The 144179-nt window shown below is 37.3% G+C and overlaps 6 protein-coding genes and 1 pseudogene across 6 annotated transcripts; 2 read left to right on the plus strand and 5 right to left on the minus strand.

Moving 5' to 3' along the window:
- Positions 1-2146: 2146 nt before the first annotated feature.
- LOC137729137 (malate dehydrogenase, glyoxysomal-like) lies at positions 2147-8363 on the plus strand (annotated as a pseudogene).
- On the minus strand, positions 8358-10582 carry LOC137729135 (protein TUNICAMYCIN INDUCED 1-like). Its single transcript, XM_068467978.1, has 3 exons — positions 10320-10582; positions 9879-10211; positions 8358-9389 (listed from the first exon to the last, which is right to left on the minus strand). The coding sequence occupies exons 1-3, from the start codon at positions 10434-10436 to the stop codon at positions 8583-8585; spliced, it is 1257 nt and encodes a 418-aa protein (XP_068324079.1). The 5' UTR covers positions 10437-10582; the 3' UTR covers positions 8358-8582.
- Positions 10583-16886: 6304 nt separating this feature from the next.
- On the minus strand, positions 16887-19461 carry LOC137730310 (transcription factor bHLH18-like). The gene is made up of 5 exons (XM_068469380.1): positions 19349-19461; positions 18950-19031; positions 18151-18705; positions 17584-17958; positions 16887-17382 (listed from the first exon to the last, which is right to left on the minus strand). The coding sequence occupies exons 2-5, from the start codon at positions 18983-18985 to the stop codon at positions 17308-17310; spliced, it is 1041 nt and encodes a 346-aa protein (XP_068325481.1). The 5' UTR covers positions 18986-19031; positions 19349-19461; the 3' UTR covers positions 16887-17307.
- A 12091-nt stretch (positions 19462-31552) lies between these two features.
- On the minus strand, positions 31553-34519 carry LOC137728228 (uncharacterized). The gene is made up of 3 exons (XM_068467075.1): positions 34481-34519; positions 31837-32530; positions 31553-31629 (listed from the first exon to the last, which is right to left on the minus strand). Exons 1-3 carry the CDS (start codon positions 34517-34519, stop codon positions 31553-31555), a joined length of 810 nt encoding a protein of 269 aa, XP_068323176.1.
- A 14609-nt stretch (positions 34520-49128) lies between these two features.
- LOC137729183 (L-galactose dehydrogenase-like) lies at positions 49129-51408 on the plus strand. Its single transcript, XM_068468036.1, has 5 exons — positions 49129-49441; positions 49954-50182; positions 50375-50674; positions 50787-50915; positions 51161-51408. Exons 1-5 carry the CDS (start codon positions 49257-49259, stop codon positions 51290-51292), a joined length of 975 nt encoding a protein of 324 aa, XP_068324137.1. The 5' UTR covers positions 49129-49256; the 3' UTR covers positions 51293-51408.
- A 10158-nt stretch (positions 51409-61566) lies between these two features.
- LOC137728230 (uncharacterized) lies at positions 61567-62433 on the minus strand. Its single transcript, XM_068467077.1, has one exon. It carries the CDS (start codon positions 62431-62433, stop codon positions 61567-61569), a length of 867 nt encoding a protein of 288 aa, XP_068323178.1.
- A 38118-nt stretch (positions 62434-100551) lies between these two features.
- On the minus strand, positions 100552-108875 carry LOC137728830 (beta-amyrin synthase-like). Its single transcript, XM_068467604.1, has 16 exons — positions 108854-108875; positions 108465-108703; positions 105685-105870; positions 104935-105024; positions 104521-104718; positions 103821-103905; positions 103545-103711; positions 103154-103459; positions 102902-103021; positions 102671-102793; positions 102499-102597; positions 101904-101960; positions 101589-101779; positions 101313-101490; positions 101047-101211; positions 100552-100870 (listed from the first exon to the last, which is right to left on the minus strand). Exons 2-16 carry the CDS (start codon positions 108663-108665, stop codon positions 100751-100753), a joined length of 2286 nt encoding a protein of 761 aa, XP_068323705.1. The 5' UTR covers positions 108666-108703; positions 108854-108875; the 3' UTR covers positions 100552-100750.
- Between the last annotated feature and the right edge of the window lie 35304 nt (positions 108876-144179).

The following is a 144179-nucleotide window of genomic DNA, read 5'->3' on the forward strand; positions in this document are numbered from 1 at the left end:
ATGTAGCCGAGGGCGAGCAGGATGCAGAGATGAGGATGAGGAGAACGACGATGAGGTAGCAGGGCGCCGACGACACTCTCTCGTAGGATGAGCAAGGTTCTCTCTCACAGGAGTGCAGGAGGTCTTACGAGTCCTGGGGCTTTTCGGGTGCTTCGCTAAGAACTCCAAGCGAGGGGTTTAATCCGAGTCCGATCTAATCCCATTAAACCTAATTTTTGTGCATACCAAACATCAAACTACACTAGCGATAGGTGTAGTCTAATCCAGTCTCAAACAAGGTCAAATAAACACTTTTGGCTACCTTAAGTTTCACTGGACTGGACTATTTCGGTAGGATTATTATTTTGTGTTTGGTGCAAGTCGGGATTGAGTTTAATGGGATTAAGCCGGACTCGTGCAGACTAAATCCTTCGTTAGCTGGGCTTAGTGAGAGCCGAAAGGATGGGATTGCTAGTCCCGTTTCCTCGCTTTGCTTCGCCTCGCCCCAAGCCTGAGAACTTGCCCTCCCACTGTCTCTCTCCCCACCTCCCTCTCGTCTGTCCAAAAGATCTTCAAGCAAGAATTTCCAGGTCTACAAGAATCCCCAAGTCTGCACCTGGATTTGATAGAAACGATTCAAACGAATCTAAAAAGTCCAAGTCTGCAAAACTTGATTTGCAAGTATTTTCCCTTTTTCTGGGTTTTCTAATTGATTTTTCTGGGATTGAATTTTTCTAGGTTTTCAATTCATTTTTTCTGGGATTCGGTTTTCCTTCCGAGTGGAATCCCTAATTGGGTTTCTGAATTTTGAACAGAATAAACGGTTCTGGGTTGGGCACTCTGCGTTTTGTCTCAAAGGATTACAACTACGGAGGATTTCAAAGTATTTGATGGATGGTCGAGAAGGAATTTGTTGTTGTTATTGAAGAGCTATTCGGCTACAAATCTTCAAGTAACTACTTGAGCAGAAAATAAACAGAGGACTTATGAAGGAGGTGAACTCTCATATATCAGGAAAATGATTATGTGAATTGGGTTGGATTTGTGAGTTGTCTGTGAAATACCAAATTGAAGGATTTGATTTTTCTAGGATATTAGAGCTTTTGAGCAATTTGGAGTGGTTGAGCAAATTGAATGATTTCATTTAGTTCTACTTTTTCTAGGATAACAAATTGAAGAATTTGGTTAATTATGCAGAAACTTTCATGTTGGGGTTCACTTTCATTAGATGAGAATATTTTGTTACAGATCATGGGTTTTTTTTTTTTTTTTTTTTTTTTTTTGTGTCATTATTTTGCTCCTAGTTCGATATTGCACCAAACGCTTCATTAAGTTAGTCCAGCTTAATCTAGTTTAAGATAATCCAGCTTAGTCCTTGAAACTAGTCCAGTCTAAGATAGTCCGGTGCAACAAACGCACCCATAGTCTAATAGACCTTATAGCATAGTGTAGTGTAGTCCAGTCCAGTTCCAGTTAAGAAGGTCAAACAAACACCCCTAGAGTCTAATGGACCTCATAACATAGTTATTCTGTGCTATTGGACAAACCAAAATCCAGCATATATTCCTTTCTGGGTTGCTTTTTGTTCCAAGAATGGGAGAGCCAAGCCACATCAGCACATGAGTATAAACCAGTCTGGATCAAACTCATACGGAAGTTATTGGTTCAAATTTTGTGAGAGCCACATTTGAGAAAAGTGGATAGGATCTCAGCTCATGGACGCATTGCAAGGATCTCAGCTCATCTGTTTCCTCCAAATTCCCAGGTTTTCCCTATTGGGGTTTTCCTTGTTTCTTGACAAAGCGATATTCTAAACTGATTTAATGTACATAGATAAGATTCAAACTTGGGTGAAAGAGAGTGCACACTGCCCTAACCAATTGGCCTAATCCAACTCTGGTTTTCCTTTGGCTTCATAAAAATGCATTACGTGACTTGAGATAACTTATTTTCCGATGCACTGTTTCATAAAAAAAAAAAACTTGTAACTTGTTGATGAAGGAGCAATTAGTATCATAAATTAACATTCAGTTTATTTGAAATTTATGATGAAAATTTGTTTAGGGGCTAATTTTTTTAGTTACTGAAAATTCAAAGCTACTTTCTTTAGTTTTCAAAATTTGGCTCAAACGGTCCCTTAATGTCATTTTGTTTGACGTGGTGGTGGATGAAGGTGGAGGATGGTTCTACTTTGAGTAGAGCTGACTGCAGAGCCAAGGGCGGAGCACCGGGCTTTAAAGTGGCAATTGTGGGTGCTGCTGGAGGCATTGGCCAACCTCTTGCAATGCTGATGAAGATGAACCCACTGGTTTCAGTTCTTCATCTCTATGACGACGTTAATGCCCCCGGTGTCACGCTGACATTAGTCACATGGATACCGGTTGCTGTGGTAATGGTATGAATTCTTCATTAACTTTACTTTTCTCGCTATTTTTGGACAAAAATGTCATTACAATCTATAAAATTGTATGATTCCTAGTTAATGACAATGGGGCTTAAGTTATGATGTTGATGTTTGTAAGGTATGGAAGCATTCAAATGAGAACCTAACCTGAGATACTAAATTTAAATCTTGTATAGGAACCGTTCGATTTGATATGAACGAATAAGATATACAGTTTAGTTAAGTTGATGCGAGTCATCTTAGTCATCCATATCTGATTTAATAGCGCGCTGATGAACAATTCTTGAAGTTAAGTTTTTAGATCAAATTGTAACCACTGAGAAAGTATCATCCTTGGAGTTTAGGTGTGCGGTTTCTTAGGGCAGCCACAGCTGGAGAGCGCTCTCACGGGCATAGACCTTGTGATCATACCCACCGTTGTTCCAAGGAAGCCTGGAATGACAAGGGACGATCTCTTCAACATCAACGCCGGAATTGTCAGGACCATCTGTGAAGGCATTGCAAAAGCCTGTCCTAAGGCAGTTGTTAACTTAATCGGTAATCCAGTGAACTCTACAGTTCCTATTGCAGCAGAGGTTTTCAAGAAAGCCGGCACTTATGACCCAAAGCGACTTCTAGGAGTCACAATGCTCGATGTTGTGAGAGCAAATACTTTTGTTGTAAGTACTAGTCGAACAAGTTTCTGTGTTTCCTATCATTTATGTTCGTGGTTTTTTCATTTTCCGCTTGCGTAATTTCCTTGCAGGCGGAAGTTCTTGGACTTGATCCTAGGGAAGTTGATGTTCCAGTTATTGGTGGTCATGCAGGAGTGACCATTTTGCCGCTTCTGTCACAGGTTGTATAGAATGATACAAGTTTCAGCACCTTTAGTTTTTTTTTTTCTTATCTTGCCTTCAAAATAAATGGGCTGCCGCACAAGCGTGCAAAATTCAAAAGACGGTGTGTCTGTGTATGCAGGTCAAGCCTCCTTGCTTCTTCACCAAGGAAGAAACAGAATACCTAACAAACCGGATTCAAAACGGTGGAACAGAAGTTGTTGAGGTCATGCCTCTTAGCTTGTGAATTATGAATCTGGTTTGACGCATATTGTTCTTCCATGTTACTGTTGAGTCCAGGGGTTGTTCTTGTGTGTTGGTTCTTCAACAAAATCTTATTCGCAATTTTGCAGGCAAAAGCTGGGGCCGGTTCGGCAACACTGTCAATGGTTATTCGTTCAAATTCCTCAATCGTATACACATTATTTCTTTTTGGGATTAGATTACCGAGTCTTGGAATTCACTAAAACAATCTGCAGGCATATAGTGGAATTTGCGTATGCATGCCTCCGTGGCTTGAGAGGAGATGCTGGTGTTGTCGAATGCACTTTTGTTGCCTCTGAGGTACTCTGTTCTAGCCTTATTGTGCATAGGCCTGGCAATTTCTGACACGACCCGATAACCCGACACGACACGACACGGAATTAACAGGTGTTTGGGTCGACACGATAACGAATCGGGTCTTATCGGGTAACCCGATAAGCACCTGTTAAGATAACGGGTTGGGTCGGGTATACACGTGGGTAAACACGATACACGATAAGCAGAATATTATTTTTATAATTTTATAACCCTAAAAAAATACTGTAATAATTATATACATTAATTTTACAATTTTATACCCCTAAAAATTATAATAAATAAATATATATATATTAAATTAACTATAAAATTTATAATTATTATAATTATTATATATACTATAATAATTATACCCCCAAAATATTAAGTCTATCTATACTAATTATATATATATATATATATTAAATTTTATAAAAACTATAATGCATATTAATTAATAATTTAATATGCATGAATCATGATCATGCATTTGCCAACTTGCCGCCCTTTTTGAAAAAAAAAATGGAGGGAAAATGAAAATGTTAAAAAAAGTTGAAAATAAAACAAAAAAGTGAGGGAATTAGGGAAAGATGTTGGAGGGAAAAGTGAAAATGATAAGAAAAAGTTGAAAAGGAAACAAAAAAAAGAGGGAAAAATGAAAATTAATAGAAGTGGTGAGAAATTTTTTTTTTTTTTTTTAAGTTATTAACTTTTTATCACACACATGACTTTCATGACATATCTCACTATTTTTATAATGACACACGTGACACGTGATGTATGTACTATTCCGTGTACCAGTCAATTATAATTTATACGTACAAAATAAATAGATTTAAATCTACTTAATAAATATATATATACACACACACACACACGGAACTTGATTGATGGCATACGAATTCTCCAAAACTAATTTCAACGATCTCAACCGTCAAACTTGTTTGTATATGCTTTGAGATCACATCAACAAAAAATCATAAAAAATAAACATTCAGAGATCAAGTAACGGGACAAAGTTTTTCAACGGTTATAAACGAAACATCACGATTTAACGGTTATTTTAACTCTGATTTTGATGATTTTTTATAACTACACTCCTTGACCCTATATGAATACAATGAATGAATTCGATCTTCAATTTAAAATATTTACACAAGTGGATACCACAAAATCTTTTGTTATACTTAATGAAAGTATAAATAAACTCTAAGTGTTAGTCAATCTATCGTTTTACGAATTCTCAAAAACTAATTTCAATGATCCAAACCGTCAAAATTGTTTGTATATGCTTGGAGATCACATCAGCAAAAAATCACAAAAAAAAAACATTCAGAGATCAAGTAACGGGACAAAGCTTTTCAACGGTTATAAACGAAAAATCACGATTTAACGGTTATTTTAACTCCGATTTTGATGATTTTTTATAACTACACTCCTTGACCCTATATGAATATAATGAATGAATTCGATCTTCAATTTAAAATATTTACACAAGTGGATACCACAAAATCTTATGTTATACTTAATAAAAGTATAAATAAACTCTAAGTGTTAGTCAATCTATCGTTTTACGAATTCTCCAAAACTAATTTCAACGATCCAAACCGTTGTTTGTATATGCTTGGAGATCACATCAGCAAAAAATCACAAAAAAAAAACATTCAAAGATCAAGTAACGGGACAAAGCTTTTCAACGGTTATAAACGAAAAATCACGATTTAACGGTTATTTTAACTCCGATTTTGATGATTTTTTATAACTACACTCCTTGACCCTATATGAATACAATGAATGAATTTGATCTTCAATTTAAAATATTTACACAAGTGGATACCACAAAATCTTATGTTATACTTAATGAAAGTATAAATAAACTCTAAGTGTTAGTCAATCTATCGTTTTACGAATTCTCCAAAACTAATTTCAACGATCCAAACCGTCAAAATTGTTTGTATATGCTTGGAGATCACATCAGCAAAAAATCACAAAAAAAAAACATTCAGAGATCAAGTAACGGGACAAAGCTTTTCAACGGTTATAAACGAAAAATCACGATTTAACGGTTATTTTAACTCCGATTTTGATGATTTTTTATAACTACACTCCTTGACCCTATATGAATACAATGAATGAATTCGATCTTCAATTTAAAATATTTACACAAGTGGATACCACAAAATCTTTTGTTATACTTAATGAAAGTATAAATAAACTCTAAGTGTTAGTCAATCTATCGTTTTACGAATTCTCCAAAACTAATTTCAACGATCCAAACCGTCAAAATTGTTTGTATATGCTTGGAGATCACATCAGCAAAAAATCACAAAAAAAAAAACATTCAGAGATCAAGTAACGGGACAAAGCTTTTCAACGGTTATAAACGAAAAATCACGATTTAACGGTTATTTTAACTCCGATTTTGATGATTTTTTATAACTACACTCCTTGACCCTATATGAATACAATGAATGAATTCGATCTTCAATTTAAAATATTTACACAAGTGGATACCACAAAATCTTATGTTATACTTAATAAAAGTATAAATAAACTCTAAGTGTTAGTCAATCTATCGTTTTACGAATTCTCCAAAACTAATTTCAACGATCCAAACCGTCAAAATTGTTCGTATATGCTTGGAGATCACATCAGCAAAAAGTCACAAAAAAAAAACATTCAAAGATCAAGTAACGGGACAAAGCTTTTCAACGGTTATAAACGAAAAATCACGATTTAACGGTTATTTTAACTCCGATTTTGATGATTTTTTATAACGACACTCCTTGACCCTATATGAATACAATGAATGAATTCGATCTTCAATTTAAAATATTTACACAAGTGGATACCACAAAATCTTATGTTATACTTAATGAAAGTATAAATAAACTCTAAGTGTTAGTCAATCTATCGTTTTACGAATTCTCCAAAACTAATTTCAACGATCCAAACCGTCAAAATTGTTTGTATATGCTTGGAGATCACATCATCAAAAAATCACAAAAAAAAAACATTCAAAGATCAAGTAACGGGACAAAGCTTTTCGACGGTTATAAACGAAAAATCACGATTTAACGGTTATTTTAACTCCGATTTTGATGATTTTTTATAACTACACTCCTTGACCCTATATGAATACAATGAATGAATTCGATCTTCAATTTAAAATATTTACACAAGTGGATACCACAAAATCTTTTGTTATACTTAATGAAAGTATAAATAAACTCTAAGTGTTAGTCAATCTATCGTTTTACGAATTCTCCAAAACTAATTTCAACGATCCAAACCGTCAAAATTGTTTGTATATGCTTGGAGATCACATCAACAAAAAATCACAAAAAAAAAAACATTCAGAGATCAAGTAACGGGACAAAGCTTTTCAACGGTTATAAATGAAAAATCACGATTTAACGGTTATTTTAACTCCGATTTTGATGATTTTTTATAACTACACTCCTTGACCCTATATGAATACAATGAATGAATGCGATCTTCAATTTAAAATATTTACACAAGTGGATACCACAAAATCTTTTGTTATACTTAATGAAAGTATAAATAAACTCTAAGTGTTAGTCAATCTATCGTTTTACGAATTCTCCAAAACTAATTTCAACGATCCAAACCGTCAATATTGTTTGTATATGCTTGGAGATCATATCAGCAAAAAATCACAAAAAAAAAACATTCAGAGATCAAGTAACGGGACAAAGCTTTTCGACGGTTATAAACGAAAAATCAAGATTTAACGGTTATTTTAACTCTGATTTTGATGAATTTTAACAGCTACACTCCTTGACCATATATGAATACAAAGAATGAATTTGATCTTCAATTTAAAATATTTACACTAGTGGAATTTATATACTTAATAAAAGTATGAATCAACTATAATATTAATAATTATATACATTTAATATTTGTAATAGATTAGTAGTGTATGTATTATTTTTTTTATTAGGCTTTCATTTTCAAGTGTAGATATAGTACTTGAACGAGAAATGTTTTAATGTTTTCAAGTAATATTTATGTCGCAATGTGTGGTATGTGCAAATTGTAAAAAAATATTTTTTTTTTCTTAACGGGTCATAACGGGTCATAACGGGTCGGGTCATTTTACCCGTTGGGTAAAGTGACACGACCTGTTAAGGACCCGTTAAGATAACGGGTGTGACACGACACGACCCGTTAAGATAACAGGTGTTACACGAAAACGACACGAACACGACAGACACGACCCGTTTGCCAGGCCTAATTTGTGCGTCAACGTTGTCTTAAAATCAAGTTCTGAACTTCTAATAACCAAGCACAACGCTTAATCTTTGTGGCAGGTAACCGAACTTCCTTTCTTCGTAACCAAGGTTCGGCTTGGTCGTAGCGGAGCCGAGGAAATCTACCAACTCGGGCCTCTGAATGAGTATGAGAGGTAAAACAGTTATTAATTATGCACACTCCACAATTGTGCCGCTGCAAAATAGCATAGAACAACCTAAACATTCTTCATGGTTCATCCGTAGGATCCGATTAGAGGAGTTAGCAGCAAGCATCCAGAAGGGGGTTTCGTTCATCAAGAAGTAAAATTTAGTAAATTCTCGAGTTTCCTACAGAGATATGTAAATAATATATGCAAAATTCAAGTCTTTACTGAATTTTCATAAATTAATTTACACCCTCAGTAACTTCATTACATAAATTTTTACAGTAGTATCACCGGACCTCATCTAAATCATCCCCATGTTTCAAGAAAAAGAAAGTACAAAATCATTATATCTTTACACTTCCAGATTTTGTATCAGCAAACCCTAAACCGAAAAACTTTACAAGGTATAGGGGCTCGCCGGAGGATGAATGATGGGGACTGTGGACATGGAGACATTCCCCAAGAGCTCACTCGGTGCCATGGTGTCCTCCACTGACACAGGGTTAACCGGAACCACTCTCTCCGGTATGATTTTATCACCCTCAACCTTAGCAAGCACCTCAAAATGCATCCTCAAGGTCTCAGGCTTTGTCCTCCACTCTGGGAAACCTTTCAAATCAATCCCGTCTTCTTCTTTGAGCTTCTTTTCCACCCCAAACCCGATCTTCAAAAACGTCTGTGCAGACACATCTGCCTTCAATAATTTGAAGGATCCTTTCTTATTGGCCTTAGGACCCAAAACAGATGCAAGTAGAGACTCGAAACCCACCAAGTTAGGATTCGAGCCATTGACGGAAGCAAGGGGCCAGACTGTGCTGAAGTAGCTTGGGGTTAAAATGGCCTTGGTCTCTTGGTTTTGCAGCTCAACGGAAATGGGCCTGGTGTTGGATGGGGAGGACAACTCCACAAGCCCTGGGGCAAGGTGCTTAAGCTTGAGCTTGTTGTTCACAGAGGGAGAGGTTGATGACGGTGATGTGAGGGAAGTCGGACCAACAATGCGGAGAGACAACAACGGAGATGACTGGGTTCGAGAAGCATGGCGCAGCCATTCAGCCAAGGTCACAAGACCAGAAGCAAACCCATTGCTGGTTGGCAATGGGAGCTGAAGAGGGTGGCGTAGGCTCACAGACCTCGCACCCTTCACTGTGACCACAGCTCCTTCTGCTAACATCACCTTCTTCAACACACCAGCATCCACATCATGCTGCATAGCATTCAACATATCAGTTCCGAAACTCCCAAATTTCAACCCAAATCAGCTGGTCACCTTGCATTTTTGGTTTCATCATTTTAATTTTGTCAATCATATATTTCAAATTAAGACCAAGTTATAACTTTTACTGTTTCATCGAATAAATGACTGATTGCTATTGTAATGTTTTCGTGCCACCAAAATCGGTGAGAATCCAATCTCGAATTTAATTCCAACTAAACATGTTTCATCTATTCAAATCACCCCCAAAATCTAATTATTTCTAAAACAATAAGAATCTCACATGCGTATGTTTTGATAAACAAATTCATCAAAAGTATTTGATGAGTAGTTCTATCTCATCTAACTCACATTGACTATAGCGGATTAGCTCGAGTTCGAATCCCCTCTCCATATTTTGAATTAGTTTCAGACTATTGCTTGTATGAAAAATTAAAAAACTTGGGCTAACGATTCAAAATTTAATAGCCGAATACTTACAGGGAGCGAAATCCTCATGTCTTTGGCGTCCTGAATCCAGAGCTCCATGGGCCCAGCCAGCTGAAATGGAGCCAAAACCGGAGGCAACCCACCACCCGATTTGCCTTTCTGGACCAACCCATTTTCGTCCTCGACCCGAAAAATGGGCAAATCGACGTAATCCCAGCGGTCGACGTCCTCCAGAAGCTTGAAAGGTAGGACCTTGTTGTCGACCTCCACGTCGAACTCGTACGCCACCGAATGCCCCACCTGCGCGTCCCTCAAATCGAACCCCGACACCTTCAGATCCTCCGCCTGAAACCCTAATCCCTTCACGATCGCCTCCTTCAAATCCTGCAAATCAACCAACCAAATCTCAATCAATCAATCAACCAATCCGAAACCAAAAAAATCCAATTGCAGAGAGAGAGAGAGAGAGAGAGAGAGAGAGAGAGGGCGTACGGAGATGGCTCTGGAGGTGGCGTAGGGAGGGCGGAGCTCCGACGAGGAAATCAGAGAGAGAGAAGACGGTAGGAATTGTGCCGTTAGGAGGAGCAGAAACAGCGGTTTGAGAGCCATTTTTTTTGGATTTGGAATTTTTGGAAGAATCGGAACTGTGATGTTGGGATTTTGGGGATGAAATCGGTGGTGGGTTTGATTTGGATTTTGGATTCTGGGGTTTAACTTTTATTGATTGGGGAAAGTGGGGGCGTTTTTTCTCGGGATTGTTCCTATTTTCCTAATTTTCTTTGGGAAAATTTGAGCGGTGCAGAATCTAGAGGGTGATGACGTGGAGAAAACGGACCAATGGGAAGGGAGGAAGTTATGTCAAGGGCGTGCGTGATTGGCTGCGATTTGGTCCGCGTGTTTCGCGGGTTTTCTTTGCTTGGGTTCAGGTTGGTAATACCGTTACGGAAAAATAAACCGCGTCGTTCCAAGTTGACGGAGAACGACGTCGTTTCTTGATGGATAACGAACTGCATCACTAGACCATGCTGTCCGAATTTTTGAAAAATAATTTTTCTTAACTGCTAAAAAAAGAATCCGCCTATTCAAAACCAATAACGAACAATATCGTACTTTAAAAAAAAAAAAAATTATAGTGTATCTAGGGATATCTTGAAATATTCATAAGTTAAATATTATCCTATTAGAGTTGTAATCCTATTAGGGTAATGATTTAAACTATCCTACTATACATATCTTTCTCCTCTCTATTACCGTCTGCCCTTTCTCCTCTCTATTCCTAAATATAATTCATTAAATTAGGTCTACAACACTTTATCAACACACTCTTACTAGAAGCTAAAGAACTGAAGGATCATGGAGGAGGTTTTCTTCTACAACATCAAAAGCTCAATTATTTTCTGCCAATCGGGTTCTTTTAAAATAAATTAAGATATTTGAAACAACCTTGAAGCATGAAAACATTTCTCATGATGTATGAACCTCCTATATTTATATTTTCCTTTCAATTATACATATTGCATATGTGTTCATATATTTGTCAATATATATATATATATATATATATTTGTTCATGCATTACGCAATTATGCTTTGTGGAATTTGCGAGTCAAATCATCGAAATTAATTTAGAAGCAATTAGGTTTTTAAACAAAAAAAAAAAAAGTTCAAATCTAGGATTTTTTTCTCGCTGCACCGTCAATGACACCGACGAATGCCAGCTGGCCTGCAGTCATGCCGTGATTGGAACGACATTGTTCTTATGTTTGACCCATACAGCAGCCCTTTGGGCTTTGCTGCATGCATTGGACAGCCATACCGAAAGCCTGGTTTAGGTTTATGAAACAGGCCCGCAACCCTAGCCTACTCTAGCACAAGCTTTGCTGGCCTCTCTATATCATAGCCCATCCATAAAGCCAGCTTCTATTAGGCTTTGTAGCTCCTCAACCCAATACCACAACAAGCCAACCTTTGTGGCTGAGCTTGCCCAGAAACGACCCACAATGAAACCAGCTCTTGCTGGGCTTTGTGCACACCCATCTCAAGCCAGCCCCATGCAGACATGTCTCCAGCTCCTTTTGTGGCCCAATACCAACAACTTGGCTGCTGGGCTTTACCCCAGACCCACAATTCATGGTCTGCATCCATGACTTGGGCTACTTTGTAGCCAACCCGTGGCCCAATATCCCTTTAGGGCCTTGACTCATACACAACAGCTAGCCCACCGAATTGGGCTGTGATTTTTTTTCGAACCCAATACTATTTTTTAGCATTCCCACTTCTTAACTATACTTCTATAATTACCTATTAAGCTAATAGTAACCCGAATGTTATTATTTTGTTTCTACGATCAAACTTGAATGGTTGCGATATATTGAATTAATTAAAGTGACCAGCAGTCCATTAATTTGACAATTAATCTAAAATTATTGGCCTGAAGCTCACTTTTTGGCAATTAATGATTCAATAAATTATTTCATTTCTTTGAACTGTTGACTATCTTTCATAGTCCCGATGCACTCACACTTGATTCTCCTAAGGCCTACCGCTACCCAACCTCACTCATCGTTACAATTGGTTACTGGATACGAGCCTGACATCTCCCATTTACGTGTATTTAGGTGCGCAGTCTGTGTGCCAATAGAGCCGCCACTACGTACCAAAATGGGTCCTCAAAGAAAATTGGGAATCTATGTCGGTTATGATTCACTATCAATTATTCACAACTTAGAGCCCTTGACATGAGATCTCTTTACCACAAGTTTTTTGAGTTGTCACTTCGATGAGACAGTTTTCTCGTAATTAGGGGGAGATAAGATCACTAACGTTCCTGTAGAACGCAGTGAATTGTCGTGGATTACTCCCACTATGTCTCATTTAGATCTCCACACTCTTCAGTCTGAAATTGAAGTGCGACGCATTCTAGATCTTCAGAGCATTGCTCAAAGCATGTTGAATACTCTTACAGATCTAGCAAAGGTAACGAGATACACATATACCTGCTGCAAATGCACATGCAAGGATCGACGTACTTAACATATGCCATAATACTGCATTGGAAGGCCAAGTCGTCCCTTAGGTGGGGTGTCCGCACCTTCCACGCGACACGGTACAATAACAGCTAGCCAATCATCTGCTCCTAACCTGAAGCATGGCAGACCTCCTGGTTCAAAAGATTCACAACCCCAGAAGAGGAAAATGGCACAAACTAGTGACCTTAGTCTAAATTCGACATTGCTTACTCATACGTTCCAACACATATGGTTATTTTAGACTATGGTGATGTCTTAGACGAGACATACTAGCCTCCCGAGAATCGCGAGATTTCCATCCATTACACAATATTGGATGAGGTTTGGAATCGGAATGAGATGATCATCGATGATGCATTTGTGTACACAGTAGCTACTAACATCATACGTAGCAATGACTTCTGTTAATAAATGTCGATGAAGAATAGATTGGTTAAACTGGAAACAAGCAATCTAGGTCAAACTCGATTCACTTGCGAAACACAAGGTGTTTGGGCCCGTATCTCCTACTCCAGCACATGTGAAGCCCGCGAGCTACAAGTGGATTTTCGTAAGGACACATAATGAGAAGAATGAAATAATGCGATACAAAGCACGCCTCGTAGCACAAGGCTTATCTCAATGCCCTGGGATTGATTATGAGGAGGCGTATTCCCCCGTAATGGACGTCATAAAGTTCCGCTGCCTTATCAATTTGGTAGATTCCGAAAAAACTGAATACGCAGCTTATGGACGTGGTAACCGCGTATCTTTTTGAAGATCTAGATACAAAACCTACATGAAAGTTCCAGAAGGACTTCTATTAATTGGTTCAAATAGTTCTAGACTATCTCGATTAGATTGAGGATATCTCTCTACGGATTGAAACAATCCGGACGGATGTGGTATAACTGTCTGAGTGAATATTTGACAAGTAAGGGTTATGTGAACAGTGAACTATGCCCATGCGTGTTCATCAAGAAGTCACGTTCTGGATTTGCGATAGTTGCAGTTTATGTCGACGACTGAACCTCATCGGAACTCCCACAGAGCTTGAGGAAATTACCGTTCACTTGAAATCGAAATTTGAGATGAAGGATCTTCGGAAAACTCTATATTGTCTCGGCTTGGAGATCGAGCATTGTTTGGATGGAATCCTAGTACATCAATCGAACTACACCAAAAAGGTGTTGTGACATTTTAAAGAAGATAAATCAAAGCCTTTGAGTACTTTTATGGTCATTCGAACGCTAGATGCTAAACGAGATCCCTTCTATCCCAAGGAAGATGAGGAAAAGATTTTGGAGCCTGAAGTTCTATACCTAAGTGCAATTGGTGTTTTATTGTACTTGGCTCAATCCACTAGAGCCGACATCTCTTTCACTGTTAATCTTTTGGCTAGATACAGTAATGCGCCTACATGCAGATATTGAAATGGTGTTAAAGACATTTTCCAGTACCTTATAGGCACCACGGATAAAGGCACCATGGATTTAGGCTTGTTCTACACCCATGAATCCTTAAGAGGAGTCGCCACCCCCCTCGATCATCGAGTTGATTCTCGTCTCGTTGGTTATGCAGATGCTAGTTATCTGTCTTACCCACATAGGGCACGTTCTCAAACGGGCTATTTCTTTACCATTGGAGACATCGCAATATCTTGGAGGTCTACCAAGCAAACGTTAGTTGCGACTTTTTCGAACCATGGTGAGATTCTCGCCTTGCATGAAGCCTTGCGTGAGTGTTTTTGGTTAAGAGTAGTCATGGTACATATTCAAAGCACTAGTGGTCTTTCTATCGTTGTTGACCTTTCTATGACAATCTTTGAAGACAATGCAACATGTATCGAATAGTTAAAAAATGAAGACATCAAGGGAGACAACACTAAGCATATAACGCCAAAGTTCTTTTATTCTCACCAGCAACAACAGCGTCAGAACATTGAAGTCAAGCAAATCCATTGCTAGGACAACCTGGCTGATCTCTTTACCAAGTCATTGCCCAAGTTTACTTTTCAGAAGCTCGTCCAAGGAATCGGTATGCATAAATTATCTGAGTTGAATTGCTTGTAGTTCTATTTTTTGGAAGTTATGTCTAACTCAGGGGGAGTATCCTAAAGCATACTTACTTGATCTTAATGTACACTTTCCTACGATTAGAGCATTTTTCTCACTGGGTTTTTGCTGCCTAACGAGGTTTTGATGAGGCACCCATCTTGGGATGATCATACTTCGTTGAGTTCACTACTTTTGTCCTGGATGATGTTTGTTTTAGACATTATGCATACTTCTCACTTTTCTTCTTAGTCTATGGGTTTTGTACCTACCTTAGGTTTTACCATAGCGAAATTTTGTGAGTTTTACTGCCAATGCATACTTTCTTGCATTCACCCATTGTTCGGACGACTTCATCAACTATTCTACCTCAACTGCTGAAGATCTGATGAGATGTTTTATTTGAGAATTTACACACTCAAGGAGGAGAGTCCTATTAGATTAGGAATGTGATTGTGTGAATCCTAGTGTACCTAGGAATATCTTGGAATATTCCCTAAGTTAGATATTATTCTATTAGAATTGTAATCTTATTAGGGTAATGATATAACCTATCTTGCTACTATAATAAAGGCACAATGGGGTGATATAACACATACCTCAGAATTACATATCTCTTTCTCCTCTCTCTTGTCGTCGGTCCTCTCCCTCTCTAATCCTAAATACAGTTTTGTAAAACCAATCACCAATAAATATCGTACTTTTCTTATGAAAAAAAATAAAAAACTAATCATTAACAATACCCAATTCTTTGTGACAAGAACAGAGATATCATTTATTAATCTCGTACCAGCTTGCCCTAATAAAATTTGAGGGATTAATATGAGACTACAAAACTAACGGACAAAATTAACGCAAGACTTTGCGACTCAAATAAATTAATTGCTTTAGCTTATACTCATTCAGTATGAAATCTCGACCAATCAACGGCTACATTTGTCTTATTTCTTTAATTCTTTTCCCCCTCTAAGTGATGTTAATTCATGATTACAATCAAGGGGGATTATTCTTTTGAAACTTGAGAGAGGTAGTTGCCATAAAGTCATACCAAAAGATCACAATCTAAGTGGGGGCTAGGAGAGAACATTATTATTCACCTAAATTATAAGATAAGACCTCCACATTCAATGAGAACAAAATTCCAACTTTGATAACCCTTTGAGGCTATAATATAAGCACTTGTCTCTAACTAGCTACTGTCAAAATTTCAAAGTTTTATTACTCTCCAGCAACCACCAATCCCAAAAACCAGATTGCTTACTTAGCTGTATTATTCCCAACTAATGTGCAATAATTTTGATACAAGCCTATATGATCGTATTCAACTATTATCCCTGTGATTGTTAGATAATCATTTTGTGTGCTTTTTTCCTTGCACATTTGTATTTAGCACTGTCATTTGGACAAGGAAAATAAAAAAAGGTGAATCCTGTTAATATATCTCAAATCGACTGTATTTATAAGAAATTAATAGTTTAAATATCCTAACTTCACTTCAATTAATACTGAGTCATTTTGTGATAAAACCTCACACATAACAAATTTTGTAGATGGTAATTACCAATCTCGAGATAATATTAATGTTGTTGGAAGTAGGCCTTTGACCCGTCTCTCTAATATTTAATTTGACCAAAACCATGATTTAATTCCCTATAGTTTGGGTCAAGTTTTACTTTATAGTCTATCAAGTTTCATTAGTCCCTGTAACAGGTTTGACACGCATGTGAGGTGTATTGCACTTGTTGAAAAATCCAATTTACCCTTCAGATTTTACACAAAATTTTAGTAACTAGTGAATTAAGTGGCTAAATTTGATAAAATTTAGAACGTAGAAACCAAAGTGAAACTTCACCCAAACTGCAAGAAACTAATTAAAGTAACAGGACATTACGTTGTGACATAAAATAAAACAAAATTACTTATTTTCCATTACATTGTCAACCAAAGGGGTTACATATAAAAAGGAGATTACTAGGAAAAGAGGCTCACGAAATAAGATATTCAAGATGCCTCTAAAACACTGACCAAACAAATGCCTGCTTTTATCCTCACCTATAAAAAAACCCTAGGGGACGCAAAGGGATGAGTTGCATTTCGCAAACTCCTTGAAGGAAAAAAAAAGTCTCATAGACAAGCTGTGAGATAACTTGCTTCAACAGGTGGGTAAATAAGCATGGTTAAAGCATGGTAAACAAGTTAACCATGCAAAAAAAAGGTGATGTGAAAAAACCCGCCTGCAAAATAATCTGACAGCAAACAAGCTTGAAGGTAACTTAGTGAAGGATTGCAGGCCTTTTAAACATAAATTCTTAAAAAGGGTACTTAAACTTGGTCTGGTTGGATATTTGAGGAAATACTCCTATGTATTCTGAAGCTTCTGCAGCAAAGACCATATCGAATGCTGCACGTAGATTCTTTTCACATGAACAGATTGAAAGCTGTGCGTAGATTCTTGACGAGATCCTGCACCGAGAGGCTGAATTCCGCTTCCATCTGCCAAAGATCAAGATATTGTTTCAAAATTGACTTTAGATTAAAACTAGGGAAGTGATTTCCACACACCAATTTTATCCCCCAACACGCCCTTGTTTATTTCTACTTTTTGGATTGGATAAAAAAAGAGTCTAAGGGACAAAAATAAACATTGGTTACGAAGCAACAAATTTCATTCATGCAATTGAGAAGGAAACTTACCTGAGCAATAATGGTAACGTCAAGAGCACAGCTCCCAAATGTCATGACACTACTATTGATGAATTTTAATTGGAGCTTCTCAACCTCTGATATTGTTTTCTCCACAACTCCTTTCCTTTTCTCACAGTGGATTCTTATCAAGACATTGTTGTCACAGAACCTTGCTTCGATTTCAGGTAGTGTTGCGTCAAACGGGCCTGTGGAGTTGCTTTCGTCTGAGGAAGTTTTGTCACCATTGGAAAAAAGCTGTGTTTTCTTCACAAACATGACCGATTCCATGTTTTTGTTTCTCGTCTGTTCCTCAAGTGTCTTTACCTTGTCCTGCAGTTGTTTGATGTACTTGATTGAATCTCCCAGAACAGAAGCCTTGTCCATCTGTCATAACATGAAGAACCACTCACGATTAGAAACGCCATTCAGCTGGTAAAAAAAAATCCAAATTTCAAAATTGATACCATCCCAAAACCTACTGGTTGCTTGGAGTAAAAGCAAGACAATCAAATGTAAAAGAATGCCTTGAATAAAATCTGCAGTGAATTGTTAGATAGAGGATATAATTTCTGTTACCTTCTTTAGGCCAGGAATGAGTGCAGATAAAGCTATGAACCGCTGGCTGAGCTTCTCTCTGCGCTTCCTTTCTGCGATAATATGATCTTGAGTTGCTGAAAGACGAGGGTTTGTGCTGTTCATATTTGTTCCCTGACTGGCCTTAAATAAACAATTTTGGTTTCCAAATGAACCTTGAGAAAGCAATATATCAGAAGGGAGACTGTTGGTGCTCTTTGAACACACTGCTGCTGCCTCCTCCTTAGGCTTAAGCACCGCCATTTGGTTTGCGTGATTAGAATTGATGAACGAAAGAATGTTTGGTGAGGAAGCAACTTGTGGATTCGATCCAAGATGATTGGTTTTGCATGAAGTCCATCCATCGGTTTTGAGCTGTTTCGCCGGTCCATCAATACCAGTATGAGAATTATCGATAGGAGTTTTGAAGTTGAAAGTTGGGTGGAAGTGAGAGTGTTGTAAATTATCTCCAATTGCAGTTGCTAGTGGGAGCATACCGAGCTCATCCAAAGAGTTCATGTACTGCAACTGGTTGATGAAGAAGGGATCTTCCATTCCCTGTAAGTTAAACAATTTCTTTCTTTATTATCAAATTCAATAGACAATATTAATCAAAAATAATGAATGAAACTGTTTCGAACAAGTCCAAAACTTTAATATTAATACAATTTCAAATTATTAATTATGTGCCAAATAATCCTTGAATTTTTACACATAAAAAGGCAGAAGCTTTGTTGCATATTTTTATCTTTGTCCAAAAAGTAAAAGACACCAAGGGTTTCTGCAGAATTAATTGTCTTACCAGCTCAGATAATCCTCCTCTTGATGAAATCTCCATTAAATTTGCTTCTTTTTCTTGGTGACCTAGAGCTCAAGGGAGGTTCCTGGAAAAACAAAATCATTGTAACAGGTTACTGGCCTCGTACAAAACAATCCGCTCAACGTGTTCTATTAGAATGAAAGTATCAACAATTGGTAAAGGAAAAAATTAAAAGAATTAAAAGAAGCCGAAAATGTTGTAAGAACGCATGCAATACTTCCGTCTCTAATGTGGGATCTCTTAACAGACTCCCTTTCGGTACAAAATATGCAAATCAAAACTCTAAAATTGTGCAAGAAAAAACAACCCAAAACTTTGGAAGAAGAAGCTGAATCATACGACAAATATTTAGTAAGTAGTATTAGAAGTAAGAAAGTTTACACTCGAACAATTAATGACCAAAGCTTATTCTTCTTGCAAGTGACTCTCCCTTAGAGATCGTACAAGACCTTGACCCGCAGCTTCAAGCTTTTATAGCTCTTGCCAAGTTCTTGTGTAGTTCATCTCTCTCTCTCTCTCTCTCTCTCTCTCTCTCTCTCTCTCTCTCTCTTATAGGTAGCATGATTTGATTACTAATGTTCCCATTATTATTTTAAGTTTGTACTATTGTTCCTTGTGAATTTGTTTGAATGCTAACTATAGCTAGCAAGCAAATTAGATTATTAATTTGTTTGATGCTAAATTATGGATTAAATATAGAGATTAACTAGAAATCCAATTTTGTTGCTTAGTGGACTTCTGGCACCAACTATCTAGCCATTGAAATTTTAATTCAAGCAGTTGGCAATGAAGCAACAACAATATTAGAATTTGGACATGTGGTCCTCCACATTGTCCCCCTTATCACCAAAGCCAACCTTGCATAGTTACATCAACAATTTTATTTATTTTTTTTCACATTCAAATTCAAAGGCAATGAGTGATTAACCATGATATATGATATATTAGAGACGTCAATTTATTATACATTTTTTAGTTATTTAAAGATATTAATTTTTTTTAGTCCGAATATTAAAGAATAATAATAAAAGATATGTTGCATCAATTAATATCTTAAAACTCGATAAAATAACTTGATATGTTTAATACTGTTAGTGATTAAATCGCAATCTAACAAATAAAACATTATCACATCAGTTAGCATCTTAATATCAAAAGAAATTGACACACCTCGACCAGAAATGTCCACTAGGATCCAGAATCGAGCCGTGCTGGCCGACATCTGGTCCCACTGAGAAGTTCTCGTGTGAGTTTCCAGAAACAAAACTATGAGGGCGTGGTCAGGGCTCAAAACAAACAATATCGTGCTACAGTGGTGAAATGGGCTCCAATTGTGAAGGACCCCGGGTCGGGATGTGACAAAATAATTTCATATTTTGTGTTATCTAATTGAACTTAGCGATTAAATCACAGTCTACTATTGTCCATGTGAGTTCAGATGTGTCGTCTGGTGTTAGGTTTGGAAAGTAATTTTAACAGGGTCAATGATGTTGACTATGTTTTGGAACCTTCCCTTGAGTCTTGGGTCCTGGCTACTTTATGGGTTTATTCTTTGGCCGACATGTTCCGTCAAACCGGCTCATCAAGAGGTTGGCTCGTATGTGATCATGACTAAACTAATTCACTTCCCTTTTCTAATTTCTAAACTACATTAATAAAATTCTTTTTATCAATTAAAAAAGATAAAAAAAAATAATTTTATTTTTAACCATAAAACAAAATCATTGGCAATAAAGTAAATTCACAAATTAAATTTTACAGTTTTTTTTAAAGCCTCACCCAAAGGTGATCCTAACATCCTTTAATTTTGAAATATATATATATATATAAAACGAAAAAAAAAAAAAAAAAAAACTTCTCTTTCAAATCCACATTCATAAAAATCACACGATAATGAACAGTTGTGTCGTATGGTAAAGGCTCTCTAGGTTTTCTCGTAAACCCTAGGAGAGCGACGGCGGGAACATTAGGGTTTGGTGATTCAGGCTGCTGCTTCCGAAGAGGAGTAGGCGGGAGGACCAGTGGCGAGCTGCATATCTAATGGTGTGGGAGCAAGTCCGAAAATTCTCAATAACGTGCTTTCAAGTCTGTATGTGGAGTTGGGACTAGTTTATGAAGGGTATGGTGGCTATGGAGGAGATTGTATCAAAGTTCTCAGGGCAATTCGCAATTACAGAGGATGAGTACAAAATTATATTGGTGGATAAGCATGAGGAAAAGTCCCTGAAATCCTCTAAGTTTTTTCTGGTGGGCAAACTTCTATCATATAAACCAGTAAACAAGGAAAGCTTCAAAAGGCAGATGCAGAACTTATAGCGACTTAAGGCGAATGTGATGATTTTTGACCTAGAAGATGATTGCTTTGCTTTTAGTTTTAATAGCCTGTATGAGCGCACGTCCATATTCTGGGGAGGACCATGGTTGTTCAATAAACAATTCTTATTGATCCTTGCGAAGACATACAATATGGCTTATCCATCGTTGGTACCTTTGTGTTATCAAGAATTTTGGGTTCAAGTGAAGGGGCTGCTGCTGAGTTACATGACAAGGTAGATGGGTGAAGTTTTGGGGAACCATTTATGGGAGTACATGCTCACTGTGTGGTGTGTGAAGTTCTGATATATACGAATAATAAAAGATACGACTGTGTGGTGTGTGAGCATGCATAATTGCATATACATGGCAACTTTTTGGGTGCTGGAAACCAACTCAAAGGTACATAGGAGACATTCAAGAGAATGATAGCTTTGACAAATATAGTACTAAACTGTGTGGAGATGATATATAACAACACTATTTATAGACCTATACTTTAAAACTTTAAAGGATGCACCTTGATGTCAAGCACTTGGAAATCAAATATGCATCTAGAAGAATATTTTTGATTCCTACGCAAAGTGTTGCGTGTGAATTGTGATTGTAGCCGACCAGCACTAGTAGAAAAACATGTTTGCGCGATGGAGCAAATTTTGTCGCGCAAATGGCCTTTGTGCGATGACACTTTGCTCGACAAAGGCTGGCGTCGTGCAAAACAGCTTTGCGCGACAGAGGCACACCTACGTCACGCAAAACATCTTTGCTCGACGCCAGCCTTCATCATGCAAAGGCCGTTTGTGCGATGTTTTGTGCATCACGCAATATTTTGGCGGCAAGCCAAGAATGCTTTATCATTTTTTTTTTCAACTTTGCGTGACGTAGGTGCACCTATATCGTACAAAACAACTTTGCACGACGTAGGTTCACTTACGTCGTGCAAAGTCAACGACTTTTTCTGCTCCACTTAATCAGTTTGGGAGGCAGAAACTGCAAACCCAGTTGCAACAGCTACCTCCCTCCCCTATCTCTCTTCAAAACCTTCTCCAACCCTTCCCTTGCTCATAAATTCAACATACAAATATTTCATCTCTTTTCATCATGCAATCCCTCCCTTGCTCTTAATTTGTTGTAGCTTTTATATTACAATGAAAATGAAGTGTAAGAGAAATTCCCATCACCTTCATCTATGGATTTGGTTGTCATCCAAGTCCCACAAGATGATCATGTTTTCTCGTTATGTCTGTGCTACTAGGCCAGTATGCCAAAGCAATATCTTCCCTTTTTAGGCCAACCAATTGCATTATACAGGTAACTGACTCACACTCTCTCAGTTAAACCACTTAGGGAACTTTTCTAATTTTAGGACACAACTTATCAAACCAACTACAATGCGTTATTTTTTTTAATTAGCTGAATGTTTATTTGGTTTATTATAATGATGAATAAGCACTTTCAGTTTGTAACTTTAGAAGGATTATAAAATGAATGAACCTTGGTGCTTTGGACTATTTGGCTGTAAGACCCAGTTGCTTGGAGATGCCAAAAGTTCCTACCGATAATACCAAGTTTGAGTTGGTGGATTATTGGATGCCAATTTCTAGACACAGTTACTCTTTTGTGATTGAAACCTGACCTCTTTGGGTCTTTATAGTTCTAGTTGCAATAGTCATTTTCAGATTCTCTTGTGTAGATGCGTAAAGTGAAATAAAGGGTGCATAAATCACTTTATATTACAATGAAAATGAAGTCTAAGATAAATTTAACTACATTTAAGATGTCACAGTGTACATAAATCACTTTATTTTCTTCACTAAATTAATTTTATCTATTTTATTTAGTTTTAGTAATTATTGTGATTTAGTTTATTTGTACAATGTGTTTCCCATCAAGTTCAATGGTATATATATATATTTACTAAGTCGAAGATTTTAATATATTTATTTTGTACTCATAAGCAAAAGGGCAAAAAAAAAAAAAAAAAAAAAAAAAAAAAAAACTTTGTGCGACGCAGTTGCACATGTCGCGAAAAGTATTTTTTTTTTTGTTGCCCTTTTGCTTTTCTTTTGGGGTTCTTGCATTATCTTTTTCTTTTGTGGTATCCACTTGTGTAAATGTTTTAAATTGACGATTGAATTAGTTCATTGTATTCATACATGTTTAAAGAGTGTAGCTGTAAAAAAATCATCAAAATCAAAGTTAAAATAACCGTTAAATCGTGCTTTTTCGTTTATAGCCGTTGAAAAGGTTTGTCCCGTTACATAATCTCTAAATGTTTGTTTTTTGCGATTTTTGACGTATGCGATCTCGAAGCATATACAAACAAGTTTGACGGTTGGATTGTTGAAACTAGTTTCGTACAATGCATTTCCCATCAAAACGATAGATTTACTAACACTTAATTTATTTACACTTTCATTAAGTATAAATTAAGATTTTGTGGTGTCCACTTATGTAAATATTTTAAATTGACGATCAAATTAGTTCATTGTTTCATATAGGATCTAGGAGTGTAGCTATAAAAAATCATCAAAATCAAAATTAAAACTACTGTTAAATCGTGATGTTTCGTTTATAACTGTCGAAAAGTTTTGTCCCGTTATTTGATCTCTGCATGTTTGTTTTTGACGTATGCAATCTCGAAGTATATACAAACAAGTTTGACAGTTGGATCATTGGAACTAGTTTCGTACAATGCGTTTCCCATCAAAACGATAGATTCACTAACACTTAATTTATTTATACTTTCATTAAGTATAAATTAAGATTTTGTGGTGTCCACTTATGTAAATATTTTAAATTGACGATCAAATTAGTTCATTGTTTCATATAGGATCCAGGAGTGTAGCTATAAAAAATCATCAAAATCAAAATTAAAACTACTGTTAAATCGTGATGTTTCGTTTATAACTGTCGAAAAGTTTTGTCCCGTTATTTGATCTCTGCATGTTTGTTTTTGGCAATTTTTGGGGTATGCGATCTCAAAGCATATACAAACAAGTTTGAATGTTGGATTGTTGAAACTAGTTTCGTACAATGTGTATCCCATCAAAACGATAAATTGCCTAACACTTGTTGATTAATACTTTCATCAAGTATAATATAAGATTTTGTGGTATCCACTTGTGTAAATATTTTAAATTGACAATCGAATTAGTTCATTGTATTCATATAAGATCCAGGAGTGTAGCTGTAAAAAATCATTAAAATCAGAGTTAAAACTACCGTTAAATCGTGTTTTTTCGTTTATAACCGTCGAAAAGTTTTGTCCCGTTACTTGATTTGTGAAAGTTTGTTTTTTGCAATTTTTGGCGTATGTAATCTCAAAGCATATACATACATGTAATTGTCCCGTTACTTGATTTGTGAAGGTTTGTTTTTTGCAATTTTTGGCGTATGTAATCTCAAAGCATATACATACATGTAATTATTATGCTTGCAATATGCATATGATCTTCCTTGACTGAAATGTAATGTTTCTGTTTTCAGGATGCTTTGGAGCCGTATATGAGTCAGAGAACATGGGAGGCCATCATTGAAACTATGTGGAAGGTCTGAACAAACAGCTGGAGAAGAGTGACATACTATATGGCTACACTTTCGATGAACTTGTCAAAGAAACATATAATAATGGGAATCCTTTACCTGAATTTAGCAACGCTGCTCAGGTATCTACTAAATCGTTAGCTAATTTGTATACATTTCTTGACTGGATCATTTTTAAATTCTATCAATGAGCTTGCATAGGGGCCACTGATCAAAGATATGAAACGTTTAGCTACAGGCTGTTATTTGCTTAGTTGACTTTCTTAAATGTATTACCACCAAACAATATGTGATATAATCGTGTAGCCTGAAGCAGAACTGATTCTAAAGCTTGTTCAAATTTTTAGTTTTCCTGATAGGTTGTTCCTAAAGGTTTAGGGCAGTTTCGGACTAGTTTAAAACTCGCTAACTTGAAGTCCAGTCTTGGTAATAACATGAAAAAAACGTTGCAAACGGGTGACATATTGCGTAAAGTGATTTGCAACAAGGAAAGTTTTCATTTTCCTTGTTTTCATTTTCATTTTCACCTAATGTGCTTACTATTAACAAAACTTGCATATATCAAAGTATTGAAAACTGCTTAGAGTTGTTGCAGCATCATCATCTGGCCTGAGACACTGATATTTCTCACAAGTAGAGTAATATCTGGTTTTCATTTTCTTGAGATCCAAAAGCTAACTGAAATAGCTGTCTTGATGGATACAGATGAATTTGGTTTGTATTTATAATTTCTGTCCTGGACTATGTTAGGTTGATTATGTGTGGGTTATCTTTGCTTTAAGAAGATTGTGTTAATAGTCGTAAAATCGTGAGCATAGTACAATGATATCTGCACTGTATGGATAGGAAAATTGATGGAAGGAATGAGGGTTCTAGATATCATTAAAAGGCCATTACAGATTCTTTGTGACAATACTGCTATAGTTTTATATTCTAAGAACAACAAGAGGTCTTCAGGAACCAAGCACATGCATATCAAGTACAGATTGGTCAGGGAAAAGGTCAAGACATTGACATTGGTTCATTATTTATGGAATTAATTTCGAGTCTTGATATGCTGAGTTAGTGGGAGTATGAAATGGTTATAGTTCGACTTAAATAAGTAAGCTAGTTTTCTCATAGAACCTTGAGTTGTAGTTTGTTTCTAAATGGTTTGAATTCGTGCATTTGTCTTCATTGTTAGTCGTTTTCGTCTAGTTTTAATTACATGTCTTGTTTGGTGAATATATCTATATCTACACTTGATGAAATTACTGTTAACCATCTTAGTAAAAGGTTCCTCTTTTAAATTGCACTTGTAATTACCATACCAAAATCTTACAGTGGAATCCCGTCATAAAAAACTGAGATAAGTTGATTATCCCCAAGCCTCAAACGCCCTCCCCCCCGCTGCCTCTTTTGCGCTCCTTTGGCTCTTTTTTGGTCGTTTTGTCTCTTCATACTTTGGTCATGTATTCATATATTTCTGGTACACTGTTGTAGGTGAATACACACCTCACGTCCCGCCCAAAATTACTTACTAGGCATGGAGAGAGTAAGGATAATGTTAGAGGTAGAACTGGAGGAGACAATCCTTTGAGGTTTGCCTTTGCTGTTGATTAACTTGATTAACAATATTGGTTTATTCATGTTAAAATATGCAAAGTATAGTAACCGCTCAAACTTATCTGATCCTCAATTCTTTCCTCATTTTTTTACACTTAAGTATGTTGCTATTCATGTTTCTATTTGCTAACATACAATGGTGTTGCTCCCTCCACAGTTTCATTTCAGTCTATTATGCTGGGCACATGAAGGACCTTGTACGAGCCATATAGATTTTCAGCCTCTAAATCTCGCTACCAATACCTGATCTTGCTACACCTTCAACCTTCGAGCCATTTCACTCTGCCGATACCCAATAACCACTTCACTTAGAAGACTACTTGTAGTTTTTTCTTTTTTTATTCGGACATCTTGTATGTACATTTTCATATATTTTATAATTAAATACTTTTCTTTGGTTAATTAATTATTGTTTAGAATTTAATTACAATATTATTAAGAATTTTAAAAATAATATTTTTGACCAAAACCAAAAAAGGGGTTTGCATAAAAAGAGACCTAATGCACTTTGCGTAATGCATCCTACGTCACGCAAAGCCACTTTGCGTGACGCATCCCTGCGTTGCGACGTACGTTTCTTCTTCGTCACGCAAACCTTTATGTCACTGCCTTGGTACGACAGTTAGCGTGCGACGAAGGTTCGTTGGGCTAAGTTTTGTGCGACGTTTTTTTGACTTTGCGCGACGAAGGACCTGTGTCGCGCAAAGTGTTTTTTGTACTAGTGCAACTTGTTGAGCTAATAAACCAAGAAAATAATAGGTATTAAACCAGTAAATGGCTTTTAAATCTTACTTGATTTCTAATCAAATTCTAAGGAGAATTTGGTTACAATTAAGGAAAACGTCAAAGATGTTATAAAAGGATTAAAGTTTGAGAGATAACCTTTTAAGTGGTGGGTGCAAGGTAGATGTAAAATGCCACACTAAAATTATAGCACAGGCAGATAACAAATAAAAAGGCAGAGGAGTAGATGATGTTACTGATATTTTTCTCTAGTTTTCTTTCTTCTTCTTATTTTCTTGTAACTTACAAACATGCGGAGTGCTCTATTTATAGAGCGTCTCCAAACTGATGCAGTCATTACAATTCACTTTCCAATTTCACTTTGCATGGGCATTGAAAACTTTGCCCATGCAGAAGACTTTTGCTTTGTGGGCATTCATTGCCATTAGACATTAGACTTTTCAACACTCCCCCTTGGATGCCCACATATCAACATGAGTTGCCTCGTTAAAACCTTGCTTGGAAAAACCCAGTGGGAAAAAACCATAGCGAAGGAAAAAGAGTACAACTTTTCCTGGATCGTTGATATAGTGTCAAGTATGCTTATGTTGCCTCGTTGAAACCTTGATAAGAAAAACCCAGTGGGAAAAATCCTAATCGAAGGAAAAAGAGTACAACAAGCATGTATCAGGGATGCTCCCCCTGATATGTATCTCCCCCTGATTCCGCATTTTCCAAATTTAGCTGTTTGGTAAGTCGACGTAATCCGATGCCTTGCACTAACTTCTGAAATGTGCACTTTGGTAGAGATTTGGTGAACAAGTCTGCCAGATTTTCATTTGAACGGATTTGTCTGACTTCAATAACTTTAGCCTTCTGAAGCTCATGTGCACTGAAAAACTTTGGAGATATGTGTTTAGTCTTATCGCCCTTGATGAATCCTTCCTTCATTTGGGCAACACAGGCTGCATTATCTTCATGGATGACAGTTGGATTGTCTGTCTTCGAAGTTAGACCACATGAATTCCGGATATGATGGATCATTGATCTTAACCAAGAACATTCACGACTTGCTTCATGTAAAGCAAGTATTTCTGAATGATTTGAAGATGTAGCAACTAATGTTTGCTTGGTTGAGCGCCATGAGATTGCTGTATCTCCATTCTTAAACACATATCCAGTTTGTGAGCGGGCTTTATGCGGATCAGAGAGGAAGCCATATCTAACAAGGACCTGGTCATCTGTGGAGTTCTTTGAGTAGAAGAGACCCATGTCTGTTGTCCCACGAAGGTATCGCAATACATCTTTGATACCCTTCCAATGGCGAATTGTTGGAGCAGAGCTATACCTTGCTAACAAATTAACTGAAAAAGCTATATCTGGTCTAGTACATTGTGCTAAATACAACAAAGCACCTACTGCACTCAGATATGGTACTTCTGGACCAAGGACCAGCTCATCATCTTCTTTTGGACGAAATGGATCTTTCTTAATGTCCAAAGAACGAACGACCATTGGCGTGCTTAGTGGATAAGCCTTGTCCATACCAAATCGCTTCAGAATTTTTTCAATGTAAGCTGATTGGTGGACCAAAATCCCACTAGCACAATGCTCGATCTGCAGGCCGAGACAATATTTTGTTTTTCCAAGGTCTTTCATTTCAAATTCGCTTTTCAGATATTCAGCAGTTTTATTGAGCTCTTCAGGAATCCCAACTAGATTCATATCATCAACATATACTGCCACTATAGCGAATCCAGAATTGGATTTCTTAATGAACACACAAGGGCAAATAACATTGTTGATATACCCTTCTTTGATCAAATACTCACTGAGACGATTATACCACATTCGTCCAGATTGCTTCAGACCATACAATGATCGCTTTAATTTGATCGAGAGCATACCTCGTGGTTTATTACTTGTTTCAGGCAACTTAAGTCCTTCAGGGACTTTCATATAGATGTCAGTATCTAATTCTCCATATAGATACGCAGTGATGACATCCATAAGTCGCATGTCAAGTCTTTCTGAAACCTCTAAACTTATTAAGTAACGTAACGTAATTGCGTCCATTACAGGAGAGTATGTCTCCTCATAATCAATTCCAGATCTTTGAGAAAAACCTTGTGCAACGAGTCGTGCTTTGTATCTTGCGATCTCGTTTTTCTCATTGCGTTTCCTTGTGAATACCCATTTGTAACCCACGGGGTTTACACTAGGCGGGGTTTGGACTACTGGTCCAAAAACATTCTGCTTTTCCAAGGAATTTAATTCTGCCTGGATTGCATCTTTCCACTTAGGCCAATCCTGTCTCTGTTTGCATTCATCAACAGAACGGGGCTCAATATCATCACTTAAGATGATTTCAGTGGCTACTGCAAATGCAAACATATCATCGATGATTATTTCATTTCGATCCCACAATTCATTTGTACATGCATAATTTATGGAGATTTCTTTGCTTTCATGTACTTCTGTCTCTTCAGGGACAGATGTCTCATCAAGGACATTTTCTTTTTCTGGAAGTCCAGAATGATGAATTGTGGATGTATCATTCATTTTCTCTTCCTGAATGATTTCATTTGGATTCAGTTGTGCCCTCGACTTTCTCTTTCGAGGAGCTGAATCTTTTGAACCTTGGGGTCTACCACGCTTCAGGCGTGCACCAGATGAATCATTTGCTGCCACTTTATTTTGTCCAACAGGGACATCAATTTTTGCAGGTGCATTTGTAGCTGGTATATGTGATTTTGTCACTTTCATAGCATCATTAAATGCATCTGGCATTTGATTGGCAATGCTTTGAAGATGAACGATCTTTCTCACTTCATTTTCACATTGAATGCTGCGAGGATCAAAATGAGACAAGGTGGGAACAACCCATGTCAGCTCTTTCCGTTCTTCTGGAACGGTCTTTTCTCCCCCTAACGACGGGAAAATTGTCTCATCAAAGTGACAATCAGCAAAATGAGCTGTAAACATATCACCTGTCAAGGGTTCCAAATATCTAATGATAGATGGTGAATCAAAACCCACGTAAATTCCCAGTCTACGCTGAGGTCCCATTTTAGTGCGTTGCAGCGGTGCAATAGGCACATAAACAGCACAACCAAAAACTCGTAAATGGGAAATGTTTGGCTGATGTCCAAACACGAGTTGTACTGAAGAGTATTGATGGTTGGCTACAGGTCTCAATCGAACCAATGATGCAGCATGTAAGATGGCATGTCCTCATGCAGAGACTGGCAATTTGGTTTTCATAAGCAGAGTGCGAGCTATTAACTGAAGCCGCTTGATCAATGCTTCTGCTAAACCATTTTGAGTATGGACATGAGGAACAGGGTGTTCAACATCAATGCCCAATGTCATGCAATAATCATCAAAGGTTTGAGACGTAAATTCACCAGCATTATCAAGTCGGATTGACTTAATGGGATAATCTGGGAACTGTGCTCGTAACTTAATTATTTGAGCAAGAAGTCTCGCAAAGGCTACATTCCGAGTAGACAAGAGACAAACATGTGACCATCGGGTAGATGCATCAACCAAAACCATAAAATATCGAAATGGTCCACATAATGGTTGAATAGGCCCACAAATATCCCCTTGAATTCTTTGCAGAAATGATGGGGATTCAGCATCAACCTTTAGTTGAGATGGTCTAATTACCAACTTCCCTTGAGAACAAGCTTTGCAAGGGTTATCATTTAAGGCAGCAATGTGTCTGCTCACTAATGGATGTCCATTAGAGTTGGTAATGATCCTACGCATCATGGTAGATCCTGGATGACCCAGACGGTCATGCCAAAGCATGTAAACCTTTGAATCAATGAACTTCTGGTTCATGACAGTATGTGATTCAATTGTCCTTATGTATGTATAATATAATCCACTCGACATACCATGCAACTTCTCCAATATACGCTTCTGGGTATCATTGGAGGTAATGCATAGATACTCCACATTTTCTGCACTTTTTGTTTCAATGTGGTATCCATTTAGACGTATGTCTTTGAAACTCAACAAATTTCGAGTAGATCGAGTAGCATACAATGCATTCTGTATGGACAATATTGTTCCATTTAGTAACATAATCTGGGCTTGCCCTGAACCTTGAATTACATCTGAAGGTCCTGATATGTTGTTACCCCTACTCTTGTAGGTATTAAGCTTGAGAAATACTTTCGATCACGAAGTATTGTATGTGTGGTTGCACTGTCTGCAAGACAAATATCTCCGCCATTTCTCATGTTCTGAGAATAACCACAATTTTTATCCATGCTCTCTGAGTAAGAGAATCAGAATTAAAAGTAAGTTATAACAAGAAATTTACATGCCACTTTTATTGAATCTGAAAATACTACAAGTTCAGCATAATAAAAGTACATTAATGATTCAATCGGACCGATATACTTCATTTCCCCTTTCCACAATATAGTCTGAAACATCTAGATGAGTTGTGTTCAACTGCCCTGATAAGTCAAACACTGGATCAGGTATATCCATTGGTCTAGCCTGGTCGAGAAAGTTGGTCTCGACACCCTTCTCCTTGAGGGAGGCTTGATACAGATCCACTAGATGTTTTGGGGTACGACAAGTACGCGCCCAATGCCCATTGCCACCACACCTATGGCAGGCTCCTTCAGGGTTTCTAGAAGCATTATTCATATGAGCTTTGCCTTTGTGGCGATTCGTATTTTTGAAGCTCGGGCTTGAATTATGCCTCGGAACCTGGTGGTGAAACTGAACTCCATGGTTCTTGCCTTTTCTATTCCATCGACCTCGCTTGTGGCCACGTCCTCGTTTATGATTATCACCACCAGAGGATGTGGCGTTCACTTCAAGGGAAGCAGCATTCACTTCTGGGAATGGTGCAGATCCAGTAGGTCGGGAATGATGGTTTTTCATCAGGAGCTCATCATTCTGTTCAGCTACTAAGAGCACAGATATCAGCTGGTTGTACTCAGTGTAGCCTCGTGCTCTATACTGCTGCTGCAGGAGCACGTTGGAGGCATGAAATGTGCTGAGAGTTTTTTCCAGCATATGCTCCTCAGTAATAATATCCCCACAGAGCTTCATCTGAGAGGTAATTCTGAACAATGCAGAATTGTATTCTGCCACTGACTTGAAGTCTTGGATCCTCAGATGAGTCCACTCATAGCGGGCCCTTGGAAGAATCACCGTTGTCTGGTGATTGTATCTGTTTCTCAAGGCATTCCAGAGAGCTAACGGATCTTCAACCGTTAAGTACTCGCTCTTTAGCGCCTCATCAAGATGGCGGCGAATGAAAATCATGGCCTTTGCCTGATCTTGAGAGGATGAGTTGCTCTCTTCCCTGATGGTATCTCCAAGATTCCCTGCTTCCAGATGAATCTTGGTATCCAGTACCCAGGTCAGGTAATTCTTCCCGGTAATATCCAGGGCAGCAAATTCAAGCTTCGCCAAGTTCGCCATTTTCTTTTCTGAAAGAAAATGAGATGTGTAAGAACTTGCAATAATATGTATTCCTGAAGGAATATGATGTTAGAACTTCTGGTTCTTACAAATTTTTCATTTTGATCTTCAGGCCAAAATGATAAGCACTCGAAACTTCTGGCTCGAGATTTTCAGGGTGAATGAGAAGGACGATCGTACCGCACCATTCTCATTGAAATAATGTAATATAGAATGGGCGATTATTCCGCACCACTCAAGTAACAGGAAAATTAAATATGCAGAGCAGCGTGGGCGATTATACCGCACCACATAAAATTGCAATGAAATTAAACAGCAGGTAAATTCAAATATGCAGGGTAGGGTGTGTGATTATACCGCTCCACCTAAAAATTGCAGTAAAATTAAATCTGTAGTCCAAGATAGGCGATGATACCGCACCGTCTTGGATCGCAGGAAGAATAAATTTGCAGTTCAAGATGGGCGATTGTACCGCACCATCTTGGATTGCAGTAGAATTAACATAAATAAATACTGAGTTAGTAATCAATCTCTACACCAAACAAGTAATCAAAGATGTATGTAACCGTTAGTTGGAGGACTATGAGCAGGCACGGAGCAAACAATTCGTCGCGAGGGTACACGGTGCAGTTGAGGCAGAGGAAGAAGATGAACAGTAAAAACCTTAAAGGAAACATTTTTTTTTTTTTTTTTTTCTTTCTTTCGTTCGTTCGGCGAAGAGAGATGAGAGAATAATTATATATAGAGACTCGTGCTGATAACGTGTTATAAAAGGATTAAAGTTTGAGAGATAACCTTTTAAGTGGTGGGTGCAAGGTAGATGTAAAATGCCACACTAAAATTATAGCACAGGCAGATAACAAATAAAAAGGCAGAGGAGTAGATGATGTTACTGATATTTTTCTCTAGTTTTCTTTCTTCTTCTTATTTTCTTGTAACTTACAAACATGCGGAGTGCTCTATTTATAGAGCGTCTCCAAACTGATGCAGTCATTACAATTCACTTTCCAATTTCACTTTGCATGGGCATTGAAAACTTTGCCCATGCAGAAGACTTTTGCTTTGTGGGCATTCATTGCCATTAGACATTAGACTTTTCAACACTCCCCCTTGGATGCCCACATATCAACATGAGTTGCCTCGTTAAAACCTTGCTTGGAAAAACCCAGTGGGAAAAAACCATAGCGAAGGAAAAAGAGTACAACTTTTCCTGGATCGTTGATATAGTGTCAAGTATGCTTATGTTGCCTCGTTGAAACCTTGATAAGAAAAACCCAGTGGGAAAAATCCTAATCGAAGGAAAAAGAGTACAACAAGCATGTATCAGGGATGCTCCCCCTGATATGTATCTCCCCCTGATTCCGCATTTTCCAAATTTAGCTGTTTGGTAAGTCGACGTAATCCGATGCCTTGCACTAACTTCTGAAATGTGCACTTTGGTAGAGATTTGGTGAACAAGTCTGCCAGATTTTCATTTGAACGGATTTGTCTGACTTCAATAACTTTAGCCTTCTGAAGCTCATGTGCACTGAAAAACTTTGGAGATATGTGTTTAGTCTTATCGCCCTTGATGAATCCTTCCTTCATTTGGGCAACACAGGCTGCATTATCTTCATGGATGACAGTTGGATTGTCTGTCTTCGAAGTTAGACCACATGAATTCCGGATATGATGGATCATTGATCTTAACCAAGAACATTCACGACTTGCTTCATGTAAAGCAAGTATTTCTGAATGATTTGAAGATGTAGCAACTAATGTTTGCTTGGTTGAGCGCCATGAGATTGCTGTATCTCCATTCTTAAACACATATCCAGTTTGTGAGCGGGCTTTATGCGGATCAGAGAGGAAGCCATATCTAACAAGGACCTGGTCATCTGTGGAGTTCTTTGAGTAGAAGAGACCCATGTCTGTTGTCCCACGAAGGTATCGCAATACATCTTTGATACCCTTCCAATGGCGAATTGTTGGAGCAGAGCTATACCTTGCTAACAAATTAACTGAAAAAGCTATATCTGGTCTAGTACATTGTGCTAAATACAACAAAGCACCTACTGCACTCAGATATGGTACTTCTGGACCAAGGACCAGCTCATCATCTTCTTTTGGACGAAATGGATCTTTCTTAATGTCCAAAGAACGAACGACCATTGGCGTGCTTAGTGGATAAGCCTTGTCCATACCAAATCGCTTCAGAATTTTTTCAATGTAAGCTGATTGGTGGACCAAAATCCCACTAGCACAATGCTCGATCTGCAGGCCGAGACAATATTTTGTTTTTCCAAGGTCTTTCATTTCAAATTCGCTTTTCAGATATTCAGCAGTTTTATTGAGCTCTTCAGGAATCCCAACTAGATTCATATCATCAACATATACTGCCACTATAGCGAATCCAGAATTGGATTTCTTAATGAACACACAAGGGCAAATAACATTGTTGATCTTCTTCAATTCATTAAAAACGAAATCCAAACTGTTTTTAACATGTGATTTAAAAAATAGTCTAAAATAAGTGCCCTATCATTTGCTATAGGGATGTACAATCCAGACATCCCATTTTACTTCTCACATACCCTTTGATAATTTTTGTCTGTTGATCTTCTTCAATTCATCCGATTCGACGACCGAAAATCAAAATAATGTGTATGAAGTAAATTTAGGTACGTGGATATCACATCATTTTTTCATAATCAAAACTACATGGGTTGAGGTGAAATCCATGTCAGACGTACGTCAATTGGACAAAAGTTGCCGTCCTCAAAAATTCATTATAATATTAGCCTTATTCATATTGTTCAACCGTGTCAGAAGATTCATTCAAGATCTTCATGTTTGTATATATCTATTAATTAATTATTATTCATACACTTGGGAGATAACTAGGTTCGGGCAGTATCTCCAAATTTGATATCATCAATTACACAGCTGCATCATGCATGCACTGATTTGTGAATTCCCTACAAGTGAGTCCAAATTATTATAAAAAATGAGCCATAAAAAGTTTAATAGAGATCGATTATCCCTTATTTTTATGAACATTACAAAAGCATACGTGGGAGATTTGTAAATTATTTCTTTTAAGTAGGGGTTTGCAAGTGGATGGTGCTTCATATTTTCTTTTACTTTCTACATATCTTGTTAATTTCTATTTTTTGATTTTATTTAATTTATTAAATCCAACGGTAGAAAAAAATTAAAAGGCATGAAAAGTGTAAAACAGTATTTGGATAGCAACACCTTTTACAAATCTCTCTCAGATGCCTTAATAATGCTCATGGATGACTTTTCTAATCCCTTTTTGTTACCCTTTGAACATTCCTTACTAATTTGATCCCAATATCCTTCAAGACTTGGAAACACGTCAATTAAACATAGGCTAAGGGAACATTCTGCTATATGATATGTGGTTAACTGCATTTATTTAATGTTGATGTGTTACCAGTGGTTATAACTTAAATTGATAAAGATGAATGCCCTAATTAGTGTAATCGAATTTTATCAAACTGTTTATTTAATGTAATCAAATTTTAAACCTATCATTTATATGTAAAGATGAATATCATTGTAGTACCCATGATACTTTTTAGGCTTATATTTAGTTATACTCACTTGAACTCGAGTTCAATCATACTTTGCCTCCTTGAAACTCAAAACTAGCCATTTTGCTTTGTGAAACTCGATTTTGGTCCCACTTTGCCTCCTGAAACACAAAAATCATAACTTTACCCCCTAAAACTCAATATTTTCTCCACTTTGGCTTGTTTCTATGTATTTCATTAAATAACCATTAAGTTTATTTATGTGACATAATTAGGGTCCACTTATGGTTGACATGACCTACGTATAAAGCTAACATATCTAATAATATTGTATAATTAGTTCCATTGTTTTTTCATTTCTTATGTTCTTATGTTCTTAATGGAGGCATGGCTAGTGAGGAGAGAATATGCTTCTTTTTGTTCCTTTTTAGCATATTACCAATTATAAATTTTGAATGGATGAACTTATTCTAAAATATAGAAACAAGGCAATGTAAAACGAATTTTGAGTTTCAAGGAGTAAATTCGCAAGTTTTGAGTTTAAGGAGCGAAGTGAGATCAAAATTGAGTTTTAGGGAGCAAAATGAGATCAAAATTGAGTTCCATGGAGTAAAGCGGCGAGTTTTGAGTTTCAGTGGGCCAAGTGGGATTAAAATCGAGTTCCAGAGATTATGACAAAATGGGATTGAAATCAAGTTCCAAGGAGTGTAGTTGAAAATAAGTCTTAATTTTAGATACCTTAACAAATTAAAGACTGATTATGATAGAAAGGCTATTCCTAAAATTAACATAGTAAATAGGATTAAATACATAAAATCCCATAACCTTTTAGTGTCATTCAAAATTGGTCTTAACCTTTTTAAACATTCCACACAAGTACTCAGTCTATTAAAAATGTCACATTAGTTAAGCCCCAGTTAATTTTTCAAACATAGATTGCATTTAAAACCCACGACTAGTTATATCATGGACAATATTAATATTAGTTGTCTCAAAATCTAAATTTCAAACATAGATTATATAATATGGAATCCAATGATCAAATGGTTATTCAGTATACTGAATAAAAAATGGACCCAAATTACATCAAGAGGGCAACCTCTTAACAAAGAAGAGGATTAAGAATTCAGATAGGGTTTCAAGGAGCTTGTTTCTATTCATGTGATTTCCACATTCGCCAATTATCAGCTCGTAAAGCTTCTAGTTTTTCTTTTGGGGTGGTGAAGATGGTGGTGGTCGCATCATAGCAGTCAAACTCATTTTAGCAACCATGCCCTTCTTCTCGATGTTGGTAGCTTGAGTTGTAGGTGGAGTTGGTAGTTTTGTGTCGGGTTTGGAGGTGATTCCTTATGAGGATGGTCGTAACCGTTAGTTAGTGGAGGCTATGCATCCATGACCTTTTTATTGATTGTGGAGACAAAGTAAGCCTAGTTAATCTAACAGATTTTTAATTGGTGCTTAATGGATGTAACATTTTTAATAGGTTGGGTATTTATTTGAAATGTTTAAAAAGGTGGAGACCAATTTAGAATCACCCTAAAATATTAGGGTGCTTTAGGTACTTAATCCTAGTAAATAAGTAATGCCATTACTAGCAAACAAAAATGGAAGCGGTGAAGCGGTGAAGCGGTCCATGTTGGCCAAGGGAGGACAAAAATTCAATGGACTTGTCTTTGCAGAGGGAAGTTCCTCGCTAATTTGTTGCACTAGTTTCCTGCAATTTAGTTGTACAAGATACCTTTCTTAATTTGTGATCATATTATTGTAGGTTTTGTGAGCTGTTCAACTGCATCATCTCTCCTTAACTGTAGACCGAAATTATGCATGACCAAGAGGACCAAAATTTCGTTTTCGACAAAAAAGTCTGTCTCTCTCTCTCTCTCTCTCATATTTCTTGCTGCCACACAATTGAATAGCGAACGTTTGTTAACTTTTGGTCACTCACTTTATTCGAGAGATATTTTGTTTTTATGAAAGATGAATTGAACTTTACAAACCTAAGTGGTCAAATCTTAGTCTAAGAAAAATTACATATAAAAGGTTACTAAATCAAATATATGAATGAAAATATCGTGCCCTATTAGAAAATTCATCAGCCACTATATATTTTTTTTCATGGAATAATATGTATAATTGTAGAATTATGATTCTTTGTATATATGTGCAAAAAGTATTACAACATATATAGAGTTATATTAATCTCTATGGAGATAGGAATTATATACTATTTATAATTGGAAATTACATTCCTATAATCTCTATTGAGGTAGGAATTATATATTATAACCCCCCAACCTGGATGAGCCTGATCGGACAAGGATAGAGCAAAGGAGTTATGACGAAGCTAATGAAGAGATTTAGTCAGAGAATTGGCCTGTTGATCAAAAGAGGGAATGTAACAAACATGATCACTACCAAAAGAAACTTTTTCACATGCAAAGTGATAATTAAGTTTGATTTGCGAGCATGATGAACTGGATTAGCTGCAAGATAGGTAGCACTCAAATGATCACAAAGTAGTAAAATAAGAGTAGTCAAGCGAACCAAGAAGGAAGCAAACCCAAGTGGTATCAACACAGGTATAAGAAAGGGAGCGATACTTAAACTCAGCACTCGAATGGGAAACAATGGGGGTGCTATTGTAGCACCAAGAGATGAGATTAGAACCAAATATTTAAGATAACCAGTAGTAGAGTGCCTAGTATTCGGATAAATAGATAAAGCAACATAAGTAGTCTGAGGGCACGGATGAATCCTGAAGTTTAAAGGACCTTTAACATAACGGAGAATCCTTGTAGTTGCTATCAAGTGAGTAGTGTGAGGAGAACTTATATGATGAGCAACAATGTTGATAGAAAAGGAAATGTCAAGATGAGTAAGAGTAAGATATTGGAGAGAGCCAACTAACTCACGAAAAATAGTGGGAGAAGCAAGCAAAGAGCCATCTGTAGTAGTGAGAACAACCTTAGTAACAAAAGGAGTCGGGGCAGGGGTTGGCTTACAGAAAATCATATCAAACTTTGTACGAAGATTAGATCATATTTAAGTTGATAAACATGTAGGCCAATGGAGTCATAAGTAACTTGTAATCTCAGAAAATAACTGAGGGCCCATAAATCCTTAATGTCAAACCGCTTTTTAAGAACATCAACATACTGAGTAACAAGATTTGAAAAGCTGCCACTAACAACAATATCTTCCACATAAAGTAGCAAATATAATAGTGCGAGTGAGATGTTGAAGTATAAAAAAAAAGAGGAATCATCAATACTATGAATTAATCCAATGGACAAGAGGAAAGAACGAATCTGGTTAAACCAAGCATGAGGAGCCTGCTTGATACTATAGGGAGATTTGTGAAGGTGGCAGACATGATGAAGACGTGTAGAGTCAACAAAGCCAATGGCTGATCCATGTAGACATCTTCATGAAGAAACCTATGGAGAAATGCATTTTTGACATCCAATTGGCATAAAGTCCAATCCCGAGAAATAGCCAAACTTAGAGCAATGTGTAAAGTGGTAGATTTAATAATAGGACTAAACGTCTCAGCATAATCAATACTTAGCAGATGATGAAAACTTATTGCCATAAGACGAGCTTTATACCTTTCAATAGAACCATCATGATTATGCTTAACACCGTAAACCAATTTGCAGATAGTGTTTTGACCAGGATGAGAAGACACAAGAGACCATTTTGATTACGCAAAAGATCATTAATTTCCTCTATCATGGCTAGCTACCAGTGAGGATGTTTAGATGCATGTGAGAAACATATAGGTTCGTCAATTTCAAGAGACGCTAAAAAGGTGTGCAAAAAAGGATACCGCACAATGCCATCAATGTGGGTTTTAAGTTTAATGATCCCATCACAAAGCCAAGTGACCATGGAGTGAGTGGAAGTATCAAATTAAGGATGGGGCACTGGCCCAGAGCTTGTTGGTGGATGAGTAGGCATGGGCCTAGTGCTATTTGATAGAGGAACATGCAGAAGGCCAGGGTTGTCTGATGGTGGAATGGGCATTAGCCCAAGCGTTTTGTTGGGGAATAAGGTGCGTGCCCAGTGATGCCAAGTCCAACTAGTGGTGTAGTGGGTGCGAGCCTAGACATAGACAGAGGCCTAGAGGAAGATTGGGCATGCTGAAGCTCAAAATTGCATGTACATTAGGAAAAGGGTTGAGATGATGCAGCAAAGTCAAGAGGCTGGCCACAGGAAAACTATGAGCTTGAGGCAGACCATGATGAGTTAGATAATGGGTTGTGTATAGGGATGGCCCGCACTGGAGATTCACACACCCGAGAAAAGAAGACTTGTTAAAAATAGGTGGCTTGTCAGCGAGGGGATAAAGATGGCGGAATGGGCTTACACAATAGTTGGGTGAGGTGGCTTGGGTAATAAGAAGTTTCGTATACTTTGAAGAAGGTGATACCTACATAACACTGCAAGGAAAAGAAGACTCGTTAAAAATAACATGACGTGACACTTAGGCATGACTAGTAGAGGGATTAAGAAAATGATAACCTCTATCATGAGAACTATAACCTAGAAAGACACAATGTTTAGAACGACTCTCTAACTTATGAGCAATGTATGGTTCAAGATGAGGACAACAGAGACAATGAAAAACACGAAGATGAGAGTAGGTGAAAGAATGACTAAAAAGGACTTGATAAGGAGTGGTCTAACCTAAAACTGGTGTGAGAATGAGATTAATAAGATGAGCGACAATGTGAGCCGCTTCAACCCATAAGATGTGAGGTTAACTGGCGGTGTGGAGAAGGGAGTGAATAAGGGTGGCAATGTGGCAATGTTTCTGTTCGGCAAGACCATTTGATTGTAGTTGTTGAGTATGGGGGCAAGAATATCGTTGTTCGATTCCATGTTCATGGTAAAAGGTAGAAAATGATTGATTGACATATTCAATACCATTGTCACTCTGGCGGACTATAATTGTGGCGTAAAACAGGTTATGAATCTTGGCAACAAAGTGTTTAAAGTGATCAAAAGACCTCAGATTTTCATTTCATAGGTTTAATCGAGGAATAACGTGAAAAATCATGAGTACATAGTACATAATAACAAAAACCACTGACAGAAGTAATTGAAGACATCCACACATCATAATGAATAATACAAAAAAGGGAAGAACCACGAATATTATTATTAGAATAAAAGGGTAATTGGCTAGACTTGCTAAGGGCACAGTCCGTACAAACGACTCTGTCGACTTTGACTGTAGGATTTAAACTAGAACAAAGACGAGACATGACTAATGACGATGGATGACCAAAATGTTGGTGCCAAGTGGTAGAAGAAACGGTGACATAGGCTAAAAGTATGGCAAAGACAGTGGAAGACAGAGACAAATGATGAAGCCCATCTTTACAGAGGCTTGGAAACAACAACACACTAGTAAGTGAGCCATTGATTGGATAAAAATAGGGAGTTAAGACAAAGAATACTAAATTGTCGTGGTAAAACAAGCAACATGCAAAATATTTTTATGAAGTTCAAGAATAAAAAAGGTATTTCGAAGGTAAAAATTAGAAGAACCAAGAGAAAGAGGAATGTTACCAATATGGAAAATGTTCATAGCATCACCATTACCTAAGTAGATATAAGAAAGACCGACACAGAGATGTATATGAGGAACCAAAGACGATTGACCTGTAATGTGGTGGGTAGCTTTCGTGTCAAGACACCAAATAGGTTCGAGTTGTTGTGTAAATTGGGTTCCAAAGAAAGATGGTGCCTAATCTGGCCTGCTGTAACAATGTGGACAAGTTTAGTAGGTGTGTTGAGAAGTGTTACAGTTGTGACACCAAGCAGGGCCAAGGATGAAGGCTGCTGTAGTGGGTTGAGAAGGGCGTGAAGTTAGGAAAGTACAGGCTGCTGGGGTAGAAAATTAGGCAAAACAAGTTGGACGGAGCTTGTATTAAAGTAAGGCTACAACTAAGCATTCCAAGGTTGCGGCTGATGGTTAATGGGTTGGGTTATATTAAAAGGCTAATGTGAATGATTCTATGGCCTACGATTGCCTCTAGGGCTAGAGGGGCCACGCTAGCCTCCATGGTTACGTTGACCACCACCCCTAGAATGGCCACGACCACCACCAATCCTTAAATTGGAATAGGACGATGGATTCACCATGAGAAAAGCTTGGCCACTATGAACTCCAGAATTATGTTTGGGATTTTATTTGTCAAATGTGAGGAGTTTGGAACATAACTCCATGAAGAAAGGTAGATGGCCATTGAACAAGGTAGTGGTGAGCATCCAGTAATCAGGTTGAGTTCACAAATAGTAAACATAACAAGATCTTTAACAGAAATAGGCTCACAAATTGCAACAAATTGATCAGTAAGATATTTGGCTTCTTCAATGTATGCATATACGGTGTTGGCCTTTGGACAAATTCAATAGTTAAAAGCGCATAGCGGCTTCATTAGGGACAAAGGTCATAGAAAATTGTGTGTGAAGACAATCATACAAGGCATGAGATGAAACACAACTAATAGTGAAATAAGGTAAGGATTCAAAGATCGTACTCATGTGATAGCTAAGTAACAGTTGGTCTTGTTGATACCAATAGAGGAACTCATGATTAGGGATTTTAGGAGGAGAGAGAAGATCGACTTCATTGTATTTAGGATTGGCAATGGTGGGTGGGGGAGAGGAAGAAGAACCGTCTACATATTTCCAAAGATTATGACCAATGAAAAAGACTTTGAGTTGACGAACCCAAACAATACAGTTGGTGATAGAAAGTTTAAGGACGTTTGCAGTGTTTTGGACATAAAGAGAGGAAGAAGATGATGCCATAGGGGGAGGGATGTGAACGGCCAGTGGATCTGGTTATTCTTTTTTTTTTTATTTTTTTTATATATATATATATAAAAAAATTATTTTGTGTGTGTGGTTTGGACGGCAAAAGGAAGGAAGAAGAGAAAAACCTATGGCCTAAGAAAATTTAGACAAGTGATACCATGTAGAATTATGATTCATTGTATTGATCTGTGAAAATATTACAACATATATAGTTATATTAATCCCCATTGAGGTAGGAATCCTACACTAAATAGAATTGTAACTTACATTCCTATAATACATGCTAAAATCACGGAGATAATTTTGGAGTAATTAATGGCATGTTTACGTATCCGTAATCGGAAACAAAACACGAAATTGAATTCCAATTACGAGATAGTCCTTTGTTTATCTAACATGGAGGAATCAAAATTTATGTGGGTCCCATCTAAATTCTGGAATCCCATTCCTATTTTTGGAGGATTTGGACTCCCTAATGAGGGAGGGATTTGGATCCTGGAAGACGTGGGTAATCAGAATGGACTTATTTTACCCAATGTTCTAAAAATCAGCCAAGGCGCTAGGCGGCGGAGCTCCGACCTGATTTAGACCAAAACGTTTAGTTAGGCGAGGAGGACTTAGGCATCTGCCTAGGCGCTCACTAGGCGCCTTAGGTGGCGTTAGGCGGTGGTCTAGGCAGTTTGAATCTCGCTGCAAATCCGATCTACAACTTCTAATCTTGTATGTAGCAGCAGAGCCTCGGCAAATTTCTGCAGCTCATCACTGTGAAGATGAGGGATGAAAGAGTGCGAAGAGAAAGAGAGAGAGAGACTATTAAACATTTCAATCTGTGGTGGCGCAAGTTGGATTTGAGATCCAATTTTAAGGTTTTGACAGGGCGAAGAAGAAGAACGAAGATGAGGGAAAAGAGATTGCGAAGAGAGAGAGAGAGAAAGAGAGAGAGAGAGAGAAAGAGAGAGAGAGAAAGAAAGAATCACTAAAAGATCCAATTTTCTGAAAGGGCAAAGAAGAAGAAACGAATAGGCTATACAAATGACATTTCACTTTCCAAGGTCAAAAGCTGGTGATGACTAGGGTCCATCTTGGGTGATGTGAAAGACGTAAGGTGGACAACTACTACTTGAAGGGTCATCAAATGGTTTTAATTATGAAAACCACCCACTTGCATGGGCTTTATATATATATATATATATATGTTATATAAATTATAAATTATTTAGATAATATTTTTTTTCCCTAGGCAAGCATATTATATATGCACATAAAACATTCACATATGTATGTTCTTCTATAAGAAATAACATATTATTCAATAATTATCTACATCTGATATAGTAAATTTAATTAATTCATATAATATTTAAGAAATTTACCTAAATGCGCCTAGGCCGCCTAGGCGCTCGCATAGACTCCGCCTAGCTGCCTAGGTGCTAAGCGCTAGCCCACCACCTGACTAGCGCTTAGCGTTTTTGTGAAATCCCATTCCCGAATTTCACTATTATAATCTACGTATTTGTATTATTGAGATTTTATATTATTTTTCGAGAATTTATATTCATTTATTTGAAATTAGATTTCAATTAAACTAGTTACGAAGAGTGAAGTTTGGAAAATTATTATTTACTTGTTGACCTTTCGAGGTCACAAGTAACGTTTTCGAATAGATCTCGAACCCATGAACGCACAGGCGAAAGTTGTTTACGAGTCTGGGTTATAATGGTATAACTACAGACGTTTGAAGTTGTGAACTATAGATTGTGGAAATTATTTAATTCCCACATGTGGGTTTAAAGTTAAGGGGAAGGGGGACCAATCATATTATGAGTGGAAAAAAAAAAAAACCAATGAGGAGGAAGAGGAAACGGGAGGGAAAAGAAAAAGAAAAAGAAAGGGGATATTTCCCCTCCATTCCTGTGGACCCATTTACCCGCGCCAACCCGGAGTGGTTTTCGGCCAATTCCACCATTTTTTTTAGGAAAAATTTAAATATCAATCACCTGCAACCTCTTCCACCATCTCCCATCTTCCATTTCTACCCTAAGTTGAGGGTTTTTAGGTCCAAAACCGTGTAAAAACTGTGCGGGTGACCCATGGAGCTTTGACGGCGATTCCACCGTTCCGGTGAGGTTCACCACCCACCACCACCCTTAGTCAACTCCCCTCGGACCCAGGAACAAGTCCCAACAGGTTGTAGGGGTGTTGGAACACCAAGGAAGTTGAATTGAAGAACACCCACCTTATGGTTTTTGGCGGTTCATGGCTAGTTTGGGGTGTTTTCCGGCCAAATTGGCCTTGGCCGCAAGTATAAAGTTTACTCTACTTGTAGAGATCTTCATTCTTGTGAAATTTGAGAATTTTTGGAAAAAGTCGAATTTTCCGATATGTAACATTTGATTTATGAAATGCTGTTGGTTGAGTATATTTTCAATAAGGTCCGTCACTTGAATATTCTAATAATTGACGATCTTATCTTTGAATTGACACCAAATTTTAGTATGCTATTGTAGATATGGTTTACGGACCTTAGGGTATTACTAGTGAAAATCTAGTGGGCCTATATTGGTTTGTTAGCGACTTGAATATATGAGATATGTTTATTATCTTAATTTCTTTTATTGGTACCAATTGTGAATAAGAATTGGTCTTATGAATATGATTTCTATTGAAATGTGATTTTATATATTTAGCCATAAACCTATGTTTATTAAACATGATTTGGCTTGTGTACTGATGAGGATTGTGATATGTGATTTGACTTGCATATTTGAAAGGTGGTTAATGTGCATAGATGGTATGATATAATAAAATGCGGGTGACTTTAATATATGTGATATTGGTAATTACCCATGTTTTCATAAGTATGATTCGGTGTGGATATGAATTGGTTTTATGAATATGTTTCTATTGAATTGTTATTTCCAATACTGAGACATTGATTTAAGTTTATGAAATGAGATTTGATATGTATATATTGAAATATGGTTTGATTGGTTTGCTTGGTATGTTGTAATGAAATGTGCGGACTAGTGGTAGACCGTTAACCCGTGGTGATGGGGATTTGTTGCTTCGATATGGTTTTATCTCCCGTTTTGATGATTCGTTCTAAATTTAGTATTTGTGCCTTATTTCCCTTGGTTGAACTTTTGTAAATTAAGTAACTTGTGCTTGTCTCATTTCTTTGAGCCGTTGTATATATGGTTGTTGGCCTTCCGTGATTCCGTTAAGTGATGGTCCGGAATTGTATCCACTCGGATTCCGTTGAGAGTTGGTCCGGAATCCTTCCTACTCCGCGATTCCGTTGAGTGATGGTTCAGAATCGTATCCACTCGGATTCCGTTGAGAGATGTTCCGTTGAGTGATGGTCCGGAATCGTATCCACTCGGATTCCGTTAAGAGATGTTCCGTTGAGTGATGGTCCGGAATCCCTCCTACTCCTCGATTTCGTTGAGTGATGGTTCGGGATCGTATCCACCTTGGGTTTCATTGAGTTTGGATTGAGATAGCTTCAAAGATGTAGACTTCGGCCGAACTGCATCCTTCTAGCCCTAGTTTTTAATGTACATATGAACGATGGATTTTGAGAATCTTGTGCTTTGAATTAGAAAAGTCGTTGGATGTCTGGGTGACTCCTTCAAAGTTGTCAGTGACTTGATTATGCTTTCATAAAGCATGATTCTATATTTGATGTTTATAGATTGTGATCGATGACACTAATTTTACATGTGAAAAACCGATTGATAGTTTTGGATTCCGTTGAGTGGTCCATAATCCCTACTCTTGCTCATTTCCATAAGTTATACTTGTACCCTGGATTTGAGTGAATGAGAATTACCCACAATAAATCTTGTGAGTATATATTAGAATTATCAAGTTATTAAATCTTGTGAGTATAAATTAGAATTATCAAGTTATTACTTGAAATCCAGGTAGGGAATTATATAGAAGTCCTTTATTAATTTTGAGCATTGAGATGTGATCTGATTAACTGATTAACATAATTAAATGTTAATATCGTGCCTCATTGATATCATGGACTAGGTTACTTGAGATGATTGTGGAAGGATGTTGAATATGATTGTTATTAAAATAATTAGATCAGTGATCAATGCGACTAGAGGATACTATTGTGCTTTATTGATTCTTTGATATATTACATGATATGAATAACGATTTTATGTTGAAACATAACGATTTATATGATGGATGAAATAGAAACCTTTACTGTCTTGCGGGTTGTTATGTAGTTTGAATCGAATAATTCATGCTTGTCAAGTTCAAATGTTTGATTGAGGAATGTTATGCATTTTGGCTTAAACATGCTGTGTTATATGTCGAGTTTTAGCAATGATGAACTACGAATGACTTGATCCCTAATGAGGGTACGTAGGCAGTCTAACGAGGAGGTTAGATGCAGCCATAAAGTATACGAAAAAATTACTATGAGATTTGATTCTTGAGTTGTGATTTGCCATATGCCGAAGATGAGTATGTTAGATATACGAGTATTTGGTGACGTCGCGTGTCGATCCGGGACGTATGTCAGGATCGAGGCATGACCGTTTTTTGGAACCTTGATTTTACCAATTGTGTCCTTAGTTGGTTTTTATTATTCCAACATGCCCTTCATCTCACCAGAGAGACATTGCCCAGCTCTGCAAATTTTTCATCTCCTCACTAGCGCACCCTCCCCCGCCCAGGGCCACATCTCATGCCCATTGCAACCACTCCCAACCATCTTTGTTTGTCTCTAGAGAATTTTGTAATTAGAACACTGGAAGTGAGAGAAAGAGTTATGGTGTGGTGGTGGCTCAGTTCTTTATCAGGAGTTGTCATGAGATGCACTGGAGAAAGAGTGTTACGGTGAGGGAATATAGAGTGTGATGGTGGGGAAAAGAAATAGAGTGTGTGTGCGCGCGCTATGGTAACAGATAAGTTTGGCAAGTTTTTTTTTTTTTTTTTCTCTTCTTTTCTCTGCATAAGAAATTAATTAATGTTTTTTATTAATTAGACTATAAAATAATTTATTCACTAATAAAAAAAGAGTAATAATAATTTATTTGAAATACATAGGAAGAAATGAATAAAACTAATTAAAGTTTAATTATATACGAATAATTTAATTAGTATATAAAATAATGGAAACAAATTAGACATAAGATAATTTATTATGAAAGGGGTGCTTTAGTAATTATATTAATTTCTATTTCGATTCAGGTGAATTAGTAAACAACTTATATGAACTCAGTTTAAACTTTATTCCAATTCCAGTCAATTTAAGTAAACAGCCTCAACATGAATCTGATTCTGACTTTTTCTCATTCCAACTCCTCCTCAATTCAATTTCTTATCAATCTGATTCCTTTTATTTTGATTACGATTATGTAAACAAACCGTAAGTATATTCTAACAATAACCCTACAAAAGGGTTTAGTCTAAAGCAGCCGAGTTGAATTTTAAGGTCGGCTCGATTAATATTATTTGAGCTGAAGCTCAACACAACCCTGAACAAAGCCCGTAGAGCTGTGCTCAAGCACAGCTAAATTTTTTCAAGCTCCAGTTTAGTTGGCTTTCAGATGACCTTATCTTTCTAGTTTGGCACAACTTAATAGAGAGGGTAAAGTGCTTACAGGCTATTCAAGTTTTAACTTTTATGCTAATCTAATTAGTATTATGGCATGATGTTATTCTTCTTCACTTGAAAGGGAGAGGTCTTAGATTCAAATATTCTGGATGGCGAATTCAATATCAAATTAGGTTGCACATCGTGTGACTTAGCCGAACTCCTCCTCCCTTTAGTGTAAAAATATCGATGTATTAAAAAAAAAATTAGTATTGTATTTTTTCATACAACAATTTATTAGCACTAAGAAGTGAGGTAATAAATTGATTTCAAACTCGTTATTCACAAGCTTTAAATATAAAACTTCTCACTTACAAGTAAATATGTGGAAACTTCTAACTTATAAGTAAAGATAAATTCTACTAGATCGTAATACTAAAGCCTTGAATTCCACTAAATAATACTAAAACCTTTCTCGCCAGTTTAAATGAGTGTTATACCTATATATAAATGAGATAGCATGAGCTGAATATGTATTACACCATTGCTACACTAGTATGAATTTAATAACGAGTCATACTTTAGAAGATAAGAATTTAATTTATATGCTGATCGTCCCCACTTAGCGAAAGCTTAAAAACATAGATTTCAGTTTTTCACTTCACTTCCACCCCGGTGCTTCGCAGCTTTCTTGAATGAGAATCTAAACAAAACAATGGCTTCGCCACCGCTGCCAAAGGTTGAACTCCGAGAGCTCGGCAACACAGGCCTCAAGCTCAGCTGCGTCGGCTTCGGCGCCTCACCTCTCGGCAACGTCTTCGGTCCCGTCTCGGATGACGAAGCCATCGGCTCCGTTCGCGAAGCCTTCCGCCGAGGCATCAATTTCTTCGACACCTCTCCGTATGTAACTTTTGATCCTCTCTCGAGTTTAAATTCGCGAAGCCTTGTTCTTGTTCTGTTTGGTTGCCAAGAAAATTTGAGAAATTTAAGGAAGTTTTCGTAAAATTGAGATTAGATTAATGTGTAAACTTAATTTATAATGCAGCCAGAAAGGTTGAAATTTTGTAAATTGTAATGGGATGTTTGGTTGGAGACGATTCGCGGGAATTTAAAGGGGATTACTTTTCTAATGCTTCTGTTTGGTTGCTGAGAAAATGAAAAGTTGGGGTTCATGTGATTGCAGATCAAAAAGAATATTGATACTCTTAGAGTTCACATAATTTGTGACACAAAAATACTTGTTTGGTTGGAGAGATGAGATGCAAAGAGACACTAAAACAAAGTTTTGATATGCAATTATGTGCTTGTATTTCCTCTAACTACTAAATAAACAAAATTTATTCACCACATCGTCTTCGGATGTCACAAGAATTTTGTATGTTCCTTCTACCTTTTTTCTTCCCAATTTGTAGGTATTATGGAGGGACTTTGTCAGAGAAGGTGCTTGGTAAATCGCTAAAAGCTCTTGGTGTTCCTAGAAGCGAGTACATCGTGGCAACCAAGTGTGGACGCTATGCTGACGGTTTTGATTTTAGTGCGGATAGAGTGACTAAGAGCATTGATGAGAGCTTGGAGAGGTTGCAGCTAGATTATGTTGATATTCTGCAATGCCATGATATAGAATTTGGGTCTCTAGACCAGGTGCTTTGGCATTTATCGTTTGTGTGCTTCAATATGTGTTGGTTTATTTGCTTTAATTCACAGTGTGACATGTAGAGTTAGTCGTTTTTTTTTTTTTTTTTTTTTTTTTTCCTCCCCTTTAGGGAATATAATCTCAATTGATACAGCATAATGATCAAGCTTGTGTGTGTTCCTTTTTACTTTGGTTAACAGATTGTAAACGAGACAATCCCTGCCCTAAAGACACTGAAAGAAGCCGGGAAGATTCGTTTCATTGGTATCACAGGACTTCCATTGGGAATTTTCACATATGTTCTTGATCGCATACCAGCTGGCACGGTGGACGTCGTCCTGTCATATTGCCACTTCGGTATTAATGATTCAACATTGGAGGATTTACTACCATACCTAAAGAGCAAAGGTGTTGGAATCATTAGTGCTTCTCCGCTTGCAATGGGTCTGCTTACTGAGAGTGGTCCTCCAGAATGGCACCCGGCATCTGCTGAACTGAAGGTTAACATTCTCGATGCATTAGTTCCAGCTGGCGCTACACTTCATGCAATCCTGTCTTCTTTAATGCAATTTAGAAACTATAACTGATATAATCTGTTTTATGTTCTTACAGGCTGCTTGCCGAGCTGCTGCTGTCTATTGTAAAGAGAGAGGGAAGAATATTTCAAAGTTAGCTCTGCAATACAGTTTGTCCAAGAAGGATATCTCATCAGTGCTGGTTGGCATGAACTCTGTTATTCAGGTTCCAATCCATCATTTGCGTTTAACTTGCTCATTTTGTTAGGATTGTAGAGTCGGGGAATATAGATTCCGCCCGGCTCTATAGCTTAACAATAGCACAAACTCGTTGTGATCATGTCAAGTAAATGAATACCTATTCGGTCCTCTCACATTGTCATCACATAGAAAACCCTTTTTATTATGTTGTAAAACGCCTACATTCATAAAGATCATTCATCCGTCTTAAATGATTGTTTAAATAATCAGGTTGAAGAAAATGTCGCTGCTGCCGTGGAGCTTGTGACCATTGGCAAGGATGAGAAAACTCTAGCAGAGGTTGAAGCTATTCTGAAACCAGTGAAGAATCAGACATGGCCTAGCGGAATCCAGCAGAGCTGACAATTTTGCTCTTGTATGTAACCATCTGTACCCTGTACTTATTTTGATTGCTTTTCAGTCGCCTGTTAAGGCTTGTCAAATGATTTATCCAGATCAATGGATTCTGTTTCTGTGCATCCATTAATTTGTGAGAAAAAGAAGAAAAAAACCAATCTGATTAAGATGATGTTAACAACAGTAGTTATGTCTCTTATACTATCGTAATTGGCTCATAATCTCGTTGCTTCTAGATTAGAGAGTTCCGGGATGAAAAAAATATGGATTAGAAAAATCCGCATTTCGGATACATGGGTAAGCGTTCTTCTGAATATCTGTTACCCTAGCTGTACTCAAATCTCCGCTTTGGAAAAAATCGATGTCAAGAAGTTATCTTTCAGCTGTCCTTGATGTCAAAAGTGTATGCTAGCATCCACTCTCATGATCTCATCCGCGAGTTAGTGATGAGGTGAAGGGATCTGTCTTCACTGCAAGGGATTGTGATACCGCCCATTGGGTGACCATATCCAAATCCTTCTTCAGCCTGATTCAGCAAGTCTTGGAATGAAGGCTGGTTCAAGCACAATACTGGAATCACAAACCTCTTCCTTTTGCTTTCCCCAACATAGACCGCAAGGTAGCCCTTTGGAACATCGATGGCTGGCCTTCGAAGCAGCCTCGTTTGAGGTTGAGTGTTGAAATTTTTTCTTACCAGGGAATACAATATGTATTCTTCCAGCAATATATAGCCTAGAGAAGACAGGAACCAGGGACTCCTAGATAAAATTAACTGTGGGTATTCTTCCAGCAAACGGAAGTTCTCCTTTCGGCCCCAGGTTTTCGAATTTTGACCGGACAAGGAACAAGCTAGGTTGTCGCCCCATGTGATGTTGTACTGTGACAAAACATGGTGATTAAACTTTGGGGCCAGAATTGAAGTGGATGGTAAGGTTGATGGAAAGATACAGTTTTCTTTTTTCTTTTGTTGTTTTTGTTTTTTCTCCTCTCTCCATTTAGTCAAGTTTGATATTCCAAGGGAAGCGATCTTCACGCACCCGTTATCTCATGCAGTCCTCCGTTTTATGATTATTGGCCATACATGGAAGATTAGGCTTATCCGTGAAGAGCAGGTACTTAGTCTATAAGACATTAATTTGAATTAGGGTTTGACATAGACATGTGAGGGGTAGGGTAGAGGTTGAGTAGGGCATGAATGTCCCGAAAGGCTACTTCGCTGTTTATGTAGGAGAGGAACAGAAGGAGAGACTTGTAGTACCAATATCATTCTTGAACCACCAGTGGTTCCAAGACTTGCTGCGCTGCAGCGAAGAAAAGTTTGGATCCACTCATCCGATGGGTGGCATCACTCTTCCGTGCACTGAAGAGGCCTTCACTCACACTTCTTGTTTGCATTCCTTCTAATGTCATGGCCAACGTCACTACACAAAACTCTTCAATTTTGTGCCCTGAAGAGTTAGAATACTTCCATTGTAAATATCCCCTTTGTATTCTGATAGTCAGAAAATAATTTATACAATTTAATTTTTTATACTAGTTCTCCTTCATAAGTTCCTTGCCTAGAGAATATTGGCTCGTTTGGATATGCTTTTAAAATGGCTAAAAGCACTTTAAGTACTTTTCTAGGATTTACTTGCATTTTTACTAAGGATTGGTTCCAAAAATATTTTCATCAAAAGCGCTTTCAGTTATTTTAAAAGCACATCCAAACAGGCTTTATTAAATAAATAATGATTTTTAGGGTTCTTAATTACAAACTGAAGAGACAATTGAAACGCATCCTCATAATCCATCATTGACACAACTGCAGGTGATATGATTATTTATAATATTTGGGAATGTGAAATTAATCCCCGATCACGTACTGCATTTTTGGTAGTCTACATATGTGAAAAGGCACTCCAGTTCACCAAGTTTTATAATGGTTGCAACATCCTTGTTCTTCATTTAATCAGTTAATTTATATGTTTTTGGGGGCAGCTATGGAGGTTAAGAGGAACATGAGACTACCGGTAACTTATATCACCATGTGATCTTGTACTGTTTGATTTCTGTTCCTTGGTTTCTATTGCCTAAGATGAAGGTATGTTACGAGGTTGCTAATTTGTAATGGTAGGCAATGGAACCAAGGAACAGAACTTGCACATTCAATTAGGATTGAAGAGTTGGGGGCAATAGGTTGTACCCGGTTCTATGGCTTTTTACTATCATCAACAGATGATCATGTCAAGTGAATGAATTACCTATTCACCCCTGTCACATTGATGTAACATAGAAAACCCTTTCTTTTTATTATGTTATAAAATGTCTACATTTATTAAAGATCATTCTTCCGTCTTAAGTTTTATGCAATCGTTTAAGTAATCCGGTTAAGGAAAATGTTGCTGCTGCTGTGGAGCTCGCAACGGTTTGTAAGGATGAGAAAATTGTAACAGAAGTTGAAGATATTTCTGAAACCAGTGAAGAATCAGACATGGCCTAGCGAAATCCAGCAGAGCTGACAGTATTGTTCTTGTTTGTAACCATCTGTATCTTGTACTTACTCTAGCAGAACTTGAAGATATTTCTGAGACCAGTGGCGAAGCTAAGCCCAATGTGGGCCGGATTAACTGTAATTTTGACGGGGCCTGCGAGGAGAGGATGAAGTGTGGCGGCTTTGGGGTGATTATGCGCAACAGTAATGGGGTTTTTCTCGCTGTACTGTCAGGAAAGCTTGGGGATGTCACCTCGCCGCTAAAAGCTGAGCTTCTTAAGGCAAGGAGAGCCGTGGTTTTTGTCCAGGAGTTTTATTCAGGTGGTATGGATGTAGTCTTCGAAGGAGACTTTTATGACACTTGCCGCTATGCAACAAGAACGGGATGATAGTTCTTCGTTGGGGCCCATTATTAATGACATTCGTGCCTTCTTACAAGAGTTCTCCCAGCCTAAATTCAACCATGTTCGTCGGAAGGCTAACCACGCAGCACATAGGCTTGCTCGCGCAGGACTTGGGACGTCGACATGAGGTGATGTGATTCCAGGAACCACTGAAGTTAATCACTGATATTTTAATTGAGGACAGCTAGCTGTACATGATTTGCTTTGCTCTTGGTTGTATTTTCTTTGAGGATAGTTAATAAGTTGTTTGTATGGGACGCTCTTTTTCTCTTCGACTGGGTTGAAATCCTGATCAAGGGTTTTATCGAGGCTCATTTATGCACCATATCCTCATTTATGTACATATTCCTTCTTAATCAATAAATATTGTATTTGTTCATAAAAAAAGGTTCAGTAAAAATAAATAAAAGATTGTTCGTATACTTTTGGGGTGAGATGTGAAGACTAATAGATACACGAGCCAGATTAATTAGATCCCCGAAAATATCTTTTATCAATGGATTGTGTTTCTTGGGCATCCATTAATTTGGGAGAATAAGAGATTAAAGATAAACAATAAACATCAATGGAAAAGGAAGAAACAAAATCAATCAATCTGATTAGGATGAAGTTTACAACAGTAGTTATGTCTCTTATACAATCATAATTGGCTCATGTCCCGGCTCTTCTTGACTAGTGAGTTCCCGGGCGGAAAAATATGGATTAGAAAAATCAGAATTTCGGATACAAGGGTAAGCATCCTTCTGAACATGTGCTACCCTAGCTGTACTAAAATCCATATTGTTAGCCTCGGGTTCTCCTTGGCTTCAAGAAAAAACGATGTCAAGCAGTTATATTTCAGCTGTACTTGATGTCAAAACTGTATGTTGTACTCTCATCCACTGGATTGAGAAATTAGGTGCAGGAATCTGTCTTCACTGCAAGGGATTGTGATTCCACCCATGGGATGATGATATCCAAATTCTTCTTCAGCCTGACTTAGCAAGTCTTGGAATGAAGGCTGGTTCAAGCACGATACTGGAATCACAAACCGCTTTCTTTGCCCTTCTCCAACATAGACCGCAAAGCAGCCCTTTGGAACATCGATGGCTTTCGAAGCAGCCTCGTTCGAGGTTGAGTGTCGAAAAATTTTCTTACCGGGCAAGCGAAAACCCATGGTTTTTTTATTTGTCTAGAGGATGATTTGCAAAAGAGTTTAAAGAAATTGTAAAACAATACAAGTGGATAAATGTTGAAGAATGTGAAACTTGTGCTGCTTGTGAAGCCAATTGGGTTTATTATATAGATGAAGAGTGTAGGATATTGGCAATGAGAACTCACATGGTTTGGTCTATCCACTATTTGTTTTGTGGACTTCATCTGTTATTGGCCAAACCAGTAACCTTCCTGAGAAACATCTTGCCCTACCTCCTTTAGTTAAACCAAGTAGCCAATGAAAGATACAGATTGAAATTCAAATAATAAAAATCTTAGGAAATATAGAGCTGCAAGCAAACGAGGGGCCAATATTCAAATAGATAATAGCGTAGCTACTCTTATAATTATTAATGTTAGTGAGAAACGCTTCAAGGAGAAATTTTTCATTGTGCTCAGAACACGGATGGTACATCACGTGATATTATTTAAGTGGAGGCGAGTTTTATTTTTCAAATTGTTAATTTTTTAACACAAGTATCTCACTATTTATATAATGACATGTAGTGTACCACTCATTATTCCAAACATACCGAAAAATCTCTCCAATTCAAGAATCAAATTATAAAAAAATTTCTTTCACTTATTAATTGTTAATATCGGGTGAACAGTTGGATCAATAGACTTTTTCCTTTAAAACAACCCCTTAAAGTGTTTTTTTACCATAAAAACGAGTTTTGAGGAACTTAATTGTGAAAATCGTGTTGGATTTGGTATGAAATTAGAATTGTATTCTTAACTAAAGTAGGAATCCTAGTTGTAATGAGTATAGGAAACTTGGACGCAAGTTTTCAGGTGGTGTTTGGATTCTAACTTAGTTTGGGATTAGGTTTGTGGCTAGGTTGTCTAGTATAAAATGTGTAAATCTTAACGTTAGAGTGTGTGATTAAGAGAGAGAGACTTGAGAGGCAAGAGAACTGTTGTGAAGTTTATTGTGAGTTCTTTTGTAATCCTTTATTGATTAATAAAGTGAGTTTCCGTTGTTCATATCTTTGAGATTGTTTTGGTTTAGTCATCTTGCTTGTGTTACAACAAGTCGTATCAAGAGCTTGGTTCAGTGATTAAGCCAAAACAATGACAAAACCTGAAGACTCTAGCAAGAGTGGAGATGATGGGGGCACTGAGGTCACCAAAACATCGGTGCAAAGTGCTAGGTTCGAGATCGAGAAGTTCGTCAAGACCAATAACTTCGCTATGTGGCAGTGCGAAGTTAAGGATGTGTTGATACAACCAGGACTACTTGTAGTACTTGAAGATATGCCTATGTTGATGAAGAAGGAGGAATGGCTGCGGCTAAATGCGCATGCATGTTCCACAATTCGGTTATGTCTTGGCAAGGCACAAAAGTATGGTGTGATGAATATTTCATCGGCCAAAGAACTATGGGATACGCTGGAGTCCAAATATTTGAAAAAGAGTGCAGAAAATAGGCTTTATCTTAAGAGTAAGCTTTATTGTTTCCAATATAAGAAAGGAACAAAGATGATTGATCATCTTGAAGAGTTTAACAAAATGATTGCTGAATTGTTGAATTTAGAAGAGACGATCAAGGATGAAGACAAAGCGTTGATCCTGATGAATTCTTTGCCTGAATCCTATGAATCATTTGTTACGACATGGATTTATGGTAGAGAAACTATTAAATTTGATGAGATCTCATGTGCTGTGATGAATCATGAAGTTCGAAATCTTGATAGACAAGAGAGGAACAACTCTGAAGCACTAATGGTGAGAGGAAGATCAAAAGAAAGAAAGTCTGCAAATAGGAAGAAAAGCAAGTCTCGCACAAGAGGTAACTCAAGCAACAACAAATTCTTGGATAAAGATGAGTGCGCTTTTTGCCATGAGAAGGGACATTGGAAGAAGGATTGTCCTAAAATCAAGGATAAAAACAAGGAAAAGAAATATGAGTATTCAGAGGCAAACATTGTTGAAGCTGATGATGAGGATTTTGTTTGTGCCCTAACAGTAGCGGAAAGGATAGACTATGTAAATCAATGGGTGCTTGACACTGGATGCACTCATCATATGACTTCCCAACGTCATTGGTTCTCATCTTTCAAAAGCATCACTGGAACTGTGTATATGGGTGACGATAATCCATGTTCAACGCAAGGGATTGGCAGTGTTATGATTAAGCATCATGATGGTGCAGTTCAAGAGGTACAAGGAGTAAGATATGTTCTAGACCTCAAGAAGAATTTAATTCCTTAGGCACCCTTGAATCCCAAGGTTGCAAATTTTATTTTGAGAATAATATACTTAAGGTTGCTAGAGGGGCATTAGTGATAATGAAGGCTCCAAGAAGAGGTTTGCTTTACTTGTTGGAGGGCAAAACCATGGAAAAATAGGTAGCTATGGTGGCAGAAGGTGATCAAGAGGATACATCTTCTCTATGGCATATAAGGTTGGGGCATGTGGGAAACAAAGCACTGCAAGGGTTAATTAAACAAGGGATTTTAAAGGGAGCCAAAAGTGGAAAAATAGATTTTTGTGAACACTACATTCTTGGCAAACAAACAAGGGTAAAATTTGGCACTGCAATACATCAAACTGAGGGTATATTGGAGTATGTACACTCAGATGTCTGGGGACCTAAAAAGAATGAATCTTTAGGAGGGAAGAGATGGTTTGTGTCCTTTATTGATGATTACTCACGAGGATCATGGATTTATATGATGAAGCACAAACATGAGTATTAGTGTTTGATTTCTGGATTAAGTTTCTTCAATGGAATAATGAATGCAAAAATGTACAGAGAGAAAATGATTAGAAAGTCATGAAAGCTTAAAGGTTCATTGGATTCCATTCTCTCCAAGCAAGGAACTCGGAGACCATATATTACCGTTAGAGGAGTGAGTAACACACTCACTCTCTCACATCATTACAACTCAATCACAACCATTCATTCTTAAGTCATCATATAAGATGCTTACACATGTCATGAGCTATGACTCATTACAATTTAATCTAGATGCCATATGGAATATGATCCAAAGGCGCACGTTACATCTTACAACTTGCATATAATAAAACCAATATAGCAAATACATTTATACACCAATACTCCCTTCTAAATGTTTTACTGATTTCACTCCGAGTGCAGGTCTTAAGTATTCAAACCGATCCTTAGGAAGAGCCTTGGTAAAAATGTCTGCCAATTGTTCCTCTGTTCTGCAGTAGTTCAACTCAATGGTGCCATCTTGAATAGCATCCCTTATGAAGTGATATCTCCTATTGATATGCCTTGTTTTCTGATGGAACACTGGGTTCTTAGACATGGCTATGGCAGAAGTGTTGTCACATAGCAAAGGTGTAGCCTCTACTTGTTCCTCTCCAAAATCAGATAACACAAACCTCAGCCACATTGCTTGTGTTGTAGCTTCTGCAGCACTTACATATTCAGCTTCTGCAATGGATAGAGCCACACTGCATTGCTTAATCGAAGCCCAAAAAAATATCCCTGAGCCAAAACTGAATGCATAACCTGATGTACTCTTCATATCATGCAAGCTTCCTGCCCAGTCACTATCACAATATCCTATCAACACAACAGCTTTTCCCTTCATATACTCAATCCCAAAATCCAATGTCCCTTGTACATATCTCAAGACCCTTTTAGCTGTCCTTATGTGTTTTCCTATAGGCTTATGCATAAATCTTGCTAATAAACAAGATGCATACATCAAATCTCATCTAGTAGCTATTAGATATAACAGACTACCAACTATTTTTCTATATAAGCCTTTATCAGCATCCTCACTTCCATCAACCTTGGATAACCTCTCATTGATTGCAAGTGGAGTCTTTACAGCTTTACAATCTTTTAAACCAAACTTTTCAAGTAAAGACTTGGCATATTTCTTTTGATGGATGAATATGCCCTTATCTGTTTGAATTATGCCTAAACCAAGGAAATGGTGCAACATTCCTAAGTCTGACATCTCATATTGTTTCATCATATCCATCTTAAACTCTTGAATCATTTCATCAGAGCTTCCTGTGTAGATAATGTTATCTACATACAGAGACACAATAAGCACACCTGCATCACTGAATTTAGTATACAAAGTAGCTTCACTTTGACTTTTCTTGAACCCACACTTGTTGAAGTATGTATCTATCTCATCATACCAAGCTCTGGGAGCTTGTTTTAGACCATATAAAGCCTTTTTCAACTTGTAAACTTTGTCTTCTTGCCCTTTGACTTCAAATACCTGTGGTTGATCAACATATACTTCCTCATGCATTGTACCATTTACAAATGCAGATTTGACATCTAATTGGAACAATTTCCATTCCTTTTGAGCTGCCAATGCAATTAAGGTTCTAATGGTATTAAGCCTTGCCATAGGTGCAAATGTCTCATTGAAATCAATCCCAGGCTTCTGAGAGTAGCCCTTTGCCACTAATCTTGCCTTGTTTTTCTGCACTGAGCCATCCAGATTAAGCTTTGTTTTATAGACCCATTTGACACCAATTACTGGTTTATCTAATGGCCTATTGACTAACTCCCATGTGTCATTCTTCTTTATCATTTCAATCTCTATGGACATAGCTTTTCTCCAAGCTTCATCCCCTGATGCATTTTCAAAACACTCAGGTTCTATTACATAGAAATTGCATCTCTCATACACTTCCTTCAAGCTCCTAAACCTGAGAGGTGTGTGATCATACTCTTGTGGTCTAGTGTGACTCACTTGTTCCACTTGACTTGGACGAGAAATAATAACTTGGTCTTGTTGCTCTTGTAATGGTTCTGTGCATTCCAATTCTTCATCATTCTCTGTAATTTCAACATCACTCCTTTCATCTTCATATACTTCATTTGAGACTGAAATGGGCAAATTCTTCTTAGCACACGATTTCCAATCCTAGCAAGAGTTCTCATCAAATATTACATCTCTGGAGATAACAATCTTATTAGTTTTAGGATTGAACAACCTGTAACCCTTCTCACAGGTTCCATAACCAAGAAAAATGCGTTTGACACTTGTTGCATCCAGTTTCTGTCTCATCTGTGATGGAACTTGTGCATAGCATAGAGATCCAAACACTCTTAAATGTTTCATTCCCGGCTTCCTTCCACTACAAGCTTCAAAAGGAGCCTTCTTATTCAAGGCTTTGGTAGGACATCTATTGAGAATACAGACTGCAATGTTAATTGCTTCTGCCCAAAACTTAAATGGAATACCTTTCTCTAACAACATACATTTAGCCATTTCTACAATGGTCCTATTCCTTCTCTCTGCAACACCATTCTGTTGAGGAGAATAGGCCACTGTGAGCTATCTTTCCACACCAAGATCTTCACAAAACTAAGAAAATTCAAGTGAAGTGTACTCTCCTCCCCTGTCACTTCTTAATTTTTTCAGTTTGTACCCACTTTGTAGTTCAATAGTTGCTTTGAACTTCTTGAACACATTAAATGCTTCAGATTTGCTTCTCAGAAAATTGACCCATCCCATTATGGTACAATCATCTGTGAAGGTGAGAAAATACTTGTTTCCAGATTTGGTAGATGTTTGCATTGGTCCACATATGTCAGTGTGAATCAATTCCAGTGGTAAAGCAGCTCTCCACTTTGTTTCTTTAGGAAAAACATCTTTGGAATGCTTTCCAAGTGCACATCCCTCATATACTGTGGTGTTCTTTTTTAGCTCAGGTAGTCTAGTTACCATTTCATGTGCTTGTAGCTGCATTAAAGCATTCATGTTTAAATGCCCGAGTCTTCTATGCCATATCTCAGCAGCTTGCTCAACACTAGCTCTCATGGTAATTTGGATTCCTGGTTGCAATTTCAAGGGAAAACTTCGATTTCCTTTCATAGGGATCTTGACAACCAGGTTAGAGCATGTGAAATCATCATAGATTCTGACTTCAATTCCCCCAAATACAAGGTAGTACCCATGCTCCATCATCTGTCCCACACTTAACAAATTCCCTTTCAAACCAGGTACCAACATTATCTCCCTTATGTACCTTTTGCCTTGCTTAGTTTCAACCAGTAACTTACCCTTTCCAACCACTTCAACCAATTGTCCTGTGCCCATCTCAACTTTGGCAGTGACACTTCTATCTATATTCACCTATAAATCTTCTCTTCCTGTTATGTGGTTACTACAGCCACTGTCAACATACCAAATATCTTCACCTTGCTTCACAGCAACTGCCATACAAATATAGAACATGGTTGGATTGTTCTCCACTTAACCGACATAGTTTGCCTGTTGAGTATCTTTCTTGGACCTACAATCCTTGGCAAAATGCCTTGGCTTATCACATTTATGACATCTTGGTTTCCCCTTGAACCAACACTCTACAAAATGTAATTTGTCACAGTGTTTGCAAGGGTTCTTGGCTCCATCAGAAGATCCAACAATTTTCCCTTGTTGGTGCACAGGTCTGTTATCCCACTTCTTACCCTTTGTCTTCCAATTCTTTGTGGGTTTGAAGTTTTGATTAACATTGTAATTATTCTTCTTGTGGGCTATACTTAAACTAGCAAAAGCTTTCTTAGTACTATTTTCAGAATGCCTCTTAATTTTCTGTTCATACCCTTTTAAAGTCGCAACTATATCTTGCACATCAACTATCTCCAAATCCCTAGTATTTTCAATCACAGCTACAATACTATCATAAGATTTAGGGAGGCTAATTAATAACTTCTGCATAATTCTTTGATTTCCAAGATCTTCATCATAACTTTTCATTTGTGTAATAAGATCAAATAATCGCACAAGATACACAGAGAGTGTTTTATGCTTACTCATCCGAGTATATTCAAAATTACGCCTTAAACTTTGAAGTTTCACAAATCTCACTTGTTTGTCTCCAATGAACTCTTGCTTCAGTACATCCCAAGCCTCCTTTGCCGTCTCTAGTATGGCGATCCTAGGGAAAATTTCATCTGACACAGCTCCTTGAATGATGCTGAGAGCCTTAACATCTTTAACTATGGTCTCCTTCAGGAGCTTAAGCTCAGTTGCAGTGATCTCTTCCTCTTTCTTCGCCAAAGAACTGTACCCCTTCTCAACCATATCCCACAAATCGTGAGATCTGAATATGGTCTTCATCTTTATTTGCCAAATCAAAGTTTTCTCTATTGAAAACCGATGCCCGAAGATCAGCACCACTCGATCCAGCCATATTAGACTTGTTATCGAGTAACCCAGAAATTTTCAGAGTTTTCTTCGGTCGTAGCAACACCCAATTCTCCTCCGAGTTCCGTCGCTATCAACCACGTCACAATTTCACGCCTAGATCAAGATCCAACCTGGCTCTGAGGCCATATTAGTGTTTGATTTCTGGATTGAGTTTCTTCAATAGAATAATGAATGCAGAAACGTACAGACAAAAGGATTAGAAAACCATGAAAGCTTCAAGGTTCATTGGATTCCATTTTCTCCAAGCAAGGAACTCGGAGACCATATATTACCGTTAGAGGAGTGAGTAACACACTCACTCTCTCACATCATTACAACTCAATCACAACCATCCATTCTTAAGTCATCATATAAGATGCTTACACATGTCATGAGCTATGACTCGTTACAATTTAATCTAGATGCCATATGGAATATGATCCAAAGGCTCACATTACATCTTACAACTTGCATATAATAAAACAAATATAGCAAATACATTTATACACCAATAATGAGGTGTTGAATAATTTTTTGGAATGGAAAAACACGGTTGAAAAGAAGACTGGAAAGAAGTTGAAAGTCTTAAGAAGTGATAATGGCGGGGAATATACTTCTAATCCCTTCTTCAAGATATGCAAAAAGGAATGTATTACTCGTCACTTTAGTGTTAGAGAAACTCCCCAACAAAATGGTGTTGCAGAGAGGTTGAATCGAACATTACTGGAAAAGGTGAGATGTATGCTTTCACAAGCAAAATTGCAATAAAGATTTTGGGCAGAAGCATTAAATTATGCATGCCATATTTTGAATCGTCTACCTTCTGCAGCTTTAAATGGTAAGACTCCAATGGAATTATGGTCAGGAAAAATAGCTCAAGACTATGAAAGACTAAGGGTTTTTGGGTGTGATGCTTACTACCATGTGAAAGAAAACAAACTGGATCTGAGAGCAAGGAAAGCTATCTTTTTAGGGTTCCATAGTGGTGTCAAGGGATTCAGGTTATGGAGCACAGAACCCAAGAAGGTAGTAGTGAGTAGAGATGTGATGTTTAATGAATCCCATATGAAACCTAAAGAGGACAGGAATGTTGTCCATGAGGTGGAGCTATCAATAGATAATTCTAAAAAATCTAGCATCGAGAATGACGAACAAAATTGTGTCGACCAAGAAGAAAGACAAGACGAAGAAGCTGTGGTTGATGATATTCAAGAAGAGTGCATTGCCAAGAGGAGAGGAAAAAGAGATGTTGTGCTTCCTGCCAGATTCAAAGATTATGTTGTATGTATGGCATACGCGTTACCAGTAATCGAAGTTGATATCCTTACAAGTTTTACTGAAGCACCGAGTAGTGGAGAAGCAAAGCATTGACATGAAGCTATGGATGACGAGATGTTGTCACTCAAGAAGAATAAAACCTAGGAATTGGTGGAGTTGCCTCAAGGAAAGAAGGCCATTGGGTGCAAGTGTGTATATGCAAAGAAGGATGGAATAAATCATGGAAGTCCAGTAAGGTTCAAAGCTAGACTAGTGGCTAAAGGTTATGCGCAGAAGGAAGGAGTAGATTATAACGAAATCTTTTCTCCTGTAGTGAAACACTCATCCATCTGAATTCTACTTGCATTAGTGGCATAATTTGATCTCGAGTTAGTCCAGTTAGATGTAAAAATTGTTTTTTTACATGGAAATTTTTCTGAAGAGATTTACATAAGGCAACCTAAAGGTTATGAAGAACAAGGAAAATAGGTTCTAGTCTGCAAGCTCAACAAGTCACTATATGGTTTAAAGCAATCACCGAGGCAATGGTATTTGAGGTTTGATAAGTTTATGAAGGACCAGGAGTACACTAGAAGTCATTACGACCATTGCGTGTATCACAAGAAATTAAGTGGAGGTACATATGTCTACTTATTTATTTATGTGGATGATATGCTTATTGCCTTTAGTGATATAACTGACATTACAAAGCTCAAAGCTCAGATGCAGAAAGAGTTTGAGATGAAAGATCTTCGTGAAGCAAGGAAGATTTTGGGGATGGAGATTACTCAAAACAGGAAGGAGGGACTGGTGTATTTATCGCAAAAACAGTACTTGGAAAAACTGCTACACAAGTTTGGCATTAGTGAGGAAACCAAATCTGTGAGTACACCTCTTGCTCCTCATTTTAAGTTGAGCACTCAACTATGCCCTAAGCGTGATGAAGAAAAAGCTAGGATGAAAGATGTTCCTTATTCCAGTTTGGTTGGAGGGTTGATGTATGCTATAGTATGTACTCAGCCCGATATTGCTTATGCAGTAGGAATTGTAAGTAGGTTTATGCATAATCCTGGAAAAATGCATTGGGATGCTGCTAAATGGATACTGAGTTATCTTCATGGAACAAGGAATACAGGAATTTGTTTTGAACAGAATGACGGAGAAATTGATAAATTCTCCATTAGTTATGTGGACTCTGATTTTGCTAGTGATTTAGACAAAAGAAGGTCTAACATGGGGTATGTATTCACTATGGCGAAAAGTCTTATATGTTGGAGATAAATACTACAACCAACCGTTGCTTTATCAACCACAGAAGCTGAATATATGGCGATGGTTGAGGCTATTAAGGAGGCCATTTGGACACTTGGTTTGATAGAAGATTTGGGTGTAAATCAACACAAGTTGGATGTGTATTGTGATAGTCAAAGTGCCATTTACTTGGCAAAGTATCAAGTACATCATGCGAGGACCAAGCATATAGATGTGCGATATCATTTTGTTCGAGAGATTATAGCTGAAGGTGAGATTCTTGTTAAGAAGATTGCTACGACTGATAATCCTGCTGATATGTTAACAAAGGTAGTTGGTGATTAAAGTTCAAGCATTGCTTGGATTTGGTGCATGTTAGACAAGTTTGAAACTTGACAATGGTGGAGCAAGGGAAGCAGATGAAATCTCTGATGGAATTTCTTACCAAGGTGGAGATTGTTGGATTTGGTATGAAATTAGAATTGTATTCCTAACTAAAGCAGGAATCCTAGTTGTAATGAGTATAGGAAACTTGGACGCAAGTTTCCAGGTGGTGTTTGGATTCTAACTTAGTTTTGAATTAGGTTTGTGGCTAGGTTGTCTAGTATAAATATGTGTAAACCTTAACGTTAGGGTGTGTGATTAAGAGAGAGAGACTTGAGAGGCAAGAGAACTATTGTGAAGTTTAATGTGAGTTCTTTTGTAATCCTTTATTGATTAATAAAGTGAGTTTCCGTTGTTCATATCTTTGAGATTGTTTTGGTTTAGTCATCTTGCTTGTGTTACAACAAATCGTACACTACTACTCAACAGTCTCATCCCATCGTTGCAGAGACCAAATTGTACAACAAAAACAGGCTAAATACTAGTAATGCTTTTGTGTTAGAGATCTTTCACCAGTAATTGAGATTTAAGTTTTTTATCTTCTTCTTGTGTTTGCATCTAAATATATGTAAATTTGATGATTCATTGTAATTTTTGCGGTATGCATATGCAAAGCTTAATTGAGTTCATACCAAGCAAATTTTAAGTATGCAAATATAGAAGTTAAACTTACATTTTTGCATACAATATGTATGTAGCAAAAAAAAAAAATATATCATTTGATTTTGGGGTAATTGTTTTAGCTAGCCCACCCACAAAATTTTTTTTGGCTCCATCCTTGCATATAGGCACAAAAATACACAGGGAATCCATACGGAAACCTTTCTTTAGGGTACCTGAATGATCCCCATATATTATTCGGATACGTTTCTGAACATATTTCATGAGAACTCACATGGTTTTGTTTCCCAACTAGTGATATTAGACATTACATACGGATTTCATACTGCTTCACAATTATATCATCAATGAACACATTATGGTTGCAGAATTTAATCCATTACTTACATTCGACCTTATGAATACAACATATAACCGAAAGAACACAGGAACTAGGGACTCTAATAAGAATTATAAGACACATAAAAACTGTGGGTATTCTTCCAGCTAACAGAAGTTCCCTTTTCAGCCCCGGGCTTTTGTCGACCGGACAAGGAACAAGCTAGGTTATCGCCCCATGTGACGGTGCATTTTGTCAAAAAACATGATGACTAAACTTGGGCCAAAACTGAAGTGGATGGTAAGGTTGTTGGGAAGCAGTGACATGGTATCTTTCTGCTGTATATAATCCATTGAAAGATACTGGTTTCTTCTTTCTTTTCTATTTTTTTTTCTCCTCTCCATTTATCTAGTTTGATATTCCAAAGAAACGATTGTCACACTTCCATTTTCTCCTGTACTTCTCTGTATTATAATTGATTGGACTTAGACAAACACGGGATCAGGCTTATCCATGAAGAGCAGGAAAATTAATCTATAAGACATTTGAATTAGGGTGTGACATAGAAATGTGAGGGGTTGAGTAGGGCATGATTTTGCAACTTGCAACCTTTATACAACATTAATTGACCAGTCACCTTTAAAAAATTAGTGAGAGGATAGAAGCACGTGACCTAGCTACTATTTATATACCTTAATATGCAGTGACAATTTCAACCTCATAGTTTGTAAAAAAAAATAAAAAAACACACAAAATCACTTTTGATGTGTAAATCCTTTCTTGCAACTGATGAACTCATAATCCACATGAACAGTAACCAGAATCGGTTGAGCACATAAGGCAAATAGAAGCCTTTCTTCATTGTTTGCAGTCCTGTATCAATCAATAAAAATACGTCTCTTCGCTTTGTTGTTCTTTCCTCTCACTTCATTTTCGAATATTTGTTTAACGGTGCAAGAATAGTCTTTGTCTAGCATAATGCCCTTATGTTCAATGAAGGATAATGCTTTATGAAGTTATATATATCACATCTCCTCCATATTGAATTCCCTGATGATACTCATACGGCAACCCAAAATCTAGTGATAGATCATAAATGTTGGGGAGAAAGCTCAACTCTCGAGCAGCTTGCATGGTTTCTACAACCTAGCGCATAAGCCCAACGCTCACGCCAATCAAGAGGTGTGAATGATATGATTTTAGTAGATGGACGAACGACGTAGAAAAAAAAATTAGAGAACAATAAAAAAAAATTATTAGATACTTTGTGGGGTGTATGTTGAAAGTGTGGAGTGTGAAGGTATTATGGAAAAGTTTGTGAAGTGTATTCACACAAATTTAATTGAAAAAAAAAAAGTGAGATGTATTAAATATGTAGATTGTATTTAACAATATGTGAGGTGTTAATAAAACAAGCCTTTACAAATTTACCACCCGCAAGTTTTCACATCCTCTATTATCTAGATTTAACATTGTCTAGATGTTAAATTCATTGATTTAATTTTGTTTAGACGTTAAATTATCTTCTCCTTCCCAGTAATCTAAACCCCACAATCCATCAATAAAACAATTGCACAGATAGCACTGGAAATTAGCCAAATTGTAACCTTCCCACATATGTATGTAAAGCAATAGAGATTGTTGCAGAGATTTACAGAGAGCAGAGAAAGAAGATTTAGTGAGAGAGAGAAAACTTGTAAAGGAAGAAAAGAGAATCTGTATATTTCTTGTATTGTAAACTTGCAAAGAGAATGTTATTACATGAGATATATAAATATCTTACAATTGTTTAACAACTAAGCTAACAACCTTAACATAATTGCCTAACTAATCTTGTGCCACATGGCATATTATAGAACCATTGATTCATCACAGTTATACTGTTATCATCCCCCCTCAAGCTCAGGAGAGAAAGTCCAAGCCTGAGATTGCAGCAATGGGTACGAAACAAGGGTGATGACAGTCCATTGGTCAAGATATCTGCAAACTGCTCATTAGAGGACACAAATTGCATTTGTATAAGTTGCTTGGCAACTCTCTCTCGGACGAAATGAACATCAATTTCTATGTGTTTTGTCCTCTGATGCATGACAGGATTGCAAGTAAGATCAATCGTGGACAAATTATCACAAAACATAGTTGTTGGAGTAGGGACTATAATATGCAAAAAGGTAAGTAATTGCCTAATCCAATCAATTTCAGCTGTTGTGGAAGCAATTGCCCTATATGCAACTTCAGTAGAAGATCAAGAAGCAGTATTTTGTTTCTTAGAGGACCAATACATAGGATTTGAGCCCAAGAACACTAAACAGTTATTAATCTTCTGTCCCTGGGATCCCCTGCCTAATCATCATCACTATATGCATGCAAGTCTGAATCCCCTTTGCCAAACTGAATACCATAAGATTTTGTTCCCTTTAAGTATCGCAGAATACATTTAACAGCTAAGACATGGGACTGCATTGGATTTTTCATAAACTGACATACTTGATGAATTGAGAATGCAATGTCGGGTCTTGTGAAAGTGAGGTATTGGAGAGCCACATTAACACTTCTATACATTTCTGGATTGTTGAAAGGAGTGCCATTATCCTTTAACAATGATTATAAGGCAAACAAGGTGTTGCACATGGTTTAGAATCAACCATTTCTGTTTTTATAAGTAAATCATACACATATTTTGCCTAAGACAAGAACAGACCTAATGCATTTTGTATGATTTGAATGCCAAGAAAATAATGTAAAGCCCCCAAATCTTTGAGATCAAGTTCTTGAGACAAAACATCTATAACTTTAGTGATTGCATTATTGGAACTGCCTATGATTATAATGTCATTGACATAAAGTAGGAGAATGACAATATGTGGACCAACACACTTCACAAATAAAATGAGTCTGCATAGGTAGATTAAAACCCTAGAGTAGGCAAAAATGTTGTAAATCTTCATTCCAAGCTCTAGGAGCCTATTTAAGACCATATAATGATTTATGCAATTTGCAAACAAAGGAAGAATGTATAAGATCAATAAAACCTGGTGGTTGAGCCATGTAGACTTCTTCTTGCAAGATGCCATGAAGGAAGGCATTCTTGACATCAAGTTGCCTTAGAGACCATCCAAAGTTAGCAGCCAAAGCAAGAACTAGTCTAACAATAGTTGGTTTAACTATAGGACTAAAGGTCTCCCCAAAATCAATCCCTGCCTCTTGATTAAATCCTTTTTGCAACCAATATTCTTGCCCCTTGATTAAATCCTTTTGCAACCAATCTAGTCTTATACCTAGAAATTGTACCATCTGCAATTTTTTTTTTTTTTTTTTTTTTTATATCTTGTAAACCCACTTACATCCCACTAATTTTTTGTTGGAAGGAAGAGGAACCAAAGTCCAAGTACCACTAATTTTTTTGTTGAGAGTGTAAAACAACTAGTTCTTCTTCCTTTGCATCACACCACACAAATGACTTGAGTGCAGATTTATAAGAAATTGGTCCTTTTTGAGACAAATCATCTTCAACACTAGCAGCAATAGTAGTAAAGAAAGCATTTTTCTTTGAAATTTGACTCTTGGACCTTGTTTGCATTGGATGGAGATTCAAACAAGGAATATGAAGTACAACCTGTAATTGTTGAGGTTAAAACTCAAAGGATGCAGATATACTCTCAGAAGATTGTGAAGAACAAGGTGGAGATAAACTTTTTGAAGAATTGGAAGAGGCCACATGGATTGGTGATGAGGAGGATTTGGTTGATATACTTTATAAATGTTGTGATGGTGTAATAATTGACTGAGATGAGCTAGCAGATGTGTTTTCTGTACTTGGAGATGCCTTTCTAGTATCCAAATTAATTGCACCAGAGATGATCCCAGAATGTGGAACAACAGTATTGGTATGAGTAATAGTGACTAAGGGAGATGGTACCGCTAGAGTAGACACTGTTGTTGGTTTTGATTGACTTGTAGGTTTAATTTGAGCAACTAACAAAGGATATGGGAAGGTGTTCTCATAAAAAATAACAAGTCTAGAGATGTAGATTTTTTATTTTTTTTTTTGGTAAACCTTTTATACCTAGTCATATCCTAAAAAGAGACACTATGTAGTCTTTGGTTATAGCTTAGTACTATTATAAGGCTTCAATAATGGAAAGTAAGAACAACCAAAGATTTGAGATGTTGTATATTAGGGACATGTTTATACACTGCTTCGAAAGGAGATTGGTTATTTAACACAGATGAGAGCATTCTGTTAATTAGGTAAATTGCATTTGGCATGCAAATGACCAAAAACTACAAGGTAATAAAGTAGTTTGCAAAAGAGTGATAGAAGTCTCTATAATGTGCCCCTGTTTCCTTTCAACTAGGCCATTTTTCTCTAAGAGTATGAGAACAAGAAAATCTGGTGGCTAATCCCCTTATCAAGAAGAAAAGTTTGAACTAAATTACTAATATATTCCCCCTTCTATCACTTTGCAAAGTTTTAAAAGAAATTGCAAAATGATTGAATGCAAACTTATAGAAACCAATGAAAACATAACAAACTTTACTTCTATTAAGTAGGGGAAAATCCAACAATATCATGTTCATTCATCAATGAATATCACATAGTATTTGTAACCATCTACAAAATTACAAGGAGCTGGGCCTACACATCACGATGTACTACTGTAAAAGGATGAATAGACTTAGAGATTGATGTAGGGAAGGGTAATTTGCTAAACTTGCCCTTTAAACAAGCATGACATGGTAAAAGGGGATGAATTTGGTATACAAGACACATTAGACATTTTCAACATTGTAGAAACAATGGGATTGGAAAGGTGTCCTAACCTATTATGCCATAAACTGGAAGTAACTTGCTGTCCAAGAAAAGCAGCCTTAAATACTTATGGTTGAATCACTGACAAAGCTGACAATGGAATGAGATGCAATCCATTAATGCACATTCCCTTGAACAAAATTCTCCCTGTAGCCTTGCCCTGTATCCAGAAACAAAATGCATCAAATATTAGCCAACAATTGTTGTCCAAACAGATCCTATGTATAGAAAGCAAATTCTGTGTAATTTTAAGCACATAAAATTTTGAATGTTTCATAGGAGTTTGGAGAATAGAACCATAGAACCAATATGAGATATTGGTAAACCTACACCATTAGTTATCTAAATGGTTTCAGTAAAGGGGAAAGGTGTTACCAAAGATAGGTTATGCAAATTAGCAGTCATGATTTATAGCTCTTGAGTCAATGAGCCACATTTGATGAGGTGGTGTAGAAGGAGCAACATGAATAACATACATGGATGAAGATGCTGAGTTAATGTTGGCATTTCGAAAATGACAAAATTGAGCAACATGATTCTTTTTGCCACAGATTTGACAACCTTAAACTGGAGATGAATCAATGTTTCTATATCTGTAGGTATTAGCATAACGACCATATTTACCATAAATTTGACATGGTTATGCAGAAGACTTTAGTGGAGAAGTGCCAAGAATTCCAGAGAAGAATTGTTGAAGGAATGCCTTGAATTCCCAAACAGGAAATTAGAGTTGTAATTGTATTTGCCATTGCCCTTGTTCTTGAAGTTAGTTCCTTGATTCCCATATGACATTCCCTTAGAAGAATTTCTAGAAGAATAATGCTAACCAGAATTAGATGACACCAAGTTAGACTCTTTTGAACCAGATCCACTGTTCTTAGCAGCCATTGCAGACAAAAAATGGAGTAGCATGAGCATTATCAACCATGGCTTCCTCAGCAAGTAATTGAGACCTTAAGCCTTTCATGAAAATAACATTTTCCCTTCCTCGGATAATCGATCGAATTGTATTGTACTCCGTAGAGAAACCATTCAAAATGAGGATAACAATATTATCATCCTCAAATTATACTCCAATAGCAGAAAGGTAATCTCGAGCTTCTTTGATTCTTTAAAGATAATGAGAGATAGAGTCAGTACCTTTCTTAATATTTTGCAATTCTGTCTTCATCTAGAAAATAGTGGTCTAAGTAATAATGGAGAATTGCTCATTCATTCATATCCACAGATCACGAGTACTTGTACTCCTAATTGCACATGACACCGTATAGGGAGACAAAGTAGCAGTAATTAGTTGCATCAAGACCCTGTCATGGAGTTTCCAAATCTTATATTCATCAATCTCAGTCATGGAGGAAGAATTACCATAATTAACCTCAGAATCACTTGAATTTAACGTTGTAAAACGAGCTGGTCATGGATGTGAGCCATCAACCCTAAGATGGCATGACCTTTGAGTCGTAACTCCATTTGAAAATTTCATGTAAGATAATTGGAATCATCGAGCTTAATTGTGACAGATGAAGAAACCGTAGAAATCAGAGAAGTTATCAGAGATTGCACAATCTACAATTGAGCTGCAGTCACCATTGTTGTAGTTATAGAAGAAATTTTGATGTAGATTCAGTGAGGAATATCAACAAACACTTGGTGTGACGCTAATACAAAATAACCATCGCAAAATTGGGAAAGAACATAAACCCTAGAATCGCAAAGATCCAAGAAAAACAAGAAAGTAAGTTCAATGGAACTTACTGAATTAAGCGGAAGCATAAGAAATCCAAGATCGAAGAATTGCAAGCTACGTGGCTTATGCGGTGATTGATACCATGTAAAGCAATAGAGATTGTTGCAGAGATTTACAGAGAGTAGAGAAAGAAGATTTAGTGAGAGAGAGAAAGCTTGTAAAGGAAGAAAAGAGAATCTGTATATTTCTTGTATTGTAAACTTACAAAGAGAATGTTATTACATGAGATATATATATATATATATATATATATATATATATATATCTCTCTTACAATTGCTTAACAACTAAGCTAACAACCTTAACATAATTGTCTAACTAATCTTACGCCACATGGCATATTTATAGAACCATTGACTCATTACAGTTATACTTATCAATGTATTGGTCTGCTAACTATTTTGATAAGGACTTCATCTGATATTAGCCAAATTGTAACCTTGCATAGAAACATCTTTGCCCCATATCAGTTTGATAAAACCAAAGTTGCCTATGAAAGATACAGATTCAATGATAAATAAAACGATCTTATAAAGAATATAGAGCTACGCCTCTTAAATGTACAATATTTTAGTTCAGATGTAATTTTTTTTTTCTCTTTAAAATAGTACTTGAGCATTTTTCTACTACAAAAGGAAATATTTGAAGAGCTTATTTGTGAAGTGCCTACAGTCTAATATGGAGTAGCAAAAAATATTAAGAATTGCTAATTGTTAGAGGTGGCGGCATAAGTTTAAATTCATGGCATTGCCAATAAAAACATAGAAAATTGTCTTTACTTCTAAATTCAACATTCCTTGCTACTTTGATGTCTCATCCTATCACTGCACCCGCCAACCTGAATAGACAAACCAGGCTAAATAGTAGTATTGTGTTTGTGTTGAAGTTTCAATACATGATCGACCTTGAGAGGGAAGAGGTGAACGACTTCACAAGGCCCCTAAAATCTTAGGACCGGCTCTAGTTCACCATAGATATCTAAAGTACTTCCTCGGTACCTTGAGCATACAGGAACCCATTTCTTAAGTTGGTTTTGAAAGGATAAGTTCTACCCCTGAGTGTAATTAACACATCAATTCCCAAGAAAAACAAACTAAACATTAGGGTACCAGTATGAATCCCCACATATATAACCTGAAATTGTTTTAGGACATATTTCATGAGAAATCACATGCTTTTGTCTCCCAGCGAATGATATAAGACTTGACACATATTTCATACTGCTTCACAACTATAGCATGGCCTACCAATAATGACAAATTATGGTTGTAGAATTTAATCATTTTCCTATGTACCAATTGCTGAATACAACTGATAACCTAGACGACACAGGTACTAGCTCTAATAGGGCGAATCAAACCGTTGGTATTTTCCAGCAAGTAGAAAATCTCCTTTAAGACCCGGTTTTTCGAATTTGTCAATCTAACAAGGAACAAGGTTATCACCCCATGTGACTAAAACATGGTGATATAATCTCGGGCCAAAAACATGGTTTTTCTTTTTTTCTTTTCAGTAGAGAACAGAAGCATGTGCCCTCTTAACTATTCATCTATATAATTCCATCCCTATATATCGAGCAACATAGCATTACAAATCTTTAACCCCAAGTCCTCATATCCTCTGTTGTCAAAGTTTTTTCTCACCCAATAATCTTCTCAAGTCTTAAGCATAACAATATTCGACAGAAATCGCGGGTATGAGCTTGCTATCAATCATCCGGCGATCTCTCTTGATTTCTAAGCAATCAAATATGGCCACAACAAATGTCCCAAAAGGCCACTTTGCTGTTTATGTAGGAAAGGAACAGAAGAAGAGATTTGTAGTTCCTATATCATACTTGAACCACCAATGGTTCCAAGACTTGCTAATTTGTAGTGAAGAGAAGTTCGGATTCACTCATCCGATGGGTGGCATCACTATTCCATGCACTGAAGAGGCCTTCATTGGTCTCGGTTCTTGTTTTCATTCTTTGTAATAGTAACAACCAATTGAATCAAACTCTTCAATTTTGTGAGGTGAAGAGTTGACTAAATCACTTGTAAATGTCCTCATTACATTTTGATAATCTCTATTATCATTATTAATTAATGAAACTCTATTTGTCAACCAAAAAAAGGTGAAAATATAACTTAGTCTTCTATCACACAAACAAAAAAAAAAAATTGATGGGCAATAATGTAATTTGACAAGTTCAAATTTTACTGTTTTTTATTAAAGCCTCATCTACAGGTGATGTTAAAATATCTCTAATATTTATAATTAAAAATTAAAAATAAAAAAAAAATTAAAAAAACCAAAAACAAAAACCTCCCACTCCCCCACGTTCTCTCTCTCTCCCCCTCTCTCCTTCTTTCCCTTTCTCCCTCTCTTCCTCTCTCCCTCTCATTTTCTAAAAAAATGTGTTCATACACACAAAGTGTGTAGGCAAATGCTAGTAAGAAATTAATCCAAACCCTATTCTAGTTTTGTATCACAAGTTTGTTATGGGTAGTGATATTTGCACTCTGTATTTTCTTTTCCACTCCTTTTTTTGTTTATGTCTGTTTTTTAAACCCAATTATTTACTTCTTCAAAATAATCTTCCAATGCTTCAAAAGCGTGCGATGTGGGCTAATTATCTTCCCCCACTCAACAAAATAGAGAATTCTTGACTAGTTATTTTAAAAATGATTGTGATATTCAGGGTTCTTCACATGTGACAACTAAATAATAATCTTGATCATATATGAATACAATAAACTAATTCGATTGTCAATTTAAAATATTTACACTAGTGGATATCACAAAATCTTAGGTTATACTTAATGAAGCTATAAATAAACTCAAAGTATTAGTGAATCTATTGTTTTGATGGGATACGCATTGTACGAAACTAGTTTCAACAATCCAACCGTAAAAGCTTGTTTGCATATGTTTCGAATTTGTCAATCTAACAAGGAACAAGGTTATCACCCCATGTGACTAAAACATGGTGATATAATCTCGGGCCAAAAACATGGTTTTTCTTTTTTTCTTTTCAGTAGAGAACAGAAGCATGTGCCCTCTTAACTATTCATCTATATAATTCCATCCCTATATATCGAGCAACATAGCATTACAAATCTTTAACCCCAAGTCCTCATATCCTCTGTTGTCAAAGTTTTTTCTCACCCAATAATCTTCTCAAGTCTTAAGCATAACAATATTCGACAGAAATCGCGGGTATGAGCTTGCTATCAATCATCCGGCGATCTCTCTTGATTTCTAAGCAATCAAATATGGCCACAACAAATGTCCCAAAAGGCCACTTTGCTGTTTATGTAGGAAAGGAACAGAAGAAGAGATTTGTAGTTCCTATATCATACTTGAACCACCAATGGTTCCAAGACTTGCTAATTTGTAGTGAAGAGAAGTTCGGATTCACTCATCCGATGGGTGGCATCACTATTCCATGCACTGAAGAGGCCTTCATTGGTCTCGGTTCTTGTTTTCATTCTTTGTAATAGTAACAACCAATTGAATCAAACTCTTCAATTTTGTGAGGTGAAGAGTTGACTAAATCACTTGTAAATGTCCTCATTACATTTTGATAATCTCTATTATCATTATTAATTAATGAAACTCTATTTGTCAACCAAAAAAAGGTGAAAATATAACTTAGTCTTCTATCACACAAACAAAAAAAAAAAATTGATGGGCAATAATGTAATTTGACAAGTTCAAATTTTACTGTTTTTTATTAAAGCCTCATCTACAGGTGATGTTAAAATATCTCTAATATTTATAATTAAAAATTAAAAATAAAAAAAAAATTAAAAAAACCAAAAACAAAAACCTCCCACTCCCCCACGTTCTCTCTCTCTCCCCCTCTCTCCTTCTTTCCCTTTCTCCCTCTCTTCCTCTCTCCCTCTCATTTTCTAAAAAAATGTGTTCATACACACAAAGTGTGTAGGCAAATGCTAGTAAGAAATTAATCCAAACCCTATTCTAGTTTTGTATCACAAGTTTGTTATGGGTAGTGATATTTGCACTCTGTATTTTCTTTTCCACTCCTTTTTTTGTTTATGTCTGTTTTTTAAACCCAATTATTTACTTCTTCAAAATAATCTTCCAATGCTTCAAAAGCGTGCGATGTGGGCTAATTATCTTCCCCCACTCAACAAAATAGAGAATTCTTGACTAGTTATTTTAAAAATGATTGTGATATTCAGGGTTCTTCACATGTGACAACTAAATAATAATCTTGATCATATATGAATACAATAAACTAATTCGATTGTCAATTTAAAATATTTACACTAGTGGATATCACAAAATCTTAGGTTATACTTAATGAAGCTATAAATAAACTCAAAGTATTAGTGAATCTATTGTTTTGATGGGATACGCATTGTACGAAACTAGTTTCAACAATCCAACCGTAAAAGCTTGTTTGCATATGTTTCGAATTTGTCAATCTAACAAGGAACAAGGTTATCACCCCATGTGACTAAAACATGGTGATATAATCTCGGGCCAAAAACATGGTTTTTCTTTTTTTCTTTTCAGTAGAGAACAGAAGCATGTGCCCTCTTAACTATTCATCTATATAATTCCATCCCTATATATCGAGCAACATAGCATTACAAATCTTTAACCCCAAGTCCTCATATCCTCTGTTGTCAAAGTTTTTTCTCACCCAATAATCTTCTCAAGTCTTAAGCATAACAATATTCGACAGAAATCGCGGGTATGAGCTTGCTATCAATCATCCGGCGATCTCTCTTGATTTCTAAGCAATCAAATATGGCCACAACAAATGTCCCAAAAGGCCACTTTGCTGTTTATGTAGGAAAGGAACAGAAGAAGAGATTTGTAGTTCCTATATCATACTTGAACCACCAATGGTTCCAAGACTTGCTAATTTGTAGTGAAGAGAAGTTCGGATTCACTCATCCGATGGGTGGCATCACTATTCCATGCACTGAAGAGGCCTTCATTGGTCTCGGTTCTTGTTTTCATTCTTTGTAATAGTAACAACCAATTGAATCAAACTCTTCAATTTTGTGAGGTGAAGAGTTGACTAAATCACTTGTAAATGTCCTCATTACATTTTGATAATCTCTATTATCATTATTAATTAATGAAACTCTATTTGTCAACCAAAAAAAGGTGAAAATATAACTTAGTCTTCTATCACACAAACAAAAAAAAAAAATTGATGGGCAATAATGTAATTTGACAAGTTCAAATTTTACTGTTTTTTATTAAAGCCTCATCTACAGGTGATGTTAAAATATCTCTAATATTTATAATTAAAAATTAAAAATAAAAAAAAAATTAAAAAAACCAAAAACAAAAACCTCCCACTCCCCCACGTTCTCTCTCTCTCCCCCTCTCTCCTTCTTTCCCTTTCTCCCTCTCTTCCTCTCTCCCTCTCATTTTCTAAAAAAATGTGTTCATACACACAAAGTGTGTAGGCAAATGCTAGTAAGAAATTAATCCAAACCCTATTCTAGTTTTGTATCACAAGTTTGTTATGGGTAGTGATATTTGCACTCTGTATTTTCTTTTCCACTCCTTTTTTTGTTTATGTCTGTTTTTTAAACCCAATTATTTACTTCTTCAAAATAATCTTCCAATGCTTCAAAAGCGTGCGATGTGGGCTAATTATCTTCCCCCACTCAACAAAATAGAGAATTCTTGACTAGTTATTTTAAAAATGATTGTGATATTCAGGGTTCTTCACATGTGACAACTAAATAATAATCTTGATCATATATGAATACAATAAACTAATTCGATTGTCAATTTAAAATATTTACACTAGTGGATATCACAAAATCTTAGGTTATACTTAATGAAGCTATAAATAAACTCAAAGTATTAGTGAATCTATTGTTTTGATGGGATACGCATTGTACGAAACTAGTTTCAACAATCCAACCGTAAAAGCTTGTTTGCATATGTTTCGAGTTCGCATACACCAAAAATTGAAAAAAAAAAAAAATTTCAGAGATTATAGGAAAAATAGCAATAATTCAAAATAGCCTCGGTAAACATGTTATCTCATAAAATGTAATCATTAAATCATGTTTTTCACGTATGCATTTCTACTATTAAAACATGTATTTTTAGAAGGGGTCCACTCACCGTACACCGTTGGTGCAAATATGTACCAAAAAGGAACAACGGAATCATTGCTATTAATTGCACCTATGCACATAAAGGGTACATTTAGTCAAACTCTGCTCAAACGATTGAATTTGGAAAAATGGACATCAAAAATGGATTTAGGACGTCGAATTTAGCCTAGAAGGGTCTCGAACGAAAACCCAAAAAGTCAACGTTGACTGGGTCGTGGGTCAAAGTCAACAGGTCGGGTCAACCGAGTCTAGGGTCTTGGTTTAGGGAAATGGGTTGGGCCGGTTAGGGTTAAATGAGTTTAGCTATTTAGGTGGACTGGGATTTAGTGGGTTTAGGATTAGGTTTTGGGTTACTCAGGCCTAGGTGGGAGGCCCAAAGGCTGAGGCCTTAGGTTTTAAAAGAAAAGGGCTGAGGGAAATTGGGTTTAGGGCTTGGGCTCGGGGCCCCCAATAGCTCAAGGCCCAAAGGCCTTTAACAAATAAATTAAAACAAAATAAATAATAAAAAAGGGCTTGGGCTTAGGTCTGAAACGAGCCTAAGATCTGATGGTCTTTGAAGTGGCCTGAAAGGCCTGAGTTCTTTTGGTTTCTGGGCTAAAGGGTTTGGGCTTTAGGTTTTAACGGGCCAAAGCCCAATGTTGGTCACGACCTGAAGGGCCTGGGTTTGTGGGTCGTCGAACCTCGAGAAGAAGAAGGCCAAAATTCGGACCGAAATTAGACAAACTTTAAATGTTCATAACTTTGTCAATAATCAACGAAATCAAGTGATTTGAAAAAAAAAATCATATTTCTCGAAGAGACGAAGAGAATGGTATCTTGCACAACGTCTAACTCACTGTGGTTTGGTCGAAAAACACCTCAAAAGACGCAGAGGTTGTCGAAAACTGGGTGAAATTCAAATGAGTATAACATCTTCAATACTCAACGAAATTGGATGAAACAGAAAGGAAAGTTGTAGTACTCAGTGAGACAAAGAGATTTATACCTTGTAGACTGGCCAACTCACCATTGTTTGGCCGGAAATTGGCTCGAAAACCTTCAGACTAGCCGGTAAAACTGGGAACACACGTCCCCAAGTTGTTCTGTGCTATATCCTCGATCCACAAGCATATTTTAAGTTAGATTTAGGCCACAAGGATGAAAATGAGAAGAGTTCAAGTGTCCCGAGGCTTACCCAAATCGGAGGGATGAGAAACCTTACCGAAATCCTTCCTCTATACTAATGCTCGATGATTCTTGCGTCTTCGTCGAGTTTTAAGGATGCAGGAAGGGAAACAAAGGATGGTGGTGGTTCAACAGTAGTGTGTATGTGTGTTTGTGGGCGTTGATCATCGGGGAGGAGAGAGCACAGAGAGTTGAGGGAAAGAGCTGAGATAGAAAGAGAGAGAAGAAGAGAGGAAAGGGAAAGTGAGTTGAAGGAGAGAAAGAGAAAAAAAATTTAGAAAAAATAAAAGAAAGGGAAAAGGAACTGGACCTGGATTGTTTGCCCTCCCCCATCCCATGCCCTTCCTATCCCCTCCTATTTAAACGGTCATGGTTAAGCCACGTCAACATTTTATATTAATTTTTTATATAGAAATGATAAGACAAAAAGCAATGGGAATATAAAATATTAACGTGGCTTAACCGTGACCGTTCAAATAGGAGGGGATGGAAGGGGATGGATATGGGAGGGCAGACAATTCAGGTCCCTAGAACACTCTTAAGTCCCTTCCCCTTTATTAATTCAACAATATTTTAATTTCTTATTCAACCTCTCTCTAGACTCTCTTTGGAGAGTTCTTTCTTTCTTCGTTTAGTTTTGTCCCCCATAAAACAATCATTTTCTTCATCTTTTGTTTTGCAAAAACCACAACCTTCAAAATCATTTTTTTCTGTGCAAAAATCGTCCCCAAAACTACTCTCTCCTCCTTCTTTGTCTCTCCATTTCTCTTCGTCCCAAAGCTACTTTCTCCCTTTCTCTATCCATTTGTCTCCAGAATTTTCTGGCAAAAAGGAAAACTTTCTAGGAATTTTTGAGAATAAGGAAGAAATTTTCTATTGGGATAGTTGTTATTATCATTTTCCATTTTTTATTTCGAATTTTGGTGTTGAGATTTAGGCACTGGTGCAGCTGGGTTTCAAATTTGAGAAATGGGTAGGCAAATGGAGTTGCCCAGAAGCTGCTTGTAAACTTGTAGCATTCATAAACTAGCAGTGTGTGATAGTCATTGGAGATGGGATTAGCAATCGCATGGTTTTTGGGGGGTTTATCTAAGACCGGCTAGTCCCTCCTTTAGTCGAAGCGAGTGAAACCTAGTCTCATTAAACCTAGACCCTCCAGAAAACAACATGGGATTGGACTAATCCTCAATTCAGTCCAATCCAATCCAGTGAGTTTTAGTGAGGAGAAACAAACATCCCCTAAAAGTTTCCTCACATTTGAAGACCAGATAGGGATTGCCCTTGTTCATTTTTTTAATCATAAATTCTGACTTTATCATGTAAAATTTGACTTATATCAACATTGGGACCCACCTCTATTATGTTGTCTTTTCTCAATTTAAATAGGCCCCAATTTCTCCCTATTACTTCCATCCTTTTTTTTTTTTTTTTTTTTTTTTTTTCAGATGGGTTGTTTTGCACAATTATTTTGCACATCTTGACAGTTGCCCTTCAATTTTTAGCTGTCGCCATTCAATTTTCCATTGCATTATTTTAATAGCTATATTTATTTCTTTCCAATTGACCGTTGGTGCTCTTTCAATTCTCCTGTGAATACCAAATTCATCTAACTAAAGTTTACCACAACTTCATCTTCTATACTCATTTCTCTCATTTCATACAATTTATTTTGCTTAGTTTGTCAATTTATTTTATCCATCAATGACAGGTTCAAGTGAGGCTCCAACCAAGGGTAGAAATTACTCAAGTGAGGCTCCAACCAAAGTGTAACAAGTGAGTATGTTAGGCTTCTAGCACCTCGTTTTTCTCCTCCGCCGGTCATGATCTCGTTGAATACTTCTGAAACGCGACCAAAATTTCATCAAGGATTAGCCATTCCGAATAACAGGATCTTCACTAATCGCTATATAATCACGACATAGAGCAACATCATCTTCAATTGAGTAATTTCCACCCTTGGTTAGAGCCTCACTTGAACCCGCCATTGATGGTTAAATAAGTTGACAAACTAGGCAAAATAAATTGATGAAATGAGAGATGAATATAGAATATGAGAATTGAAAGAGCACAATGCTTAAATTGGAAAGAAATAATTGGAGCTACTAAAATAATGCAATGGTAAAATTGAAAGGCAACGGTCAAATTGTGCAAAACAACAACTTATTTGAAAAACAAAAATGTAAGTACGATAAGTTAGAAAAGCTCCTTAAAGGTTAGCTTTTTTCGACTCCTTGTAAACTAAAACAAGAGAGAGAATTGAAAAAGGCAAGCTTTTCTTGACTTTTACTCTTTGTGAGTTTCTGTTCTCCCCTTTGTGGGAGTGAGTTTCAGTTTGTTGTTCTGAATGTGCTTCTCCTGGGTTTTCTGTTGTTTTTGTTACTTCCTTACTTGGTCTCGGTGTACTTTTTGCTATGATCCGTGTGTGTTTCTGAGTTTTTTGAGGTTTTGGTTTTATCCCTTGATTCAGATTTGATTGGGTTAGTTGGGTGTGGAGTGGTCTGGGATCTGGATGATTATGGATGACTTCTGGGACTTGTCCCATCTAGTCTTTACGTGGGCTATCATCTGGGGGGTAGGGGGCTTTCAATGGCGTACTTTAATCTAAAGGTTGGTGGAATTAAGTGTAGGAAGCTGAGTAAAAATCATCTTTTTTTAGGAGCAGTTATTGAGATAGTTGAAAGTTCACCTACCAGAGGAGACAGGGAAGGTGGTTTGGTCTTTTTCTCAAGAATAGTCAAAAGAACTTGTTGTATTGACAAAAGAAACAAAAACCAAAAACTGGTGTGTTAAGGTCAAGAAATCTTTCTTTTTGTCTTCATCAACACTCGATATTAGAAAACCATGAGTAATGTTACTGATACTTATCGGGGTAGGGAGACAGTGGCGGTGGAGGAGCTTGTAGTACATTTAGAGGAATTGTTGAAATTAACAACGATAGAGCATGGTGTTAAATTAGTGGGGCCTATGTTACATAATAAGCCTGTGAATAAGTGGGGGGGGGGGTTCGAAACATACTGAGAGATGCTTGGAAAGAGATGGGAGAGGTGCAAATCAAGTGGGTGAAAGACAATATCTTTATTATAATTATTCTGGATGAGAGCTCAGCAAGAAAAATTCTATCTCAGGTCCCTTGGGCTATTATGAAGAAAAACTTTTCAGTTAGAAAGTGACCCTAGAAATTAGCTTTGGAGGAAGTCCATTGGGAAATAGTCCCGTTCTGGGTTCAAATCAGAGGTGTTCCATTATGTCTAAGTACGAAATCAAACGTTAAGAAGTTGGTGACGGCGATTGGGCAACTGGAAGAGCTGGAGGATCCATCTGCGGCCCGTGGTTTTTTGCGAGTACGTGTGATCGTTGATACAACCAAACCTCTTATCACAGGTTGCTGGCTGCCCAGGAAACAGAAACTTGACACCTGGATTGAATTTAGGTATGAAAGATTGCAAGATTTCTGTTATAGGTTAGGCATATGAACACGAAGTGTTCCTTTGAACCTGGAATGGGTGGAGGAGTTGGTTTTGGAGAATAGATTAAAGTTGCTTCAATTCGAGAAATCCAGGATAATCCGAGACCTGCTTAAAGTAGTCATTGCGAAAAGCGGATGGCTGGAATGAGGAGGTTGGTAGAACGGGGAGGAGGATCATAGCGCGTGAGGGGCACGGAGGTGCATTCCAATGGGGAAAGTGATGTTTCTAGCGTGGGACCCATACACATTGATGGAAATTGCAATTACGAGAGATGATGTCTTGGGGACAGATTGGCGGTTCCAGCAGCCTGGGTCAGAGAAAAGAGTCTTTTCACTGGGTTATGGAAGAAAACATGCAAGTTGTTAATCGATAGGTAGTATGGGGACCTGATTTATTTGGCCTTCCCAATCTTAGCTCTTTGGGGAAGTAAAGACCTTTGAACTTAGGCTCATCTAGGAGTTCAGCTTTGTAAGTGACGGGTCCAACACTAGGGTAAGCTTGGTAATGGGTACTGCGGCCCAAGAAGAAGACAATAATAGGGCGCTTAATAATATGGAAGGTGGGACTATTCAGGACGTTCCGGCTCTATTGCCTATTACTCATCGCGCAGTTTCCAGGAATAAGCGAAATTTGGAGTTGAAACACATGGACCTGGCTCTCTCTGCTCAAAAGAAGATTAAAAGGGGAAGTTGTGGTACCTTGAATAGGGGCAAGGAGCGTTTACGGAATGTCAGTGTTCAGGAAATATACAAGGAAGGAAAGTGAGCTATCTCTGTGGAGGAAGATTTGCACGAGGTTCCTATTGAATGTCAAAATTTCTGGGAGAATAGAGAGGAACTTGGGCAGCAAGATAAGAGAATTATTCAGACACGGAGAAGGGTGGTTCCCCCCGAGGCGGTGGTGGTTGGCCTTCAACAGCCGCAAGGCATCCATGAGTTACCTCCTGTGGAACTGTCGTGGTCTTAGGTTGGACACGATAGTTCGAGCCATTCATGGGCTGATTCGGAAGCATGGACCCACTATGAGCTTCCTTTCTGAGACAAAGATGAAAGATCCTAAGATTGATGACATTAGGAAGCGGATGGGTTACTCTCTTGGTTTTCACGTTCCTCTAATTGGTAGAGCTGGAGGGCTAAGTTTATGGTGGCAGGCTTCGCTGAATGTGATATTTTATTATTCTCAAAGAATGTTATTGATGTTTGTGTTTGCCTGGAGGATGCACAGTCTTGGATTCAAGTTACTTATGTTGGAAATTCAAATCAAAAAAAGGTTGCTACTAGCTATTGTTGAAAATCAATGTCAAAGTTAGGCATGGAAAGTTAGGCAATGTTAGGTATGGTTGAATAAAATTATTAGGTGCATTTAATGTGTTTTGTGTGGTAATAAATAATCTTAGTTTAATCATTTGGTTTGCTATAAATACCCAAGTTCTCAAACATTGTAAATCATCCCATCCAAATCCCACTTCCAATTGTGAAGAAGCTTGTAAGCTTTCTTATTCCAATAGTTTGTAAACCTTTTTCATATATCAAAGTCCAAGTGTTTTGCCAAAGCTTGTTGCTTCCCTTTTTTCTCTATTTCTTTCTTTGTCCAATTTTATTTGAGAGTGCAAAGTGAAAGAGGTGTGATAGAGTTTGTAAACTTATCACCCACATATTTTGGTATTGAGTTAGTAAACTGTCAAATACCAACAATTGGTATCAGAGCCAGAATACCATTCTGGCAGGTGCAGCAGTTATGGCGTCCAACTTAGTGCAACTCCAAGTTCCCACATTGAAGAAAGAAAATTATGAAAGATGGTGCATCCAATTCAAAGCATTGTTTGGATCACAGGAGCTATGGGAAGTTGTCAGTAGTGGGTATGTTGTACCCACTGCCGAGCAAGAAGCCGTATATACTGCGGATCAAAGGAACACTCTCAAGGACTTACGAAAGAAGGACCAAAAGGCGCTGTATCTTCTATACCAGGGTTTGGAAGATTCAACGTTCGAGAAGGTTGCAGAAGCAACAACGAGCAAGCAAGTATGGGATACACTCAGTACAATCTACAAAGGAGTAGATCGAGTCAAGAAAGTGAGGTTACAATCACTTCGAGCAGATTTTGAAACTGCTCATATGAATGAAGGGAAGAGCATCTCCGACTATCACTCAAGGCTCATTGTGATAGTAAATCAGATGAGGAGAAATGGCGAGAGACTCGATGAAGTACGAGTTGTGGAGAAGATACTCCGGTCACTCACATCTAAGTTTGAGCATGTGGTGACTGCCATTGAGGAATCCAAGGATTTGGAGGTGATGAGCGCAGAAGAGCTACTAGGATCCCTCCTAGTTCACGAGCAACGCATTCAGAAGAATGCAAGCCCCACAACGCTAGAGCAAGCTTTGGAGTCAAAGTTGAATATTGACAAACCAAATAAAGGTCGTGGGCAGTGGAACTCACGTCGTGGGAGCTCATCCAACCGTAGCCGAGGACGAGCCCGAGGAAGAGGTCGAGGCTATGCACAAAATCAAGGTCAGTCTCAGGAGTGGAGATCTACTCGAGGAAAGGCGCATATCCAGTGTCACAACTGTAAGCAATATGGACATTATGCCAATGAATGTTCACATAAAAATGGTGAGCATGTCAACATGGCAGAATCAAGTGGAAATACTGATGAAGAACTTACAGTCTTACTAGCACACCATGATTCCAGTAGCCAACAAGATGTTTGGTATTTGGACTCTGGTGCAAGCAATCACATGTGTGGAAAGAAGGAGTTTTTTGCCGAACTCAAAAAAGGGGCCTATGGATCTGTAAGTCTTGGTGACTCCTCAAAGTTGCCAGTTGAAGGCAAAGGGAAGATCAAGATCATCCAGAAGGATGGAAGAGAAGAATACATCTCCGATACCTACTACATACCAGGTATGAAGAGCAACATTCTGAGCATTGGTCAACTGCTCCAGAAAGGGTACATTATACATATGGAGAACATGCTTCTCACCCTCAGGAATGCAAGGAGAAAGCTTATTGCACGTGTTCGAATGTCAAAGAACCGGATGTTTCCGTTGAATTTGAACACAAAGATTGGAAGCTGCAACATCGGTGTAATGGAAGATGAGTCATGGAAATGGCATCTTCGATTTGGCCATCTTAATTTCAATGGCCTAAAGTTGCTGTCAAGTGGAGGAATGGTTCGTGGTCTACCCCAGATTGAAGCCACACGCCAAGTATGTGAAGGTTGTGTGCTTGGCAAGCAAGCACGACTATCGTTCCCTGTTGGTGATACATGGAGAGCAAAGGCACCACTGCAGTTGGTGCACACAGACATATGTGGTCCATTGGATCCCATGTCTTATGGAGGTAATAGGTATTTTATTACCTTCATTGATGATTTCAGTAGAAAGACTTGGGTCTATTTTCTCAAGGAGAAGTCAGCTGCCCTAAAAATTTTCAAGGAGTTCAAGGCACTCACAGAGGCAGAAAGTAACCACAAGCTTGTGGCTGTGAGATCAGATAGAGGTGGAGAGTACACCTCCAATGCTTTCCAAGCATACTGCAAGGAGCAAGGAATTAGGCATCAACTTACTGCTGCCTATACCCCACAGCAAAATGGGATAGCCGAAAGAAAGAATCGAACCATCCTTGACATGACAAGGTCCATGCTTAAGGAGAAGAATTTGCCAAAAGAGTTATGGGCAGAAGCTGTAGCTTGTTCGATTTATTTGTTGAATCGATGTCCAACAAAGAGTGTCAAGAGGATGACACCACAAGAGGCTTGGAGTGGATACAAGCCGAATGTTACACACCTAAGAATTTTTGGGTGTGTTGCATATGCTCAAGTTCCAGAAGCCAAGAGGAGGAAACTTGATGATAGAGGTGAGAAGTGTGTGTTTGTGGGCTATAGTGAAGAGTCCAAGGCATACAAGCTCTACAACCCACTAACTGGCAAACTAGTGGTTAGTAGAGATGTCATCTTCAGTGAGGAAGAGACATGGACGTGGAACAACAAAGAAGTCAGTAAAGAGAAGATCGTCTCCACTGATTTTGAAGAACCAGAAGTTGTACCACCGATTGAGCAACAGCCTGCTCAAACTATCACAACAACTCCAGTGCACAGAATTGCAAGGAGTGGTCCTACATCTAGTGAGGAAAGCAGCTCCTCAACTCCAGTGAGGTTAAGGAGTCTCACAGAGATTTATGGACAAGAAGAAGAAGAAGAAACCAACTTTTTCTGCTTGTATGCAGACCACGAGCCTTTCTCATTCAATGAAGCTGTGGAAGAAGATTGTTGGAAGAAAGCCATGGAAGAAGAGATCCATGCCATCGAGAAGAATGACACTTGGGAGCTGACAAAGCTCCCACCAAATCAGAAGGCTATTGGTGTCAAGTGGGTTTACAAGATCAAACGCACTGCAGATGGGAGTGTGGATCGATACAAATCAAGGCTTGTAGCAAAGGGCTACAAACAGAAGTATGGAGTGGACTATGATGAAGTCTATGCTCCAGTTGCGAGACTTGACACGGTAAGATTGCTAATCTCTCTTGCCGCACATCATAAATGGAAAATTTATCAACTAGATGTCAAGTCAGCCTTCCTTAATGGAGTACTTGAGGAAGAAGTGTACGTGGAACAACCGGAAGGCTTCCAAGTACAAGGAGAAGAAGATAAGGTGTATCGTTTGAAGAAGGCTTTGTACGGCCTCAAGCAAGCACCACGAGCTTGGAACTCAAGGATCGACAACTACCTTCACCAAAATGGATTTCAGAAATGTCCATACGAGCATTCAGTTTACATGAAGAATGGTGAAAAAGGGGAGTTCTTAATTATTTGTCTCTATGTAGATGATTTGTTGTTTACAGGAAACAATGAGGCAATGTTCCATGAGTTCAAGCAATCCATGTTCAGTGAATTCGAGATGACTGACAATGGATTAATGTCATACTTTCTTGGCATAGAAGTGAAGCAAGAAAGTGATGGTATCTACATCTCTCAACAAAGGTACATGAGAGACATATTGAAGAAGTTCAATATGGACAAGTGCAACACTGTCAATACCCCAGTCGCAACTGGATTGAAGCTGTCCAAAGGAGGAGAGGGTGAGTTTGTAAACTCAACAGTGTACAAAAGCCTCGTTGGAAGCCTAAGGTACCTTACAATCACAAGACCTGATATAGTTTATGGTGTTGGACTCGTGAGTCGATACATGGAAACACCAAGGGAGTCTCATTGGCTGGCCGCCAAGAGAATTTTGAGGTACATAAGAGGTACTCTAAACTATGGTCTATTTTATAATTTTGGTGAAGATGCAAAATTATTTGGTTATTCAGATAGTGATTGGGGAGGTGACCAAGATGAAAGGAAAAGCACAACTGGCTATGTGTTTTTTCTAGGATCAACAGCTTTCTCATGGACTTCAAAGAAGCAATCAATTATTGCTTTGTCATCATGTGAAGCCGAGTATGTTGCTGTAGCCTCATTGGACTTATATGTAACTTGAAGACCAAGAAAATAGGCCAATTTCCCCATGTCTTTAAGATCAAAGACTTCACTAAGAATATGAATCACAAAATGGATTAACTGAGTGCTGGATCCTGTGATGATAATATCATCCATATATAGAAGAAGGATAAGAACCTGAGTGTCAACCACCTTGACAAAGAGACTTGGAATCAGAAACAGAGACTTGGAAGCCAATTGCTTGTAAATAACTAGTGAATTTAGCATTCCAAGCCCAAGGAGCTTGCTTTAAACCATATAAGGACTTTACTAGTTTACAAACATGAGTGGGAAACTGAGGATTGATAAATCCTTAAGGTTGCTTCATATAAACCTATTCTTGCATTTCACCATGCAAGAAAGCATTCTTAACATCTAATTGTCGAAGATCCCACTTATGTGTTGCAGCTAAAGATAAGATTAATCTCACAGCCGTATGGCGAACAACAGGACTAAATGTTTCGGTATAATCAAGCCCTTGTTCTTGACTAAAACCTTGTTCGACCAATTGAGCTTTATATCTTGAAACTGAACCATCACTATTTCTCTTTATTTTATATACCCATTTACTGCCTATAACATTTTTATCACTAGAAGAAGGAACTAGAACCCAAGTACCTTGCGTTTGAAGTGCATCAAATTCTTCCTGCATTGTCATCTGCCATTGAGGTATTTGAGATGCTTGTTTAAAAGTTGATGGTTCTGAAGTATCAACAATATCGGCAAGAAAAGTAAAGCCTCCTGAAAAACGATCATAACCATCAAGAGTTAATTACTAACTGCAGGAAACATTACACTGAGAGCTGAATAATCCTATCTAGTGATTGTTCCTATGCGCAATCTTGTCTGAATGCCTGAAGAAGGAATAACTCGCTCTGAACTTGAAGAAGATGAGGAATTAATACTTGGCAAAACAACCTGAAGTTAAGTAGGCTGAAAGACAGGCAACAGGGCATTAACATTGGAAAGAGTAGTAGTGGGATTGGATTCCTGTGCATTATGAGCTTAACTATCACCATTACTGTCACTAGATTATACCAATGGACTAAGAGATTGACTAGAGGACACTCCACAATTGACAGGCTCAACTACCTCGGTAGAAGACTGAACCAAAGGTAACTGAACAATTATAGGTCTATTAGTGTTGGAAGAAGATAGCTGACATAAAGCAGTACCAAAATTTCTAGGTATTTCATTGTATGGAAAAATGGTTTCATCATAAATGACATGCCTAGAAATAATGATCTTCCCTGTCTCAATGTTATAACAAATAGCACCCTTATATCCTGGTGAATATCCCAAAAAGACACATTGAACAGATCTATATTGCAATTTATGTACATTAAAAGGTCTGAGGTATGGATATATGGTTGAACCAAATACTTTCATATTGGACAACTCTGGTTTCTTGTTAAACAACTGCTGAAATTGTGAACTCATTTGTAACACTTTACAAGGCATCTGATTAATAAAGTACACTGCATGGGACACTGCATAAAACTAGAATTTGTGAGGAAGCTTAGCAATTGACAACAAGATAATAGCTATTTCAATAAGATATCGATGCTTCCTTTCAGCCAATCCATTCTGCTAAGGAGTATATAAATAGGAGATAAAATGTATAATGCCATTAGTATCCAAAAACTTCTTAAAGCTATTACTAAGAAATTCTCCACCGCCATCAGATTGTAAAACTTTGATCTTGGTATGAAAGTGATTTTCAACATAAGCACAAAACTTTACAAATGCATCAAAAACCTTGGGTTTATTGATTAAAGGATAGATTCATACAAACCTAGTAGCTTTATCTATAAAGGAAACATAATATCTGTAACCTTTAAGAGAAACAACTGGAGAGGGCCCCCAAACATCACTATGAATCTTACAAAATGGAATATCAACTCTGTCTGTCCTATCAGAAAATGGTAACCTACTCATTTTGCCACTAAGACAATGAGAACAGATTTTTACAAGTTCATCAGGAACACAAGATATATCTAATTCTCTAAGCATTGCAGTTAGTATGTCATTAGACGGGTGACCAAGTATTTGATGCCAGAGAGAAGTTTTGACAACATGCCCCAAAAATGCAGAAGAATGCACACCCTGATTCAGTAATGTAGGAACAATATGCACAGGAATCTTGAACAACTCATTCTTGCTACTCTTTTTATGGTGGAAGATTGCCCCTGTTACCTTGTCCTGCACAAAGAATTGAATATCATCACAAATAAACTAGCTGTGATTGTCTTTACACAACTTTTTGATAGATAGAAGATTAACAATTAACATGGGAACATGTAAAATCTGTTTAAGATGTAAGTAATGTGACTGTGTGTGTAAAACCCCATTGCCAATATTCTGAACTTGCAAACCTTCACCATTTCCAACAATGATCTTCTCAGTACCCTCATAAGGTACAACCCAATCTAGAACAGTGATATCTGGAGTCATGTGATGAGAAGCCCCAATTTCAACAATCCAAGACTCTCCAGATGCACTTGCATGGGAACTTGATAGGAGCATATTTATGCAACTTTGTTAGCCTATTTCCTTGCATTTACTTAGTTTCTAATTAGAGTGTTTTAAACTATTTTCGTGTGTTTTCAGGTTCAAATGACAAAGTTGGCAAGAAAGTGCAATTTGGAACATTTTAGAGCAGTTTTGGGCTTGGAATGGATAGCACATGCATGGAGCAAGATAGATGGAAGTTTTTGAAGATTAAAAGAGGCTAGGAATGTGCTCAAGAGTTGAAGAAATTAATTCAAGACTTGGAAGATAAGGAATCAGCTAAGAAGAAGGAAATATTATCCAAATTACCTTATCTTATCCAAACATTATCCTAAATCTTACCTTATCTTATCCTAACCTTATCCTAATCTACCATTCTAGCCGCAAGGAGGACATCTAAATGACATTAGGATACCTACAAATCAGGTTTCTAGAAGCCAAAGCCTTATCCCTAAAAAGCAGCCGCATCCACCCCTTCTAGAAGTTATGTTTCCTACCACAAGGATCATTCCTTTTCCTCTCTGGAATCTGAATGAGAAGTGCCCTTTTTCCTTGTTGATTTGAGTCCTAATTACCCTCCTTCTTAGCCTTTGCCGTGCCCTCCCTTCTTCCTATAAATACCTTGTGCCGCAGCAATCATAACTCACCCATCTCTTACCATAATTCACATCACACATCCATCAGACACAGAAATCTCTCTAGTGCCGCAGCTTTGCAAGGAGAAAGGAGAGGAGACCCTTGGAGCCGTGCCCTGCCATTCAAGCTTGGATTGCTGGAACGTTCCTAAGTACATTCTATCTTTTGTTTTCAATGTTTAATTTAAGTTATCTTTGTTTAAGTGCGAACATGAGGAACTAATTTCGTTTTAGCTAGAGGTGGATTCAAAGCCATGAACATATATGTGATATGAATTGATTTCCTCCAGTTATTGTTTCCTAAAACATGAATACGACTTACTGATCTGTTTGATTGATAACTTATTCTTGTTTGTTGATTAAGGGTGGACACTTAGTTTGCATGCATGAATTTGATGCTAAAATATAAGGGAATTTCACCTGATAGTTATGAACTTATATTTATAAGTAGTGGAAATCACTAGTCATGATTGTGTTAAGTAAATCCAAGAATCATGCAGTTCATAGTTACGAATGCCTTGTCAAAGCTTATGATTTTCATAGAACTTAATGATTTTTGATATTTATATCTATCATGCAGTTCATATAGGGAACTTGATAAGAATAATTTGGTTGCGTCGCTGAGTCCAATTCAATGAAATTAGGAAAATCTGATGGTTAATTTATGTAGTTCACGATTAACTTGGGGCATTGTCATACATGGTTTATTGGAATAATAACTGGAAATCAATTTGTATGCATATGTGTTATGTATGGATAAGGACCCTCTAGCTAGCCTTTCACCTCAATTTCGTACCAAACTTAATTTGTTTCTGCAATTTACTTAATTTTAGTTAAATTCGTCAAAACAGCTCCCAATTAGTATATTGAGTCTTTTTAGTTAGATTTTCGTCCAAATCACTGCTTAGTGCTTGTTTTGGGTTATTTGAGTCAGTTTTGTGTTATTTGAGTTAGTTTAGCTTGTTTTGAGTTGTTTAAGTTTAGTTTTCTGTTTTTGAGTCTAGTTTAGTGATTTAGAGTTTAATTTGTGTAGATTAGTAGCCCTTCTAATCCCCGGCCTAGAACGATCCTTACTTTCACATACTACAACTATCAAAAAGAGGGTTTAATTTGTGTGTTAGTTTATATCACATCAAATTTTGGCGCCGTTGCCGGGGATTAGTAAAATTGCTAATCCCTCTGTTTTTTTTTTTTTTTGTTTATTTTACTTTTGATATTTGATTTAGTTTTCTTTCTTGGATTTTAGGTACTAGAGAAGCAAGACATGGCAATTGCTAGTGTTCAAGCTCAAATGGTGAATCTTACTTCTCTTTTGTCACAGTGTATTTAAACGTCCCGAATGCAAAGAGTTGGTACATTTGGTGTGTCCTATAAGCAAGGATATCAAACTAATCAACATCCTCAATTAATTGAGAATGGAGGTTGGGATAATGTCAATGCTTGGGGTTATCTTAGCCATAATCAATCAAGGAACAACTTGTTTTCCAACACTTACAATCTAGGTGGGAGTGATCATTCAAATTTTACGTGGAGGGAGCCTCAACAAGTTCAACAAGAAGGATATTGGCAGCCATCTGAGGAGTTCTATTGAAGACCTATGCAGCCACCACAACCTCCCCCACAACAATTCCAATCGAATTCAATTATGTCCATGGATAATGATAAAATTCTTGATGTACTAATTTCTTTGACGCATGGCTTACAAAACCAAGCTGCGAAGATAAGCGAATTGAAAAATCAACTTGGAGAGATCACAAAATTCATCGGGCAAATTCAAGAACAAAGTGAACTCTCCAACTTAACTATTGTAAATTCAACCGGAGATTTTGAAATCGCGGAAGCTATCACCTTGGGAAGTAGTATAGAGGTTGAAGCTGACCCAAAAACGTCCAAACACAGCCAGAACGTCGATGAACAGCTACTGCAAGAAGAAGAAGAGGTGGACAAGGCCACAACAAGGGAAGAACACCGCTTGCCGCAGCCTTCTAAAGCTCCTACACCATCTAATTCAGGTATGGTTGTTCCAAATTCAATTCTTTCTAACCCCATTCCACCAAATGTCCCTATTCCTAGCAGGTTCATGATTTCCAAGGAAGAAGAGAGTGAAAAAAACATCTTGGAAGCCCTTCCAAAGGCGCAAAGTAATATCCTGATTCTTGGTACAACAAATCAAGTTCCAGAATGTGTTGAATTGTTCAAAGAACTTTGTACAATAAGAAGAATGATTCAAGAGAAAGAAATGGTTGGGGAATATCAAGAATTCATCAAAGAGGATGTACTTGAGACAACCAACCCCAAAGAAGTTGGATTTTAGGACACAGGACAAGTTACAACCCTCACACCAAATCTGTCCGAGTACAAAGTTCCTGGAACGTTCAAGGAAGTGGTGTTTGTCCTTGAGTTTTTGTCGGAGTACACAGGAAAGCCACCTCCTCATATTTAATTTCGTTTTCTACTAACAGGTTGTTGATGATTCAGGCACCCAGTTTAGAATTTAAACCATTGCCGGATCATTTCAAGTATCACCTTCCATTCAAAGATCAATTCCATGCCGTGGAACCTAATGGAGCTTAAAAGGAGGTATCATCCAGTTGGAAGACGTTAAAGCAAGCGCTTCTTGGGAGGCAACCCATGCATTCAAATAAAGAAGACCTAGGAATCTCCGGCTCCAAAACCAGATTTGCGTTCCTTATCCCTACTCTTTATTGCTTTTACTTGGCCATAATTGTCATGTTTGTTAGTTGTGTTATTTGATTACTTGTGTGTGAGTCTATGTTTGAAACATTGACGAAAATGTTTGGTTTAAGTGTGGGGGAGGGGGTGGTAAATAGATACTTTTCATGACTTATTTTCGAATTTTATCACCTATCACTTCTAAAAGTTGTTACTCACTGTTTTTAAGTATTTTTATTGTGTTTTGAAGTGTTTTAATGTGTCCTATAACAGAAAATCTGAAAATTTTGAAAAAAAAATTCGAAAAAGTTTTTAAAAACCCCAAAAAGAGTCGTTTTTGATGTTTGTTTGTGTCTTAGGGTACCTTCCAACATAATGATGAGGATTTGGTTTTTAATTGCATGACTGTTGAAGAAAGTTACAAACATGGATGGAAGTTTGATTTGCTGTTTGGTTTATGCTTAGTTGTAGTTGTCGTTTACGAATTCACATGTAATCACAAAAAGGAAAAAAATCAGTTTTTGTAACATGCTTGAAGGAAGGAACTCAAACTAACGCTACAACCCTGAGAGACTTGAGCCTAAACTTTATTTGGAGAGTTATTAATCTGAGGTGTTTTTGTTTTCTAAAGTCGTTACATGATCTCATTATTTCTTTGCTTGGTTGCTACTTAGAATGCGTTTTCATCACTATTGATCCAAATACTAGAACTCATGCCCATTTCATTCAAAGCATAAAATTGAGTGCATAACATATAACAAGATGAAGTTGTTTACTTAAACCAGAGCCAAAAAGCCTTATCCCTTGCATATGTATTGTAGGTTTAACCCCGTTGAGCCTTAGTTAGCCTATTTTCTTTGTTAGCCACATTATCCTTACCTAGCCTAGAATAGGACTATCCATACCCTTGTTCTTAAAGAATAGTCTAGCAGGGAATTCCTTTTAATCTACAATTTGCAAAAAAAAACAAGTGTGGGGAAGGTTTTTCGTTTGAAATCTATGAGGATGTACGCTTAGTGTGCCAAAGAAAGAAAAGGGCACAGAAAAAAAAAAACGTGGAAAAAGAAAAAAAAAAGAAAAAGAAAGAAAAAGAGTTGAGATATAAGTGAGAATGTACTCACAAGTATTGGTGGTTGAAGAAAGGGTCCAAAAGTTTGAATCTGGCCCTAAGTGATGTATGAATCTTCCCTTCATGTTTAAAGTTGATTTCTGCATTCAAAAGTGAATTCTAAGTGTTTATTTCATTACTTTGCTTACTATCACTTTAAGAACTTTTGTTTATCCTTACCTTTCTTTGTTAGCCAATACCTTAGCCCCGTTACAACCCTTAGACTTCTATCTTGATTGCTATGTGTTTAAATATGTGGAGTTTGAAATTGGTGCGAGCATATGGAATCCCTGGTTCTCACGTCTAAGTAGTGGCATTCTATTCATGAGATCATATACATGTTAATAATTCCAGAAAGTGCCTTCTTTGTTATAACATTGTGTAGATTAGCAGCCCTTCTAATCCATGGCCTAGAATAATCCCTACTTTCACATACTACAACTATCAAAAAGAGGGTTTAATTTATGTGTTGGTTTATATCACATCAGAACTCGGTGTACTCATAGTTTGTTAACCAACAAGAGAAGAAAATTGTTGTGTAGAACCATATGGATGCGAAGGAACAAACACATGAACTTGTGGTGAAGGAGACATGGTCAAATCAGGTGAATAAGGAAACTGTGGTGAAGAAAATTGTGGTGGAGGCACAGTAAACCCTTGATAGGCATAATGTGCAGATAATGAAGCAGGAGGTTGAGACCCCTGATAAGCATAATTGCCTCGATGTCTACAATTGAGAGCAATATGTCCACGCTTTCCACGTATTTGACACTCTTGAGGATATTGATTAATAGTGCCATCATTTTGATACAAACAAGTGACAACCACATGACCCTTCCTTGAACAAATTTGACATTCAGGAATTTGCTCAAACCTGTTTGAAGAATTACTAGACCAAGGTTGCCAAGTATTACCATTTCTAGACCCATTAAACTGTGGTTTATAACCTCCATTGCCTTGAGGTCTGTAATTATTACCATGAAAAGGCCTACCCCCATTAGAACTATCATTAAACTGAAAATGATTACCATTAGATGAATTTCCACCATTATAAGTCTTAACACCACCAGCAGAAGGTTGTTGTGGCAAAGACATGGAAGAAGAATCAGAACGAGGAAATGTGTTATCATAGGGTTGTGAAAATGGAGGTTGAGAGCTACTACCAGCATTACCATGTGGAGAAAGAGCATTAACATACATTGCAGCCATATTCTAAACTAAAGTTTACACTCTAGTTTCAATAGTCTTTTCTGCCCCTATTAACTATGGTCAAAACTCCTTAAGAGTGATTGGTGAGTCTCCAGCTAAAATGACAGTTCTAATCACATCATAATTAGATGGTAATCTAGTAAGAGCAGCAATAATGAGATCATTATCAGTCACTTTTTCTCTAGCAGCTTGTAACTGATCCTTAATAGCTTTCAACCGCAAAAGACATTTATCAATAATATCACCCATTTTTTGCATAATATGTAATTTAGCCTTCAAATGATTGATGCTAGCTTTAGAAACTGACATAAATCTATCATGTAATGCATTCCAAGCTTCCATAGCAGTTTTACATTCAACAACATGTTCAATGGCATCATCACTTAATGTGGCAATTAGAAGACTCAACAAACCCATATCAGTCTTAACCCACTCTTTATACGAATCATTAATCTCCTTGGTAACACCCAACTCAGGAGTAAGAACAAATTTTGGAGGACAAACAGACTCTCCCATGAAATGATCAAGAAGATCATAACCACAAAGAATAGAACAAAATTGATAGCTCCATTTGATGAAATTATCATCATTTAATTTGATGGTAATCATGCCCAATAGACTTTCAATTTTCACAGAAGTCATCTTGATAGCCGCAATTAACTTGTAGAAATACTCAAACAGGTTACAACCCAAAAAAAACAGATCTCAAATGAAGCGGCAAGAAAAACCCAGATGAGAAATTGCACAAATCGAACACTACAAATAAGTAAACAGATCAACTACCAACACAATACTGAGAAACTATGCAAGAATCAAAGAAAATCTCAACTTCTTTGGCATCGGCCTTCAAGAATCAACACAATCTTCACAAAATCAAGAATTCTGGCTTCGACCTTCAAACAAATCATCATACATTCTTCATATAACATTCTACTATGACATCCGCCTTCAATGTAATATCAATTTCTAAAGAAAAATCTTCCAGTCAACTTTCAACAGAAGAAAAGTTCAAGAATACAATCACCTCAATCAACACGCAGAGCAATAATACGAGAGCGAAAAACCCAAAACCAGGACAACCATGCGAGTGAGACTGGCTCTTGATACCATGATAACACTGTGAATTAAGCTATACAAATCTTTAAGAATCAAAAAATCCCAAAAAGTAAAACCTTGAGGAAGAAGAAGGAAGAGAGAAGCTTTGTGTATTTGATAACTGTTCTCTTACAACACAACCGACTTTCTTACTTATACAATGAGAGGGAAATCAGTTTTTATACTACATCTCAATTACACCGACTTATGTCTTAAGCAACTATTGCCTAGGTGGCACTGCTAACGTGGCATTGCTAACATGGTCAATACTTCTCACTAGGCCGAAACCATTACTAATATTAGATCATCTAATAGCGGCCCAATGATTCAACCTTAAGGTCCGTTGCATGCTTTCAAAAACATTTTTCATCTTGCTAGGCCAGGTTCTACTCCAATAAGGAATTGTGGACCTTTTTCCTCCTCGCAAGGTTGGATCCTACTAAAGCAAGGACTTGAAGATTTTCATCTTACTAAACCATTTCCTACTCCAATAAGGACTTTCATCTTACTAAGCCATTTCCCACTCGAATAAGGCCTTGGAACTTTTTCCCTTCTTGTTAGGCCGAGTCCTACTATAATAAGGACTTGGTTGGATAGATTTGACTAGGCCATAAGGCCATGCTCATCCCAAGTTGGCCAAGCACATCCCAAGTTGGTGAAGGATTCATTTTTATAATGTAATAACAACTATTTCAAATAAAATGAGAATCATCATCTATTAAGAATATCATTTCATAATTATAAACATAGTAGAAAACTAATACAAAACCTATCCCACATAACCACATCTAACTAAATGGAAAGATAACACAATAGAAGAAAAAACTTTATATCACTTTTTGATGACCTTGGAAAAACGACACGACACAAAATAAACTCTTCAGAAGTATGATTCCTCAATCCACACCTAACAAAAAAAAAATGACTAGCTCACAAGGCATAAACTTGCAATCCTCGAACAACTCCAACGACGCCTTGGAGGAAAGACCGCACCATTCTTTGATGATCTTACAATTCTTGACATAAATTATGCTATGAGTCACCTCCAACAAAGGTCGAATTTTCTCTTTATAATCCTTGCCAAGAGCACAAACCACAAAATCACTACCTTAGATTTGAACAATTGTCGCTTTAAGATAAGGGATTGAGTAGTAAGCCATAACCTCTACAAAAGCTCTCCTCCTTAGAAAAAGAAAGTGACCACAACCGCAAAGGCTTCCTCGACAAAATGAGAGAGTGACCACTAATAAAAACTTGAAAAAAGAGAAGGAAGGGATAAAAATGGATTGCTCCTAACACCAAGGCCAAGGGCTGGGGCCGGCGGTTGGTTTTTATTTGGTTTTTTTTTTTTTTTTTTTTTTTTTTTTCTCTTGCACCTAGGGTTTTTTAGGGGCTGGTTGAATTTTGACGTTGTTGGTGAAGGATCCATTTAAAAAAAAAAAAAAAAAAAAAGTGAAAGGTAGAAACCCGAACTCATAAGAGGATTTAAATTTAGGTGTAGAGAACGAAGCACACAACTCTAGCTAATTTGATTATGTCACACATTTTATGTACAAGACATTCTTTATTTACTAATTCTTCAACATCCCAGCTACACCAACATCCCAAATGATAAAAATCATTTCAAAAATGAATAATGGAAAGCAGAACCAGACGGATAAACCCCATCAATGAGAAGTACTCCAAATCCAACACACCATCCTTGATTTCAAGGGTTCTTCTACAATGCCCAAGTAAACAGAGATATTTGTGGCACCAAACTAAGTAGAGTGATTAGAATAGTTATATATGTGGCCTCAAGCCAACCTTCTTTGCATTTTGGGAAAGTTGGCGAGGGATGAGAAGATTTATGTTTCTTTGCCTTATGTTTGAGGGACTTTCAAAGTTTCAGGCATTTTATTCCAAATTGTGAAAAATGCACTACAAGAACATTATCAATAAATTACTCAATCAATATAAAAACACTAGAAATGCACTATAAAGACATTGACCAAAGGACTTTCAAAATAACACCTTGGTTATTTGAAAGTTTTCTCAAATTTATTGCATTAATTGTTTCAAGTCCTTCCATCTTATTTTTGTATGCGGTATATTCTTAACAACTTTGGCCTAAATTTCTTGAATACACCCTTCAGTAACATGTCACACAATCTATATTCGCCCTATAATATTGTAATTTTAGGCATCTAATAAGAAAATAAAGAATTAAAAATATATCCGGCAGAAATAGATTTTTATTTTATTTTATATATTTTCAGTTTGAAGAAGTATAATTTCACTGATTTCCAAATAGGTAAATCTTGCTTCGTCATTTGATCGATACACATTTTGTATAATACATAATTTCAACAACTGGCTTTTATGCTTATTAAATTATGCTGCATGCAAGAGCTAAACAATACAGAAAGCCTAATTAGGCTTTGGAAGGCAATGGAACCAGCTTGCGGTATTCTGCAAGAGCCCACAGTGGGTAGATGTTTTTATAAGCTGCATAATGTAGCATGCAGTTCTTCATGAACACTCCAGTGATTTCCTGCCATATATAATTAGTGATTGGATGTTATAAAACATTGCAAGTAAAATTTGAGCATACGTATACGCAACACGATATGTAATTGCGTTTTATCTTTTTTACTGGTCAAGCTTCCATTCCAAGTAATGTTAGGGAAATATTTTTGGTTGGAATAGATGTTAGGGTAACCAAGATACCTGCTGAGGAAAATCACCATTTTCCATCTGAGTGTTGATTATCAACTTTGCTGCGCGATGAAGAGGTGTGGGGTCTCTTTTCGCCTGTCCTGCATGAATCAAACCCATCATAGCCCAGGCTGTGTGTACTAAATTTGATCGGTTTCCTTCAAGAGGAACGTACTCCTGATCACCCACCACACATTGAAATATTTTAGTCTAAGACAATGAGATTAACTAAGAAACTTGGAGCTAGCTTCAAAAATAATCCACCTCCCATATTTTACCTTTTTTGGACATGAAAGGTAGCTCTCTCCCCAACCACCGTTCTCTTTCTGGATTGCGAGTAGAAAATTAATAGCTTTGCGTATAGCTGCACAGTTGTTGAAAGTCTTGCCAGCAGCTGTTAACCCTCCAAGAGCAAACCAGGTACCATATGTGAAGCAAACTCCCCAACTTCCGTACCTGTGCAAATGTTTCTTAACTAAGTTGTTTCTCTGCTATAGTAGTTAATCAAAGAAAATGTGTATAATCAAATTTTTATTCAATAATATGATATATACCATGAACCATCTTCCATTTGTATATTTTCAAGGTACTGTGCAGCATTGGTAATAAATTGATCCGTCTCTTTCTTCCTGTGGCCAGGGTACAACTTCTTAAACAAAACTAAAGCCTGAATTGCAGATGAAGTGCATTCAACATATTCATGCTCAACAATAGTGTCCGCGAAGAATTCGGTGGGATTCAACATCTGGGGAGAAAAAAAGAAGTGGGAATGTCCAGTAAGTATTTACTAATTATTAATGCCTTCAAAAACTTTAGTTTCTTACACATCTAAGTTCGACAACATTACTCCAGTTCTTTCAAATTCTTACTTCTAACCATTCTGCTGCTCCAGCTGGTTCCCAGGCTGCTAAACCACCATTCTTACTCTACAATGAGCCATAAAATGAGATTTGTAATGAGTAGAGAGACCTAATAGACCGTGCGGTGAAGAACAAATGTCTTGAAAGTCTACAAGTTTTTTAAGGTTTTTAAAGTAAGACAGCATGCATTAGGTCCAAAATTTGATAACGGCAGGGAAACAAAATGCAACTCATACTCATATATATGACTGACTGACATAATATTGAGTTGTGAAGGTGTATTTTCTATTATATTGAAACAAAGTACAAAGATAGCTCATATATATGAGCGTGGGAAGAAGAGAAAAACAAGGAACAAGGAACAAGAAACATTCTTCCTTCCTTGATTTATGCCTAATCACATAACAACTAAAGCAAGATCAGAAAATCCCTTGAATTAGTGAGAATGACAGCCCTATTGTTAGACAACACCCTATGCACACACCCATGCTACCTACCGGCTAGGGTAAATGACAGCATCCCATGCACACACCCATGCCGGGTAGGGTAACTGACAGAAAGTAGATCTTCTTCCCGATCTTCTTCCAATACATAATAGTTGTACCTGTAGGGAAATGAGGACATTGACAGCATCGTATAACCGCTCAGGTTCCATTTTTTCACCAACCAGCTCGGGTGGCATCATCGATAAAAGCAGGCAACACTGTACAGGGGATTATGGTGAGAAAAATGGAATTAGCATTTAAGGTGGATAACTAAGTTGAAGTATTTGTTACCTTTAAACCCTCTGCAGTGCAATCAGAAACTTGCCATCCATGGTCTTGATCAGAGAAAGTCCATGATCCTTTGGAAATGTGGCGGTGCATGCTTTTGAAGTCACCCGATGGATTGTCCTGAACCTTTACAATTCGATTACAAAACAGTCACTAGTGACAACAAATTAATCAATGCACATATACACATTTCACAAAAAAATGAAAGTTCAGTTGACTATATAAAAAACGAACCTGAGATTTCTTGACGAAGTCATGTCCTCTAGCGAGCGTGGGAGCAATTTCATCGGTTAGATCGGAAGCAAGCAAAGCTTGAATGGCAAAACCAGTATCCCACTGTTGACTGCCAAAACTCTGCACGTATTAAGAAAATGTATCAACTTATAATGTTTTCCAATGATTTAGAAGAGTAAACTTTTGAAACAGAGAAGGGGGTAAAGAACAAATCATCGTATCATATACTGTATTAACAAAATGTGTACTAACTTGCATCTTCATTCCATCCTCAGCAACCCATAAATAATCTGGTATCCTCGCAAGATGCTTTTTAAAATAATCACCATTTGGGTCTTCAGCCCAACAAGCCAGCATGCATAACACCTTTTCGACACATCCAATGGTAATGTATCTGCTGTTTTCATCTTCATAATGAATATGCTCCATTGTTACTTCAAGAGCCCTTTTCCTGATCAGCTTGTTAAATGGCCAGCGAGTAAGAAGAGGCTCCGTGCATATGTACAGACTATCCCATAGAAAGTCCTGTATCCAAGGATGAGGGTAGTAGATGTCCTCCTGCATTCAAATTACCGCAATCATTTTATGTACCTAAACAAGAAAAAAATAGACTAATTAGCTATCTTATTCAAGTTCAACATACTTTAGCACAGTGATGACGCACTCCCTTCCAGTTAATTTCGTCATAAGGCTGAGCATAGAGTTCTTCCCTTAATTGTAGAATGAGAGGTGTGATTGGACCAACAAATCTTTTCCCATATAAATATGACATAGGCATGTAAACCATCCTACAGTAGCACAACATTTTTGCTGCATTTGCATGATGTAGAAGAGATTAAAAAAGAAGACTATAGGTAGAGAGAGACAACATGTGAAAGATTGAATTATTTGTACTTGTGGAGTCCGGAATTGTGCTAACCTGGATGCATAGGAAGAAATGAAGGCAGAATCCAAAACTCTGGGGGCATTGGGTTGCTTCCGGACCACTCAAACACACCAAGTATCTGCAAGAATCAATTGTGCAAGATTAATTAAAAACGGAAATCCTCTTAAATAATAGTAGTGCAGTGTTCTCAATGCCAAATATGACTCGATCACTCTTCAATATAAAGTCACATTTGACTTAATCTAGTTAAAAGGTGGGACTCCACCTTTAGAAGATATAAAGTAATAGTTAATTCTAAATTTCACTTCATCTTTCTCTACTGAACAAAACTAAAAGTTTCAATAATTATTTGATTATGTATGCATTGGATATATATGGTATAACTTGCATCACTAGTTTGGAGTCAAATATGACTTTATAGCATTTATCTTTTTCTTTTAGATTGCAACTCTAACAGAGGTAAATTTTAGTAGGGGGTCATCACTATTATAGAGTGTGTCAACAATAAGGTTAGTTTTGTTAATATTGACTTGCTATCTTCAACAGCTATACATCTTTATACGTTGTCGATATTGACCCATTATCAATAACAAATAATCTCAAATAATTCGGTTATATATGGCATGCATAAATTACCAATATGTTGACAATTTGCCATAGTGATAGTTCTATTTAAGAACAACAGTTAACCCGAAGCCTAAGCAATTTGTCTTAGTGCTGCAGATAGGCATACCGAAAGCCAAGTTTTACCCCATGAGGGGATGTGGGTAACACTGCCATGATCAAGAATCCACTTTCTAGCTCTTGCACAAGCATTGTCTTGGCCACCATCAGGTCCTTCTCCAAGAATACGCATACAAATATAGCTGAGAGCTGTGCAGAACATGGTGCTGTGTCCTTCAATGTGTAATCCCCAACCACCATCTTGGTTCTGAATTACCCAAAACATTAATGCATATTAATTAGGATTATTTATTCAATATTTTTATTTATACAAGCGGGATTTTGGATGCAGAAATGAAAACTGTTGGCCAACTTAACTGCAACCCTTGTTAATAGTTTAAGACAAATAAGCACATTTTGAAATTTTTTATGTTATCCAATTTGTGTGGAAAAAAAAAAAAACAAAATGTAAATATATATGCACCTGATGACAGTATATGTAACGCAGAATTTCTTTGCGGTGTTCTGCATGAAATATAGTGTTAAGATGCTCTGTAATGTAAGCACACATAACCTGCAAATTTTGGATAAAAAATTAGAAAGAGCAATTAAATAAAACCCCCAAATATTTGGAGTTAGGTAACAACTCGAGAAAATATGCTATTTATTTTATGTCCCAAAATGGGAACATGGGATTGCAAGTAAAATATTTCATAGTCGGTTGAACATTTTTGAAAGTTGACAATAGGTGTAACTGCGTAGTCATAGAGAAACTTAGTTATTTCTCTCAAATTTTGAAAGTTGAAAGCCTATATATTTAGATTAATGCTAAGGAGATTAAATTCGTAAATAAAATTTTGTAAACTAAATAACATGAAAGTTAATGATTGAATTATGTTGATAAATGTGCTCATTCCTATTGGTGACATATCATTTAGTTTGCAAATTTTGTCTTCCATATACATTGAGGTGATGCTAGAGAGACTATCTATTTAAATCATATGACATAGTCGTTAATGAATGGATTAGTATTGCTTATTTTCTATTAGTAATACATAACATGATTTACAAATAGGTCTAAAAAGTAAATCTACCTAGCATTACTCATATACATTGGGTTTGAAACGTGACCTCATAAACTTTAAGAAGTTGGTGTCAATTTATCCATTAATATAAGAAGGACATTGCGTGGTATATAACATGATAGTAAATGGTGACAATGTTAAATACTGACCAAAGGAGGAAGGAAAAACAACGGGCCGGCATTTTCGGCAGGCCAATGGCCATCGCTAGCCTGCAATGCTGAAAAGAAGTGGACAGACCTTCTCAACGAAGTTGTGGCCTTTTCATGTGTGATTTCCTCTCCATCCTCAACTTTAATCGGGGGATTTGTCTGTTTGAAGTTCTTCTCCCTTAGGAACTGTAGATAAGTGAACAGATAATTAAGTGCGATACTAATGAGAGGATTGAAGTTATGATTAAACAAATTTATGATGATGATATTATTATTAATTAAATTCTAATAAACCCTAAAGATTTATTGGTGTTGCCCATCAGATAGGAAAATGAAAACTTTGCACAAGAAACAAGACAGACAAAAAAAAAATCTGATTTTTGTATATTTATTATTATTATTATTATTATTATTATTATTATTATTATTGTTTTCTGCCGAACAAGGCTCCTTTAAAGTCAAAGTGGACTCCCTTCTATTCCCAAATACGTACAGATAAGATCGAGAGGGGCCCGAGAAAACCTCCAACCATGAATGAGTATATTTATACTAAATGGTGGAGATAAATTAAAGCTTATTATATTAACACTTCACAAATTGTTGAATAATCCCCACATATTTCCCTATAATACCCTCACACCCCCCATACTTAATATACACATTACATTTTCTACATGCACCCCATATTTTTTTATACACCCCACATTTCTCAAATCTTATGAAGCTTTTAATTTGGACAAAAAATGACGACTAGAATTTTGACAAAAGATGCTGCCTGGGATTTAAAACATATGTGAGTTGTTGTCAATTCCACCATTAAATCCCGTGTCGTCTGTTAATATTTGATGGTAATTTTAGATGTTTAATTCTTCATGTAATCCCTAAAAGATATGAATACGAACATAGAAGCTTGAATAACTCATCAAAATCAAGATTAAATAATTATCGATGTCATCAAATTCACTAAAACAAAAAAAAAAAAAAAATGAAGTCTTACCTCATGTGAAGCTTCCAAAACATTGATTTCATGTTTCATTTGTCAAAAATAATTTTTCTCAATCAACATGTTTGTAGTTTCATTGGTTAGGGTTTTGTTCAACAATGGAGGGTCAGAGGAGTTTTGATAGTTGAAGAAGATAAATAATACGTTAAAAGTGATTTGGGGTGTATATAGAACTTTTTTTTTTTTAACCTAATAAGGTCAAAATTGTCATTGCTTAGTAGGGTAATAAGTCATTTAATATTAAATTTTAATGTGGGCTACATTCAATATTTTGTGGGGTGCTAATATAAAAAGCCTAAATTAATATCAAACTCGACATTATAAGAGTCAAATTTAAGTGAATAAGAATATTATTAAATCATAATATTAAGTGGCAAGAAGAAAATAAATTAAAATAAAGATATTATTCGTACTTCAAAAATATCATTCGCACTCCTTCATAAAACCAAAGAAGAAAATAGGGAGTTTTAACAAAACGCTCCCAATATTGTTCACTTTTAACGAAAAACCACATTTATACCTTTCCTTAGTACTATTCACTATACCTTTAAAAAGGGCTTTTCATTAAAAGGGAAGTTTTTTTGAATTTTTCATTAGTTTTCCTAAGAAAATATACTTGGGGAAGTGCAAGATAACATACGTAGAAGGCTAATATTTTTATACAAAAAAATTATTAAGGTGGAAAAATTAAACTAATCAAAATTTCGAATGCCATGATGGATACTATTAATCAACTGAGTAACAAATGAGCAAGGAGGAGGATTCTCTCCCCTCCTAATCTCTCTCTCCTTCCCTTCCCTTCTATTTGAACGGTTACGGTTTAACCACGTCAACATCTTATATTGATTTTTTTTATAGAAACAATAAGACAAAAAACAATATGTGAGAGAAGGAGAGGAAATGAAATGAGAATAGGAGGGGAGATAATCCTACCCTTGCAACAACTCCCAAAATAATAAGTCTAACGGAGACTACTCTTTCTTAAGTAATATTGTCTCTCCTCCTCAAATTATTTCACTTTAAAATTAAAAATAAAAGTCCAATACAAACAGATTATGAGAAATGAAATTACTCCCCATAGATCAAAAGTTAAAACTTAAAAGGGTCCAACGCTATTCGCACACTTGTCTCCTCTCTATGCATTTTTAAGTGAAGGATATTGTTAGACTATGTTATGGTGCATTCAAGGAACACGCGAGCATCATGCTAGCTTGTTATGGAACTTGTGGATTTTATATACACACGTCGTACGCTATATTTGGCTTCGTCATTTTTTCTTCTTAGCTTCATTGCATGCCATTCATGACAAAGAATACTTTATGGGTGTATTTATTCACTTGTAGTTAACGTATTTCTTTACATACAAACTTCATTATTAGAATTACGTTTATTCACTTAATATTCTAAAAATCAATTAAGTTAGAGAATGTTTAGTCGTTCATATGCATCAACTGAATGGATGGTTGATAGGTTATTACCAAGACCGTTGATCATGTTTGATACATATAAATGACTAAATGATCTCTAAATTGATTGATTTTCTGTAAATATGATCTTTAAATAATGTGAAAAAGTAAAATAATGTCTTTGATTATTGTATAGTGCGTTAATAATAAGTGGGTGGATAAATAGGTAAGTGGACACAAATATTAATTGCTTCTAATAAATAACTACATCAGTGAAACCAAGTAATTAGAACTCACATTCATTAGAAACATGGTTTACATTGCGTAAACTAATTGACAACATAAGTTTGGACGAACTACAGCATATATACCTGCATTCGCCATAGGAGATCACCACTGGGCTTAACCTGGTAGCGGTTGTTGTAGAAATGAAGACGAGCTTCTTCCACCTCAGCTCGCTCTTCGGTAGTTCCTGCTTCAGGGTCAAACTCAAATATCTGCCTTCCCACGAAGTTGTTTGTGCTGTAGATGTATGGATCATTGCCACCATCTGCGACCTTAAGCTTCCACATTCTTCAATATTCTTTATTTCTTTCTTCTTATAAAGCACCTGTTGCATGCATGCAATCTATAAGTCACAATATGTATATTTATATCATCACTTTAGGGAGGGAGGGAGGGAGAGAGAGAGAGAGAGAGAGAGAGAGAGAGAGAGAGAGAGAGAGAGAGAGAGAGAGAGAGCTGTATAAAGAAACTTAACTATGTTTTCAATGGACGAATATATAAATGATCACCTTCCTTTGTGTATATATAGAGATCGGAACATTAAAAAATATATACCCAGCAAATTTTATTCATGTTTTACCTAGGTATAAAAAGGTAAGTCAATGAGTTAGTTCAACGCAACACGGCAACAGGAAATTATTGAGCATAAAGTCATTGAGATTTGCAGATCTGTTTCTTGCCAATTTGGTCCCTTCATTTTTCATGTGTCCCCACACCCGGCAACAGTTACCAACCATTCTTCTCTTGGAAGAAAATGACGAGTACTTTCATTCTATGAAAATCGCTTAGTGCTTGTAATCATAATCACACAATGTACATTATTGCTCATTGCATTTAGGAAGGGAGGGAAGCCGAGATGCATAGAAGGGAGGCATGTGGAGCACATTCATGCTAGCTGTCCCCTTCTTTATACATATCGGTCTAATATGATTGGTAGATGTCTAATTTTAATTGGGTGGCAGTTCAAAATATATTAAATATGGAACATTGAGACTTGATAGTGGTCACGTGGAGTGAGAATCACACGATGTACATTATTTCTCATGGCACTCAGGGCTTGATGATGTTTCAAGTGTTGAGTTGAGTTTCCACATGGTTCTAAAAGAGGTTAGGCGCTAGTCGGGTGGCGGTATGGGCCTAGTGCCTAGGCGGATTTGTGTAAATTTACAATAAAATATTAATACTTTGGTTATTTTGATGGAATGAGATAAAAGTTCAAATAATACAAATCTTAGTATTTTAGGATATATTTATCCAAGATCGTATGAATTTATAAAGGTGCCAAATATATGGTTAGAAATCATTTAATCTTGTTTTTTGACCAAAAAAATAAAATATTTAATCAGCAATCTAAAACAATTAAATAAAAAATAAAAAATAAAAAAAAGGAAGGGAGGGAAGCTGAGATGCATAGAAGGGAGGGATGTGGGGCACATTCATGCTAGCTGTCACCTTCTTTATACATATCAGTGTAATAGGATTGTTAGGTGTCTAATTTTAATTGGGTGGCAATTCAAAATATATTAAATATGGAACACTGAGACCTGACAGTGGTCACGTGTAGTGAGAATTGAAGAGTCTTCTTCCTTTCGTCTTCTTCACTGGAGTTCATGTTGGAAATGTGCCCTAAAATCAATCATATGATGATACTTTATGGACATTTCACATGTTAAACTAATCTAGTTTAATATTAAGGGCAAACATTATTGTTTGAGCCGTCTCATATAAATGTTATATGCTTAAACGATATGTCCAAGGAATATGTGATTGGGAGAATGCGATCTAAAGAAGTTAGATTCATGAGACCATTCTTTCGTAGACATATCCTAAACGTTCCTGATCATAGGATTGCCAATTGGGCATTGACAGTCTGTTCAGATCAGTACGTGCTGTGTCTTCTCTCAGGGAGAGTGACTAGTCTCGAGTCATTGGTGTGAGTGACACCAAGACAAGCATGTAGGTGCTCAATAGAGAATGAGTTCACTGAACACGATCAACGAGGAGTTCTTATATTCATGTCACATGAGAACTCATGGTTGGGATAATGCAAAGTAGTCCTTTGACTTGAGGCATCACAGCTGTCTTGTGGTTAGGTACTTGATCTTTGATTATGTCAAAAGTCACTCTATCAGGGTGTCCACGGCATCGTCGGGGTTAAGCCACTTAGCCATGGAGGCAAGTGAATGCGCAACAAGGGATCTCTAACCTTCAAACTGTTTGAGGGAGAATACTCTATGATATGATTTAGAATCTCTGGCCAGAGTATGAATGAGATGTTGGAATGCGTTCCAGATCACATTCAAGGTAATCATATAAGTACAAGATTCACATTGGATAGTAGACATGAATAAACTATCAAACCAAACAAAGTGGTCAAGAGTATTGTATTAGAGAAAGACCGTATTGCATTTGTAATCCTAAACTGAATAGGTTCTGCACCTCTTCTGATTAGCTTGGGTAACCATGATATGCTGCTAGGTGTCACTCATGGTTTGTGGAAGCCCTAAACGTGTATAAACACTAAAGGGAGAATTGAAAGTAAGTTTCAATTCACAATCGATTTGAAAGAGTTTGAATCGCCCACTGCCTCGCTAAAAGGAACCTAATGGATCGTACACCGTGTAAGGTAGAGATTGAAGATTCAACGGAGATGAGTAAGAATAATTAAATGGTTTAATTATTTATGGCAAGGATTAATTAATATGATTATTAATCAAACGAATAAGTTCGTTAAAAGACCTCGGGATAGTTTTGGACCTTAAGGCCCAATGGGCTTCAAACGTCAAGTCCATTGACTTAAGTTGTGTGACAACTTAATGAATAATGATTCACAAAGGCCCAAATAGCCCAATAAATCCCATATGGCCGGCCATGTTAGAGAAGGAGTGGTTTTGGACTTATTTACAAGTTTGCCACTCAAATGAATTACGGAATAAGTATGACTTTATAGCCAAAATTCATTAGGGGTTTCTTTTTGGAGAAAAGATGAGAACACAAACCTCTCTTTGCTCTCAAAGAGGCCGGCCACCCTAGAGGAAAATAGCTAGCAATCTTACTTCCTCTAGGTCACTCATTTCTTCTACAATATGCCTTGGTGTGGAGACTTAGAGGTTCTCAATTTTGGGAACTTGGAGAAACTTTTTCATCCATCCAAATCCATAGATCTAAGATGCAAGGAATGAAGGCCCTCTCTTTGGGTGATTAGCCTTTGCTTATGCAAAGAGGAATCTACAAAGGTATTGATTTCTCAACTCACTTTGTTTTGAGTTGAGTCTTGGTTCACCTATCTACTAGGCTTTGAAGTTCATGGGTTAAGTTTTGTTTTTGAGTGCATATAAACATGATTCCGCCTTTTAATTGTTAATTGCATGTTGTTGATGTTGCTCAAATGAACTTGTTTTTCACAAATCTTCCTTCAGTTCATAACCCAGATAGCTTTGCATTTCTCTTTCTTCACTCAAAAAACAGAAAAAGGAATTGAAACGGTCAAACCGCCTAGGCCATCAAGTCGTCTGCCTAGGCCACCCAAGCGACGCCTACCTCCCGCATAATCCCTTCTTCGATTTTCTTTCCGACTAGTGGTTAATCTAGGTGGTTGGCCATCGCTTAGCGCCTAGGCAGCTGCCTAGGTCGATTTTTAGAAAAATAAGTTTCCATCATCAATGATGAATTATTGTTTCAAGTGTTGAGTTGAGTTTGCATCGTCATTGATGAATTATTGAAATGGACTCTAATTAAAGCCCTATGTTATTGATGTGGGACCTCAATACTATGTACGAGTTTGAATAAATTTTCTAACAAAGTCTATTGTACTTTTATGCGCAAGCAGAAGTGAATTCTAACAAAGTATCAAATATCAACATGTATACAAATGCTAAAACAATCACAAAAGAACACAAGAAATTTATTTGGTTTGGTGCAAAGCCTACATCCACTGACGAAGCACAACAAGGAATTTCACTAAACAAACGAAGATTACAAAACGGTGTCCTCCACCCCAAACATAATGAAAGAAAACTTTCTAAGCTAAATGGTGTTGGCATACAAAATAAAGAAACCCTGAGGTTCTATCTATAGTGCATAGGACTTGTGTTACAATGAGAATCCTAATCCTACTTGGAAGTAAACCCAAATCCTAATCAAATAGGTAATTAACAAAATCTCCCCATCAATCGAGGAATTCAACCAAAAAGTCAAATCCAAACCCAAATAAGACACCAAACAAAATAGGTAACATAGACCTAATTTCTGCATCATCCTAATTTAGAGCTGTAAATCCCAACAATCTCCACCTCGGCAAGAAATTAGCAAACTGCCAAATCAAATAAAAACTTCAAGTTGGGATAACAAATACAAATGCAAAATGATCATTAAATTCTTTCGAAATTGATCTCCACCATAATTCAAAAAATCCAAAAGTCTTCAAATATTAAAATTTCCTCCAACACTTTCTCCAACAAATTCCATTACGGAAACTAACAAATATGAGCCAAAAGATTTATGCAAAACTTGAACAAACGAACCAAAAAGTGCGACCACTTCACCAAAATCTCGAACTTCAAACTCCACCTAATGACAAATGCAGAGTGAACAAATGTTACCTCAAAGACAACCAAAACAAATATTTCGCCAACGACATAGAAAGGTTCATCTTGAATGGAAAACAAAAACCAAGTCGAAACCTAGAGCTTTGATACCACTTGTGTGCAAGCATTCATTTGTCGATGGGTCACTTATGGGTCCCACACACAAAAGTCGAATTGGGTTATTCCCTTCATTTTAGCCATTTGGGAGTAACGAGTATTGAGTTTTACTAAAAGGCCTCGGCAATATGTGTGTGGTACAATTCCTTATAAACCACAAATGGTTTTCCTCCTTAGCTGATGTGGGACAAAGTATGGCTCTGATCTAAGCCACCAAATTCCAACAATCTCAAGATCCAAATGCAAATAGAGCTCCATCTTGACCAAATGCAACCCAATTCCAAATGAGCTCTTCAACTTCAAATAACGTGAGCTTCTCCAATCCCAAATGTTGCATGTAGGGGTGGGAAAATGGGTCATGTACCCGTGGGTCGAGGCCAACTCGCAGTTCGGGGTGGGTCCAAAATTTCAAAACACAAAACGGGGAGGGGCGGATCTAAAAATAAAAGGGAACGGGCCCCCGACCCAGCCTGTTTCTAACTTGAGGTAATTGGATGGGATTTTATAATCATCAAGTCATACACTCTCCAATGTTGATTGGAAGTTTTCATTCATCTCATAGACTCAGAGTTTGAGTCTCAGACCCCTTCTCTCATTCATTCATGACTCGAGCCCGAGTCGAGTCCTCAATCGCAGTCATCCATCAACAACCACCATCTCTTACCACAACCCTCGACTTCATCTTTGTCTCCCTCTTTTTGGCGAATCGTGAGTGGTAACCACCATCAACAACCGCCATCACTGTCATCTCTCCAGATTGCGACCACCCCATGACCGCCGTCAAGAACACCGCCATACTACGAATCAAAATTAGCAACCATCTTCTCATCTCCTCCCAATTTAAGGTAATATAATTTCTGAACTCGTAATTTTTAACTCTCTTGTTAATTTTCTGGATTTAGGGATTCAGGGTTTCCGCTATCTCTGATTAATTTTCTAGATTTGGGAGTTAGGGTTTTCTGCAATCTCTCACTCTGTTGAGCAGTTCTTAATACCCCAAACCAAGTTCATAAATTTGCCTTCATAGGAATTGGGAATTTGGGATTAGGATTCAAATGTTCATACTATACCTATTGGGCATTTCATATTGTTTGAAATTTGAATTGGGAATTTATTATTTATGCATTGTCTAAATTTGCAGACTTGCTTGAATCTGCAAATTTGAATCTACAAGCTTTGCGTTGAACCTATTAGGCATTTCAGCAACCTATGCAATCTTTGCGTTGAATCTACAAACTTGGAAGGAAAATTAACTATTTTATTGATAGTGGAAACTGTTTGCAAGTTCTGTAATTTAGAGACTGTTTACAAGGCTCAAAGTTCTGTAATTGTTAAGCAGTTCTTAAAAAAAAAAGAAAAAAAAATTAGACTTGTGGACTAGCCCCAAACCGGCCAGTTTTTAGTGGGTCGGGTTAGGTCCAGTTCCAAAGTTCAAATTTCTTATACCCGGCTTGGCTCGCCCCGTTCTATTTTAAAACGGGTCCGGTCCGGTTCCTCCAAATTTAGGCCCTGCTCAGCCTGTGCCTAGCCCTAGTTGCATGGGTTCTCCAACAACCCCAAGCATTGGTTGGGCTCTAATACCACTTGTTGTACTTTTATGCGCAAGCAGAAGTAAATTCTAATAAAGTACCAAATATCAAAGTTGTATGCGAATGCTAAAAACAATCTCAAAAGAACACAAAAGATTTATGTGGTTTGGTGCAAAGCCTACGTCTACATGCAAAGCACGACGAGGAATTTCACTAAACAAACGGAGATTACAAACGAGTGTTTAAACTCTCACAACCCAAATCCTACAAATCCTACAAATTACAAACTCTAAACCAAATGAGTAGAGAACCCAAAACAAACGGGGAAGATTCTCCCAAATTGCTCTCTCACTCTCAAATTGATTCTCACCCAATTGCCAAAATGAATGAGTCATGAGTTTGCCACATACTCATGACTCCAAAATAGTGACTTCCACCCAAAACACTATGAAAGAAAACTCTATGAGCTAATGGTGTTGGCACACTAAATAAACTAACCCTATGGCCCTATTTATAGAGCATATGACTTAGGTTACAATGAGAATGTTAATCCTAACTAGAAGTAATTCCAAATCCTAATCAAATAGGTAATTAACAGAATCTCTCCATCAATTAAGGAATCCAACCAAAAAAGTCAAATCCAAACTCAAATAAGACACCAAATGAAATAGATAACATATACCTACTTTCTGCATCATCATAATTTTGAGCCGTAAATCCCAACAATGTCAATATCCTTCATAACTATGTTTTATTTTGTTTGCCATCAAAAGAAATGCTAAGGAGACTCTTAAAAGTGAGACTTCTCATGAACTCTCTGCCATCTCATATTTTTGGCACAATATTTTATAATGTTAACACATAAATTGACGTTAAATTGTGAGATGATATAGAGTCCATGGAAAGTCTCACTTTGAGAGAATCTCATTAGCATTTCTCTTGCCAAGAAATATTTGACTATAAATTGTTGACTATCTAACTATTTGAGAAAATTATTATCTTCTACAAATCCGTCTAAGACCATTGTTTATTAACATTTCAATTACTATTATATCAAGCCCATCTTTATTAGAATTAGGTTTTTGAGGTAAATTTGCATTTTCAATGTTTTTTTAGAACTACTAGCTAGTTAACGTCTCATTAACTAAGTGCACCTCATGAACCTTGTTCATTTCTCTCTTGTTGAAAAAAATCTCAAAGTTATTCATAAAAAATAAATAAATAAATAAATAAATAAAAGTGTCTTACCTTTAATTTGTATCACAACCGTCCAAATCTTTGTATTATAATTGGATTTTAATTTTATTTTTCAAAAGAAATCACTTTATAATATTCGCTTCTTACCGTTTAGGGGGTTAAAATTAAACTGTTATATCCATTTTCTTGAAATCTACTTATACTTAAGTTTTAATCCAACATATTACACACACACACACACACACACACACACACACACACACATATATATATATATCAAAAGACATCCTAATATCCAAAAATGAAAAATGCTAGCAAGATTACACTTTTATATCACATTGATGTATGATGTGGCAAGTAATCTGTACATGACACGTCAATTAATGGTTTTATCCCATTAATGGTTTTATCCCATTAACTAATGATTACATGAATCATTAACCATATCATGTAATGTAGTATAAATATATGGTCTCATAGCATTACTCTATTCAAATACCGTGCAAAACTTTTGCAATTGATATCCCTTATTTTTTAATTGAACGAAAAATGTTGTTATAGATACTAAAAAAAATTCATTCTACACTTCTCATAAATGTGTGTGTGTATATATATATATATTTTATATAAATATAGAAAGTTAATTTGACTCTCACAATGACCTTTGTATAATGTCAATAATATATAAAAAAAAAACCCCTTTTGGACATATTTTTATAATGCAGTTCATGATTGAAGTGGAAATTAACTACCGCTTATATTTCTGTCATGCATCTCATAATTCATGAGTGATGTCAATAATATTTTGTTATATTTGTATGGCTTTTTATAATTTATTATTAGTAAGGAAAGAGAAAGTATTTGAAACTATTACAATAATTTAGAAGATGGAGAATTTTGAACCGATTATAATGTATGTGTGAAAATTCAACATCCTGCCGACTAAAATATTAAATTACATATATATTTGTATGACTTTGAGATACCCTTTTCATAAAGTCAGTAAAATGGGAAAACAAACTCGAATTTCTGAGACTTCAGCAATTAATCGAAAAAATTTACTTCTTCCAATTACCTTATAGATATCAAAATATGGTCTTTTCCTTTGTGGCAATGGGCGAATGGCATTACCTGTAGTGTGATCGGAAACTTGTGGCAATAAACCCGCCCCTGTCACTGTGCCGTTTCGTAAAAACGATAACTTTTTACCATTGACGCTTGCTACTGATTTCGTCTCAAACTTGTTTCCCTCATAAAACATGTAAAGCTCTTCTCTCACTGATTCTCTATGTAGCACATGAAATCCAGTAGTTTCACTGACTTTGTCGATTTCCTCATCACTCGCAGGATCAGGTTTCAAAGCTACACCGAAATTAGGCTCGCCTACTAATTTGGAGAACTCCTCAGAAATTGGGTCGTAATCAACACCTTAAGACCGTTCTTGTTGTTGCAGCAGAGCCAATTCTGCAGAGAAGCGAGGCGGTTCAAAAGGCGAAAGAGACTCCTACCCAGAATTGTGAAACTGCAGCACCGGCGTCAGCGCCGACATCTCAATTTCTTCAATTTTGCCGTTCAAAGTATTGAAGCCAAGAATCTGCTTCTCTTCAATCGGAACTATACCGTTAACCTCTCTCTCCCTAACATCAACATTCTTCCGGGGCTTGACGGAGTGATTGAAGTCGACTACGGAGGCAGCAGAGAAGGTGATGACGGCGACGACAACGAGGAGCGAATGCGAGTCCAGTGAGGCTTTGATGAGAAACTTCGAGGGAGGAGAGCGCTGTCTACCGTCGAAGCTCCTGCGTTTCAAATGGGATCGGAGACCGCCGGAGGGCGGGGAGACTGTGTCTGCAGCCAAGGAAGTCTCTGCGGATCGATCGGCGAGAAGAAGAAGAAGAAGAAGAAGAAGAGGAGAGACGAGCGCATGAGATTAAAGTTAGGGTTTGAGGCTTCGCGGAGAAGTTCATCTCCTAGAGAGAGAGAGAGAGAGAGAAGAAGAAGAGGAAAGGAAGAAGAAGCTATTAGAAATGGTGGTGAGTGACAAGAGAGGATTGAGACTCAGAGAGAAAGTAACCAACTTCCTTTGCTTTTATTTAAAAGTAAACTAATGAAAATGTTGAAAACTTTAAGTTTTAACAATAAAGATAAAATAAATGGTAAAATAAATAGTATATGATTAACCTTTTAGTGTAAAAATGTGATTTTTTTTTTTAAATTGAATAGTACTAAAAGCTATTTTCGTTGCTCATCCATATACTGTTGACGTGGCAAAATTCCTGGTTTCGGTTTGGCTTTTATTTTTCTATTGGATTTGAATTCTTTCTCTTGGCGGGCCGTCGTCACCTGACGTCTTTGCCGCCGATGCTTTTATTTCCTTTTTTGGACTGCAACCCAATATAAAGGAATTCTTTTGTTGGGCCAAAAATGTCAATATTGTTAAGGCCTATTTAACTGAATTATTCTAAAGGAATAGAAAGAGAGAGGAGAGGCCGGCGGCAACAAGAGAGAAAGAAAGAGATTTAATTGTGAGGTGTGTATTGTATTACCCCATTGTGCCTTTATTTATAGTATAGGTAAAATCCTTACTCTTTTATGATAACAACTCTTAATAAGAATTAGACTACTAAGGGGAATATCAAAGATATCCCTAGATACACTAGGATTTACACAATTACATTCATATTCCAAATATGACTGCAACATTCCCCCTTGAGTTTTGACGATAATGTACGTGCAAAACAATTAACACCTTTGACCAAGGACCTAAGCCTCATCTTGCGGGAAGGGGGGGTTAGGCCAATGGATCTCTGATGCCGAAGTTAGTTTCTTAGAAAAAGAGTAAGTGTTTAGGGCTGGTGTGTCGATGCAATTTTCTGCCATCTCTAGTTTTGACGAAAATGCACTTGCAAATCGTCAACACGTTTGATCAAGGACCTAACCTTCCCGCACCCACGAGGTTTGGGGGGGGGGGGGGTGGGCGGGTTAGGCCTATCAAGATGCAGAAAATACAATGCCATGTTCATGTTCTAGAGAAAGAAAGTAGAAGGTTTAGACAGACTTCTTGATTTAGAGGGAGAAATAATAAACTTGTATATTGATTGAATGAATTGAATTACATTAGTACATGAGTATATATAGATTACATATTCCTTACTCACTAAGTAAACTACAAACAAACTTAAGAAACTAAGTGTGTAATCTATTGACACATGTCACTATCAGAACCCTTTATATTTTTACATCCCCCCTCAATCTCATGCTTGTTGGAACCAAGCATAAGATTGGTACAATGTGATAAGCTCATATTTATATAAATTTTACATCAAATTCACTCGTCTTTTCTTAGTTAGTTCCTTATATTTTTGAGTTATTTACTATGTTTTTGTGTTTTGTAGGATTTTTCAAGTAAAGAAAAGAAAAATAGCACAAGTGGAATTTTAAGTAACAAATTCGTCAAAACTGCCTGTGCAGGTCAGCTGACTTTGGAAGCAAGTTGCGGACAGCTCAAAATTAAATAGAGAATGAACCTTATATTCTTGGAAAGTTACGGATGTCTATTTTCTGGAGCATTTCACGGATTGTTAATATCGTTTTTCTAGAAGAAGTTATGGCCATTTTAACACTGAAAGGTTCCCAAGAGGCTGATCAGTTTGTAACTGACAATAAAGCATTGAAAGCAATAAATCCAATAAAACTAGCAGCCAAAACTGATGCAGCCAAGAACAAGCCAGCTGACACCTATTCAAATATCAGAGGAAATGGAAAATTAAGTGGGAGTAATGGGCATAAAGGCTGCCCAAAAAGTTACAATTGTTTTAGCATTTCCTCTCACTTATTGTCATCACTAAATGGTTGTTAGTGGGGTGAGTTATGGAGAAAAAACTGTGGCAGCAGAAAAGAAGAAAAGGGTTGCAGGTTGCAGTGGCAAAGAGTGGAAAAAAAGGTGGAAAAAAAGATAGAAAAAAAGGAATGAAAGCAAGGAAAAAAGGCAAGGCTGCTGCGTTGGGGAAGGAAGGAAAGGAAGGAGGAAATCTTGGTATTCTCTTCTTTTGGTTTTATCTTCTCAAACTCATGTCTTTCTTTTGGTTTAATTTGAGAATTATGTGTAACTAATTTTTAGTAGTTAGGGGCTGTTTTGAAGCCCCAAATATGATTGCAAGTTTGTTATGACATTTCGTTTGAATTACTTCTATGAATGGATGAAAATTGATTCACTACTTGTCTCATTGGTGAATTCTTTATGTGTTTTCTACGGATGCATACTTAGTAAGCATAGCTAGGATTCTAATGCTATGAATATGTATGTGCCTACCCTTGTTGAATGAGGACCTACATATGTTCTAGAATAGTACTTGTTAATTGCGATTGACATGTGAACCAATTTCTAGGATAAGTAAGACAACGCCAGTACTTACGATACCTTGTGATAACTCTAACTCTTTTCGTTCTTAATGATTTCTACTTGTTAAATCTATGAACACGCCATTCTAAATTGCATGCTAGGGACTAAGTTAAGTTGAAAACACCATTCTCTTAACATACTACATAAGAAAGAGTAATAGGTTGAGTTCTAACATTGAGCCAACTTGAGCATCTTTATCTGGAAATAGAAGGAATTTGAATGAAACATAACATGTTTGCATGATTATTTGGTGGTGGATAACTGATAGGAGCATATTCATGCGACTTAAATGGTTTGTTCTCGTGCATTTACGTTATGTTTCTCTATTTATTTTAGTCCTTTATGCTTCTTTTGTGTGTTTTCAGGTTCTAAGGGCTTAGGGAGCAAGAAAGTGCATTTTGAGGCTATTTGGGGCACTTTTGGGCATGGATTGGATAGCTTAATCATGGAGCAAAGAGGATGGACGAAATTGAAGCCTTGTATGCTCTTTGGGGACATAAAACAAAGGGCCTAGCCCAATCAAACAAATCCTTTGAGCCATGGAAAACCTCTAGCCCAAATCAAACATTCTATGCCATGCAAACCAACTTATTTTAGGCCCATTCTATGTACTTAAACCCTAGCCCTTTAAACTAGCCATATTATGATTTATTCACTTCCATACTCTTCTTTATTCCACATGCATTCACACACATGCACATCGTTCACTCACATTTCCTAGCCATGCATCACTTTAACCCACATTTTCACCCATTTACATACACATGCACTCACATGCATTCACATGCATTTCAAGCACCAAACTTCCTTGTTGCCGTGCCTTTCCCTTCCACTTTCCAACCTTTCCAAATGCAATTTCATCAACACATGCATTATTTATTCACTCTTCATCATTGCACTCATCACCAAATAACTCCCCACCATTGCCGTGCATTCCCCCTAATTCCATCCATCCTCCACATTTTTCCAACCTTTCAACACCCTTTAATCATTCCCCTTTAAGTTATGATTTTATTTCCTAACCCTACATGCATTATTTATTAGCATCTTCACATGCATTCACACACACTTCACTCACCCATCCTCTCTAATCCGTGCATCACACCTTCATTTCTAGCACCAATTCAACATGCATTCAATCATTCACTCATGCACCCTTTATTCTTTAATCCAATTCATTCCCTTTAATCATTCAACCATGCATCACAAAACACCACTCATTGCACATGCCTTCCCCCTCTAATTCACATGCAAAAACCACCAACACATGCACCCATCTACATTCACTTTCCTTTGCCGTGAGTTCCCTTGAAATTCCAGCTTTCCCATTCATCATTTCACCAACAATTCAGCCACATTCCACATGCATAACCAACCTAGTGTCACTCTCATTCATTCCTTTTAATCATTCAGCCACCATCATACATTTATTCTCTTCCCAAACACATACACAAACACCATCAATACCGTGAGTTCCCACTCCCATTTCCAGCTTTCCACAACTTTTCCTAGCTATTTTATTACATACATTCCCCCTTCATTATTCCAATCACATGCACCCATAATCATTCATTCCATCCTAGCTGCAATATTCCCTCTTTCCTTCCTTCATTCACCTATAAATAAGCATCCAACACTCCTCAAAATGCATTCACTCTTCCATACACATTTTTAGTTACAAACACCAAGCAACAAACCCATTCTTGCCGTGCATATCCCTTCATTTTCTGCATATTTTCTCTTCATTCTTCCATCTCCAACCACTCCCTACTCCATTCCACATACACCTAAAGCCCTTAACATCTCCTTAGACCTTGTGCCACAACGAAGAGGAAGAGAAGAGTGCCTAAACGTTCATACAATTCAAGTTTGGGTTGTTGGAATGTTTGGGTGTTTCTTTGATTTCAAAGTTATAATTTAATTCTCTTTGTTGTGTACGTATGACGAATGGAAGATAAGAGTGCCTAAACGTTCATACAATTCAAGTTTGAGTTGTTGGAATGTTTAGGTGTTTCTTTGATTTCAAAGTTATGAGGAACTAATCCCCCTTTAGCTAGGGGGTGATTCGAAACTATGTTTATATTTGCAATATGAATTGATTAACTTTCGTTGGAATTTCATAAGTTGTGGATTCAATTTGTTTAACCGTTTGATTGATAACTTATTTATGAATGTTTATTAAGAATGCGCGCTTAATTTTCATGCATAAATATGATGCTAGAATATAAGTGAATTTCACCTAATCGTTATGAACTTATATTCACTAGTAGTGGAGGTTGCTTATAAACAATCGTGTTAAACGAATTCTTGGCATAAGTTTCATGCGTATTCCATAGTAACGAATGCCTCGTCAATACTTATAGTTTTCATAATGCTTAATGATCTTTGATTGTATCTTTATTGTGCTTTTCACGTAAAGGACTTTTGGAGAATGTGGTGAATTGCGTTGCGCTAACCCATCCAATTCATTGACTTAAGGAGAACTTGACGGTTAATTTAAGCGGACCTAATTAACCCGGAGTGTTGAGTTTCACAACTTATTGAAAGACCAACTGAGAATCAATATTTTATGCAAGTGTAACATGTGTGGAGAAGAACCCCTTGGCTATTCCATCATCCATATTTTTATCATCTTTGTATTTACGTTTTGCCCTTAATTATAATCTTTCCATTTAATCTTGCCCAAACACATTTCCCCCATATTTCGTTGAGTCTTAATCATTCGTATTTGTTTTATTTTCGTGTTTTAAGTATTTGGAGTCTTGTGTACTTGTTTTGAATTCTTGTTAAGTAAGTTGAGTGTTTTAAAAGTTAGTTTTATTTATTTGAGTCAAGTGTTTAGTATCCCTAGTTAATCCCCGGTTAGAACGATCCCTACTTATATCATTACTACAATTGTCACAAATATGGTTTAATTTGTATGCGTATAAATATCGCATCAAATTTTGGCGCCGTTGCCGGGGATTGGCAAAGTTGCTAATCCCTTGTCTTGAGTCTTGTTTAAATTGTTTAGTTTCTGTTTTGTTTTGCACCGTGTGTATGTGTTTTTGTGCCGTGTGTGGCAACTTGTTTTCTTACGTGTGCCAAGTCTATTAAGTTGGTTACTTATCTTGTTTACTTTTGTGTGTAGGTACTAGTTTATGACCCGTAGCTCACAACCTGTTCGTGAGCATATCTCCGACTTTGACGGTGATTTCGAGAGGACTTTGAGAAGGAACAAGAAATTGCAAGAGTCTAATCCTCCTAGTCCCGAACCTGAAGTAGAAGAGGAAGCCACGGATTGGGTTAAAGAGGAAGTACTAACCATGGCCGTGGACAATCGAACCATTAAAGAGCTTTCTGCCTCAGGTTTGGCCAATGCAGCCCCTCTTTGCATTCAATACCCCGCGGCTGCCCAAGGCAAGACCGATGAATTTGAACTCAAATCCAGTTTGTTACACCATATTCCGAAGTTCCATGGCTTGTCTATGGAAGACCCCAACAAACACTTAAAGGAGTTCGAGGTGGTTTGTTCGAGCATGACCCCCGTCAATGTGGATGGGAATATATTGAAGATGAAGGCCTTTCCATTTTCACTTATGGACAAGGCCAAAGATTGGCTCTACGAACTAGCCCCGGGAACTGTGACTTCGTGGGAGAGTATGAAGCGTGCTTTCTTGGAGAAATTCTTCCCTACTTCGAGAGTGATTCTCCTACGGAAGAAAATTAGTGGTATTCAACAGAATCATGGTGAGACATTCCCGGCTTATTATGAGCGCTTCAAGGGCCTTGTAGCTTCATGTCCTCAACATCAAATGAATGAGGAACTTCTCCTTCAATATTTCTATGAGGGCCTCCTTCCTATCGAACGTCAAATGCTTGATGCATCAGCGGGAGGAGCATTGGTGGACAAAACACCAAGGGATGCCAAGATTCTCATAGCCAACCGAGCGCTCAACGCTCAACAATATAAAGGAGTGGGCCAAAGGGAAGCCCCACGGCAACAAAGTGTAAATGAGGTGAGTGCTATTTCTGAAATTCAATCACAACTTGCTAATCTTACTTCTCTTGTTTCTCAGGTTGTGATTGGTCCAAAAGCACAAGAACACCAAGTTTGTGGCGTGTGCTCAATTCAAGGGCATCCATCCGACAAGTGCCCTCAACTAATCGAGAATGGTGGGTGGGAATCTGCCAATGCAATTGGTTTCCAAGGACAAAATCAAAACAACCCATACTCGAACACTTACAATGTCGGATGGAGGGACCATCCAAACTTCAAATGGAGGGAGTCACAACAAGCGGCCCAACAAGGAGGATTTAGGCCAAACCCCCCTGGTTTTTATTCCAAGCCGTATGCACCCCAACAACCCCAACAACCTTCGGCATCATCTTATTCAGGTACGTCCTTGGAAAGTGATCAAGCTATGCAATTACTAACCTCTATTTCGCAGGGATTGCAAAATCAAAACAACCGGATAGCAAATAACGAGAAGGAGATGATGGATATGAAGAAACAAATACGGCAGATTTCTGAGTTCCTTGGACAGACTAGAGAGCAAGGAAAGCTTCCTAGCTCAACCACAGTCAATCCAAATGGAGGATTCGAATCCGCCAAGGCCATCACCCTAAGGGGTGGAAAAGAAGTTGGGACCGAGCCAAACAATCCCAAATCTGCCCAGAAAGTAGATGAAGAGACGACACAATCTGAGGCAGATCACCCTAACTCGGCCAAATCAGGTAATTTAAGTTCAAATTCATGTACTTCACGTCCTAATCTGCCCAATGTACCTTTTCCTAGCAGGTTCATGCAAGAAAAAAAGGAAGAAAGCGAGAAGGACATTCTTGAAACGTTCCGGAAGGTGCAAGTGAACATACCGCTTCTCGATGCAATCAAACAGGTTCCAAAGTATGCTAAATTCCTCAAGGACCTATGCAATACAAAGAGAAGAAGGGCAAACAAAGAGGTAGTGAAGGTAAGCGAGAATGTGTCCGCTGTTTTGCAACGTAAACTGCCTACCAAGTGCAAAGACCCCGGTAGTTTCACGATTCCTTGTGTGATTGGACATAATCGTTTTGAACATGCCATGCTTGATTTAGGTGCATCCATAAATGTCATGCCTTATTCTATTTATGCATCTATGAATTTGGGTGAATTAAAACAAGATGGTGTAATTATACAATTGGCCGATCGTTCTAACGCGTATCCAAAAGGAGTTTTGGAAGATGTGCTTGTGCAGGTGAACCATTTAATTTTTCCGGCTGATTTCTACGTCCTAGACATGGAGGATTCAGCCCATTTTACATCTTTGCCGATTCTCCTTGGTAGGCTATTCATGAAGACGGCCCGAACGAAGATTGATGTATACAAAGGCACATTGACAATGGAATTCGATGGGGAAGTGATTGATTTTAATATTTCTGAAACTATGAGATATCCCGTTGATGACCATTCTTGTTTTTCCATTGATGTTATCGATTCTTTGGCGCAGGTATACCTTGAAGAATTGAACGAGGACGCCCTGGAAACAACCATGACTAAGGCCATAGAGCGCAAAAATGAAGGATTTGGGCCAATGCAAGGCCACGACAAGGAGGAGGAATTCTTTGCAATGGGTTCTAGTGAAGAAATAATTGAGGTTGTGGCAGCCCTTGAGTCATTGCCACAACAATATGGTAAGGTTCCACTCTCACTTTCAAATTCAGTTTCCACTAAGATGCTACCTTCTGTTGTTCAGGCACCATCGCTTGAACTTAAGCCGTTGCCGGACCATTTGAAGTATGTGTTTTTGGGAAAAGGCGAAACATTGCCCGTCATCATTTCATCAAGTCTCACGGCAATGGAGGAGGAGAAGCTTGTGAGGGTGCTGCGAGAGCACAAAACGGCCATAGGGTGGACTTTGGCCGACATTAAAGGAATAAGCCCTACCACATGCATGCACCGTATACTTCTTGAGGAGGGGGCTAAACCAACTCGAGAGGCTCAGCGCCGTCTCAACCCTCCAATGATGGAAGTTGTGAAAAAGGAGATTATCAAACTTCTTGATTGTGGAGTGATTTATCCGATCTCTGATAGTCGTTGGGTGTCACCGGTGCAATGTGTTCCAAAGAAGTCCGGAGTGACAGTGGTGAAGAATGCTGAGAATGAGCTTGTGCCAACCCGCATTCAAATAGGTTGGCGAGTATGTATCGATTACCGGAAGCTAAATGCCATGACTAGGAAAGATCATTTTCCTTTGCCATTCATCGACCAGATGCTCGAAAGGTTAGCCGGTCATGTTTTTTACTGTTTTCTTGATGGATACTCTGGATATAACCAAATTGTGATAGCCCCGGATGATCAAGAGAAGACCACATTCACATGTCCCTTTGGAACATTTGCTTATCGTCGCATGCCATTTGGCTTATGCAACGCACCGGCCACTTTCCAAAGGTGTATGGTAAGTATATTTTCCGATTTTGTTGAAAAGATCATTGAGGTTTTCATGGATGATTTTAGTGTATTTGGGAGTTCATTTGATAATTGCTTGGATAATCTGACCTTAATTTTGAAACGATGTGTTGAAACTAACCTTGTCTTGAATTGGGAGAAATGTCATTTTATGGTGAAACAAGGTATAGTTTTAGGACATATTGTTTCAGAAAAAGGAATTGAAGTAGATAAATCGAAAATAGACCTTGTACGTCACTTACCCTCTCCTACTTCGGTTAGAGAGGTACGTTCGTTTCTTGGCCATGCAAGGTTCTATAGGCGTTTTATCAAGGACTTCTCCAAGATGTCCAACCCTCTTTGCCGATTGCTTCAAAAAGATGTGTCATTCAAGTTTGATGAAGAGTGTAATTCGGCATTTAACCAACTCAAGGAGAAGCTAGTCTCGGCCCCCATTATTGTACCTCCAGATTGGAGCCTTCCGTTCGAACTCATGTGCGATGCATCTGACTATGCATTAGGAGCTGTTCTAGGACAAAGAAGAGACAAGCGGCCGCATGTCATATACTATGCCTCTCAGACTCTCAATGATGCCCAATTGAACTACTCCACGACGGAAAAAGAACTTCTAGCTGTGGTTTTTGCTTTAGATAAATTCCGTTCATATTTAATTGGAACTAAAGTAATCGTTTATTCTGATCATGCAGCTTTGAGGTACTTGCTCACGAAAAAGGAAGCAAAGCCGAGGCTTATCCGATGGATGCTTCTTCTCCAAGAATTCGATATCGAAATCCGGGACAAGAAAGGAAGTGAAAACGTGGTGGCTGACCACTTGAGCCGTATGGTGCATGAAGAGGATGCCGTGCCTATCATAGAGACATTCCCAGATGAGCAACTGATGTCTGTCAAGGTAAGTGAACCCTGGTATGCTGATTTGGTGAATTATTTGGTGTCTAAACATGTTCCTAGAGAATTACTTAAACACCAATGTGATAAATTAAAGAAAGAGGCACGGTTTTATGTGTGGGATGACCCGTATTTATGGAAATATTGCCCTGACCAAGCTATACGTAGGTGTGTGCACGATTCTGAGTTTAATGCTATTCTAACCTTTTGTCACACTTATGCTTGTGGGGGACACTTTGGCACTCAAAGAACAGCACTTAAGGTGTTAGAATGTGGTTTTTATTGGCCTACCATCTTTAGGGATGCTAGAACATTTTGCATGTCTTGTGATAGATGCCAAAGAACGGGAAATATTGGTCCTAAACAGCAAATGCCGCAAACCCCCATTTTTAGTGTTGAAATCTTTGATGTTTGGGGTATTGATTTTATGGGTCCCTTTCCTTCGTCACATGGGTTTATTTATATATTGCTTGCTGTGGATTATGTGTCGAAATGGGTGGAAGCAAAAGCCACCCGAACTAATGATTCTCGAGTGGTTGCAGATTTTGTGAAAACTAACATTTTTGCAAGGTTTGGAATGCCACGAGTGCTAATCAGTGATGGAGGTTCCCATTTTTGTAATCGAACCATCGAGGCGTTGCTCAAGAAATACAATGTCACACATAAGTTGGCCACACCTTATCATCCTCAAATGAGCGGGCAAGCCGAGGTTTCGAATAGGGAAATCAAGCAGATTCTTGAGAAGACCGTGGGGCCTACAAGGAAGGATTGGAGTTTGCGCTTAAACGATGCATTGTGGGCGTATCGCACTGCCTACAAAACCCCCATTAGGATGTCACCTTTTCGGCTCATCTATGGGAAGCCATGCCATCTTCCCGTCGAACTAGAGCATCGTGCACATTGGGCCGTCAAAACGTTCAATATGGACCTTGATGCCGCAGGTTTACATAGGAAGCTTCAATTATGTGAGCTTGATGAAATCCGAAATGAAGCATATGAGAATGCCCGGATTTACAAGGAGAAAACAAAGGCATTTCATGACAAGATGATTCGTGCCAAGACGTTCTCTATTGGGCAGAAAGTGTTGTTGTTCAATTCTCGCCTTCGGTTGTTTCCGGGTAAGTTGCGTTCCAAATGGGTTGGTCCTTTTATTGTCACTAATGTTTTCCCTCATGGTGCAGTACAAATCAAAAGTTCAAGGACGCAGCAAGAATTCAAAGTGAATGGGCATCGATTGAAGCCCTATTACGAGATGTTCGAGGAGCATGTCGTGGAAGAGGTACCCCTCCATGCCGTGGAACCTAGTCAAGCTTAAACGGAGGTACCGTCCGGCTGCAAGACGTAAAAGAAAGCGCTACTTGGGAGGCAACCCATGTATTCAACAAAGGAAGACTTAGAATGCACTCCAATTCCAGATTCCTAAAAACTCTTCTCTTTGTTGCTATTTCGTTTCTGCCTTGTTAGGTTGTTTAGTTATTGTTGTTTGTTTATTAATTGTGTGAGTCTATGTTTGTAACATTGAGAAAATGTTTGATTTATTGATAGGCACTGCTAAACAAAGAAAGATGGAGCTTTCACAAAGGGCGTTTACTTGAAGCCCCACTACGAGGCGTCGAAGCAGAAGGCATAGAAGCGGGAGGCATCGGGGCAGAAGACATCGGAGCAGAAGGCATCGGAGCTAGAGCATTCCAGGCCTCAATACTTAGCCAAGCGCTGGATGACCCAGGAAACAGGTGCCTCTGGAGATAAGCCGCAAGCCTTTGACGGTCACTGTGAATTCGACCCTCAGATTCTTGCAGTTCATCAAGCTTCCTTTTCATGCCCGACGAATAGTTATTTGCAAGCACATGCAAACTTCTATTCTCATACTTAAGCTGCTGGATCTCCTGCTTGAGACTTTCCACCTCTGCCATCAATGATTCCACCTGACGGGAGCGGGCAAGCAGGCGTTGGCCCATGTTGGACACAGAACTCGCACACTGAACACTAAGTGCGAGGGACTCTTGAACGGCCAACTCATCGGACCGTCCTGACAGCAGCCTACTATCTTTTGGAGTGAGGAGGTTCCTAGCTACTATTGTAGCTGTTGTGGCGTCCTGCATCACGGAGTCTTCACCTGTGAGAGGACCGTTAGAAGAAAAGAAAGAAGGGCGCCATACGTTACCTTGACGCGGCGCGCCCGTATCACTGCTAAGGCTCAATTCCAAGCTAAGGTTCGATGAGTTTGCCATTTTCAAAAGTGTTCAAAGAGAAGGGGAGGATGAAGTTAAAATTTCAAAGGGCCGGAGACGATGTTCAAGAATGGGAAATCTTCAGAGTGTGTATGTTGGCGGTGATCGATACCTCTATAAGAAGCCAAGGCGACGCATCCACCGATTCAAAGAGCCGGATTTTCCGGCGTAAGTTAGGCGACGCTCCCTCGGCTTTTCAGAAAACGCGTTCAACTTTGTCAAAAGATTTCTGACAAAGCTGAAAACACGTGGACGCCATCATCGCAACTACACATCTTTAGCCGACAAGCGCAAAGTTCGGCGACGCTTTCTCTGCTTTTCAGAAGACGTGTGCAGCTTTGTCAAAAGGAGCCGCATCTGCACTACCACGTGTCGTTCAGAAATCGAAGGGGCGCCTGCTCAGAAATCGAAGAGGCGTATTCAAAGATCAAAGAGGCGCCACTATTTCAAAAAGCCGGAGTTGCGGGATCAAAACGTTTTTCGACAAAGGTAAAAAGTACCACCACTTGCTATTATCTCTATATATGTCGACCTTCGTATTTTATGGCAGGGCAAACCTGAAGAAAATGCCCAACTCTCTCTCACCTCTGAGGGCGCACTCCCAGCAAAGCCTTTCAAAATACTCAATTCTTTCTTCTTCCCCAAAGATGATACCAGATGCCTGGAGTACAGATGACCCAGGAGGAAACGGCGGATTGAAGTATGCTGATTCATTCACCGCTTCTTCAAAAGCAAAGGTATCTCATATCATCAAGGTCAAAAGCAAAAGTATCTCATATCATGCTCTTTCCCTGTCTTTTTCTTTGTCCTTGTTCTTACTCGCATGGCAAAGTAAAAGAAGCAATCAGCCGGCACTTGGAGTCAGTCTTCCGATCTGGAGCCAACTGCCTAGAATCTATTCCTGATTGCTTACCGAGCGTTGCTCTCGAGTAGTCATCTTCAACGGTTGATACACTTCCAGAAAAGGGACCACTTCTGCAAAGGGGAGCGAGTAAGGCAAGTGAAAATGATACATTGAAGCATGTGGAGACAAACTTAGGCTGAGTTATCCTCCAACCCTTTTCAATACGAATTGGAAAGATTGAACAAAGAAACAGACCAAAGGAGTAAGCTCAGACCTTCGGGGGAGACCAAAGAATCCTGCTGCCCAGATCAAGAGTAGCACAAAGGAAAATCAACGATGGGCGGCTGCCAGTTCGAGAGTAAGCCTGTGGAATCAACAAAATCAAGCATCAATGCAATCACCAAGGAGAAGATGGAATTTACATTCCACAACCAGATTTGCGTCCCTAAACTCTTCTCTTTGTTATTTACATTATGCCATGTTTAGTATGTTTAAGTGCTTTTTGTGTGTTTACTTATGTTTTTGTGTGAATCTATGCTTAAAACATTGAGGACAATGTTTGATTTAAGTGTGGGGGGGTAACTAATGTTGTTAATGCAAATTCGTGGGATTTTATCACCCATAACTTCAAATGTTGTTCCTTGCTGTTTTAAGGTGTTTTTAAGTTGTTTTAGAGTGTTTTAGTGTGTTTTGTTTTATAACTCCGAAAATCACATAAAAATTTGAAGAAAATGTTTTGAAAAGCCTAAAAAGAGTGTTTTAAGTCGTTTTTGTGTGTTTGTGTCTTAGGGTACCTTCCAACACAATGATAAGGATTTGGTTTATAATTGCATGACGGTTAGAAAGAGTTATAAACATAGAGAAAAGTTTGATTTACTCTTGGTATATGCTTGGTTATGGTTATAATGTATGACTTCACATGCAATCATAAAAGAAAAAAATTCGTTTTTGTAACATGCTTGAAGGAAGGAACTCATAATAACGTTACATCCTTGTGAGACTCGAGCCATTACCTTCTTTGGAGAGTTATATTCTGTGATTCTTTGTTTTCTAAAGTTGTTGCATGATCTCATTATTCCTTGCTTGGTTGCTACTTAGAATGCAATTGTATCATGATAGAACTAAATGCTAGAACTTATATCCGTTTCATTCAAAGCATGACATTGAATTGCATAACATATATCAAGATGAAGTTGTGTAGTTGCCACCATAGCCAAATAGCCTTACTTCCCATATTTCGTATATATTAGTTTTAACCCCGTTGAGCCTCGTTTAGCCTATTTTCTTTGCTAACCACATCACCCCTTACCTAGCCTAGTGTAGGACAGTCCACACCCTTGTTCTTAAATGATAGTGAGCATGACTTAAATGAATTCCTTTTGAGTACATTATGAAAGAAAATGAGTGTGGGGGAGAATGTTTTGTTCTTAAGCGTTTATGTATGTTTTGAGAGTCAAAAGAAAAGAAAAAAAATTGTGAAAAACATATGAAAAAGAAAAACAGAAAAGAAAAGAAAGAAAGAAAGAAAAAAAGAGCTTGTTCTCCCTTTTTGTTCAAAAGTTGAGTTTTTCATTCAAAAGTGAATTCTAAGTTAATTCAAATTCTTTGCTCGCTATTTCTTTAAGAACCTTTGTTTTCCATATCCCTTCTTTGTTAGCCAAACACTTTTTAGCCCCGTTACACCCCTTTGACTTCTATCTTGATCGTTATGTGTTCAATAATGTGGAGTTTGGAATTGATTTGAGCTTATGGTGTCACTGGTTCTCGCATCTAAGTAGGAGCATTCCATTCTTGAGATCATATCTAAACATGCTTATTAACTCCAGAAAATGCTTTCTTTGTTATAACATATGTGAGATACTAGTCTTTTATGTTTACATCAATCTCTCACATATGACTAGATTAGGGTGTGTAGTTAGAAATTCTGAGTGAAAATCGAGTGCATATCTTGTAAGGAATTGAGCAAATTCTCTAAGGCATGTTACTACATTCAAAACATGGTTTTAAATGCTTAATTGTGAACTAGTATATGGTGACTATGATTAAGAATGTACTTAAGTGTGAAGATGACTAAAATCTGTGGGAATGATGATTTTTTTTAACGTGTCATGTGCATTGGAAATCCCTAAGACGGTTGTTGGAAGGTTTAGGTTGTGTTTTACTTGTTTTGTTTCGTTTGGTTTTGTTTTGTTTTTCTTTCTGTTTTGCTCGAGGACTAGCAAAAGATAAGTGTGGGGGTATTTGATAGGAGCATATTCATGCGACTTAAATGGTTTGTTCTCGTGCATTTACGTTATGTTTCTCTATTTATTTTAGTCCTTTATGCTTCTTTTGTGTGTTTTCAGGTTCTAAGGGCTTAGGGAGCAAGAAAGTGCATTTTGAGGCTATTTGGGGCACTTTTGGGCATGGATTGGATAGCTTAATCATGGAGCAAAGAGGATGGACGAAATTGAAGCCTTGTATGCTCTTTGGGGACATAAAACAAAGGGCCTAGCCCAATCAAACAAATCCTTTGAGCCATGGAAAACCTCTAGCCCAAATCAAACATTCTATGCCATGCAAACCAACTTATTTTAGGCCCATTCTATGTACTTAAACCCTAGCCCTTTAAACGAGCCATATTATGATTTATTCACTTCCATACTCTTCTTTATTCCACATGCATTCACACACATGCACATCATTCACTCACATTTCCTAGCCATGCATCACTTTAACCCACATTTTCACCCATTTACACACACATGCACTCACATGCATTCACATGCATTTCAAGCACCAAACTTCCTTGTTGCCGTGCCTTTCCCTTCCACTTTCCAACCTTTCCAAATGCAATTTCATCAACACATGCATTATTTATTCACTCTTCATCATTGCACTCATCACCAAATAACTCCCCACCATTGCCGTGCATTCCCCCTAATTCCATCCATCCTCCACATTTTTCCAACCTTTCAACACCCTTTAATCATTCCCCTTTAAGTTATGATTTTATTTCCTAACCCTACATGCATTATTTATTAGCATCTTCACATGCATTCACACACACTTCACTCACCCATCCTCTCTAATCCATGCATCACACCTTCATTTCTAGCACCAATTCAACATGCATTCAATCATTCACTCATGCACCCTTTATTCTTTAATCCAATTCATTCCCTTTAATCATTCAACCATGCATCACAAAACACCACTCATTGCACATGCCTTCCCCCTCTAATTCACATGCAAAAACCACCAACACATGCACCCATCTACATTCACTTTCCTTTGCCGTGAGTTCCCTTGAAATTCCAGCTTTCCCATTCATCATTTCACCAACAATTCAGCCACATTCCACATGCATAACCAACCTAGTGTCACTCTCATTCATTCCTTTTAATCATTCAGCCACCATCATACATTTATTCTCTTCCCAAACACATACACAAACACCATCAATACCGTGAGTTCCCACTCCCATTTCCAGCTTTCCACAACTTTTCCTAGCTATTTGATTACATACATTCCCCCTTCATTATTCCAATCACATGCACCCATAATCATTCATTCCATCCTAGCTGCAATATTCCCTCTTTCCTTCCTTCATTCACCTATAAATAAGCATCCAACACTCCTCAAAATGCATTCACTCTTCCATACACATTTTTAGTTACAAACACCAAGCAACAAACCCATTCTTGCCGTGCATATCCCTTCATTTTCTGCATATTTTCTCTTCATTCTTCCATCTCCAACCACTCCCTACTCCATTCCACATACACCTAAAGCCCTTAACATCTCCTTAGACCTTGTGCCACAACGAAGAGGAAGAGAAGAGTGCCTAAACGTTCATACAATTCAAGTTTGGGTTGTTGGAATGTTTGGGTGTTTCTTTGATTTCAAAGTTATAATTTAATTCTCTTTGTTGTGTACGTATGACGAATGGAAGATAAGAGTGCCTAAACGTTCATACAATTCAAGTTTGAGTTGTTGGAATGTTTAGGTGTTTCTTTGATTTCAAAGTTATGAGGAACTAATCCCCCTTTAGCTAGGGGGTGATTCGAAACTATGTTTATATTTGCAATATGAATTGATTAACTTTCGTTGGAATTTCATAAGTTGTGGATTCAATTTGTTTAACCGTTTGATTGATAACTTATTTATGAATGTTTATTAAGAATGCGCGCTTAATTTTCATGCATAAATATGATGCTAGAATATAAGTGAATTTCACCTAATCGTTATGAACTTATATTCACTAGTAGTGGAGGTTGCTTATAAACAATCGTGTTAAACGAATTCTTGGCATAAGTTTCATGCGTATTCCATAGTAACGAATGCCTCGTCAATACTTATAGTTTTCATAATGCTTAATGATCTTTGATTGTATCTTTATTGTGCTTTTCACGTAAAGGACTTTTGGAGAATGTGGTGAATTGCGTTGCGCTAACCCATCCAATTCATTGACTTAAGGAGAACTTGACGGTTAATTTAAGCGGACCTAATTAACCCGGAGTGTTGAGTTTCACAACTTATTGAAAGACCAACTGAGAATCAATATTTTATGCAAGTGTAACATGTGTGGAGAAGAACCCCTTGGCTATTCCATCATCCATATTTTTATCATCTTTGTATTTACGTTTTGCCCTTAATTATAATCTTTCCATTTAATCTTGCCCAAACACATTTCCCCCATATTTCGTTGAGTCTTAATCATTCGTATTTGTTTTATTTTCGTGTTTTAAGTATTTGGAGTCTTGTGTACTTGTTTTGAATTCTTGTTAAGTAAGTTGAGTGTTTTAAAAGTTAGTTTTATTTATTTGAGTCAAGTGTTTAGTATCCCTAGTTAATCCCCGGTTAGAACGATCCCTACTTATATCATTACTACAATTGTCACAAATAGGGTTTAATTTGTATGCGTATAAATATCGCATCAATAACACTTCCCCTAACTCGTTTTCTTAACTTGTGAACTACAATCTGTTTTTATTATTTAAAATCTGTCTCTGTCCTGTTTTTGTTCGATTTAATTTAAATTCCAAATCAACTCCAAAAATCCTAAATATTTGTGTGAGTGTAGCTCTATGTGTCTAGTATCTACGTATAAAATGTTGTAGACTTTAGATGAGTGTAAGTCAGTCTAATAATTCTTTTTCAGTGGCTGGTCAGTAGGGACAACAACCCAGTTTTTGTGACATTTTAAGTAGTTAGATAAAACAATCTTCTGCAGGAAAGACCCTTATTTTCATATGCTACAATTGACAAATCTTATTGTTTATAAGGAAAATTAATAGGACATTTGTGTGCTACTTTGTGGTGTGCTTTTAATCCTATCACAATGCTTCAGAAACAATGGTGCAGCCAAGCCCTTGGTGAGAATATCGGCAAACTGTTCTTTGGAAGGCACATGACAAACATTCAAATCTCCTCAAATGACTCTTTCTCTCACAAAATGGTAGTCAAATTTGATGTGTTTCACCCTAGAACAAAAAACAGGATTGGAGGATAGAGCTATAATTGATATATTGTCAAATTATATAATTGTTGCAGTAAAAAGCAGAAACATGAAGATCATGTAATAGTTGCCTTATCCATGCTAATTCAGCAGCAGCAATGGCTAAAGCCCTGTACTCTGCCTTTGTAGAGGACCTAGAAACTGTGTGCTGCTTCTTAGATGCCCAATATATGGGATTAGAACCAAAATAAACAACTTGTCCAAATGTAGACCTCATATTATTGGGGTCACCAACGCAATCAGCATCATTATAAGCTTGCAAATGTAATTTTCTAGGTTTAAAACTAAGACCATAGTCCAAAGTATCTGCCAAATATCTCAACATTCTTTTCATAGCAACCACATGTGAAGTCATAGGATGCATAAACGACAACATTGATTCATAGAAAAGGCAATATCAAGCCTAGAAAAAGTGAGATAATTCAGAGCACCAACAATGCTTCTATATTGCTTTGGACTATGATAAGCGTTTCCATCATCCTTGAGAAGCTTGTGGAATTTAAATTGGAATTTAAAGACAATCTTTGGTTTTCCAATTTCTTTGGTAGTTCATATGGGGAAGTAAGTACTATCTGCTTTCGCAGAGATCTATATTTGATTCACGTTCCGAATGTGAAGTACTTTCTCTTCTCTCATTAGTCTTCTACTTCTTATTAGCCACACTTTTACAACGATTGTAAAACATAGTTACTAATACGGAATCAAACATTCAATTAGAAAAACCAACTTTTTTGAACTATTCAAGAACATTTTATAACATCTTCGAAAAGTGTGTTCCTGACACTTGCAAGACATTTCTTGCAAATACCCCTTCCATTGTCCATCCTTTCATAAAGAAAGTTTGTTCCCTTGGAGTTTTTCACCTTCTTCATTTGACTTCTCCAATGACTATAACAGTCATGGTCCCTAAACTCCCACTGTCTCTCTTGAAACTTATTTCAGTTGTGTTATACACATCAAACGATTTGGAGAGAGTGTGGTTATTGTTCACTATATAGTTTACAATAAACTTAGTGAAGCATTTGGATAGGGATACAAAGGTGAAGTCCTAGCCTAGTTTCTGTCTTGCGAAGTGGTTTAACACTTCAACACTCAATGATTCAAAATCATCATAAAGTCCATATTTATGGACTATTTTTGTCAACCAACCATCTTATTCTAAACAAGATTACAAACATTCAAGAGTTGTTCAAGGCAACTCTCATTTCTTCATACAACAACTTGTAAGTGAAGAATCATGGCACATAAAGTGTTCATGCCCTTGTTCTTACTTCTCAAGTTCCTTGTTCATGTAACAAAGAAACAAGCACTAGTGTTTGCATTAACTAAAGGTTGTTCAAAGCAACTCTTATTTCTTCATACAACGATTTGTAAGTGAAGGACTATGACACTAAAAGTGTCCATGTCTTTGTGCTAATCTTCATAAGTTCCTTTGTTCATACAACAAAGGAATAAGCATTGGTTGTTTGTGTTGTCCTCTTTATGATAGACTCATCTAACATGTTCTTCTAATGATACATTATCAATAGGAAGATTGTGAGGATGAGACTACTTAGGTACATATACAATCCATTCAAGACAATCTATGGGATTGCGGTACCAAGTCCGGAAACTAAAGCCTTCGGCTTTTGCTTTGTCAATTTTTGGATAGTGTTTGCAAATATATCGGTAAATAAATACATAAAAAATATAAATTGATTGATTTTAAGCTATTTGATTTGGGTCTTTTAAATCAAATATCACCACCCACTATTTTTTGCAAATTCCATATCCCTTATGGGAATTCGAGAGTTTTTTAGGAAACTCTTAGTAGGGTATGGGAGGCTCACTATTACCAAGCCCCCTCACAATGATATGATGTTGGCTAGCATCAATAATAATGAGAGAGTACGTTTACTCATTTGCATCTCTTAGTACCCATCTTATTTGGCCTCTAGAGAATGAAGCCTCACAATGATATGATGTTGGCTCCATTGCACTTAGTTAAGTCATTTCCACCAAGCAAGTTCGGGTAGGGGTTCAAGAACAACCTCACAATGATATGATGTTGATCATTCTCGTTGCCTACCTTCACAACATCATGTATGCGTATAGGACTCCTCCTGAGTGTAAGCACGCATTTTGTACTCCCCCATGATAGGGTGAAGTTGGTGTACGAGTCACAAATGATCGGAGCCTTGAAGGCCATGAAAAAGTGTTCAAAGCACTCTCATGCTTGTCAACTTAATAATGGTTTGGTTGAGGGTTTTAGGTCTCATCACATATTATCATTCATTTTAATCACAATAAAACAATTTGGTCCTATTACAACTATTGGTCCATATGATTGATTTAGGAGTATTTAATACTCCCACTATGTTTGTAAAATAATTTTTAAAGTAAGAGAATATGGTACTACTAACATAAGTTTTACATTCTTTGATGGACTATATAGTTGCCTTAGGGCCTTAGGATGACTATGAACCTTTGATTCGATCCAACACAAGCCTAGTGTTGGATCTCGGTCTAAGAATGGTGATTGATTTTAGTTACGCGTTTAATCACATTAAGGCGTGTTTTCTTATTGGGCGTTGGACCCTCTACTCCAATTTCATGCATATCAAATAAAACAAGAAATGAGTCCTTCAAAGTAAAGATGAGCTTATGCTCTTTTACAACACTTGATCAAAACAAATTACTTTAAAGTAAAGAAGAGCTTATGCTCTTTTACAACATTTCATCATATCAAATTACAACCAAAATCTAATCTACATATTCCCATGGTTCAAACAAATTTGAAAGACGGCCATTCACATAGCTCAATTATCGTAGGCTTAGGTTCATAATCACCCTTTCTTTAATTAATTAACGCTTTAACTAATTAAACTTGAATGCAACATTTTCATTTGGTTTTTGTATCCATAAAATTGATTTAGATAAAGCTAAATAAACTGAAAATCCAATTCTCATTTAAAGATACAAAACTATTTTGTTCTCAACTAATTTGGGCCAAGATGCAATAACCTCAACTTTTTGGGCTATATTGCAAAACACAAACTTTTGAGGTCACTTTGTAAAAACACAGAAGTCCACTACTTCATGTAATTACAACTAGAACCCAAAAATTTCAACAAATGAAAAAACTTCATTAAAGGAGCAAAATAATTTGTCCTTTAGTGTTTTTGGGCCTTTACGTAGAAACGTAAACTTTCGGGTCAAAGTGCAAATACACAAAAATATCAAAACTTTATGCAATTGCATAAAAGCCCCAAAAGTACTCCGTTTAAAGGAGTGGCCGGTTTTGGTAGGTGAGAAGTGAGGTTGTGTGTGAGTTGATTTGTCTGAAAAGTGATTGAAAGTTGTAAGTGATTGGTATGGTGTGAATAGTAGAAAAGGTATGGGTGTTGATTGAAACAATCACACCATCCATCACCAACAATATGAAAAAACAACAAACAAATTGAATCAAAACACCAACCTTTTTGTTCTTGCCAAGAACATATCAAGAACAATGAAGAACATCCATGAAAACCCATAAGAGCTCCATGAACATTTTTTACCCAAAGACACCCCAAAAACACTCAAACTTAAGGGAAATAACATATTACCATACTAGGGTACTTAGGGGTTCCAAAAAGTCACTTTAAAACACTTTTAACAAGACAAACATGAACCCAAAAATCCACCCTTTGGATTTGGCCGAATTTCCCCAAAAAACATGGCACCAAATTTTAGCTCCAAAATTCATGCTCATATGAACTACATCTACAACATTTGAGATGGCAAATTTTCTAGCAAAATTTACATTCAAAGAAGCAGGAATAAAGCTTGTAACAATTACAACATTCAAATCAAAGACTATGAACTACAAAACCCAAAAGGATTCACCAACTACTAGACCTAGGCTCTGATACCACTTGAAGGAAATATTTGTGAAAACTAGTTCATTTGAGCAACATTTATGCATGCAATTAACAATTAAAGGCAGAATCATGCTTGTATGCGCTCAAAAACAAAACTTAACTCATGAAATTCAAAGCCAAGTAGTTATGGTGAACCAAGACTCAACTCAAGATCTAAGAGAAAGAGTTGAGATTTCTTTATACCTTTGAAGCACCTCTGTGTTTAGCAAAGGTTAATCACCCATGTGAGGGCCTTCTTCCTTTGTCACCTTGCTCCTTGGCTCCAAGGATGTGGATGGAGGAACTTTGCTTCTTGGTTCCATGCCTTCTTGGATATGGATGGAAGAATTGGTTTCTCCAAAGTCCCCAAAGTTGGAGATCTCTAAGTTCCAACACCAAGGATGGTTGAGGAAAAAGATGAGTGGCCATGGAAGAGTTAGATGCTAATAAACTCTCCCATGGTGGCCGACTATCCTAGGGAGAAAAGAGAGAGATAGTTGTTCTCGCTTTTCATCCTTGGAAAACCCTAATGAGGATGGAGCAAAGATACCCCTTCTATGCTTTCAACTTTTGTGTGCATATTGGACCAAAAGGCCTTCCTCTCTCTATGGCCGGTTTTCCCAAGCCTTTGGGCTGTTTTGGGCTTCTTGAATTTCGGTTGTTAAGTTGTCATACAATTTAAGCTAATGGGCTTGACGATCCGAAGCCCATTTGGGCTTTAAGGCCCAACACTAACTCAAGGTTTAAAACGAACTTATTCGTTTGATTAATTAACATATTAATTAATCTTTGCCATATACAATTAAACCATTTAATTGTCCTTACTCATCTCCGTTATATCCTTCAATCATTACCTTATACGATGTGTGATCCATTAGGTTCCTTTTAGCAAGGCAGTGGGCCATTAGAGCTCTTCAAACCAATTGTGAATTGAAACTTACTTTCAATTCTCCCTTTAGCGATTATACACTTTTAGGGCTTCCATAAACCATGAGTGACACCTAGCAGTATGTCATGGCTACCCAAGCTAATCAGAAGAGGTTGGAGAACCTATTCAGTTTGGGATTACAATGCAATACGGTCTTTCTCTAATACAATACTCTTGACCACATTGTTTGGTTTGATAGTTTATTCATGTCTACTATCCAATGTGATTCTCTTACTTATATGATTACCTTGAATGTGATTTGGAACAATTTCCTAAATCTCATTCATACTTTGGCCAGAGATTCTTAATCATATCATAGAGTATTCTCCCTCAAACGGTTTGAAAGTTAGAGAACCCTTGTTGCACATTCACTTGCCTCCATGGCTAAGTGGCTTAACCCCAACTATGTCGTGGACACCCTCTGATGGAGTGACTTTGACATAGTCAAAGATCAAGGACCTAACCACAAGACAACTATGATGCCTCAAGTCAAATGACTACTTTGCATTATCCTAACCATGAGTTCTCATATGACATGAGTATGAGAACTCCTTATTGATCGCGTTCAGTAGACTCATTCACTATTGAGCACCTACATGCTTGTCTTGGTGTCAGTCACACCAATGATTCGAGACTAGTCACTCTCCCAAAGAGAAGACATAGCACGTATTGATCTTAACGGACTGTCAATGCCCAATTGGCAATCCTATAATCAAGAACGTTTAGGATATGTATACGAAAGAGAATGGTCTCATGAATCTAACTTATTTAGATCGCATTCTCCCAATTACATATTTCTTGGACTTATCGTTTAAGCATATAACATTTATATGAGACAGCTTAAAACAGTAATCTTTGCCTTATATATTAAACTAGATTAGTTTAACATGTGAAATGTCCGTAAAGTATCATCATATGATTGGTTTTAGGGCACATTTCCAACAAAACAAACACGCCCATGAGCATAGTTATTTTGTTGGGTTTAGGTTTTTTTTTTTTTGAAGGAATAAATTGTAAACAAAAAAGTTCCATCTGTTGTAGGCCTATTTAACCGAAGAATTATAGAGTGGGAAAGAGGGGTGCGACAAGCAAGACAATGAGAGTTCGGTGTAATTCTGAGGTGTGTATTATCTCACCCCATTGTGCTTCTATTTATAATAATAGGAAAGGTAAATTCCTTACCAAATAGGTATTACACCTGAAATATGATATTATCTAGAAATATATGATACAAATCCATAAGAATTTTCTAGGATTTACATAATTACATTTCTAACCTAATTAAGACTGCAGCACTCCCCCTTAAGTGTGTAAATGCTCAAACAAAACGTAGTATTAGGTCAGTGAAGTAAGTTTAATTGATGAAGTTATGGGCACAATGAGCGAATGAGTGTCTCAAAATAACAAAAGGATGCACTGGTAGTAAAATTCACAAAACCTCACTATGGTAAAACCCAATATGGGAGAAAGACTCATAGACTAAGGAGAAACGTGAGAAGTATGCATAATGTCAAAACTAAACATATACTGGTCCAAAGTAGAAAAACCTCATAAGGAACGACCAGCCCGAGATGGGTACCTTGTTAAAACCTAGTTAGGTAGAAAAAAAAAACCAGTGGGAAAGATGCTCCTAATTATAATGAAAAAGAGTACATTAAGATCAAGTGAGTATACTTCTAGATAATTCCATTGAGCTTGACAAAACTTCCAAAAATGAGAACAACAGGCAATTCAGATCAGATAATTTACGTCTATCAATTCCTTGGATGAGCTTCTAAAAAGTAAACTTTCGTAATGACTTCATGAAGAAATCGGCCAAGTTGTCCTGGGAATGGGTTTACTTGACTTCAATGTTCTGATGCTTCTATTGCTGATGTTAAAAGAAGAATTTCAACACAATTGACCATACTTGTTTTGTAGCCTCGTTGAGATTGGCCATATTTGTTCCGCAAGATAAAGAAACTTGATCCAGCATAGAATCAGCCATGTTTCCTATATTCTTGAGTTCTTACAGTCTAGAGATTGACATTCACCTCAAGTAATCACACTCTTAAGAGGATGCAATATCTACTCCCAAATATCCTTTAGGATTCTCAAATGCTTCATTGAAAATAAATGAGGAAAACAACTCGAAGCCCCATTTGAAGAGTGAACAACCTTGGTCCAAACCATGGCAATGCTACAACAGATAAGTGTTTTTGTTATTTAATTGTATGCATGGTTAAATGCATATTCAGGATAAAAGACCCAAAGCTTGGAATGATCTTTTCAAATCTTTGCACACCTTTGCTTGTTCTTTCTTACACCATTCATTGCTTTACTTAGAATAGCTTGAATTCCATAATAGCACACAACTTTTAAACTTCATATAATTGTAAGTCTAAAAGTTCAAAATAATAGTATTAGAATGATAGTATTAGAAGAGTCTCATTTAGCCACTTTCGTAATGTTCGGTTAGCAGTTTAGGAAGCTCAAGCAGTATTAAACATAGTTACAATAGGAGGTTTGGACACAGAGACATGGCCCAAGGGATGGCAATGGTTCGATTTAGGGACGGAAATGCTATATCCATCCTCATAACCACGAAAATTAACCATATCCATAACCGCAAATTAACCATCGGGTATTATCCATAACCAAAACCCACCGAATATCGGATTCCCCATCAGTTAATGATTATAGCCATCTTCGTCAATACAAAAGATATATTCATTCAGTTCGGGAACGCGGACACAGGTGGTGCATGGCTGTCGTCAGCTCGTGCCGTAAGGACAAATTATAATTTAGTAATATTAATTTCATCACTAAGTATTTGCTGTATAAAATGATTTAATGAACAAATCTCGTGGAGTATAAAAAATAAAGCTAAACATTGATGTTGGCTAATATTTGATATCTCCCATAAATACTATTGAATTCTCATTGATTTTGATTCGAAACTTTTGAACTTTCCCACAAAATGCAACTTTTGTATTCACAAGGTAATGGATTGGGTGAATAGTGAATATATATATATATATATATATAGGAATTCTTTAACAAGACGTATCCCCATTTTTCTAAAAAAAAATGGGGACACTCTCTTAACCGTTGGATTTGACTTTAATGAAATTGTGTGGTTGAGATTGTGTGGCTTGTAATTTAATCTCAACCACACAATTTCATTAAAGCCAATCCAACAGTCAAGAAGGTGTCCCCATTTCTAAAAACAAATGGGGATCCCCCTTGTTAAAGGGCCTACATATATATATATATATATATATATATATATATA

Source organism: Pyrus communis, chromosome 3 (genome assembly GCF_963583255.1).
Source record: "Pyrus communis chromosome 3, drPyrComm1.1, whole genome shotgun sequence".
NCBI classification, from domain to species: Eukaryota; Viridiplantae; Streptophyta; class Magnoliopsida; order Rosales; family Rosaceae; genus Pyrus; species Pyrus communis.

Coding starts and splice junctions, on each gene's coding strand:
- LOC137729135 (XM_068467978.1), bottom strand. CDS start 10,436: ATGGCTCTCAAACCGCTGTTTCTGCTCCTCCTAACGGCACAATTCCTA. Junction 10,212..10,319: donor CCACCTCCAGAGCCATCTCC/GTACGCCCTCTC, acceptor GTTGATTTGCAG/GATTTGAAGGAGGCGATCGT. Junction 9,390..9,878: donor ACATGAGGATTTCGCTCCCT/GTAAGTATTCGG, acceptor AATGCTATGCAG/CATGATGTGGATGCTGGTGT.
- LOC137730310 (XM_068469380.1), bottom strand. CDS start 18,985: ATGGAGATTTCATCAAGAGGAGGATTATCTGAGCTG. Junction 18,706..18,949: donor GAGGAGGATTATCTGAGCTG/GTAAGACAATTA, acceptor TTTAACTTACAG/GGAATGGAAGATCCCTTCTT. Junction 17,383..17,583: donor ACGTTACCATTATTGCTCAG/GTAAGTTTCCTT, acceptor GATCTTTGGCAG/ATGGAAGCGGAATTCAGCCT.
- LOC137728228 (XM_068467075.1), bottom strand. CDS start 34,519: ATGGGTCTCTTCTACTCAAAGAACTCCACAGATGACCAG. Junction 32,531..34,480: donor AGAACTCCACAGATGACCAG/GTCCTTGTTAGA, acceptor CTGGATACCAAG/ATTCATCTGGAAGCAGGGAA. Junction 31,630..31,836: donor AAATACGAATCGCCACAAAG/GCAAAGCTCATA, acceptor TTGACTTATCAG/GGCAGTTGAACACAACTCAT.
- LOC137729183 (XM_068468036.1), top strand. CDS start 49,257: ATGGCTTCGCCACCGCTGCCAAAGGTTGAACTCCGAGAGCTCGGCAAC. Junction 49,442..49,953: donor AATTTCTTCGACACCTCTCC/GTATGTAACTTT, acceptor CCCAATTTGTAG/GTATTATGGAGGGACTTTGT. Junction 50,675..50,786: donor CGGCATCTGCTGAACTGAAG/GTTAACATTCTC, acceptor ATGTTCTTACAG/GCTGCTTGCCGAGCTGCTGC.
- LOC137728230 (XM_068467077.1), bottom strand. CDS start 62,433: ATGAAGACCATATTCAGATCTCACGATTTGTGGGATATGGTTGAGAAG.
- LOC137728830 (XM_068467604.1), bottom strand. CDS start 108,665: ATGTGGAAGCTTAAGGTCGCAGATGGTGGCAATGATCCATACATCTAC. Junction 105,871..108,464: donor ATCTCCTATGGCGAATGCAG/GTATATATGCTG, acceptor ACTTATCTACAG/TTCCTAAGGGAGAAGAACTT. Junction 104,719..104,934: donor GTTACATATACTGTCATCAG/GTGCATATATAT, acceptor TGGGTAATTCAG/AACCAAGATGGTGGTTGGGG.